This window comes from Aplidium turbinatum, chromosome 18, assembly GCF_918807975.1.
Source record: "Aplidium turbinatum chromosome 18, kaAplTurb1.1, whole genome shotgun sequence".
Taxonomy (NCBI): domain Eukaryota; kingdom Metazoa; phylum Chordata; class Ascidiacea; order Aplousobranchia; family Polyclinidae; genus Aplidium; species Aplidium turbinatum.
This window is the reverse complement of record NC_137489.1, coordinates 19092097-19236275: the sequence shown is the minus strand read 5'-3', so window position 1 is coordinate 19236275 and position 144179 is coordinate 19092097. Positions and strand designations below refer to the sequence as shown.

Below are 144179 nucleotides of genomic sequence, written 5' to 3'. Positions count from 1 at the left end.
TGCTTTAGGTATGTAGATGCAACTGATTCTTTGGTGTCCGACAAATTGTTCGTAAGCAATTGTTCGTAAAACAATTGTTCGTAAAATTAATTCTTCGTAAAACAATTCTTCCTAAGGCATTTTTTTGTGCATGCAGTTAAAATTTGATGTAGGGGAAAGTGGTGTAACTTGGACCAGTGTGTAAGTTGGACCAGTTTCCTAACTCAAAAAATAAAAATCGTTTTTTCAATATTTTTGAACAGCTTGAAAGGAAAAATAATAATAGCCCGGATGTGAAAAACTCAGCTCATTAGGTTTAGAAACGTGGACGGGAGATTGGAATTTGTGGTTTTGGGTATGCTGATGTTATTTTGGGGAGTTGGTTGCTAAGCGCTAAGACGTTATTGGCATGACGTTTGAGTCTGATATGATGTTGGTAATATCTTTAACCTATAAGGAGACGTTGTGCTCAATTACAAGACTTGTAATCAAGTGTGGAAGTCGTAGTTGGTAATTTTTAACAGTGCATGACAGTGTGTAATTTGGACCAGTCATCTCACCTATGCAGCATCGCGTCAGTTCAAAATTCCCAAAGCTGTAGTGTTAAGACATGTCAATAACAGGCTACCAATAAATATGCTACACAAGGGTCAAAAACCATTGGTCGACAACTTGATCTTCCCGAAAATATTGAAGATCAACTGGTCAAACATGTTTTGGAAATGGAGTCAAGACTTTATGGTTTAGGGGCCATAGACTTAAGAAAGCTTGCATATGACATTGCGTCTGCCAATAATATCAATACCCGCTTCAACAGTGAAAAGGGTCTGGCTGAAAAAGATTGGCTTAAGGAATTCTTGAACCGTCATCCAGAAATTTCATTGCGAAGACCTCAAGCAACTTCAGTTCAAATTACATACTCCAATAATGGTCCAAAATGCACACCATATGTGTAATTTGGACCATTTTTTATTGCTTAATTATTCTGTATTTTTTTATTGTATGTGATTTATATTTTCTACACTGGTTTGCAAGTACCTAGACTGAATCTGGGTGAAAAATAATACACATTGACCGGAAGTTGTGCTTACTTTTCTTTAAGGGGTTCAAAATACACACCTTTCCCCTATACGAAGAATTGTTTTACGGATTTCATTTTACGAAAAACAGTTTACGAACAATTGGCCTATAACCGATTCTTTCAACTAATTCATCTATTTTAAACACTTAAGGTGCGTCTACACGACGACTGTTTTCTTGCTTAAAGCTAGCTAAACTTCTTGTTTGTTTAAGATAATCGCACTTTGTGCCGCTTACTTTTAGGAAACTGAGCGAGTGCCCGAGAAAAAATACGCTCCAGAGCGAAAAACTGGGCGCTTAAGTGAGTTCTCTTGCTTAGAAATCTTTTCGCGGCAAAACCTCAGGTCTACACTCAGTAGTCTGGCTGCTAGTCAAGCAACTAGGAAGTTTGTAGTTGTTGTTTTGTATTTGATGCACCCGGTGTTCTCTGGCCACACCTGTTTCTAACTTCACTAAGGTGTCTGAACACTTCTTTCTGAAGTAAATTGCGCGTTTGCAACCTTATCTTTTTGCAGCATTTTTTACACAAGTTGAGTTCAGTTACTTTTATTTCTGACCATGACCATCACAACAAAAATAACACACGTTGACATTTGAAAGCCATTATTAAATCATTGAATGACTGCAACAACTCAAAGTGCCAGCTCACTGCGACTGCCGACTAGTTGTTAAAAAACAGTTGGTTTACTTCTTGCTTTGGCGCGAACTTTTTGAAACGTAACGTCATTGCGGTTGAAATACTCACGTGACCGCGTTCAAGCAAGCAAAATCTTTTTTTGAGATTGTGAGTGTAGACGAAACAAGCTTAAGCAAGAACACTTTCTCGTGTAGACGCACCTTTAGGTTTGGTGGCCGTGCTTACATTTACATCGTATGCACGTTTTAAACTTCTTTGGTTTTGCCGCCGTTTCCTTTTGTTGGTTTTATTCCCGTAATCTGTTGGTAACTTTATCATTGCTGTTGTTTTCCGACAAAGAAAAATAAGTTTCTGGGCAGCCGATTGTAGCATCGAATAGACAGCGATAGACACGTGTTTCGCCCATGAGGCTGGGCTCATCAGTATCGCACCGTATTTTTGTTGAACTGTTTTATTCGCATCAGTAGCTCACGGTACAAAAGATTGACACGGTGAGAGAGTACAAACAAACATAGCCAGGTCGAAGACTTTCAGAAACCGGCCTGCCACACCCCGCGGCGGCGTGATTTATGGGGTGACGATGCACCCGGAGGGTTAAGTCCACCAGCTTAGGTCGCGAGGGCCAGGCTGGGGAGTCGAGGTACCTGTGGAGGGAGAGTGTGGATCGAAACACTATATGGCCCGTCCGTAAATTTAGAATAGCGGAGCGGGCCAGGGAGACAGGCTCTTTCTGCATAGCCCAGAATGAAGCCCTGCGACGGACCGGGCGACCCGTCGCGTGTGGACGCTGGAACCGGCAGTAATTGACCGCCGGGCAGCGCCCACGTCTCCTTCACGCGTCCTCGCGCAGGTACTTTGACTCTTATACCCGGTCTGCCAGAGCGGATAAAATTGGGGTCTCCCACGAGGAAGAGAGTCGAACCATTTAAGGATAATCTGGCTCTCGTGGCAGACGAATATTCAATAAAACTTGGGTAATCGACCGCCGCTTTACCAGTCAGTTTAACTCTTATCTTTGTGGAAAGAAAAGAGCCAACAAAACCAGCAGGTGCCAGGGGTAGGACATGTGAAGAAGGGGTGTTCTTCCCGGCCATCAGCACAAGGCTGATCACTCGCTAGAACAGCGAGCAGCAGTAACGCTTCGCTAACCATAACGGTGTAGCTTCCACGCTAGCCATTAAGACCTCCAATAAACGATAAGTTAAAAAGAGTTTTAGTTTTTAATTCAACTTATCGTTTTTTGGAGGTCTTAATGGCTAGCGTGGAAGCTACACCGTTACGGTTAGCGAAGCGTTACTGCTGCTCGCTGTTCTAGCGAGTGATCAGCCTTGTGCTGATGGCCGGGAAGAACACCCCTTCTTCACAAAGAAAAATAAATTGAATTGGTTCGACTCTCGGGGTGTGCGTTTCAGCAAATCGTTTTAGGACTGCTTTCCATTCAGCGGCACCTTGTGGATAATATAACTCAGACAACAACACTTTGACACAAACTTCACTCTGTCCATCTCTGCAACCGGCCCTGCGTCAGCAGTTCAAAGCCTCTACCAGTATGCGAAACTGCCAGGGATAACCTATCAAAGGCTCTGTCAGTCCGAGAATAACATTCAAAATCCAAACCAAAAACGATGGAAGATGAAATTTGAGATGTTGTAGTAAGCCTCCGAGATGAAAACACAAGTGGGGTGGATAAACTTTCTTCAGAACTTCCACAACAATTGGGAGATGAGTGGACTGCAGAACATGACCAAGCTGTCTATCATGATATACAACTGTGATGATATTTCGGATCAGTCAGTAAGAGTATTCTAATCCTAATACGCTACCAAAAATAGCGACATGCGAAGAACACAAGACTATAGCCTCAGTCTGATATCACACGCCTGCAAAATTCTGCTACATTATCGAAAGAAAAATAACTCTATAAATACAATAAAAGAAATCAAGTGGGATATAAAAAAAACTGGAAAAGAAATGGAATCTTCCTCCTACGAAAAATTGGTGAAGGGAAAATAGAAAAGTAAAGCATTTGACCGAACAGCCTACAAAACACAAACTACCACAATTGCTTTACAATATTAACGTCCCGTTCTTGGAAAGAAGATTCATCAAATCATATACTTGAAAGAAACAGCAGCAATCTAACTGAATGTTTCCCAATATATAAAGGAGTTCGACAGGGATGCATTTTGCATACTCTCTAACACTAACAGACATGATGTCAAACTCCATAGTCAAGTAGTGAGTAACTTGCGCTACGAAGATTAGGCTACACTGTGACACTGGTTGAACAGAAGGAAAGTATGGACAAAATGAAATCAACAAAAAGTACGGAATGAAACTAACACTTGAAAAACACAAAGTTGACAGAAAAAGTAATGAAAAATAAAATTAAGCTGGAAGTATAACAATTAGAGCAGGGCACTACCTACACATAACCTAGGCCTAGGGTTTCTCATTACACAAAATGAAAGATGCAACAATGATGTAAAAAGAAGAATCGGTCAAGCAAAAGCGTTATTTTGGAAATGTAAGATATTTTAAGGAAATGTAGCCAATGCATTATGCAACTGAAATAATAACGTAACTTGAAATCGAAACTATTAGTATGTTACATTAAACCAATTATGTCATTGGAAGCGAAGTTGGACCTACAACAAATTCTTTAAAAACAATGCTTTTCGAATCTGATGACAGGCTATTAACATATAAAACACACAATACAAACGAAGCGATTACAAAAGAAATTTGAATGCAAGATAGATGGGCAAAAGAAAAGATGAAATTTGCGCACTTATTTTAAGATCGGCAGGACAGCTACATCAATTGATTGTTGAAGATATGGTAGAAGAAAAGATGTATAGGGGAAGAAGTTGGGGAGATGATGTAAAATAGTGAGCTGACTAATCAAACATCGAAAAAGCAAAAAGGAGTAGCGGAAGAACGTGACTTGGGGAAGGTGACAGCCAACCTTCGGTTTTGAGACGGCACATGATGATGACGCCATTTGGAATGTTCTGGTCCTTTTAGAGGCCATCTAGGAGACCTATCTAACAACCCCTTGCAGAAGCATCTTGGTACCGGTACAAGGATCGTTGCAATGTTTAATGTTATCTAGAAGCCCAAGAATGAATTCTCTCAAGGAAAATGTTTTGGAATTTACATCCCACCTTGAAACAGGCATGGATTAACCACATGTGTGAAGGGAAAACGTCGATGACAAAGTGTGTTGGATCGGGGTCTCTAAACAAGAAACCTCTAAAAATAATAAATTGGCCTCGGAGTTAACGATCCGCGAAGAAAGCAGGCACCTGGCAAACAAAAACAAACTCATCTGAAACAATTTAACGAAAAGGCAGAATCAATCATTCACACAAAATATCATAGGAATACGTAGTCTAATTACTCATCCAAGGCCGCCGTTGCCTGATTCAGACAAGGCAATTAAAAAAGAAGAAAAGACGCATCGAAAAAAGAAGTAGTTTTCTACCAGAAAGAGTTTATTTTTCATAAAGTTAATCACTTTAAGCTCTAAGAACAGTATTTTATTCCAATTAATTGGCCTTCATGAGGAAACCCAGGCCCTTAAAATGATCGCGGAACAAAAGTACCCCTATCAATGCGGCTGTGGGTGGCACGTCCGTAATACGATGTTTGTTTATTTCATCATAATCGCATCACGTAATTGCAGGATAAGCAAAGATTAAACAAACAGTCACGTGATTAGCACCTCCTCCATGCCGCCAGGATGCCACGTAACAATGGAATGAATCAGGACGCCCGTCATCGATGATCGGTGAGATGCAGCACGATGGAATGGCAAGCTAGACAATGAGAGGGCACTGGAGGCAAATCATCCCACATCGCTGGCGGAAGTGGACATCGAAAACGCGCAACAAGAACATACTTATTGTACAACAAACATAATACAAGAAACACTGTTTCAACTTGAGAAAAATGTTAGCCGGCAGCGCCAGTTGATATGTTTGTTGTACAACAAAGCTAACTTTGCCAAATGAGCAATAACGTACGAGTAGAATGAGTGGCACAGCGACCAGGTCCGGAGAAGGAACCTCATTAAGCAGCTTGCCATCAACATATTCGTGTAATAAACTGGACATAGGTTGAAACAAATATCTGGCTGCAGCAATTGCAAGTCATTTGGATGATGCAAGCTTAAGAAAACGTTTCTCAGGGCACGTATAAGCACTTATTGTATATATAACAACAATCTGATGAAAGAACGCCGATTTGAAACAAAGTGTCAGTGTGAATTAGCCACAAATAACAAATATAAAGTGGCCTTCCGGAAACTCAGAAAAATGATTGGAGTGCTCAGTCTATTTAAATAAGTAGAGCCCAAAATGAAGAACCATATTCATGTTCAGAAAACGTTTCCATTTTCAGTTGAAACTTTGTTATATATCAACGTGTGTAAGCGTGCAGGCCTTATTTTGTAAAGTACTGTGAGTGGTCCAGTTTCAATCAGACGCTGGCTCCGTTTGCGTTGCTATGATACAGTAAAACTTGTTGAAACACAGTTTAAATTTTGTTGTATTTCCATGGATGGTTTCCAAAATTTCTTTAAATACTAATGTGTTCTGTGACTCAACAACATTGAACGGTAAGCTATTGTGTGCAATTTCTAGTAGTACGGAAGGCAAACTACCTGGTAAGAGAAGAGTGCATTAAACTGAAGTGTTGCCAGATGTTATCTGAAAATTTCCAGCGCAAGTGCTATTAAAGAAACAGGAGTTTAAAACTTGCTTGTCATAAAGAAAACCAAATACATTCAAAACACTTTGAAATCAATAACTTATTTAAGCAATGGTGTTTCAACATTTCACCCACATACAACCTAAAAAAAAATACCAGGCTTTGCCAATTGACACATGAGACTGGTATATTTCCTCAGATATATTTTTCACTATTTTAAAATTATTTTACATGAAGTTCTTTGAGTAACTTTACAGATATCAGCATTTCTATTTCAAATTTTTAAAAATGAATGGCAACACTTCCTAACGCTCATTTATCTTGAAGTTACAATGGGATAGTTGGATGACCTGATCCTCAAACGTTCAGATCGGAATATCATGACATTTTAGCACTGAACGTAAATTTTTCGAAACGTTTGCGGAACATGAGTTTAGTTTGTGGATTCCGGACGGCGAATGTTTGCGGCTAGTTTTCATTTGCATGCTGTCAATATGAATTGCTACTTTAATGTGCTCAATTCATTACGAATCCAGCAAACATTTCTAAAAGACAGGAACGTAGTGTCAACAAATTCGATATACTCACAATTGTAATTGGTCACAAAAGTTTGTGGTTCAACGAAACGTAGTCAATTGCAACCAATCTAAGAGACAAAGAACTTTGTGAAATACCATGACTGTGACGTGGCCCACGGCAGGGCGCTGGTAGATACAATATTACTTAGGTGTGCAAGCACGAAGGCGTTGCGACAAAGAATGGCCGAGAAACCACCACCTACTTTGAATTGTGTGGAGCAGTGGAATTCAAACGAGAAATCGCAAACATGACGTCCGACGCGCGAATCAAGAAGGGGATCTGTCAACCACCAAGGCACATAGCTTCATGTCCAATCCACTGACGCGGGCAAGATCGGTTTAAGTAAACAAAAATAACAATGACGTCATGGTCAATCCAGTAGCGATGATGTCACAAACTTCTCCTTTAAGTGCTTGAGGCTGATTATGACGTCGTAGTTCGGCAACAGAATACGTAGTGTTGACTTGTAGGTCATGGGTGAGTAGGTCTTCCTGGTTGCACTCCGCGAGAAAACTCGCACATCTGCAACGACAAGCAAACAACCATCACGGAAGTGAAATCAACAAGTCCAGTCGTCTTTTATGCTACACGTCCCGACGCTCTATGGTAGAAAAGATGCACCGAAAGTAGGTTACACAATTTATCTAACTCTTTGATGCGATCAGAAGCCTGACCGGTCTTACCTCGCATTTGTTGAGAGCGGCATGATTGTCAAAAGTGCAGTGGCTGCAGCGCCACTTCTGTTCATCCTCAGCGTCGTTAGGCGGAGGAAGAGGAGGCGGGGGAAGATCATGCTGTACCGTTATGGCCTTAACTACAAAGAAAAGTACAAATCTGAACTCTTAGTTGAACTGTTACCGGTCTACATTGATGGGGCCATCACACCAGTTTGGATAAATTGCAAAAAAGCAAACTGTTGATATATCTTAGATTGTCTGGGACTTCAATATCCTCTGGTTTCAACACAATTTACCAATCCGGAAATATATTTAAAAACTGGATAAAGACGAGCTTCAAGTGTAAAAATGAATGCATGAAACTACTACCAGTTTCATGTAGCATTTTTGGAATTAGCCTACCATTAATGGAATTTTCGTTGAACAAGCCAAATGCTTTACTTGTCCGGGACACGGAAAACTATAAATGGCAGATGCGATACGGAAATATAGAGATGAATATAAAAAAAGAAAGAAACAACTTTGTAAAAATAAAAAAAACATTAACAACACACAAAATTAACATCAACAATCGATAACAATATATGAAATGCTATTATGGACTATGTTACTTACTTTACAATGCAGAAACATGGCTTAAAATTTCATGAAAGAAAAAAATTACAAACGAAAATTCACTGTTTAAAATGCAAACCACATGAAAATTCTACAAATCATTAAAACAAGACTAAACTATTTTATAAATAAAACGAAATATGGGAAAGACTACCAAAAATTTGGAGTAATGAGATTAAAGACTGGACAGGATTTTACTACAAAACTGCAATTAAATTATCTCAAAACCAAAATACTTGGCGTTTCATTACTTCCAGCCCTCAACGAGAGGAAGGAACCTGATGATGAGTGATGACGTGGTTGCATCATCTCATTGAAGCACGCGTCAGCGGACTAAAGAAAGTTCAACACAAGAAACACTGACCTTCTTTTTTGGGCTTGAGCTTCACGGAGGATCGGTTATATCGTGTGTAGAAGTTTTCTCTTGTGCTGTCACCTGTCGCGTCATAAAATGAAGTCAATCAACATTCAATAAATATACAATACATGAAAGCATGTATTGAAAGCTGTAATGTGTAAAAGGTTGCAGCAGAGTCATTCCATATCAACTCAGCCACCCATGTATATGGCACCTCTCAGATTTTGCTGAAAAGTTGTCACACTATGCCTTAGGCTACCAAGCGAAAGAATCCTAAGTTTTAGATCAATATCTCAAACAGTTTTCCTATGGCGGCCATTTGAATTTTGGGCTCTACCCCCAATCCCCCATCTGCAATCAAAATGGCTGAAATTGCTATTCTCTACCCTCCCCCCTCCCCCAGTCAAAAACGAGGGTAGCACCGGAAATTCAAATGGCCCCAATAGGAAAACCGTTTGAGATATTGATCTAAAACTTAGGATTCTTTCGTTTGGTAGCCTAAGGCATAGTAGGACAACTTTTCAGCAAAATCTGAGAGGTACCATAATAGCCTATACAAGATATCTTCATATTGGCTGTTTTGATATGGAATGACCCAGCAGTCTCTCACAGATTGTGGTTCGACTGTGATGAAGCAAACAAAACTTTATTCAAATGCCATTTCTACCTGTTATTTGCAATGTAGCTATTGGCTACAGCTATTCTACTATATATTTGTGAGATACAGATGGCTCATTGGTGGTTGCATGCAATGGAGTGGGGTAGCAGGGCGCTGTACTACGTCACCTCACCACACAAGGCTGAGGGCAACCACACAAATCAAAGGATTGGTTGGTGGTGACAACAGATCTCAATCAAATAAAAACATGAGAGAATCAAATATAAACCATATTAGCAAACCTACCTTCCCTAGCAAGCAGATCTACTTCCTTGTACATGCAATTGCAATCGATTTCTAGTTTCCTATTAATATCCCGAAGCCTCCCAACATCCACCTGGAGCTGCAGCAACAAAAAATGATGTGAAAAATGCTTCACTCAATGGCTGCTGTCGGCCAGCAAACAAACTGTACAACAAAGCACTTTCAATTTTGAAGCAAAAATTAAATGTTAAATACGTCACAGCCCCGTGTCAGCAAAATGGAAGTTGCTTTGTACCGAGCTAAGAAAGTAATGCATTAAAAGTGAGGTGACAAATATGTCGTTTCGAGTGAAAAATAAGTGAAGTTTCCAGATTTTTTTTAAATAGAAGCTGCTAAAAGCCTAGCGAAATGAGGGTTACAAGGTGCAAGAAAAAATAGTCAAAGTCAAACTTTTAACAAATATCAGTATATACATTAACACAATGATGCTACCGCTACATAAGAAAATGAAAGCATTAAAAACATTACATGCACAGATCATACCGATGTACTGGGAGATGATGATCTGATGCCAGTGTTGCGTTGCATTAGTTTAGCCTCCATTGACTCAACTTGTTTGACAAGTGAAGCAAGTTCAGCCTGTTTGGCATCATACTCTGCTTTTAACCTGTGCATCCTGTCACTCTGATGTTGAAGTAGTACTGCAACACAATGTAAGACATACTTGTAAATATATTCATATCAGATAGATATCAGCTTCCTGCATGCTAGGAAGATTCAACTGAAGGCATGCAACCTATTTCAGTAATGGTTAGCACAGTGCACAGACAGTGTATGCCAGTAGTTACTGCATTTCATCTGAAATACAGGTATTGCACACTCGTTCCAAAGTTACAGTTGACAGCAAATGCAACACATTTTAACTAGATGAATTGTAGTAAATTTAGGTTTAAGTATGGCTTCAAAGAGATACGACCTGATTTGTTAGATTCCGCAGACTCTTGTAGATTTTTCCAACTGACTGAATAATTTTTTTTTAAATAATATTTTCACTACTTTTTATTGTCTTTCCTAAGTGACACATTGGGTTTCAACATCACCAGGCTTTGAAAAAAAAACACAATTTGATGCAGAAAACTTCAGTCAGACTGGAAGTCGCTTGTTAACAGTCTAATTGAGCAATTTTTATTTACCGTTTCTCATTTTTTAGTGCTTCCCCAAGGCAACAAAAAGCTTTTATATCATTACTTACGAGCCAGCAAAAAGTAATACAATCTTAGAAAATTTCAGTCAGTTAGTCAGAATCTACAAACTGTGACACCTAGGTAGCCACGAATCACAGGCGTCTGCAGATGTTCTAGCGACGGTCTCAATTGTTACGGTACTTTAAAAAAAACGTGTTTTTGCCGTTCCACTGAGATGTCCATTAAGTGCTCAATCTGGAGTGTAGAATCTTGCAAATTTGCTGAAATCAAAGTGCCATTTACTGCCATCATACAGCTAACTCTTCCAGTTCTTTTTCAAACAGCCTACATTCCTCTTTGCAATCTAACTCAGCTGTCCCATAGCTCAGTTGGTTAGGCGCCCAATTTACAATAAAAAAAAAACTTCAATATCAAGCAGTGCTGGTTCAACGTTTAGGGCGTGTACTGTTCTAGACTGTGTGCTTGAGCAACACATTCTAAGGACTGCTCTCCAAGTCTCCATTCAGCGACACCTAGTGGATGCAATAATTCACAGACAACAGCACTTCAACAGTTGAAAAGCTTCACTCTGTCAAAATTTGATAACTGACCCTGCGCCCGTGGTTCAAAGCCTCTACAGCAGGGGTTCTTAAACTTTTTGAGCCGCGCCCCCCTTTGACGTGCCATCCAAACTTGCGCCCCACCAAACTACAAAATTAGCAAACATTTATGTGTAATGACTACAGGAATTTATATTTAGCTTTCATCAATGTGAGGGATGTAATTGTTTTTCGGAAACCAAAAGTTTAATTCGAGGCTTTGTAGCTGATAATGCATACCTCAGATCGGCTTCACAATCAATAAGTTTGTTTCGATGTTTTGTTTTTATGTTCAAAAGTGTAGAAAAGCCACTTTCGCACAGATAAGTGGATTAAAACGGAAGAAGTGTGCGTATCGCCACGCTACCCACTCCCTTGTAGCCTATATGTGCAAATATTTAACCCAAAAATCAGTTAGTGGCATTGCTTCATAATCGTCTTTTGCAGTGAAGTTACACTTTATTTCCAAGAATTCCTCTTGCAAACCGTCAGGAAGAATGTCCTCGTTAACACGAAAGGGATCTCTTGTCATCTTCCATTCTGGAAGGTCGGTGTCACCCAAGTCTGGGAAATAGCGTTCGAATTCTTGTTTCAAAAGCTGAAGGTGAGCCTCCACTTCAGCCTTAAGCTCACCTTTCAGTTCAAGTTGCTTTTTGTCAAGTGCAGTATCTAGGTTGGGAAATGAAGCTGCATTTCCTATTTGTATTCGGCGGTGCCACAACCCCAGCTTTGCCACAAATGCTCGAATGGAATCATAGCTATTAATCCGGTTAGTATTTCTGCCAAGTTATTGAGGGCCTTGAAAATGTCCACGAGGTATGCCAACTCCAGCTGAAACTTCTCTGATGAAAATGGCAGAAGGAGATCTTGCTTCCCATGAGCTTCCAAAAATAGCATCAGTCTCATTTTATACACGCGGGCTAACATATTACCTTTCGATAACCAACGAACAGATGTATGGAAGAGGAGAGTCTCATGGTTCGAATCCATATCCTTGCACAGCTTGGCAAACAGTCTCGTATTGACAGCACTGGTTTTGACGAAGTTGACGGCTCGTATGATTACTGTAAGCATATCTTTCATTGCAGCTGGTAGAGTCCTGGAGGCCAGAGCCTCACGGTGAATCACACAGTGAGATCCAATGGCATTGGGACTTTTTTGCTTTATCCTGGCAATAAATCCACTTAGTCACATAGTTTGACATCGCTCGTGCCCCCCTTGTGTACCTTTCGCGCCCCCCAAGGGGGGCGCGCCCCCCAGTTTAAGAACCGCTGCTCTACAGTCTACAACAGGGGTCGGCAAACTTTCTGTACTACTGGGCCAAATCTACAAACTTCCGGTAATGTGCGGCCGCATAAATTTCAACCTATAAACAATCGCCACATTATCCTTAAAATCATGGCGCACCTGCAACTCCTATTCCTGTGTCTATTGCACAATGAGACGTGTTTGTTGCCGTTTCACTTTATTATCAAACACGTATTAAAATGCAATGCATTGTTTTTATTTACTTATCATTTATCAATGTGAAGGATGATGTTGTTTTTGTGTCATGGCCAAGGTGTTTAAATCAACTGGCAACTTTGTTGATGATATTTGCAATACGTAATTCAAACGACGATCTGACAGGCGAGTGCAAAGTTTTTCTTTGCGTAATTCATTTTTGAAAAAAGCTGCTCACAGCAATATGTGCTTCCAAACATGCACATTACACGTCTTGCATTGTCATACAGATGAGGATAGGTGGATTTCTGGACATATTCTTTATAAAAGTTGTCAATTGGAACTGAATCGTATTTAGCCTTCAATATGTTGGATGATTGAAGTTCAATTATTTCCATTTGCATCTCATGTGGCATAGTATTGATATCCATTGAAAATGGAAGGCAAATAAATCGAATCTGTTTTTTTGATTTTTCAAATCGCAAAATCGAGATTCAAAGTTAGTTTTAGTGGAAACGATAAGTGATATGTACTTATCAGGGTTGGAAGGTTTACAACTAGGCCATAATTGGGAAAATGAGCAATGTTCATATGAGAAGTGAAATCAGTGAGAAAGGCTAAATCTGTTAACCAATCAAGATCACTAAGTTCATCAATGCCGAAACCTGCATTCTTTTGTTTCAAGAAAGCCACCATTTTGTTTTACAAATCATAAAACCGTTGTAACATAGCAGTGCGACTTAGCCATCTAACCTCGCAAAAATACACCAGATCTTGATGCACAACATTCATCTTTTATGTTGAACTTTTGAATTGTGGTTAAGGCCTCTTGCCAAAACAAAGTTGATTATTTTAACAACAGTAGACATTGTTATGATATAAAATAAATTCATGCGTACATAATGATGAAACTTTAGTTTATGCACTAAAAGTAAGATCGTTCGAGGGCCACAAAAAGTTTGTCTGCGGGCCGCAGTTTGCCGACCCCTGGTCTACAAGTATGCAAAACTGTCGGGATTAAGCTTTCAAAGAAGCTTTTTTAGTCCGAGGATAAAGATTTCAACAATCCATCACAAACTTTCTTTTCTACTTGTGCAGGGTTACATCCTCTAAGTTATCTTGATCTTTGGTATGACTTTCACCTATGTACTACTCAGGGTATATGGAACAGACATGACTTTTCAAACTTTATATATTTTGTAAATTGTATACAGGCCTCGAAATTTGTACTTTTTTCCGGCGGTCAAGCATGTCCTACCGGACTGGCCCTTTCAGCGGACATTTAATATCTTAACCGGACATATTTTTTGCATGTAGATTTTGCACAAAATCACACTATTGTATTGTGTAGTCGTGTTTGTGGAAGAAGATTTTCTACAACAAAATAACTCTGCAATGGTTGATGGGCAATGATGGCTTAATTAACCGACCCTGAAGTATACTGGAGCAGATTGCTTGCAAATAAATCAGTGCGTTAATGACAGTGGTGTATTGACGCAATAAACACAATTGAAAACAACAATCCAAATTTCCTTATTACAAAAGCAACTACGATCACTTATTCCGTGGTTTTCGCGTTATAGAATCGTTGTGCCAAGCGATTACTGCCTGCGCGGGGTCGTAAATCTCCAGCTCTATTTCTATCAGTATATATCAGATCAGCATGAATAAGGTCGCCACATTCGCCAAAGCACGTGCGGATGCTTTTTAACAAACGTTCAATGTAACGCAATAACCCTCATTGTTAAAATTTGAATACATATCCTGCTGAAAAGTTCAGACAACTTTATTGCAAGGCGTTGAAATGATGTAAAAATGGCTACTTTTGCCATCAGCTCGTTAACCACGCCACTCTAATGTGATCTTTAAAGCAATTGCCTGTACTATTATTGTTTCAGCTCCGTATTTGTTCGCGTTAAACAAACAATTGTAACAATTCAAATTTAAAATATATTTTTGCTGCATAAGCTCTATTTTTGTCAAGAATTTTGCGGCGGTCATTTATGACCGACCAATGAGTCGGCTTCGGCAGACATTCGAGGTCATTCCAGAGGTCATGTCCGCCAGATACTTCGAGGCCTGGTATATACTGTGCTGAGACTATGCAAAAGTTTGAGATTTTACATAAGAAAACTGGAACATGATTTGTTCAAAATTGTGCAGTAAAATATAAAGAGATTGCTTCTTTACGTTAGTGATGTTTTAACATTAGCATTCAAATAATTTGAAACTTATCCAATCGCTAATCATAAGGTTCACAGCTGAAAGCATATTATATGATAGGCATTGTATTACTTCTACTATGTTATGGACAGGGCTGGAAAAAATGTTTAACTTCCCGGAAATCTGTTTTTAGCGAAAAAATTTCCCGCGGCTTACTATCACGACAATGACATCATAATTACACCGTTTACAGTTTTCTGGTGAAAAGCCTCATGCAAAAAATAGATTATAGACGGCCAATCGGCCATCTGTAGCTCCATAGTTCCAATAAACAGTCTTGGTATCGTATTTTATTCGTAAGCAAGCATGGCGCACTGTTTGTGCCTGATGTGCCCACTTTGATCGGAATAAATTGAAACAATAGGCTTAATAAATTAGACGCCGCATGCTCACAAATTAGATCCACTGACTTACCGACCACCGTGTGAATGTCATGAAACAATACGACATATCGAGCCGCTTGTTACGTACTTGACAAGTTGTCAATATAAACAATTCATGCTCGAACGGGTTGATATTATGTGCAATGTGCATGAGTAGCACAACCAATTATATATGAAAAGCGATATAGGCATGAAGCACAAAAACGGCCAGACGACTGAACAAATGAATGCACAACAATTTTCGCTGAGTGAGAACACAAGACATTGCGAAAATTACTTCTGTAACCTACAAAACAACCAGTCAGCTACACGAAGAATAACGAAACGCATTAATTAATTTGACAACAAAATCAAAATTACGTCGCTAAAACAGCTGTTTTTGTAAATCCAAGAAACCGCAAGAAAGTTTTGCCCATGCCAAATTACTACAAATACATTACCGGATGGTGACGATTTCTTGTTGTTTGGTCTATCTACCACAGCAGACACTTTGTACATTTTCGAGCGAACGTCATTAGTACTAAAATGCCATAGTTTTCCTTTGACGTGTAGATTAAGAGCCTGTTTCACGATGCTATTACACTTGCTTATGTGTGTCCCATTCCAGAGAATGAGCAGCTTGTCGCTGATGTCTTTATTAATTTTTTTTAATTGTGAATGTTTTTTGTATCTCCGCAAACATTTCGAATTTTTTCAATGACACTTCCCATGCTTTTTACGACGCTTTCAGGCGGACTACTGCAAAGTGCAATTTTGCTAAGAACATGTTCCGCTCTGAGGTGCAAGTTGGAGGTCGTAAATACGCAGTGATACGAATCAGTGTCGGAACTGCAATGTGTCAGCAAATTATGATGACGGTGAATGAAAGTCATTAGTAACGTGATTCTTACTGTAAAAATTTCCCGCGAACCGACAAATTTCCCGGGAATGTCATTCCCGGATTCCCTATTTTTTCCAGGCCTGGTTGTGGAAAATTGTCGACTACTGAAAAGCTAAATTTCATTGCATAGCATGCCCTGGTTTCTTTGAGTAAAAAATGTCCAGCGGATAGCAAAAAATCATTGAATGGCATAATGCTTGTCTTCCATTTCAACAGAAGGTCACAGTTCTTATCTTTACAAAAAAAAAATACACCAGGATCATACAACAAAAAAACTCTACACAACTTGGTCACACACCGAACTCTATAACAAATTTAAATCTCTTACCGATTGTATATTCCTTATCATCGTCCTTTCCATCGTAATGTACACCAGCCGAATCTATTTCTTCCTCAACAACGTCAGGAATCTCGGGTTCTTTAACAAACCCAGTCATCAAAAACTTTGAAATGCCACCTGAAGGAAGCAACTGTGGTTGAGTAGTGGCTCGGTGCAACAACGGATTGCGGTTTCGGTTGATTAAAGCATCAGACATCGAGACTGGGGCAGACTTCCTTCGCTCATTTGGAGATGTAACAATCTTACTCATCGCTGGATGATTGAACTTAGTTGGATTTTGGTGATACGGCGGTATATGAATAGAAGCGTTGTCATCAGGCACATTTGAAGATGATGGATGGATCTTAAACTTTGTGGTTTCAAATAAACTTGGACTCGAAGTAGATGAATGAAGCTGAGGAGAATTACTCCCAGATGAATAAGCAGGTGCCATAATGTGTGACTGTTCAAAAGCACCCACTTTGAATGGAGGGGCAACATAATTTCTACCACCAATTTCTGCTTTGTGCTGGGTGTCATCATTGTTGGCAAAGTTTAATTGTTGAGAAGGTCTTGCATTATCCAAATGAGGATAAATTATAACATTTTCTGAATTGTGATGAAAATCACTTTCTCTAATTGGTTCAACACTATTGTATGTTGCCTGATTGCCTGGATCTTTCAGTTTATTAGGAACATACATTCTAGTTTCAGGAATGGTATCGTTTGATAAATTTCTAGTTTGTACTAAAGCTTTCTCCCATTTATACTCAAATTCAGGCAAGACAGGAGCAGATTGAGGTGGAGGGACTATCATTGATGAGTCAAGAGCCCGGCCCTGAATGTCCCCCTCACTTCTCCTGTAATGTTGATTGTAATGTGTTCGTTGGACTCGAGCATTAACTGGTCCTCTGCAAGGAGAGGTGGAAACTGGGGAATAGCTTTCGTCTGTCCACACATTTATTTGCCGCATGTGATTATCAATGTCCTCCCACTGCTTCCTAGTGTTATTTTCATCAGTCACATTCTCTCCACCATTTTTTTCTTGCACAGTATTACTCATGACAGCATATTCACGAAGTTACTGCTCACACTTGTCTTCTAAACAAATATATAGTTTGGAGTAATTCAAATAGACACATACAATAGTTCAAGACTTTAGTCTACTGCTCTACACCAGTGATTCCAACCTTTTTTTAGCTACAAACCACTTTTAATAAATTTTCAAGCTTGCGATCAAATAATATTCTGTTGTTTATAATCTATTACTTAGGGATATTTTTGGTAATATCGAATATACATTTATGACAGCTGCTAAAAATGTCAATGGAAAAAAGTGTCTTAAACGAAACATGTGAGTCTTGGATGTCCAAGAAAAAGGTTCATTAATAAACGAAAACAAATAAAATGCATAAAACTAAGACACAAACAAGTTGAAAAAGCTGCTGTTGCCTTTCTTAAACTGTGGTTAAGTTTTAGACACTGCAACAATCCAAATAGTTTGGCTTGCTATTTTTATGACAAGCATTTACATCAACCACTTGCTTAGTCTTTGATGGGTAGATTTGGGGCTGTAAGCATCAAAACTCCTCCATTGATTTGGAATGAAATTCCAGTCGTAATAATTCCTTCGATGTTAATCAATAAGTTCATCTTTACAAACTGTCGTCAAAAATACCGTTTAAGCCTAAGGGAAATGGATGTGTAGCCCATGATTTAACTGCTTGTAACAAGTGTTTCAAATTGAAATAACCAATAAATAGAGTTCACAAGGCATCAAAGTATGCATTAATTTTTTTTGCAGTTTATTGCAAAAAAAAAAACTTCTTAAATCATCAAGGCGCATTAACTCATAAAGGTTACAACCATAAGATGCTTAGCTAACCGGGCATGATGAACTTAATCCCATCATGATTCGGAATATAAAATTAAAGTACCATCACAATTTAACTGGTACCATGACTTTCAAAAAAAGGAATCCGTGGTAAACCGACTGAAAAAAATACACCACCCAATGACTGAGAAAAACAATTTACTGATTCTAGTTTAACGCTAGACGTGTTGATTTAAGAGAAACCCAGTGTGATTGAGATACTGCGAGCAAACAAGAGTCTGTTTGATAAAGAACTAGCTGTCAGAATCGGAATCATAAGACGCTGTATGGGAGGATGAAGCTGTCGCATCGTCACTGAAATACTTGAAGACGCAAAACTGCCCGCTCATGCAGTGGCGCGGGAACTATTTTTCTCTAGGGGGGGCTGAAGCTGTCGTAGTGTTGTCAGCTTCTGGTTTCGAAATCTTGCTGGAGTTTTTCTCACTCGTAAATCTTTTGGCGTCTTTAGGTTATTGACAGACGCAAAGACGTTCGCTGCTTCCATAAGCTTGGAAACGGATTCATGTTTTCTGACATTTTTGATCCGTTCGCGGAGAGTGGTGATTGATTCCAAAGCTGAAGAAGCAAAGATCTTTGGAGCTGTCTTGCGACGGCTTCTGCAGACTGAAAAACTTCCCCGCTGCAGGTAAACGCAAAATAAAGCCGCGTCGTGCGTGCTTGTTTTACCAAGCCGAATATGTTTGCACGTGCGTCTCCTCTCATTGCACTACGGTATCTTCTGTCATGTCGGTCAGACTTGACAAGCATTATCATGTATTATTGTAATGTCCAGAAGTAGCCTACGCATGAAACGTAGGCTAAATAGTGCAGAATGATGTCCAATAAACGATGTACCGCCGTGTTAGTAGGGAAGGTGGCTAGCACCGCCACTGAGAGGTATAGCTCCCTGTGATTGACGACTCTTGCAATTGATGAGCGCGACACGTAACAGGAACTCGATTCATCGTAGCAATTAGTGTTCAAAAAAATTTCTGAAATTATGTTATGTAGGCCTACCTTAAATTGTCAGAATTTTCTAGGGGGGGCTGAATTTTCTCTAGGGGGGGCTGCAGCCCCTTGAGCACCCCTACTTCCCGCGCCCTTGCGTTCATGCACGCGCAATGCCATAAATTATGATCAGAAGCATTATTTTTCTTTTCTGCCGAAGAATCGTTTATCCAATTTTGTACTACTTTTTTAACTTGACCCCGTAGCTTTTCTAATTCCGATTTGTTTCTGTCATAAAATTCTTTACAAATTTTGCAAAATACCACACTAACTTCCTCCTGTTTGATATAATCTATAGCAGGTAAATTCCACTTTTTAACTGTATCTTCTTTCACGATGATTTATATTCGCAACGACACCGGTAAACAATAAGCATTCGATGAAAGAATAACTTTTGCGTAACAATAAGCCGGTATTTATTAGGTTGCAAACTTTTTACAGTTCACAAGAGCATTGTCAGCGCATAAAATAGCTTGCGTGATGCTCTGGGCTACCGCCGTGTGACACGCGATAAAGAAGCGCATAAAATTTCGTTTGATTAAACATTAAAGCATACGGCAATTGTCGCAGCAATCCAAGGTGTGTTGATTTGGCGACGGTAATGTTTTTGCCGTCATAGATGGAATCACTCAACCAGCGTGCGATTAAAAACTTAAAGTAAGTGATTCTGATACCACACAACTTGTGCGGTAGGCTAACTCGCGGCCAAACGCTTATAATCTGACTCTTGTGACGTCATATTACTATTCGACAAACAAGCGTAGAATTTTTGGTCGTTCGACAAGAAAGAAAAAATCGCAGCCCTGGATATGATATGAACGGATGCAACCTAATTCGTACCCTGAACCATTTGTCCCCTTATTTCGTACCCTGAAAACATCAAGAAAAAAATTAAAAAAGCCAAAATAACACACGGATTGAAATTTCCGCTTAACTCCAACTAAAATTTTTGCGGAAACTCCAATTCTGTTTTTTTTTTTTTTCGGTCATTGACCGACTTTTTAGCAAAATGTCCGAAAAAAAAATTCAGTCAATTTGGTCAAAATGTCCGAAAAAATATATAGTCGATTCAGTCAAAATGTCCGAAAAAACAACGTTTCTCAGCGAAACTTAATGTTGTAGCTAGTCAGGAAGTGCAAATTTTGGTTTGTATCAGCTACTTGAAAGGAAATATTTTCATCAGAAAAAATGACCAAAATACATAAAAAATGACCGGAATAAACAAGAAAAGACAGAATTTTTTCAAGTCATTTTGGACAAATGACCGAAAAGTCTCAGCGAAATAAAAAACTAGCAGTCCGATTAGCGACTTCGGCTTTGTTGCGATCAGCGACTTCGGCTTTGTGCTATTTTTTTCTCTATATCTTTTCAGGGTACGAAGTGAGGGTACATATTAGGTTGCACCCAAATGAACAGCTATTGAGCAAACTTAGTGTACGTTTAAAGCATGTTGAAAAAAGTGAACATCAAAAAAATGGTGATAGCACGCTGGGGTGACCCAAAAAAATAAATTTTAATTTTCAAACTTTTTCTTGTTTAGACCTCCAAATTGTGGTCCAAAATGATACCTTGCCAAGTTTTGTTGAGATTGGTTCCCATTTGACGCCTTAGCACTAGCAGTGGGCCGATATCACCCGCCGAGTCAAAATCGGCCAATCTGGCTAAATTTCAGCAACCGGTAGGCCTAGAACGCTTAAACTTGGCTTTGAAGAAGCAGAATGCATGGTTTCTTATCTAACTTGCAAAGGGTTTTGGGGTCTAAAACAATAGTCCAAAGCAATAGCATCTCATGAAATTAATTAGAGCTGTCTATCGAACAACTGGCCCCACCTCCACCTGAATTCTACACACAGCTCCAGCTTCTGTGGAAAATGCAAAGCTTGGGGCTCCGGGTCTGGTTTTAAAGCTCTGCTTTTTACAAAATATTGTGTTTCAAACAGTCTTTCAAAAAAAAAAACTATCAAAAGGCACATCAAACAAAACTTAAAAAAGCTAACGATGCTTTAATTGATAAAATTAGCAACACTAATCAATTATATAAAACATGAAAGTTGTAGGCTATCTCCAAAGTTTCTTTTTTTACCGACTTAAAAAATCCCTTCCTTTTTTCGATTATAAAGTCACATTTTCATACCATTTTTTTTTGACTAGTTTTTATTTGTATATAGGCCAGCGGAATATTTTTGAAAATTTACTTACTTCTCCCAAAATTCTCTTTCATAAATTTTAAAGTAACCTATTTTCAAGATAAAATCTCGTAGAAGCATTGGCAAAAGACAAGCAATAAAACTTAAGATGAACCTGATGAAGCCGCTTGAAGCAGATGCGGTTAAAAAATTCCCTGAACACCATAGCGGATGGCTCATGGAATTAACGGACAAGGGACAAGCTATATTTTCTGGCGGAATAACGAAACTTTTGTCAATTACAAACAACTTTTTTAACACACAGATCATCAATCATCAATTTAATTAAGTTTATTTCTATTTTTGATTCATTTTAGTTCAACTTGATATCCGGTACGTTATAGCCTACTCTAATCCTCCATTACTCTTCGACCACCGCTGCACCGCATGCAAATGCATTCAAATTGATTTGCCTTATGCTACGGTATTTTTATCATTAGGCCTATGCTACAAAACTAGCAAAATTTTACTGTTACAATTTTGATGTACTGTACTGAATTAGCCTATTATGTAACTGTTATAGGCTAATAAATTGTAGTTGCAGCCTATTTATATTTAGATTATTGGTGAAAAAATTGATAACTGTAGCCAGTGGCGTAGGAGCATTTGCTGCCGCCCCGGGCTTTCGTTGAAAATGCCGCCCTAAGTAGACGGCAGCAAATTTTGAAATAGCCTAGTTTCATGTTCAAGCAATCTTTTCAATAAAAATAATTACAAATAATGTGACGCGTCTCAGAAGTTCTATATTGCTTGAAAAAGAAGCCTCATTGTCTCAGAGTTAAAGCCAAAAATAAAAGACAAAAAATGGATAACAAATGTATTAGGCAAATAAAAGATCAATAGCCGCCTCAAAATTGAACTTTTCGAGCTTTTGCCGAAGCAAAATCAGCGATAATGTCTTCAAAATCAAGTTTTTGAAAGAATCGATAGAACTGATAGCCGATCATCATTCCTGGTAGAACGTAAATACGACATTATCATTTTTAAAGGTGTGCTAGCTGTCTCTTTGTAAATCATTTTCTTGTTTTACTTTTTATTTATTTTTCTATTACTTCACTTCTCGTGCTGTGTGCACTGTGCAGCCTCATTTTGCCGCCCCCTCGCAGCCTGCCGCCCCTGGCGCAGAGCCAGAACCGCCAAGTGGCTGCTACGCCACTGACTGCAGCTATGCATTTCAGCTAAATTTTGTTTTCGAAAAAAGGTAAAAAAATCGTTAGCCTGCATAACTTGACAAAAATTAAATTTTATCGTTGTCAAAGTCTACTGCTGCTTCTCTGATATCCGACGTCTATCGTAGGCCTAAATCGAAATGCGTTATCTTCTTTATTGCAATAAAATCTAGGAAAAAAATGCAAATAAAGTAGCCAAAAATGAGATGGAAAGACTAGATCAGGGGTGGGCAAACTTTTTGTACTGAGGGCCACATTTGAAAAAATGTTGTAGCCGGGGGGCCGCACACTCTCGTTACAAAGTAGGAAAATTTACCCGGTGTGTAAATAAACGTATATTCATATTAAACACAATTTTTTGTATTTCACACTCAGTTACGTTTAAAGCTATGCAATCATCATCACAAAAGTTAATGAGATTTTGTGCAACTGTTCACAGTTTTTCACAATCTTCTGGTTTGGTTGTGTCTTTTTAAATTGTACTTCTTGAAAACGTCCATAGAAAAAAAAAAGGTACTGCATATCGCTGTTTTTATTGTTGTTAGCATTTTTGATAAAGCATGAGATGGTTCAATTAGTTCAATGTAGAGAGAGAGAGAAGACTTTTATTTCGTCTGTTGCGACAATAGTACGGTACAATTATACACAATACGAATAAAATAGTACCATAGCTATCTAAATACCACAACAGACAGGAAGCAGCGAAAGACTATATCAGTCATCGAGTCAGCTGCTTCCCAGTTCTTAATGTGACAAATGTCAAGCATCGGCAAATTACGTTGAAACAAGATAGGCTGATGTTCAGTAATATTAATGAAAGAAAAAAAAAATCATGTGCTGCTGCGATCCTTAATATAAGTGAAGTCCTGTGGTTTTATTCAAACATAAACTTTATTCCGGGTGATTAAAAATAGGAAAAACTTTTGAAATCAATAAACTCTTGTAGCAAGGGCGTTTAAACTTCAGTGCAACCAAGAAAAGTTCAAGCCAATAAATAGTTCAAGGCTACGAGTAAAAACATTTTCAGTAACAGTATTACAATACAAAAATAATCACAATTTAAAAAAAAGGTATAGCCTAGGCCTATTGTTCTGTCATAAAAGAAATGGCTGAGTGACTCTCAGTGGTACCTGTTAGGCTGCATGAAACTAGCGCAATGTGACCATATAATTTGACAAACAAATTGAATAGAATGTAAATGAGAAATAATTGAGTGTAACCGAATAACACAATAGGTCAATAGTGTTTTCTTCAGACGAAATTTAACAAAAATCAAATCCAGACGACGTATCATTACAAAGCTTGAGCCCAAAATAACAATTTATGACAATTTTTGTCACTTTTCCACTGACATAAAGCAACAAAATTTAAATTCAATTAAAAAAATCAAACACTTCGCATTGAAATAAAAGCAAGAAAAAAAAAGCATTTTTGTCGATTTAGGCTAAGTGCGATTGATCCAAACTTGTCTGGCAGCCCTGCTTAAAAACTGACTAGGCTTGATTGCTGGCCAACGTTCGATTTTTATGTCAAAAACTAAGTAAATTATCATTAAAAACTCTTGCGCTGGTTTAATTAAATTGATTTATACCGATACAAAACACACTAATCCAGAAAAGTTTAAAGCCTACTATAATTAATTATAATGCAATACCGATACATAATTATTCATAAATTTATATTTTAGGACACACCTGGGTGTGTACTGTGCAGTGCATTGATTTTTGTGTTAGTTTCGATAATACTAAATAGCTTATCTCCTGTTTTTTCAATGAAGTCAACTTTTTGTAGCAAGCTTGCTCGGTGCGTTTTTTGTTAGGATTCTGAAAGTAAGGAAAAGGTTCCAGATGCTTATTTAATAGATCAATGAAAAGTCAATTCAATACCATTACTTATTTCAAGTCAGTTTGTTGTTTGTTTTAAATGGACACTGGTAAGCAAAAGGTTTCCACCTACATTGATAAAAAAAGCTCACCCTCAATAATTTGTTTATTTTTATGTCGCCAGTTTTGTGGCTCAGACTACTGTGTTGTATCGCAATTTTGCAATTTTGATACGATCTAATTGATTAAAAGCAATTAGTTTTAACATAAAATCTAAAAAAACACTAAATTATTTGGTCAAGTTTTTGTTAGGTCATTAAGGTCATTTTCACATTTTAAAGTAAATTGTTTTGAATATTCAGGTCGATGAAAACTTGCTCTATTTGTGAGGAATAGGCTGATGATGATGGATGATGGTGATGACGGATGATGATGAGGCTACATCAGATTTCGATAATCTTTTTTTACTCCAAGCACAAGCATGGTCAGCTTAAGCATTTACCCCTTTACCTTATGTTTTTTTTTCAACAAACTCTCAGTTTTTAATGAATAATAACTACAGACAAAGCTTCTGTAGTTAATTTAATGCAAGGTTGCATGAAAAAGGTGTTTATTACAGTGACGAAAAATCATAATTTTGTATTTGTAATAGAAGTAATTCGCAAAATCTTTGAAGAAATGATTTCAAAGTTTATTTTTAGCAGGATAATTCTCATTTTCTTTTCCAGACTGTTGTAATCAATGTAATTCTGAGTTTATCCATGGGAGATACTTTCAGAGCTTTTTCAGTGTGATTAGTTCATTGCTTTATGGGAAAAAGTTGCTTGTTAGAGTTAGTTACGTGGCTTCAGCAACCAACCTTTTCCACTAGACATATTGGTTTGGACCAGCAATTGGCAATTTATCCCAATGACATTATTATTTTTAGATGGAGTACGAAGAACGCATAACTTGTCCACAGCAACAAATTGAAATATCCATGCCGCTATTTCAGACTGGCTGAAATACGCAAGAGATAGGGATTGAGTAGTTTGAGAAGAGGAAGACAGGAAATTTGATTTAATTTGCCTCATGCCCTTTTCTAGACCGCTGTTATATTTAGCATGTTCTTTGTTTTTGCTGTGATGTTTGTTCCAGACAATGGTTCACCTAATCAAACGTCATATAAAAACCGTTCAAGTCTACTGAATATTACGTCATGGAAGTTGCTAGAAAATGTGCCAAAATTGCACCATCGTTAATAAGACTTGTGTCAAACCTGTTTGGACCTGTTTGGGCCTGTTTCGGTTTGAAACCTGTTTAAACATGAATACATTGGATTACTAGCTTTGGACACCTGTTTTGAATTGCGTGACAATGTCTTCATTTATTGCGTCACAGTACTGCATATGTGAGTTTGAGATATTGCTATCTATTCTGGTCATTCGTAAAATGATTGTTTGAAAGTTGGCCGCACATTTAACTGTTGGCTTAGTGCTTGCTAGCTGGACAAAGGTTCCGTCTTTTATCCAATTAATCTGTTCTGTAGTGACAGTTTTTAGCGGTGTACGGCGTTGCACCCCCTCGTTTTCGGTAGCCGCGGGCTAATTTTACAGGAATACACTTTTGAAAAGACGTTTCGAAAGAGTGTTTATTTTTCGGTCACCTACATGCAGACGAACGGATTTGGGAATCTTATGTTGCAATTTTCCCACGAAGAGATTATGGTTTACCGCTGTGACCAATGGTTAGAAATAAAAACAAACTTAACTGCCATCTGTCCTACTTTTTGCTTGTATGAGTGCCTTTTCTAGCAATGTTGTACCGAGTGGAATGCTAGTATGGTAGGTGATAAGGTTTACTGCGAATTGAGGCCTCGATCCCACGTCTTCGTGGTCATCATTTTCAGCACAGATTAACTCGAAAAAAGTGAGTTAACAACACGCCACCATGTGGTCAAAGTTAAGAAACGTTTTCGGTTTGGTGAGCAAATGATAGCCAACGCTAGGCCCACGAGTAACCAAATCGTTTTCGCCACAGAGGGGATGATTGTAAATTGCGTCTTCCACGTCGACCCAACGAAAGCGTTTGGTCGTAGGTTGGCCAACAGTGCACTAACGTTGGTTCTACGATTAAACAACTCTTTTTCGCCACAGTGAGGATAGTTGTAGGCTAAATTGCGTCGCGGATCCCACTTCGAACCAACGAAAGCGTTTGGTCGTCAGGTTGGCCAACAGTGCACCAAAGTTGGGTCTACGATTAGCCAAGCATTTTTTTTGCTACAGTGAGGATAGTTGTAAATTGCGTCATGGATTCCACGTCGAACCGACGAAAGCGTTTGATCGTAGGTGGCAAATGGTCGGGAAAGGGTTGGCCAACAGTGCATCAACGTTGGGTCTACGATTAGCCAAGCATTTTTTCGCCACAGTGAGGATAGTTGTAAATTGCGTCGTGGATTCCACGTCGAACCGACGAAAGCGTTTGGTCGTCAGGTTGGTCGCAGGTGGCAAATGGTCGGGAAAGGGTTGGCCAACAGTGCATCAACGTTGGGTCTACGATTAGCCAAGCCTTTTTTCGCCACAGTGAGGATAGTTGTAAATTGCGTCGTGGATCCCACGTCGAACCAACGAAAGCGTTTGGTCGTCAGGTTGGTCGCAGGTGGCAAATGGTTGGGAAAGGGTTGGCCAACAGTGTGCCACCGGGGGATCGACGTTTAACCAACCGATTTTTGTGACTGACGATTCGCCCAAGGTGGCCCGCTGGCCAAATTTGTTACGCGCCAACGTCGGAAACCAACGGAGGACCCACGGGACGTTTCCGATGGTCTAACGTTGGACCAACGACACGTTGTTGTGCGGGTATTCACTGCAATGATTGCATGCTCATTGTTACTTGTTAATTCAACTACCTGTACAGGTAGCCTATAGGCCTTTGCTTTACACATAGCCTTCGGCAAAAACTTTGTTAAAAAAGACAGTTTAGCCTACTGGTAATCATGCAACTGTTTTCAAGGAAGTATTCTCTACACATGCTCTACATAACATTATCCAGGGATATCTAAGGAAAGTGATATGAAGGCTCGCTATACGATTTTCTTATTCTCACGACACTGGAATGGCGGTAGTTGGTAGCCTACCGCGTTAAACATAGGCTACGGTTCTTTTTGAAACTGCAAAAATTTTTGTAGTGCAGCTGATACAGTCTGCTACAGAAGACAGAAAATGTTAGGCTATGTAGAGCATATTAAAAGAATATTTGTGTAGAAACACAGTTGAAAGGTTACTAGTAGGCTAGGCTATGCTGTTCATTTTTTGAAAATCAGGAAAACGCCGGCTCCACTCCATGCTCAACTCTATTTGGGAAAAAAAAGGAAAAAATACTTGTCACATGAAAACGATCATAAAACCGACAAAAGGACAAGGTGGCAGATCAACAAAGATTTAAGACGTAAATATGATATAGGCTAGACTCAATCTACATACACCATGGCCTTTAGTGAGGCCTAGGTATGACACATTTTGTGGGCAATTTCTAAAGGGCCTACTTTTGTTTTCTTGATGTATTCAAAAGTAAAGAACTGTAGCGTAGCGTTTGAGGTTATACTAACAGTCCGAGAAATTTGTTGTGGTTGTTTTAGTTTTGTTGTGTATTATTTATATTTGATTACACGACATCAGTTTGATAAATTATATAGCACATCAATTTTTAATGAATCTGCACTTACATTAGGGGGAGTTAACCCATTTACGGCCGGTGTCCTTTTAAAAGGACATCGTGTTGGATACATCAGTATCAGTGACGTTCGGTGGCTTAAACCGTTGGGAAAGCAACTTGGAAATATGCTGCAGCAAGGTAGTAGGCACGAAGGGCGTAACCGTCGGGCGAAGCCCGAAGGCAACACTTCCAGCGGGGGTCTGGGAGGCCTCCCCCAGAAATTTTTGAAAAACACTTTCAATTTGGTGCGCTCTGAGTAGAGATGTAAAAAAACGGTTTTTTTTGTTTTTAAAAAAAACGAGCTCGTTTTTTTTGTTTTTTATCGTTTTTTTTTGTTTTTTATTCGTTTTTTTTGTTTTTTTTTGTTTTTTTTACCTATTTTGACATTAAATGTCACAATATGCAGCAATTAGGGTAAACTCATTGCAATAGCGTCTCTTTCAACAAAGAAACAGTCTCATAACTCGTATAACTTACTTTAAATCAGACTATATGTCTGGTATAGGCCTATTTTTTCGTTGCAATTTTGTAGATCCCATGTCTCGACACACGAGCCATAAAGATTTCTCACCGTCTCAAATAGCAGTAACAGTGTCCTATGGTTGGCACATCTCAAGTATTGTCTGTAATTTGGTCGAGCCAGTTGTTAAATGCAGTACCACACTCGTGTACAGTTTTGAAGCCACCTGGGATTTTGGTTAATGGGCATGTTAGGACCAGGTGGTCAGTGTCCTGTTTTTCTACTTAACAAAGGCACTTTTGACCAGCACTCCACACCTTTTCCAGTACAACGCCAAGAGGTTGTTCCAGTTGATGTGCATATGGTGCAAACTTGATGAAAATCACACAAACGGTTCTCAAGTTATAAGTGAAGTAACCTTGGCCACTAGGTGGCTTCATAGATAAGGAGCAATAGAGAAATGGCAATATCTCAAGAACCGCTCAACATATTTGGATAATTTTTAGCTCTACCCCATGTTTTCTGGGGTGGGCTATTTGTTTATGAACATTAAAACAAGTTTTGGCAACTATTTTTTCAGATAAAAAGAAATTAACCTCTTGTCGTTATGCACCAATAAAACCATGATGCGTAACTTTAAAAAAAAAGTTTTTTTAATCGGGTAGAGGAAAAATTGATGAAAAGTTTGGCAAAAGCAGTGTAGTGCTAAAGCCCCAACTTTTAGCCCAAATCACATTTAAATGTAGTGAAAGATGGAAAAATTTTGATGTTTTTTATTTTCCTGAAGAGGTTCAATACTCCTTTGTGATGTCATAGTCATGTTTGTTTTCCCTTAATCACACCATTGTGCTGTCATAGACATTTTTAAAAGAAGTATGTTTGCACTTATCTATCCAAATTGAACTACTGTAGTTTTCAGGACTTTGAGACTTTAGCACTTTTCTGTTTTTGCCAAACTTTTCATCAATCTTTCCTCTACCCAATAAAAAAAAAAAAATTAAAGTTACGCATCATGGTTTTATTGGTGCGTAACGACAAGAAGTCAATTCTCACTCCTTTTTACTCCAGTGTAGTTCCCAAATAAAATAAGTTTTCATCTTTGATGTTTGTTTTGTATCTTTATCCTGCATTGCGGTAGCCTAATATGGGTAAAACTTTATTCTTGTCAGGAAAAGTATTATGAAGCATTTATTCACTATGTGAACACTGCGAGCAGTGCTGAAAAACTTCACTTTAAAGGGAAACTTTCTTCATTCATAGTTGGTAGTTACTAGCAATAGTTAACATGGGTGGTGGGCATTTGAAAGGAACATTAACCTAAACCTTTTCTGACAAATGCACTTACTTTTGACAGCTAAAAATATCAGTGATAAGATCTCTTGCATTATGTCACAAATGATCTGCAGGAAGCATCAATGACAAAGTGTCTAAGACCTTACAACACACGAAAAGAATACTTCTGTTTCAACATTTATAAAGCATATTCATCGTTGTTAAGCTATCAGTTAAAAAACATGTTTAAACAAGCTATTGGCAATAGCTTGCATTAGTAAATTACCACAAACAAGGTAATGTGTGTTCTGAATACTGCCATCTTGTTTTTGCCAAAATTTCGTCAACCCATTGAGTGTGTACAAGAATAACCAGTAGGCCTACCGGTATACTAACATCGTAGGCTACCTTCCATAAAGGGCACTTCCATAAAAGGAAAAAGAAATTAACTCATCTACATTATGTCATGTATCAAATTGCATTAATTCAATGTTTGTCAGGTCTACTGCCACAAACATGCCTGAGAATGAAAAAGAAAGTGAAACAACGAAGGCTATAGGGCTATGCAAAAAACATATGCTGCTGCCAAGCACACACACTTAGGAATTTCAGCACACCAATAAAACCAATTTTACTAGTTTAATGGTTTTCAAGAGCACTATAATGAAACTAAGCTGCAAATTGTAAAAAATTTGCAACTTTTTCAGAAAAATATGAAAAAAAACAAAAAAAACAAAAAAAACAAAAAAACGCGTGTTTTTGTTGGCCCAAGTTTTTTTTGAAAAAAAACACGTTTTTTTAAAAAAAAAACGGTTCGCTTTTTTTGCATTTACAACTCTAGCTCTGAGAGCATTTCCAAAACAAATCAAAAATAAAAATCTGTCAAATTGTGCTTCGCCTATGTCGTGATCATACATCCATTTAATGTTTAGAAGTCATGAACAATCTTAATTTAAACGTTGCAGGACCAAAATCCTGTGTTAGACATGGAATAATAGTTGTCTAAATGTTTAATTTGTCATGAACGTTCATTCTCAGATATTCAGTTAGGCCTACACTACAAAAACTAACACTTAGGCCTAAACATTACAACCGCAAGCAATTTGTACAAAAAGCTGGATAAGTTTGCCTCCTGCGTATAGAAGCTTAACAAACTAAATATTGCAACTGCACCTGAACGTTCATTGGCGAAGTAACGTTATATCAACGCTGTAAAAAGGGCAAAGGCATGACTATGAAAGCTAGTACAGTAGGCTAAAGTACATGGCGAGGAGACATCAAAAAACAGCAACAAGCTTTTTGGCATTGTGATGCTGTGCGTGTACCGTGGCGAGATACCATTCTGACGAGTTAGTCTAGTCGCTCTAGCGAATGTACGCATTGACGTCACTGGGAAAGCACAACTAACCTACCATAACCATAACACACCTGATTGGCTAAGCAGCTGGTGACGTTTTGCAAAACGGGTGAGGATTGGTTAAAACGAAGGCGTTTTTTGACATTTTTGAATCTGGGAAAGCAAGTTTGATAGTTGCTTACCTGGAGTCTCAGTGATTGTTTCTGACAGAAGCGTTTGCGTCAATTGGCATTTATAGGCAAGACATGCGGTTTGGTGAGGACTTAAACTACTCACAAGCGTTACGAGTAATTCTAGTAATTTTCAAGTTAAAATAGACGTGATAAAAATAATAAGTTAAACTTAGAATTCAATCATTATATTTTGCATAGTTTTTGCTAAGGTAAGCACTGCTTTCCTTGCTTTCCCTCACCGATCGTCACTGATCAGTATTGCATCATCTTATTTTGATTGAATCATTTTGGACTTGCTAGTAGTTGTTTAGGGTCTGTTTTGGAAGGTGTTGATAAATATTTGCGAACAACGTACTTTTTCTGAATTTTGTGAAAGTTTGAAAATTGTTGAAAGTGATGAGGTACATGCATGTTTTATTGCCTATCAGTAATAGATATGAATTATGTCTCTTCATAGTTTGACACTCTATAGTATTGTGCTTCCTACTACACTCTAATTTGTGTAAGGTTATGCTTCTTTTATTTGTTTATTTTGCTTTATGTTTATTGTTGCCTTTTAAAAGGACACCGGCCACATGGCAACATTTTTTTGGCTGTTTGTAACACTGTCAAAGAATATTCAACATCGTGTAAAAGCAGCACATTGTGCCTATGGAAGACTTAACCATCGTGTTTTCAACAACCATGCTATATCTATTCGCACAAAAATTATGGTCCTCCGGGCAGTCGTTCTATCCACCCTTCTCTATGCTTGTGAAACCTGGACATTAGGCTATACCGCCGTGACATCAAACGTCTTGAAAATTTTCAGCAGAAGAAACTGAATCAAATGCTAGGCACTCGTTGGGAAGATTGTCTCACCAAAGATGCAATCCTTGATCGCGCTAGGTTGCCCAGTTCAGAAGCCACCATATTGCAACACTGTCTTCGCTGGACAGGACATGTCATGAGAAGAGGGACAACGAGGAGAGACAGCTAGAGACAGGTAAAAGCCCCCCCAGAAAACCAAAAATGAGATACAAAGATCAGCTGAAAGTCTCCCTCAACCATGCAAACATTGATCTGGATTCATGGAAAAACCTTGCTAGTGACGGATTACTCTGGAGAAAAAGATCTAAGGAAGGCACGGAAATTTTCGAAAAAAAAAGATACAAAAAGCCCAAAAAAAACGAACACTAACTTAGATCTAGAAAAGCTAAAACTACCACGTCCCTCCCTCCATACAATCCATACCCTCCATACAATGTGACTTTTGCCCACTTCTTCTCCATCATAAACTGGCCTCCAAAGCCATATATGACATCACCATCCAAAGCCAAATTCGATTTGATGACGAAACCAATGCTCGGTCACGAGCTGGAGCCGACGACTGTCAGTGGCGTATAGCTATGGTTTGTGCTGCCCGCAGCGGACCATGATTTTGCACCCCTGAACGCGTGAAGTAGGAACCAGCAAAATAGAATTCGAGCCAAATCCGTTTCAAAAAAGATTTTTACTATGCTTTTTCGTTTACGTTTAAAAATATTCTGCCGCCACAAGCTTCCGACGGGGGGGGAGACTGTCTACTGGGGGGTCACCCTCCCACTAGCTACGCCAATGGTTACCGTGAATATAATATGTTCATACAATAACTTTGAAGCGTCCTTCAAGAAAGATCTGACAAATTTCTACCGAAACAAACACCTTCTTATGTTAAGGTATCGCGAGATTTACATTTGACTATGTGGCCGATGTCCTTTTAAAAGGCAAACACAAAAATGCATTAAAAAAGCAAAAACCATCAAATTTTTTTAAACTAATTAAAAGGTTATGGCAATACAACTTTGTGGCTGAAATATTTCCTAAAAAGAGCAATGGGAACTTGTGGCGGCTTTTAATGGGTTAAGTAGGCTAATCGGCTTTTTTTAAAACCAACTTTAGTTCTAGGTTTAGGATACAACAGTAGCCTATGTTTTAAGACCTCTAGTAAAAAAAATAACAGTTTTTGATTAAATTGTCACGTCTCATGTGCTTCTCGTATGTTTGCGTAAATCTAGAAGACATCTTGAGAGAGGACATGAAAACTCTCTCAGCCTATCTCCAGAACTGGCGACTGAAACTCAGCGAAACCAAAACTGTGGCAGCAGCTTTCCACCTCCATAATCGGGAAGCTGATTGTAAGCTACACGTCCAGAACAACGGAAAATCTCTGTCCTTCTGCCCAGAACCAAGATATCTTTGGGTGACATGGACAGATCGCTCACATAGCCTACCGCCACCATTTGGTATCAATGCGCAAAAACTCACATCCCGCGCTGCGCTACTCAAGCGCCTGGCAGGCTCTAGCTGGGGGGCGAGGGCTGACACTTTGCGTATAGCAGCCTTAGCCCTTGTCTACTCTTCAGCAGAGTACTGTGCACCTGTTTGGTGCCCCAGCGCTTACTGCTATAACATCGACACTGCCATAAACAGCGCCCTGAACACAGTGACCGGATGCCTGCGTCCCACACCATTGGACAATCTTTCCATTTTCGCTGGCATCCAACCCGCTGAGCTTCGTCGCGAAGAAGCCACTCTGTCCCTTGGTCGACGGGCACTGGAGCCTAACCACCTTCTCCACCACAAGATTTCTGCTCTCCCAAACGAGCACCCCCGTCGACTGAAATCAAGACACCCATTCGTGCCAGCCGCTCAACTTCTTATCAACGAAGCTGATGTACAAGACATCTCTGCGGCTGCTTGGGCGGACCATAAATGGAGTTTTGAATGGAAGTCAACTGCCACCAGACTCTATTTGTTCATCACCGACAGTTTTATGCAGAGGAAAGTAGGCCAAGTTCAGCTTAAGAGATATGATGCAGCTCATGATACAAATTTGTTACTTTTGTTTTTGTTGAAAATTGTTTTTTTAAGGCCAATTTTTCGAATTGTTTCCCGACTAGTCTTGATTTCTCTCGGAGGTTCTGCTATTGATGCTGGTAGTGCATGAAGTTTTATCATTTTTGTTTGTAGGCTGAGTTAATATTGTCAAGTCAAAACAATTGTAACAAGTTTCCAGCACTGTTAGTGACCTCAACAAACACTACAGTTCTCTACTTTTAAAAAGACCAAAAAAACAAAAGTAGGCCTTTCAAAAATTGCTCACATATTGTAACATAACTACTAACTAGCCGTAACTCTAAAGGCCATGAGTAGTGAGGACACACGTTAAAGTAAATTTAGCATGGCTACTAATGCCAGTAAACATAGCCAAGGCTAAAGATGCATATTTGGGCCCCTATCCAGACCTACAATTTTAGACCACTGCACAGAGTAGGCTAATGAGCAGATCTACTTTATCTCACAAAACAAATTAAAAAAAAATTAAATCTCACAATTTTTTTTTGAAAAATAAGCTGTTTTTATATAGAAAGAGAGAGAGAAATATTTTATTTCGTCTGTTGCATAAATAAGTGCATGGTAGCCTACAAATTAATATAAACAATGCAAATTAAATAGCACCATAACAATCTAGATCAGGGTGGACCAAAACTGCGAGCGTGAAGGGTTACATGAACGTTTGAAGATAAATTTACGGGCGGCATAAAAAGTGATTTTCAGTTACCTTAGTAAAGAAGATACAATACGTGACACATCAACCAAATAGCAAACAAAAAAAATTATTTCTTGGTTTAAGTTATTGTGTCAATCTATGCAATGCACTTATGTAAAACGTTGGCGTATTTTTAACATGTGTGGGTTTTTGAACCGGAAAGTCCGACACGCAGAAAGTGTTCGCGGACCGCATGCGGTCCGTGTAGGCTACCAGGGTTTGAACCACCCTGATGCTCTAGACCAGTGGTTCCCAACCTTTTGGTTGTCACGGACCCCTTTAGACAAATTATTAATTCTGCGGACCCCTACCTAAATTTTGCCTCAACTACTGTACTGTGTCATATTGTATTGCCGCCAGAGATGGGCGTGATCTTGATCTTGATCTTCAAGATCACTTTTTTTTTGGTGATCTTGATCTTGATCTAAGATCACTTTTTTTTGTGTGATCTTGATCTTGAAGAACAATAAGATCAAGATCACTTTAAAATTGAATTTTACTTCCTAGATGGAGGCATTTTTTTAGAACTCGTACTGTACAAAGAAGTTAGTGGCAACTACTAACATTAAGCCACTGTTAATATGATATGTGCCCAACAAAAGACGATTTAAAGTCTCCATCTAATCTGGTCAGTGTTGCCATTTCAAAATTGAAAAAGTTTTCTGTGTTGGTCATAATAAAGAAGTCAACTTCCGTGTACTTTATGTTGACGCATAATAAAAAATGATTTAATTTTGTTCACAATTTCCAAGTGCGAATTTTAAAGAAATGTTTGCTTTTTTTGACCCAATTTTAGATGTTTCAAAAGTCTAGAATGGCGGTGTTAAAAAATCTGGATTCTAGCAAACTTTGGTCATTTAAAGTGGTTTATTGCAGCAAATCAACCAGACCAAGACTTGTTTAGGGTCTGAGTATGGAGCGGTTTGTCGGACCGCAAACCTCTGAACTTTTTTGATAGCAGACAACAGTATCAATGTTGCCAGATGGGTAAATGGTGCCATAAACATTGACATAATACAGTGAAAGTTAAAACTACTTAGTAACACGAATAAAAACTCCCACATGAACCAGACAAAAATTTGGTAAAAAAGATGCTGTTCAAAGTTTATTTTTATTTATTTATTGTAAATAAAAAAGTATAAAACTAATTGCAAATTTTGCGACTTTTTCAAAACTACTGTAATTAACCTTGGCTTTGGGTGTGACGTTGCGATTCTACGCAAACTACGTCAACAATTGATAGGCCTAATAGCAACAGTCACTAACTTATTACAATTCTTAGGCTAGCGATCGAGTAGTTAAAAGTAAAAGTTAGCAATACCAACTATATACCTTTACCCAGGTTGCTCATAGTAATTAATTTTTGCAACATCATTGATCAAAAACTTCATTTTTTTTCAAGTAGCCTACACAAAAAGTGATCTTGAAAGTGATCTTGATCTTCAAGATCACGATCTTGATCTTGATCTTCAAGATCACATAGTTTGGTGATCTTGATCTTGATCTTCAAGATCACATATTCTTGGTGATCTTGATCTTGATCTTCAAGATCACCAATACTGGTGATCTTGCCCATCTCTGATTGCCGCTATGACTCCTGCGGCAAATATCAGGTTAAACAGTTGCTCAAGTAAGAAAATGAATTGTTCAATAAATGTCAGCAGTATTTGAATATTAAGGTGACCCAAAGTGCCATGCCGAAACTTTTTCAACGTAAGCAAATTTAATGAGACGGCTGTTGTTGCCTTTCCTGAACTAAACGACTGAACTGTGGTTGAGTTTTTGACAATGCAACACGCATGTCATCTTCAACGTCCAGGCGATTTCGATGTTTAGTTTTTATTGTAACAAGAGCTGAGAATCCTCCCTCGCAAAGGTTAAGTGGTTATGAATGGTAACAAAACAATAATCGCTTGCTTTGCCAAGAATGGGTAGGTTTGCAGTTGTGAGCATCAAAATTCTTCGACAGTTCTTGAATGAAATTCAATGCGTAATAACTCTTTTAATCTCAAATCAATTAGGTCATCTTTACTGAGATCGTCATCGCTGATGTTGTTCAAGTCAGAAAGAAAAGGATTTCGAATTCATGTTTCAACTTCGTTCGGCAGGTGTTCTAAATTAAAATAACGTCGAAATGAGATTTGCAGGGTTTCCAAGTGTGGGCAAAATTTTTTTCTCATAGAGATCAAAAGAGTACATTCTCTTTGAGTTTCATCCATCAAAATAAGATCTTCTAACATTGGAAAGTTAGCGTAATTACCTGCTTCCAATCTGCGTTTTCAAACCGGCAACTTGGCTAAAAACGCCTTCAGTTTTTCAGGTGCCTCAATTATTGTCACACCTGGTCCTTGATTATGCCATGCAATGCCATGATTAACATTTTTAATATGACCCAAAATATCGGCTAAGTAGGCCATGCCGTATAGAAAACTTTTACTCTCAAAAAATTTTGAGAGTGGACTTCCTTTCGCTTTCAAAAGAGTTGATACCTCATTTTTTAGCTGCTGCAGTCGTTTTAAAACTTCTTCTGTAGATAACAAACGCACCTCAAAATGATACAAAAGTACTTTGTAATCTGACCCTACTTCTTGACAGAGCGCTTTAAAAGTACGGTGTACTTGACACATTTGCATTTAAACAGAAAAATGAAAGTAAAAAGATCGCTTTTCTTTTTTTTTCCAAAATTCATCAAGGTAATCACGGACCCCCAAATGCTTTCTCACGGACCCCCAAGGGGTCCGCGAACCCCAGGTTGGGAACCACTGCTCTAGACCCCACAACAGACAGGAAGCAACGAAAGACTATATCAGTCATCGAGTCTGCTGCTACCCATGTTCTTAATGTGACAAATGTCAAGCATCGGCAAATTACGTTGAAACAAGTTAGGCTGATGATTAGTAATAATGAAAACAAAAAGTTGTAAACTGCTGCAATAGTCAAGTGAATTCTTGTGGTTTTATTCAAATATCAAAAAATATCATGCCCTACAAAAATAGTAGCCTATGAGAAAAAAGAACAAAGATAAGAAAAAAGCTTTAATTTTAACCTACGTTTACCCAAACTGATTACAGACTTGTTAAACATAGTCTGGGAGCCTACGACAGAAGATTTCACCCCATAAGGTACAAAAGGTTTGACCCCTTGAAGTTACTGGGGTCAACCATGTCACTCACAAAAAGTATGGAAGATTGACCGCACCGGGTGGATCTGGACCCTAGAGCCCCCTAAAAATCCCAAAAAGGGGGTTAATTTCACCCCATAAGGTACATGGACCAAACTTGGTCAAAACGAAGTTCTATGTCAGGACATCACAAAAATATCAAATCTAACAATATTTTCGAGTGGAAAGGTGATGTAAGACCCCCCCAAAGTGACCCTCCAGGGAGTTAATTTCACCCCATAAGGTACATGAACCAAAGTTGGTCAAAACGAAGTCTTATGTCAGGACATCACAAAAATATCAAATCTAACAATATTTTCGGGTGGAAAGGTGATGTAAGATGACTTCAGAGTGACTTCCCTTAATGTGACCCCCTCGGATGGTGTATTTCACCCCATAAAGTACATGGACCAAACTTGGTCAAAACGAAGTCTTATGTCAGGACATCACAAAAATATCAAATCTAACAATATTTTCGGGTGGAAAGGTGATGTAAGATGTCATCAAAGTAACCCCCAGAGGGTTTATTTCACCATAGAGTACATGGACCAAACGTGGTCAAAACGAAGTCTTATAGGACATCACAAAGTATCAAATCTAACAATACTCTCAGTTGGAAAGGTGATAAAAGACCTACCAAAAAGTGAATCTCCTCCTATAGTTTAATTTACTTCATCCCTTTCTCGAACCAACCTTGGTGTAACGGAAGTGCTATGCCAGGACAGTACGAATGGATTAAATTTAAAAATATTTTTATATAGGTTTTGGTGAAATACATTCACAAGCTGTCCCATGATGCATGAAATGGAACTATAGCCTACTTTACAAAAAGTCTTTGTATAAATCATATTCAGTCAATCGAAAAAAGGCAACAGGACATGACAATACATGGCTTTGTAACACCAAAAACAGAAAGTACATAAGAAGCATATGGGCTACAGTAGCCAGAAAATTGATCCAAGATCTTGATACGACCACTAAATGTGGACTTAATCGAACAACTGACTATCCAAATCAAAACGTTTCGAAATGAATCATTTGGAACGTTAATTCAGGCAGTAATGAACATTTTCCAGCTGCTACAATAAATAACCCAATAAACCCAATGTAGTAAATTTTTGTTTAATGCCATTTGCTTCATGTCTCCAATTCTTCTTCATCGTGTGTCACACGGCCGTAGCCCAGAGCATCACGCAGGCTCTTGCTCTATCGTTGAACTTGGCCAAATCCTGTGAAGAGCACCTTGCTTTTAGGTCAGGGCATTCGAGTAGATGTTGCATCGTTTGCTCCTGTCCGCATTTGCAACTTGTGCTCCCCATGGAATACCCCCAGTGTCTCATCAAGGTTTTACACCTGCCAATACCAGTTCTTAAACGGTTGAGGCATCGCCAATACTTCCACGGTTCACGTTTTCCGGGAGGAAGGCTCTCCATGGGTGTGAGCTCCATATTGGTCAATGTCGGTCCGGCTGCCAGTCTCTCCTGCCATAGTTGAACCCGCACATTGGCGGCGACATCGTCATGACCTAATGGGACAACTGAAGCAAGGAAACTTTTTCTTGACTTCAGACGCCTGTGTGCTGGAGTTTGGCCATACAGTGGGTGTCTCAAATCTATGTCCTGACAAGATCTTTCCTTTCTGATGGTCACGCTTCTTCTGATGTTGGGGGGAGCAATTCCAGACAGAATGTGCAGCGACGTGATGTTGGTTGGTTTGAGACAACCTGTAATCAGACGGCAGCTTTGGTTCAATATGGGGCCAATTTTCTTGGCATGTGCTGAGCGTTCCCACACTGGGCAAGCATATTCTGCAACCGAATAGCATAAGGCTAAAGCAGTTGACCGTATTGTGTCAGGGAGGGCACCCCAATCAGAGTTTCCGAGTTTCTGCAAAATATTATTTCTAGAAGCCACCTTAGCTCTTACTTTTTCGATATGGGATTTGTGTGTGAGAGACCTATCTAATTTGACACCGAGGTATGTGGGATTGATACAGTGTGCCAGTTTGGTTCCATTCTAGGAAATGTTTAGTTGGCGTGATGCATCCCGGGATCTAAGGTGGAATGCGCAGACTTGGGTTTTATTGGGGTTGGCTCGCAGGTGGTTTTCCGTGTAGTATGTTGTCAGCCCATCCAGAGCATCGCTGAGTACTCTCTCCGCGGAAGTGAAGTGTTTGTGTTGTGTTGTTATACACAAATCGTCAGCGTATATGAAGCTTCTTGTACCAGGATGGATTGGATGGATGTTTTCAATCAGTTATCTGTTCATTCATAAACAGAGATTGTTTGTGTAAATACAAACGGTCGTTTCTTTATTCTTCATTGTCACTGCTGTCGCTTTCACTTTCTTCATCTTATTCTTCAGATTCATACAATTCTCCTGTTATATACAGAGATAAAGCAAGCTGTCTGCGATGTACCAGCCCCAAGCAATGTGGTTAGCCGCACGTCTGACAATGACTGTCTTGTAATTGGCCTAGGTTGCTACGGAACTTTTGATCCTTCATTAAAGATATGGATAGAAGCTGGCTTGCAAAGCAATAACACGCAGCGGTACATCAACATCAACCAGCTGCATACCGCACTTGGAGTGACGATTTGCAAGTGTTTACTTGCATATCATGCCTTTACAGATTCTGATTACACCTCGTCATTTAGCAGGAAAGGGAAAGTGCGGCCGCTGAAATTACTCCAAGGAAACCACGAAGCGCAGGCAGCTTTTAGCCAACTCGGACAAGACAAAGAAATTAGTGAAGACACTATCATCGCAATAGAGAACTTTGTGTGTAACATGTACAAAAACAAGAAAATTAATTATGTCAACGAAGTCCGTTTACAAATGTTTTTAGACGGCTACAAACCCAAAAAAGAAAATGAAAGGATATCATGCATACCAGAAGCTACTGTAGATAGTAGTACTCTACCACTTTGTTTACGAGTACTTCTCCAGAAGACAAGGCGCACACATCTCATCACAAGATGGTGGTTATCTTCAACTAGAAGTGAACAAGCAGCAACGTGGCTGCTAGAGTATGGCTGAAAAGAAGAAGAAGGTTGTAATAAAGTGGTGTGGTTTGAAGGTAAAGGTATAAAGCATCTTTAGATGTCTCTGCGTGGAATCTGATGTTATCCAGGAAAGACAAGATGAAGGTAAACAGCATTGGATGTCGCTTGGGTTACCCTTTATAAATATAAAACTTTCTCCTGGTCTATCCGTCATTTACTTTCTTACTGTAAACATTAGCCAATAACTGGCTGTAAAGTTTCGTTTTAGGAACCTATAACCAAATGTTGTATGGCAGAAAATGTTGTAAATGTTGTGGGAAATGTTGTGGGAAATGTTGTATGGCAGAAAATTTTCACTAAGGATGAAAGGAAAAGTATATCGGAGCTGTGTGCGGCCTGCAATGCTATATGGTAGCGAGACATGGGTATTGAGAGAGAGTGAACTGGCAATCCTGAGAAGAACGGAAAGGTCAATGGTGAGAGCAATGTGTGGGGTGAAAACGAGAAGGGAAAAAAGGACTGAAGAATTGTTGGATATGCTAGAGATGAGAGAGACCATAGACCAAATGGCAAGGGCAAATGGAGTAAGATGGTATGGACATGTGATAAGGAGGGAGGAAGGAAGTTTTCTTAGAAAGGCACTAGATCTAAAGATGGATGGGAAGAGGAAACGCGGTCGTCCAAGAAGAACGTGGAAACAACAAGTGAAGAATGAATTTAAAAAAATCGGACTGAAGGAGGAAGATGCAAGGGACAGGGTGAAATGGAGAAAAGGGATAAAAACAATTGCTGCGCGGAAACAATCGGCCACCCCCACTAGTGGGGAACAAACCGACGATGGATTATGATGATGATGAACCAATAGTTTCTGCAATCTTGAGAAAAATGCCTGGGTGCAGTAAATAACAAATAAATGTTGAACTTTTTCCAGTTAATAGTAAGTTGCAATGTTGCATTATTCGAAGAAAAATATACGTCTGAAAAGATAGTTACGCATATCTGTAGTGCATAATAGCAATTGTTTCGTACAGTCTTTATTTCTCTGTATATAACAGGAGAATTGTATGAATCTGAAGAATAAGATGAAGAAAGTGAAAGCGACAGCAGTGACAATGAAAAATAAAGAAACGACCGTTTACATTTACACAAACAATCTCTGTTTATGAATGAACAGTTACAATAACTGATTGGAGACATGAAGCAAATGGCATTAAACAAAAATTTACTACATTGGGTTTATTGGGTTATTTATTGTAGCAGCTGGAAAATGTTCATTACTGCCTGAATTAACGTTCCAAATGATTCATTTCGAAACGTTTTGATTTGGATAGTCAGTTGTTCGATTAAGTCCACATTTAGTGGTCGTATCAAGATCTTGGATCAATTTTCTGGCTACTGTAGCCCATATGCTTCTTATGTACTTTCTGTTTTTGGTGTTACAAAGCCATGTATTGTCATGTCCTGTTGCCTTTTTTCGATTGACTGAATATGATTTATACAAAGACTTTTTGTAAAGTAGGCTATAGTTCCATTTCATGCATCATGGGACAGCTTGTGAATGTATTTCACCAAAACCTATATAAAAATATTTTTAAATTTAATCCATTCGTACTGTCCTGGCATAGCACTTCCGTTACACCAAGGTTGGTTCGAGAAAAGGATGAAGTAAATTAAACTATAGGAGGAGATTCACTTTTTGGTAGGTCTTTTATCACCTTTCCAACTGAGAGTATTGTTAGATTTGATATTTTGTGGTGCCCTAGAAGACTTCGTTTTGACCACGTTTGGTCCATGTACTCTATGGTGAAATAAACCCTCTGGGGGTCACTTTGATGACATCTTACATCACCTTTCCACCCGAAAATATTGTTAGATTTGGTATTTTTGTGACGTCCTGACATGTCCTGACATAAGACTTCGTTTTGACCAAGTTTGGTCCATGTACTTTATGGGGTGAAATACACCTTCCGAGGGGGTCACATTAAGGGAAGTCACTTTGAAGTCATCTAACACCACCTTTCCACCGGAAAATATTGTTAGATTTGATACTTTTGTGATGTCCTAACATAAGACTTCATTTTGACCAAGTTTGGTCCATGTACTTTATGGGGTGGAATAAACCTTCCGAGGGAGTCACATTAAGGGAAGTCACTTTGAAGGCATCTTACATCACCTTTCCACCCGAAAATATTGTTAGATTTGATATTTTTGTAATGTCCTGACATAAGACTTCGTTTTGACCAAGTTTGGTCCATGTACCTTATGGGGTGAAATTAACTCCCTGGGGGGTCACTTTGGGGGGGTCTTACATCACCTTTCCACTCGAAAATTTTGTTAGATTTGATATTTTTGTGATGTCCTGACATAGAACTTCGTTTTCACCAAGTTTGGTCCATGTACCTTATGGGGTGAAATTAACCCCCTTTTTGGGATTTTTAGGGGGCTCTAGGGTCCAGATCCACCCGGTGCGGTCAATCTTCCATACTTTTTGTGAGTGAGATGGTTGACCCCAGTAACTTCAAGGGGTCAAACCCAGTGGCGTAGCAACGCAATATGCCGCCCTTGGATTTTGCACGAAACGCCGCCCTTCCCCCCTTGAAACCGTCGTAAAAACTGATTAAAATTTTACACAATAGAAGAATTAAAGCAGTTTTGTTTAATTTTATTGAAAGTTCAAAATAAAACCACTTCTTATTCAGACAGCTGAAGAATTCTTTGTCTGCTTTAATTGCTCTAATCGCTGGCTTGAATGGCCCTTCTTTATTCTGAAACCTTTCGGGCCCTAGTTTGATCATATCAACTTTCATGTTATGAGTTAATGTTTCTGGCAAGTAGCCACATCGTTATAAGAATAATAGATAGCATCTATTTTATCTTGATCTGAAAGTGTTTCATTCACAGGCTGACTTCTTTCAGTGATCACTTTGTTAATATTGTTTTGCTCGAGGTAGCCTACACTTCTTCTTCCGTCTCAACTTGAGGTAGAGATTTACTGTGGCTGCTAATCTCTTCTGTTTCTTTAGCAGAGGCAATTTTTACTAACTTCAAAATGACTCCTTCATTCTTTTTAGTTCCTCTGCTCTAGCTTTCTTTTTCTTTCTAAAAAAATCTTCACTTTCTTTTACTCTCGTCATAGGCAAAAATTAACTTTACAAAATTGCAACTTAAATCTTGTTCTGGAATCTACAGCACATTAGTTAAAAACAATAACCATAATTGCAAATTTGCTGAGTTAAGTTAAGTGATCTATTTCAGAGCTGAAACTTTAAACTTTTCACTAACCTAAACCATCTTCACACATGAAGATGGAGGAATCCCGTATATCTACCACAGACAGATGGTTATGGTGGCAGTTGACTCGATGACCTCACGGTCCATTCCTGTCTCCTCCCGAAAGTGAAATAAACTTAAAACTAATCTGAACTTAACTACCAAAGCTAAATTAACTGAACAATGCTATAGCTTACAAGTTACAACCGACATTCTATCATTACTTCAACAGCATGAGTATCATTAACCCTATCTTAATACGACACGGGGTTTTATGAGGACGCCCCACTCTATTAGTGAAACATTTCTCAGAAGGAAATATGCTAGAAATTTGAAATTTCTTGACTTTTAGTTTTTATTATTTGCGAATTTTCTACACCTAAACTGGTCATTTTTCTACCTTCCTGCCCTTCACAAAAAGCAATTCGTCTTAGGTGACTAGACATTTTCGTGCAATAGGGAGATTGGGGTAAAGTGTGCAATGGGGTAAGATGAGCAACCCTGTTTTTGGAAAAACGAGTCGGCGGAATTATTTTTTTTTTATTCTGGATATATCACTCATAATACCACTTCATTCAATGTATTTGTTATGTCCACTGCGAGTTGCATTTTACAATGGCACGCAATTATATTGTTTATGTCGAAAAATCGAAATTTTTATTTTTTTGCCAAAAACTGAATAACTTTATTGTTACACTATGTAAATCAAATCTGTTTTTTTGTATTGGTAAGTATAAAGTGTGAGGATATTCAATAAAACCTTCAGGTTGGTTAGTCTTGTAGTTTTTTAAATATTTGTAATTTTGTCAGAAAAATCAGGATGGGGTAAAATGTGCAATGCTAGTTGACGTATCTTGGAGCAGTTGCTCAACTTACCCCAAAAGAAATAGCCTTAGCTTATTTAATGTTTGAACTGCTGAATTTGTGTCTTTTTAGGTTCGTATTGGATAAAAAAAGCAGTGTTGTGTTGTAAAGCATAATGCCTCGTAATAATACAAACAAACTGACAGGGAAATGCTTCAACTTAATCGAATTGCACAACTTACCCCAGGTCATTGCTCAATTTACCCCATACAATCTATGCCGGGGTAAGTTGAGCAACACGCAAATAAGTATCAATATAAAAAAACATAAAAGTCGCAAGGTGATAAAACTAAATCTAAAATGTAGCTGATTCATTAGTGCTTTAAGTTCACCTTATTAAAATTTTCCAAAACAAACCGTTCTTTTGTAAAAGCAACTTAAGCAAAAAGCTGCTCATCTTACCCCACCCTCCCCCTACTAGTTATACATATGTTAATGTTAGTGCAATATAAATGGTAGTGCAATTACTTTGAAGTGTAGAAACGTTCAAAAATGCCTTATATTAATGAGTAAAAGTAATTTTTTGTTCAGTTTAGTTATAATTCAAAAATTTCAATTTGGAAGCTATTTTCGGGATATTAGAATAAATACCTACTTTCTGACGTTTTTTCATCTCAAACACTTTATTTTAATGAATTTGTTGAGTAAAAATTTAATTTCTATACGCACAATACACATGACTATTATCTTGTAAAATATTTTGGCTCTGTGATTTTCATAGCTCCGTTATTAGCGATTAATTAGCACGGGACTAAGAAAGCTCGTGACGTGCTTTCCGCGTACGAAAACAGCTCGTATCAAGATAGGGTTAAACCGTCACAAATACCACATGGTGAGGCACAATCTAAAAAAGTTGCAAATTAGTTTATAGGCATAACTTGTGTAATTTTATGGCTTCACTTAGATCAGTGTTAACTTAGGTCGTTTAAGTCTGAGTCTTTCCGAGAATAAATTAATGTGACTGTCTTTGTTCGTTTAAACTTTAAAACGTTATCACATTTTGCCGCCCTCTAGCAACGTGCCGCCCCTGGATTTATCCACAAGATCCAATGGGTAGTTACGCCACTGGTCAAACCTTTTGTACCTTATGGGGTGAAATCTTCTGTCGTAGGCTCTCGGTCTAACACTTTGAAAGTGATATTCTGAAAATGTTTAGGATTTCCTCTAATCTTGAGGCGTAGTCTACTGTACTACCGGGTTTTGCGAGATTTGTAGCGAATTTGAAAGGATTTTGGAACTGAGTGCATTGGGATAGAAATGATACCGTTGGATCTTAATTATGACGTGATAGATGAGCTTTGTTGGCTAAAAAGTTTATAACAGAACCAAACTGGTTGAAACTTTTCTTATCAGACTTGGAGCCAGGTGAGACAACTGTGTAAGGTTAAAATAGAGAAACATTAGCTTTCTGTTATTGCTTCGAGCCAAAAGATTCTATTATGAACAGTGGACACGGATGGTTATAGCAGGCCCGGATTTAGGGGGAGGCAGAGGGTGCAGGTGCCCCGAGCCCCCTTTTGAAGGGCCCCCGACGTGGAAAAAATGTGATTTTGTGCCACCCGATCTAAATGTGCCCCCATCAGCTAAATCCGGCCCTGGGTTATAGGCTACGATAAGCGATGATAATCAAATGGAGCTCATGTTCATGTCGTCTAATTTTAATAATTAAGCTATATATATCTAAAATTAATGTTTTTCTGACTAAAAATACTTAGACCAAAATAGAAAAAAATGAAAGCAAACATTTCCAAAAACAAAATTGTTTTCATCATTAATGCTACAAATCGTATAATGAAAAAAAATCCCTACCGTAGGCTAGCCTATATACTTTGTACTAAAAATGATGAAAAGAGTTTATTATTGTTGTGCTTGAAATCTTGAGTTTGCTTCCTACATTTATATAAGAATTTATTTACCAGAGGTTTTATTTTGTTCCCCTCAAGGTTTCAATTGTCCGTTCATTGATAATATGCTGGTATATCACTTTTTGCAGCTAATATTATCTTTTGACATGTTAATGACGAATAATAAATTGTCATAATTAAATAATGTGGGAAAGGTTTTTGATCGAAGTTTACCAAATAGCGATGAGATTTCAATCTTGCTTTACAATCATTTAATGCTGGTTCGACTCCGGCTTCGGCTGGTTGCTGAAAAACATCGCACACCTCTATACCCAGGGTGCAGCTGTGTTAATATTTGTTTTAAGTTTAATGATGGTTTATATTTTAAAGTAAATTCATGTTTTCTGACAACCTAATGAAATTCTGTCTAATTTAGCTGTCTGAATGTATTGATCTCTTTCTACATAATTGTTACTCAAATTATATTGCTACAGTTATTGAAAGGTGTTTATAGTTTTGTAGGTATAATCTAAAGAATTGAATTTAAGAATTTCTATATAGAGAAACAATAACTTATTAATAATTAATACATTTCAGAAGTCCAAATATTAACACACAAAAATAGCCTATTAAATTTACTTAACACCCTTTCGCTGGAGTCACTTTCTCTATCTTGTTCCAAAGGCCGAATGCAAACCTTTTAATTTCTGCTCCTTTTTCTATTTATCTCGGAAGCAGGTTGCATGGAAATTTACGGAATCTTTAGGAAATGACGTATAGCTTAAACTGGTTCACTAGTTGAAGAAAGTGAAACTTATTTGACGTCATAATGGATGGCTAGGCTACATAATAAATTGGGTGGGTGTAGTTGCTATCATAAGGAGAACAAATTAGAACATTTTGAAAAAAGATTGCAACTTTTTTTTATTCTTTATCGTTCTATATCAAGCCGAAAGTCGGAGTCGGTCTTTTTTTCAGCGACTGCAAACACGTCAAAATTCCTTTGACTCCACGACTCCGACTCCACAGCCATGGTGCTGGACACCTTGGGAGTTAAACGAACATTAGTCGATCTTACTATTTTTGAGTTTGCAGAATTCATTGCTTGTCTGGTCAAGAAATACAAGAAGAGAGGTTATCGTGGTCGCCCTAGTGAGGCGAGCTGCAGTGTTAGATACAAATATGGGCTACAGCAGTGGTGGCATTTCCAAGACAGATTTAGATGTGCGAAATGTAGGGAGCCAATTTGACGACCGGCGGGCGAAGCCCGACGGCGTTTTCGCTTAAGACGATACCCAGCGGCGGGGGGTCTGGGGGACCTCCCCAGAAAATTTTGAAAAATTACTTTGAATTTGGTGCATTCTGAGAGCATTTTCAAGAAAAATGTGGGTATGAATATTCCCGTAAAATGGTGCTGTCAGGTGGCATAGCAAAAGGATAAGATCATGTTTTCTTGGGCATATTTCGGAAATAAAGCTAAGTCTCTATGTTTTCTTGTTAATTCCTGACTGAGATGTTTAAATGTTTGGTATTGGCAAAACTCGCTTTTGTAATGCAGTTTCGTTTAAAATTCGGCAAGTTTTTTTTAGACTGAAAGCATCATTCCCAAGCATAAAGAGACTGAAAGCATCATTCTCAATATCGTGACGCCACACGCGTGCCAAAGTGAGGTTGTAACCTCCCAACCCCCCCCCCCCCCCCCCCTTGGCTACGCCACTGGTCATTGATATCTCAGACTACTTCATGATATCCCAGTATAGTTTTAGTTTAGACTTTATCTAATCCTCTCGCACTAATCACTATAATAGGCTTACAGAACACTATGCCACATTGGCATACCTGGGGTGGTGTAGGTGGATTGGGCCATGTATTTCGTATTGGCTTAGTCTATAAAACAACATTGTTACAGTAATTGCTTTGACAGAGCAATGTAAAACATATTAAATGCCTTAATCTACGTCGTTAACTACTAAAACATTTTAAGGGGGGGGGGGGAGGGGGCATGACCCAATGGCCCCCCCCTGCGTACGCCACTGCCTGTAGACTACGTGTTTTAGAAAAACATTATATTATTTAGGGAAAATTAATCAAAGGCTAATTGCCCTGCACTCTGTAGCTACATTCTTGGGCTACAGTCATGCTTATTCAAAGGTCGCAAGGATTTTATTGTCTTCGTAGTCAATTTCAATATATATAACTAAACTTTGTTTCATCGTTTGCTTATATTGAGAAATAGTTTCTCAAATTTTGGATACGATTACACTGAAAAAAGTCTGACTTGAAAAGATCTTGCAGTTATCATGTTTTTGTGATGTAATAATGACTCTTCAATTGTCCGCAGACCTATGCTTACTTTGCCAGTTAGAGGAAGATGCAGCAATGCGAAAAGCTTGCGAAAAAATGCCACGAGCGCCTTTGTCAATCGCGCAAAAGCATCCATGCGCTGGATTCATGCTAGCAAGCGTTTCTGAGTCCCTTTTCACCATCGGATCGATGCAGAGCAGTAAGTGTTCTCTGCACAATCTTCCAGTCAGCAAATTAGTCTTTTCTATGATTAAAACGCAAATCAAATTTCACAAAAAAAACACTTTGCAACAATGCGTTGTGTTGCTTTGCATGTTTTGTAACAATAGACTAGGCTACTTTCCAACTGTTTAGCAATGTTTTTATGCTATAGCCTAAGTGTAGGCTACAATAGCTTACAGCACATCAAATTTCAACTCAATGTTCAATAAATATATGCTTACTATAAACTCTTTATGGAATAGTCAGAGATGCTCCATAAGCTGCTAACCGATGTAGCCTAAATTAGGGGGCTAATAGCATAAGTCTATGTTTGGTCTCGCTGAGCACGCCCTTAAAGGCTGTAGTTCTTTGTTTTCTAATTTCCCGAATTTCATCTTCCACTAGATTTTCGAAAATCTAATCTACAGACTACAGTAGGCTACTTCTTCTTCTTCATCGTGTGTCACACAGCCGTAGCGAAAACCACCAGCGAAATATAGACAGGTTGTTCAACCAGGTGGTTTTAACCTGAGCCATGGACTTCTAAATAGTAGAATCTGGACAGGACACGGCTAATGAGTTGTGTACACAATGAGGCCTATAATGTCGAAACCGCAAAATGACAAAATTGCGCTAAGATCTAGACACGATTAAATTAAATTGATTTTCGGATTAGTTTTGTATTTAATGCAGAAATCTAGGGTTCGAATCTCATCCTAGTTACGTACCGTAACTTGAGCCGTGCCAAACTAAGCTACTGTACTATACTAAGTTGAAATATTCTCCTTTTTAGTTAGAATATCATCATGATATTATAAACAACACTTTTCAATTATTTATTCTACCATGGCCATGAGCATATATACCTAAATCAATCTTTTTCAATCTCAGTGGCGAACCCTTTTTATTCAATGAAGTAGTGTGCCTGCCTCTGCACACTAGTGTGTATGAATGTGTAGTTAGATTTACTGTGATGGGGTGGTGGCTGACTACATGACTGCTTATGGTCTTTCGCTACCATCCTGATTGCGCCATAATCTAACCAACAGTTGTACAATGCATTGTTTTGACAATTACATTTTACTCTGATTATTTGTTAATATATGGCGCTGTTAAAACAAAATAAATTGACTTGACTTGACTAAATCAGCAAAAAATAATAATAATAATTAAAAAGCACACACAAGCAAATGGCGAGTAACGCAATAAACAAAAATTCCAAGTGAAAAAACAAGAAGAGAAATGACTGATTTGGTAACGGATCTGTATAGAGAATAGAAATTAAACCAAAACACGTAAATCGTTACTGCGTTTTCGCAATTAACAAAGCCAAATTAAAACAAAATTATTCACAATTTAACAACTAGTAAGCTTGCAAATTTTTCTAAAAGATTCGTGGGCATCATCTTCACGTAAGTCACGCATAAAATTTTTGAACATACAATTGAAAAACCGGCTAGCCATGCCCAGGGCCTCCGAGAGAAATCAGCACTGGTCGGGAAACAATACGAAAAATGGGCCCCATAATACTTTTTAGCAAATATTGCGTTGCATGTTCATGTTAAGCTGAAATTAGCCTACTTTCCTCAGCATGAAAAGAACTTCGTTCAATGTAAAAATCACTGGATTACACTTGCAGCAAAAATGCCATTGAGGTAAACTATTTTGTCTAGAAAGCTTTGTAAACACACAATAGGCCTACAGGCAACGAAAATAGTTCAACCAAGGATTTAATTCAGGAGTGTCCAAAGTTTTTCCCACGCAAGCCAGATTTGATAATAAGTGTTCGCGGGCCAACAGCCACAATAATTTTTCTGAAAACTGCAAGTTGAATTTATATGATTTTTGTGTGTCTGCAGGCCAAAAATAACACATTGTACAACAGGCGCGAGCCATACAAAAACGTCTCGTGGGCCGGAGTTGGCCCGCGGGCCGGACTTTGGACATCCCTGATATAATTCAACTCTTTCTGGCTTTTTTGCAATGCAAAGTTACGGATCACAGCATCAAATGATAAAATTTTGCGACGTCTGAATTGATGCACAACGTGTATAGTTAGGCTTTTCAATCGGTTTTGAGTCATAGGCCTACTGGAGCGCAAACAATTCTTTACAAATTTCAGTAATTGCTAAAACCACGTTCTCAAAGCGCAATCGTTTGAGGTAGCTGCCGGAACACAAAAAAAATCATAACAAAACTATTTGGAAAAACCTTTCGAAAGTTGCAATCAATGATTCCTTGTGTAGAGATTAGTGGTTCGTTCTGGTTTGCAGCTGAAAGTTGCTATGTGGCTTTCTGTCAAAAGTACCAACTCATCTAAAATGTCTTGAAAAATGTCATTGTTGTAGCCTACAAATGGTTTAAATTTGTCCCACATGCCCGCAACTGCACAACAGACATACGATGAAATTTTTATGGAACTTCAAACTTATCGACGATATGTTTGAGTTTGTTGATATTTGTCAATTCCAACAACTATCGAATTCGAATCCTTTGCAATGTACGGTAGAATACATTTCCTTTGAATGATTCAGCTAGTTAAGTGGAGTTATAAAAGCGTTCTGTCCTCAGGAAAAGAAAATCATTTTCTTTTAAATTTATAATTGCCACTGCAACTTTAGCTTGCGAGTAGTAGCCTACTCTTCTCAGCTTTCTCTTACTTAGATTACATCTTTCTTTAATTTCATTAAATTCATTAGTGAATTTGTTTAGTGTTAGTGTTAGTAATCTGAATCTGTTAGTGAATCTGTTTAGAACCGTAATCCACATAATGCAAAGCAGTCACAAATTTAAAACTGCTAGTTGTAGGCTACTTTAGCATTGATTCAGCTTCCGATCAAGCTCTTGTTGGTTCCAACTTGATGCATTTAAGAAACGTCTTTAGAGCTTTAATTGCAAAAGGTAATGTAAAGCATTGGGTTTGACTGCACCACGCCTTGATTACCCTCTCGAAGTCAATTTTCTTTGCAAGATGATAGGACAGCTTTCTTTAGATTTTTCAGAATTTTTCCTCTGACTGGGCTATAACTTTAAAGATGCCACTAGCTTACAGATAATCAATTACTCCAAAAATGATAAGACATTTGAACAACGCTGTCTGTAGGCAACATTATGAATTTATTCCAACTAGATTTAGCCTAAGCAACAACATCCATAAACAAAAAACTCAAATAAAGAAAAAACTCACTACCTTCCAAAATCACATCAAAAGAAGCATGACCAACAAAGGCTACTTGACCACACGAAAACAGAAGATCTTTTAACTATGACAAAATTACATCTAATTGCAGCAATAAGTTAATAAAATCAAAAGTTTTAAAACTGTTCGGCCACCTTAAAAAATCACAATTCGGAATCAGCAAAGTTTGCGCAGAAGAAAAAGTAGAAGGAAAAAGAAAACGTGGCAGACAACCAAAACGATGGCAAGACAACATCCAATCATGGACCGGACTCAACTTGGCGACACTGGGTGAGCTGGCTCAAAATCGCCACTCTTGGAAGCAAATAACTCATGTTGATGCGCAATCTGCTGCAGGCAGAGATGATGACTGATGATGATGATGATCCATAAACAAAAAATATAGCCTACAGGATTTCCTTTCTTTAATCGTGCTTGGACTGATACCTTTAACTTTCACAGATAACTTATGTTGGATACAATATCCTATGCCTGGCCAACGCAGATTTTGAAGTTAAGGTTCAATTGTCAAGCAAAAATAGTTCCCGCTTAGCTAAAACAGCACCAGTTTTCAAATTGCCACTATCAATACAATCGAAACCGTTCAGTGATACAGAAATCATTTCAGCTTCAGATTTTACGTCTTGAAGCTGTTCAACATCGCCTACCTAACACGAAAATGATTTGTTCTTGATGAGAAGCATCGAGAGTGACATTTACAATGATTGAGAAATACTTGGAACTACGCACTTTTTAAGAATTTGTTGATTATTTATTTGGTACATTTTTACTTTGGTACTAAAAATGGGCCCCCCTCAAAAGTGCAAAAACAAAAAACTACTCGTTTTTCCTTTACAATGTTTTGCTAGGGGGGAAACTGGCCCGACTTCCCCCCCTCTCGGAGCCACTGGCCATGCCTTCCAAAATGTTATGGCCCTTGGCACACATGGTAGTAATTGACCAAGCTTCATTAGCCCAATTTTCATAAAATACAATGTTTATAATTTCTTTGAAAACATTGCGCTGGTTAGAACAAGTTAAAAACTGCTTTCGCAGCTCGTCATGCTGTGAAACCTCAGCAAATACACGCCAGCAGAGTGTTCCAATCTTAAAGGTTTCTAAGTTTGGCTTCCAAAGCCCACCACGATTTATGTCCTGAAAGAAATCGAGAGCGTTTGCAGGAATTCCTGCGGGTGAATGATTTTTACTTTCAACATCAGCAACTGTTGTCTCTTTACAAGATTCACACTTGTTCACTTTCACAAGTGAACGGCAGCAATAGCCCGATACATAAAATATAACAGAAGCATCGTTTACATCGGGGCAAATAGTTAACTGCAGATCAGCTGCAATCGAATCTGCTTTTGCAATCACTTCTTGTGCAGCTCGATCTGACGTTACTGCCTTAGTAGCATTGTCAATGTCTTTAAGTGATACTTTTGAGTATTTAACAAGTGACAGTGCACGCAGTTGTCTGTCACTTTCGTACAACTGTCACATAGATATGAAGTAGTTCGCTCCACTGAGTTGCCGGAAATGGCCAAATCTTCCTTCAATGGTGTCGGATTGTATTTTACCGAGCAAGACGTAGTTGAATTGGCAATTGTTAAGCAAGTATTTGCTTAGTCCTACCATCGCTCGGGAAGTTTGGCAGAGAGCCAAAAACGTCTCTTTCGTCAAGCCAGGTAACTGCAACAATAACAAAAAAAAAATTGGTACGGTATTTATGACTGACAATGTCAAAAATCATTTCTTATCATGGCTATATAACAACAAATCAGTTACGGTAATGAAAAAAACTTAGCAACTTTTATTGGAAATACACTTTTGACAGTAAATTTACAAACCCATACATACATTAAAAACCCATATATAAATTACCAACCCATATTGACTTTACCACATATACATTAAAGCTTTGATATAATTCAAGTGAGATCTTCACAAGATCAATAAACAAAATACTAATAAATCTTAAAATCTGAGACACAGTTGAGTTAAACATAGTTGTCTTTTAGGTTTAACACTTCTTCAATCTTTATTATTTTCGATGTAGGCTACAGTTTATGTGTTACCACAGCAAAAAACATGCAGTGTACAATAGCTCCAAAGATTGGCTATGGACATAAAGCTTCCTATTTGAAGGTATCGGTAGTCGAAACATAGGCTAAGCAAAAATTATTCACGCGTTGTATATCAACACTTACCATCGAGTTTTTCCAAAAACCGGCATACTTTTCAAAATCCAAGAGAAACTGCAACTTCCAATCATCGGTAGATCTAATTGGGTCTATTGTTATGTCCCGTTTAGGCTATGTTTGCAAATGTTTGGTGTTCCAACATTCAAAATTGACCACAATTTAGCAAACAACTCTAGTGCCTTGGCAGTTTCAGTAAACCCATATGCTCTCCGTGTACGGACATTTTGCCGAAAGACATTTTGCCGAAAGACATTTTGCCGAAAGACATTTTGCCGAAACCCATTTTGCCGAAAGGACATTATGCCGAAGGACATTTTGCCGAATGGACAAATTGCCGAAAGGACTAATTGACGAAAGGACTAATTGCTGAATGGACAAATTGCCGAAACAATTTGGAAAAAAATTACTTTGAAGTGACACAAAGTCTCGTTACTATGCAAGCAGTGCTTTTGAAATAGAATTACTTTGCTACTGTTGTTTGCTTAAAAATTACTTTGAAGCAACACCAAGTCTCGTTACTATGCAAGCAGTGCCTTTGAGCTGGTAATTATTTTGAAGTGACACCAAGTCGCAAGTCTCATTGCTATGCAAGCAGTGCCTTTAAACCGGTAATTATTTTGAAGTGACACCAAGTCTCGTTACCATGCAAGCAGTGGCTTTGAAGTAGTAATTACTTTGCTACTGTTGTTTTCCTAAAAATTGCTTTATATACAGTCTCCACAGTTTTGGAAATCAGTATTAGTTTAAGTGACACCAAGTCCTATCTATAAGTATATATGCAGTCTCCACTGGTTTTGGAGATCAGTATTAGACGTTTGCTTATATAACATTTCTGTCGGATACTTACGCGCTGTCGCACATAATTTGTGAGTGAAATCAGTTTGTGAATGACATTTATGTGTTATTAGGTTATGATAATACATTATAATGCATTTGTATAATTTCGGCAATTTGTCCATTCGGCAATTAGTCCTTTCGGCAAAATGAGTTCCGGCAAAATGTCCATTCGGCAAAATGTCTTTCGGCAAAATGGGTTTCGGCAAAATGGGTTTCGGCAAAATGTCTTTCGGCAAAATGTCTTTCGGCAAAATGTCCGGGTACCATGCTCTCAAAGCATTGATTGTTGATTCATGCAGTAAAGCCATGGCAAGCTTTCTCAATAGAACTTGACATTTACTTTCTCAATAGAATTGGGCTTAAGCACAGTGTCCGTTAGTTTGTGAGCCAATTTCAAAGGTTTGTGGCACTCATTGGAGTAGGCTACACAGCTTCCACATCAGAAAAGCGGGCAATAATGGTGTCAAGAACAAGTGGGAGCATGCTTGGCATTTTAAATATTTTCCGTAACAAAAAATTGTTATAGACATTTTTAATCACATGGGTAGGGTCAAAAAGTAGGAAAAGTTTTCCACCAGTGAACTCATTGTCAATGCACTCTTGCAAATCTCCACCACAAAGAAAGTCTTTGTAAAATTTTCGATTGGCAGCTGCATTGTCTGCTGAAACGGCAATGACGTTAAAGCCAACTTCATGAAGCATACCCATGATTTTATCAAAGCACTGCTTCTGTACATTTGCTTTGAGATTTTTTACAGGAAATATTCCAACCATGTCCTGGTAATCACAACTCAAAGACTTTATCATGAAACAAAGAGCTGTCGTAGCTACTTCACAATTTTCAGTCAAGCAGAAAAGCAGAACGACAAAACAGAAAAGAACAAAAATAGCAATGTTGATATATACCTCAAAAATTAAAATTAGAAGACTGCAAAAATAATAAAGGTGATCATTGATGCAAATAGCCAAGTTTCTTCAACCACAAACATAGCTTGTGATTATGAGTGAATCAACAGGCTAATTCTAATAGATAAACTTATCGGGTCTAGTGCAGAGACGTCCGTAAGCAATAATTTCTATTCCCTGATCCTTTTCCTGCCCAATCCAATAGCCTAAAATGTAGGGGAAAGTTTTCTCCAAGAGGCAGTTCACTTTTCCCTTGCATTTTAGGCTGTTGAGTTGGGAAAGAAAGGGATTAGAAATTATTTCTTACGGACGTCTCTGCACTACTAGACCAAACTTATCAATGCAACTATGCGAAAAGTTGATTAAACAAGCTGGGCTCCTTTATGCTGGCAATATTTCCATTGCTTCAACTGCTCAGTGTTGACTGTTGTTACTTCAAAGTTAACCTACTTACAGCTGCATTCCGGTCTATGCTTGTTGCATTAAAATCCAATGATATCAAGCGCTGAAAAGCATGCTTTTTCACGGTTAACTGTCTTCAAACCGAACAACTGAGTCTTACAGTTACTTGTTCTGTCATTGTAATTTTGTAACTAATCTAGTTGTTTTAATTCTAACTGTACAACAGGGTTGCCAACCTGTCTTCACCAAAAAAGCCAGACCAGTCACAAAAAAAGCCTAAAAAAGCCAGAAGAAAATACCTAAAAAAGCCTAGAAAAAGCCAATTAGTATTCATTAAACATACACATATACAAAGTGCACAACCAAATAGTGTCCCACCGAACTCTGACTTCAGCGACAACGGAGAAACATAGTTAATGAAAAGACAAGCAAGTAGAAAATTTTCTAAGCCAAAAAGGCCAAAATTATGTTGGCTTTTTATTAATTTGACAAAAAATTGATGAAACTTGAAAAAAAGCCTAATTTTTCTGTTTTTTTTTATTTAAAAAAAATAAGCCTAGGGAGTTGAAAAACAGCCAGATTCTTAAAATCTGGCTTCAAAAAAGCCAAATTGGCATCCCTTTTGTACAAAACTCTGCCTCGAGTTGACTTTCGCACGCGTTGCGAACACGCGCAATTAATTGTTTATTTATGCAACGCGTTACTGCCGTATTTGATTGCACACACATGTGCACGAAGTTTTTCGCCACGCGCTTTTTTCTCTTTTGTTTATAGAAGGTGACGAAAACGCCATTTAGCAATGCAGGCCTCATCTTGTACAGGCGTTGCTCGCAATTACAGCTTCGTGTCCTGTCCAGATCCTAGTATTTAGAAGTCCATGCCTGAGCCCTAGTTTTTTTTCAAGCAGCCTCATTAAGCTTATAAACAACAAACAAAAGCCAAAAATTTAGAAATTTGGCCACTTATAGCGACTCAATTTTTTATTTTTTGTTTTATCGAAATAATTTCGTGGCTATAATTGCTATATCATGACACAAATGCGTGTTTACCATACTCGATTTCATAAAAACAAGTAATCCGTTGCGTTGGTGAAGGAAAATAAACGATGACAGATTTAAATAAAACTATAACTTAATAAGCAATAAAACAATACAAAAATTTCAAATATCAAGCTCAATTGGGGGTTTTATTCCCAAAATCATAGGCCTTGGAGTCAGTGGGTGCAACCGCACCCCCAAACTTTTCAATAGTTTAAAACTTGGGTAAATGTGATAATTTGATTTGATAAATAAATTTGGGCAAGAACTTTCAGCATGTTTCAAAAATTTCATTAAGATTAAACTAATTTTTGATTTTTTGCTCAAATAATCAAACTTATATTTTAGGCTATGTTGAATTTAATGCACATAAAATTTAAAAAAATCCATTGAAATTGAGCAAGACTTAAGTTGTGAGACTACTTAAGAAATAAATGTGTGGCCTAATTTGTTTGTAAAACAAGTAGTCTTGAAAAAAATCTTATTTCTTTTGTAGGCGGGGCCAACTCCCTGTTACGTCACGCAGATTCGAGTGTCAACAACGACGATTTTGATTTTAAAGGTGAGAAACACTAAAATGCCGGATATGAGAAACATTTCTGGTTGTTCCAAATCCCGGATTTCATAATTTTTACAGTGTAGAAGGTTGGCATGATACCGATGGGACTATTGCAACATTTCTTGACAACCAACTCCTTAAAAATTACTTCAAGTAGGCTACGGTACTAAAAGTTATTCCAACAAAATGCTGCAACAATGTCACGAAAGCGTTTTAGCCTACAATGTAAACACTTTTTCTCTCACGAAAGGTTTGACCATCTTTAGTCTCTGGGATGAGAAAATATAGCCTATCAGTCATTTTATATTGTGCTCATTGTGATCCTGATAACAACAATAACAGCCACAAAAAATTTCAAAATAGAGCAAGGATAAAGTCTGGACGCCATGGCGTTAATTCACAGCATAACCAAATAGTTTATTGTATAAGTCCAAAGGTTTAAGCGCTTTCCCCACAAAGTATCAAACAGTGTGAATTGTTAAGCGTAGGCTTACTGTTTGAATCGAACAAACAAGGCTGAGATAAAGTAAAATTAGGTCAGTCATCGATTTTGATTATAGGCTACTGCAAATCTAATTTTCATTTAAGAGACATCATTTGCAATCATCTGCTTATCGATGATGTCATTTTTCAGGGAGGAGCATTCACCAACCGGAGACTTTGTGGCCCCCTTTTCAAACCACTGCAACTGATAGAACTTACGTATCACAATGCTGGAGCGATCTCCACAAGAAAGAAAACACGTCAACAATGGCTTCTCTTCTCAAGGAGGTCATGAAGCATAATCTCAAGCCTCGATAGCCTAACAGTCACACCAGGAGTGACTGATTGGCAGCGATTAAGAATTTTCTTATGATGTAGTTCCAATAAAATGCGCAGTCTGTTATCTGTTATCGGAAGTCGGATATAGGTTTATTTTGATGAGCAATGTAGTAGCCCATGCTGTACGTATAGCCTACAACTATACACTTAATCGTTATTGCCATCATGTGACATGTCCGCCCCGTTGACTCAGTGGTTACGCGCCGGGCTCAAGATCACTCGCCGCAAGTTCGAGTCTCGGGGTGTGCGCTTGAGCACCGCACTTTCAGGACTGCTCTGCATTCAGCGGCACTAAGTGAATGGAATAATTCTCCTGCAGCAACACTTCAACAATTGGAAAACATCTCTTTGCCAATCTCGGTAACAAGCCCTGCGTCAAGAGCTACAAGTCTACAAGTATGCGAAACTAACAGGAATAACCAATCAAGGCCTTGTCAGTCCGAGGATAAAGATTCGAAAACTAAACCAAATCTATTGTCACAACACACACGAACATCTAGAATGTCAAAAAAGCCACACAATTTGTTAAGTCATTCTTTATTGCCCTATTTGCAAAAGCTTGATTTACTATAGCCTACATGTAGATTGCATGATAGAATTAAGCTAACTGTACGGCACCTAATCACGGAAAACGGCGATTGCTACCAATTTATGTTCGTGTTTTTTGCAGTTCTGTTGTGAGAAAGCTATTAAAGTGTTACTTGTTCAGTCGAGAAGTTGTTGTTCAGCCAGACGAGCTGAAAAATAAAAGCTTGAACGAGCCTCTCCTACATCAAACCTTTTCATATTACGGGGAGCTCATTCCCCCCCAGGAATGCAACCCTGGTAACATCGTCTGCGATTTCTCGCGAATCAGCTGATTGCAGTCATGTGACTTAGTACGTGATTTTGTGAGCGTTGTTATCGAAAGATTTTGGTACAAACTAAACCAAGTGAAAGAATCGCTGTCACCAGAGTAGCCAAATGGATTAGAGTTTGGGCATGAGACGTAAACATTTCGATTGCTTGGGTTCGATTCCCAACACCTCTTTACTTTTTTTTCTTCGGTAACTGAACTGAGTGCAAAAAGAATCTTTGGTTGCAATCAGGTGGTTTTATGTGGAAAGTTGAGTTTGGTTTGGTTGGGTTTGAATCTTTATCCTCGGACTGACAAAGCCTTGATTGGTTATTTCTGGTAGTTGCGCATAGCCTAATGACATAATGGGATACGAAGGTTCCTACCATGACACTTGAAGGCGGTTATAGGCAAATTGTTCGTAAGCAATTGTTCGTAAAGCAATTGTTCGTAAAACAATTGTTCGTAAACTGTTTTTCGTAAAATGAAATCCTTAAAACAATTCTTCGCAAAGCATTTCTTCGTAGGCTATACATCAAATTTTAACTGCATGCACGAAAAAAGGCTTTAGGAAGAATTGTTTTACAAAGAATTAATTTTACAAACAATTGTTTTACGAACAATTGCTTACAAACGATTGCTTTACGAACAATTGCTTACGAACAATTTGTCGGACACCCTTGAAGGCATAGCCTAGTGAGACTGCAAATTCGAATGGAAATGCGAATCGACTCGATTCTCGACAGAATGCGAATGGAATGCATATCGAATAAACGACTGTAAGCGAATGCATAATATCGATAGAATACTGAATATTACCGTAGATCCAGTAGCGTAGCCAGGAATTTTGAAAGGGGGGGTTTTGACGACCCAACGGCGGGGGGTCTAGGGGGCGTCCCCCAGAAAATTTTGAAAAATTACTTTGAATTTGGTGCATTCTGAGAGCATTTTCAACAAAAATGTAGTTACGAATATTCCTGTAAAATGGTGCTGTCTGGTGGCATAGCAAAAGGATAAGATCATGTTTTCTTCAGCATTTTTCGGAAATAAAGCTAAGTCTCTATGTTTTCTTGTTGCTAATTCCTGGCTGAGATATTTGAATGTTTGGTATTGGCAAAACTTGCTCTTTTAATGCAACTTTGTTTAAAATTAAGCAATTTTTTTTAGACTGAAAGCATCATTCTCAATATCGTGACGTCACACGCGTGCCAAAGGGGGTTTTGTAACTCCCAAACTCCCCCCCCCCCTGGCTACGCCACTGCGTAGATCTACTTGTTGTTTTGTAGTATCCTCAGACCAGGAGAAAGGCGGACTTCCTCTTGTCAGGTTGCATCGTTTCAAGTTGTAGTATTAGCTGAAGGCGGGAACTGAAAGTTGAAACCATTGCAACGATTCTAACTGACATGAACTTAAACAGTTGTTGAAGACAGAAAGTCCATTTTGTAACTTATTGTTGCCACGTGTTGAAGCAAGCAAAGCGAGAAACGTCACGGCCTTCCGTCAGAAGTACAACTGATCTGCATTGAGGAATATGAAATAAAAGTGTACGAATGCAAAACTGCAGTAGGCGGGCTACAAGGTGTTCAAACAAGATGCCAATAGCGGGGCGTGTTGAAAATAAAATGTTCACAAAAATTGAAATAGAAACAAAAACAAACTAATCCTCTTCCACATTGACTCAACGTGGGCAGACGTTGAATCAATATTGAAAAGGACCGTTGCTAACTGGGATATTTGCGACCAAAGTTCGAATCAGAACTCCTAAACAGCGCAGAAACTTGGGTATTAGAGAGTATTTTTAAAACGAATGTCCAAAACAGCTGTGGAAACTAGGTTTTTTAAAATTTTCAAATTTAATAATCTGCAGTGACGATCGCTGAGGGAAAGCAAGGAAAGCAGTGCTTACCTGAGCGAATGTCAATGCGTTCAATCGCTAGACTAACTCGTCATACGCACAGAATGGTCTCTCGTCACGGTAAGCTACACATCACAGCATCATGAAGGCGAAAAGATTGTTGCTGTTTTTTGATGTCTCCTCGCCATGTACTTTAGCCTACTAGCTTTCATAGTCATGCCTTTGCCCTTTTTACAGCGTTGATATAACGTTACTTTGCCAATGAACGTTCAGGTGCGGATGCAATATTTAGTTCGTTATAAGCTTCTATACGCAGGAGGCAAACTTATCCAGCTTTTTGTACAAATTGCTTGCGGTTGTAATGTTTAGGCCTAAGTGTTAGTTTTTGTAGTGTAGGCCTAACTGAATATCTGAGAATGAACATTCATGACGAATTAAATATTTAGACAACTATTATTCCATGTCTAACACTGGATTTTGGTCCTACAACGTTAAAATTAAGATTGTTCATGACTTCTAAACATTAAATGGATGTATGATCACGACATAGGCGAAGCACAATTTGACAGATTTTTATTTTTGATTTGTTTTGGAAATGCTCTCAGAGCGCACCAAATTGGAAATGTTTTTCAAAAAATTCTGGGGGAGGCCCCCCAGACTCCCCGCTGAACCCCATGCTACTAGCAGCATCCTCACCCCTACGTCCACTCTCGCAATCTTCTGTAGATCTCGACTTTTAGGTCTCGACATTTAGGCTATGACAAAACAGAATTAACTTTCCGTTTGCCAACACAAATAAGTGTGAAAACAACAACTAGCACGAAAACAGTTTAAAACAAAACGCTAATTTTGTAAACAGTAGGTCTAAGTTTGATGTGGACGTTTTTCCTACTTACAAAACATTCAAAGTACGGTAGTTCGTATTTTCAACTAAACTCCCAGACGCCTTTGTCTCTCTGCTCAAATGTCTTATACAGTTTTACTTGTCCGTGTGATTCGGCATTGACGTACGGTAGGCTACATCGGTGGGCTATGTCCATAGGCGTAGCCAGGGGGGGGGCGAAAGGGGCCATGGCTCCCCCAAAAATTTTCAAACTTTGGATTCCGAAGTTGAGCCCTTTGTTGAAAATATAATAAAATTTGTAGAAATTTATAACGTTTTCCAAGATATCTGGCTATTAACACCCCCAAGGACTTGTTTTAGACACACAGAAAGACACTAATAAATTTTGCAAATCGTAAATCGCGCAAAATTTACGCGATTTACGTTTCTTTTAACTAATTTGTGGAAGCAATTTCAGAATGGCTTACTCTGTTGGGTTTTTGTGTAGTTATTGAGTTTTTGTGTAGCTGAGTTTTTGGTGTTTTCTAATTTTAGCCGCAGGTTTTGTCCGTTCGTGTGTAACAGCTACCTTTAATAAGTTAATAGCTGTTTATCTGCTAATAAATTTCATACAAATATTGCCCTAAAAGTGTTTCCAAAAAGCGCTATAATCCATTATTTGAGTGTAATTTTGCAAAAATTTTCCGGGGGAGCATGCCCCCGGACCCCCCTAGAATACGCGTGCCTTCGGCACGCTCTAACCCCACCACTTTTATTGCTTCCCTTGCTCAACCCACCAGGATACGTCACTACACATCAGGTGGCGATTGCTTAAATCAAACACTTTGTCGTCCTCTTCAATTCATCAAATATTTGGCCCCCCCCAAATTTTTTTTCTGGCTACGCCACTGGCTATGTCCACAGACATTTGACCACGAGAGTATTGGAGCACCTGAACTTTAGAGAGTTAAAGAAAAAGCCATTCAAGACCATATCATGGAGTGTTCTTTTTGCACAGATCGAAAATTCTCTGCTGACTCATTTAAAATTTTGTGCAAAGGCAAATCCCAATTTGTCACCAAAATTCAGGAAGCGCTGTTAATCAAACACAACAACACAAACTTATACAAACAGTTATTGGCCAGAGGCGCATTCATTCTCCCCAACATTTACTTGGTCTTGATGTATCACGTTCCCTGTGGTGCAATTTTTTTGTAGCTATTTATGTAAATTAGTTGCCTTTTCCTAATGTAATTTTACCTTCAAAAAGTTGAAATTTATTGCATTGCTATAAATATTTTCATATTCCTGATGAGGGCTTAAGTTAAGCCGAAAACGTACAACTGTTAAAACTATTTGTAAATATGTATAATTTTTGTTATAGGCCTAATGCTCAGCCCTGCTGTATTGTTGTGTCTTATTCCTATCTAACCTGTAAGCAAAAGGTATAAATAGGAAACAAACAAAAACTTCATTTTTGGTGGCTGGTTTGGGGGGGGGGCTTGAGCCCCCTTAGCCCCATGCTGGGTGCGCTACAGATCTTCCGGAAATCCAATTATACTCAGGAAAGTTATGTCTTGAAGATATCAAGCGTGCTTTGTTATAAAGTTGCGTTGATAAAGCGATAATTTCAAACCCCAGTCAGCTAAATTCGTCACCTCCACACCGATCCAAAGTTAGCAAATGTGAAATGAATGCAAAAATGACAGGCATCGCTAGCTGGAATGTAGTAGTGGCATGTCACAGTAAAATGATAAATTTGGGTTACCGTATGTTTTACACGTTGAACCATAATAAAAGTTTAAAAAAAATTCAATTCGGCATATTAGCCTACATTGAAAAAAAATTGCAGATAAAAAATAGCCTATAATTCCCACAGGCTGACAGTGACATCAAACCAGGATAGAGGTCAAAAAACATCATTTATTGCCGGCACTTGTAATGTTGTGGTGCTAGTGAATTTTTTTTAGTTGAACAAACTTCAACTAAGCGCTGAAATTTACTTGTATTCTTCTTCGGTATACGATGTAAATTTATTTATAAAATAAGTGGCTATCATCGGAAACGTTTTTGCACCTCAACGGCAAGCAGCGGTTACGTGGTTCTGTTTGGGTTGCTCGACTCATAAATTTGAAGGTACAGGCAAGACCCCACTCATTGCAAGAATTGGAGATCACAGACGGGAATTTCCCATGTCAAGGAAAACAGTAAAAAATCAGATCTATGCAGAATTGGACAACCACAGACTGCAGCCTTCTGTAGAATACAACGAGCCTATATAATTCTAGTTGTCTAATTCAATGAATTTAGAGCGAAATATGGGTACTTGTTTGGGTAACTTGTTGAAATATGGGTGACTTGTTTCTTTTTATTATAGTTGACTTTCTGTAGTCAATTTAAAAGTGAAACTGAAAACCATTAAAGTTGAAAAAAATACTAAATTGCATCAAATTTTTCCAATAACAATGCATTATAATATCAATCATGGTTTCTGACTGGTCTAAAATGTAACAATATGTACAGTTAAGCTTTTGTGTCTACAGACTATTTACATATGTGTTAGAAATAGCAATTATTCAACAACGATACTTATTAGGCAGTGGCTATTTGACCGGCTCCGGTCTTTGAATCTGAAACACTATTTGACCGGTCATGACGTCACTACATAAGCACTTTTTTCTTTTTCTCTTTCAAAGCAAAAGACGATAAGCGCCTTAAGTTTTAAATTCAACACGTTTTTTTCAACTGAATCCGTGGCGCATACGTAACGTCTCGGGCTGCCATTCTAGAGGGAATGAATTCGATTCTATCCGGAAGTGATCTTTTTTTTTTTTTTTTAACTAAATTTTTGAAAGGTTGGTTGAGATGATGTCTTGAAATGATTTGAAACTTGACTGATTGTTGTGCGACAATGAGACTGCATTTAATTTTTAACTTCGGACCTCAGCGAAACGTAATCTTACAGCCTATTAGAAGGTGTGATTTTTTCAGAGAATTTGTGCTAAGAAATGAAAGGAATTTGTTAAAAATAAAGACTAGAAAAAACTTTTTTAATTCGTTTTGAAACTTTTTTATTCACTTGTTGATTCATTCATATCAGTTTGTATCCTTTTGTAGTTAAAAAAAAAAAAAAAAAAAAAAAAAACGCTTCCGGATAGTATCGAACTCATTCCCTCTAAAATGGCAGCCCGAGACGTTACGTATGCGCCACGGACTCAGTTGAAGTAAACGTGTTGAATTTAAAACTTAACGCGCTTATCGTCTTTTGCTTTGAAAGAAAAAAGTGCTTATGTAGTGACGTCATGACCGGTCAAATAGTGTTTCAGATTCAAAGACCGGAGCCGGTCAAATAGCCACTGCCTACTTATCAACCAAAATATTGAGAAATAAATGATGGGTTGGGCTACTTCATAGCAGCTATGATGAACAATATACTAAATCTTTATACTGAGACTTAATATATAGTTCAAACCTGATTAAAAGAGGCTGGTATACAGTAATATAGAATGGGTGCAATCTACTTCGTACCCTGAACAGTTTGTAGGCCTACCCTCAGTTTGTACCCTGAAAAGATCAAGAGAAAAAATAACACGAAGCCAAAGTCATTGAAAGCAGTTTCCGCAAACAAACAAACTGAAAAGATTGAGAGAAAAAAATAGAACAAAGCCGAAGTTGCTGATCGGAGTCTCCGTTTTTCCGCAAACATTTTAAAATTTCCGGTAATGATCCTAAGAGTTTGCCAAAGTCCTGATCGCAGTTTCAGCAAACATTTTAAAAGGGTTAGGGTTTAGGGTTAGGAAAAGATTGAGAGGAAAAAATTAAAAATAGCCGAAGTCGCTGATCGGAGTTTCGGCAAACAAACAAACTGAAAAGATCGAGAGAAAAAAGTAGAACAAAGCTGAAGTCGCTGATCGCAGTTTCCGTTTTTCTGCAGTTTCCGCAAACATTTAAAAAGGGGTTAGGGTTAGGAAACAATCGAGAGAAAAAAATTAAAAAAAGCTGAAGTCGCTGATCGGAGTTTCTGCAAACAAACAAACTGAAAAGATCAAGAGAAAAAATAGAACCGTTTTTCTGCAGTTTCCGCAAACATTTTAAAAGGGTTAGGGTTGATCGGAGTTTCCGCAAACATTTTAAAATTTTTGGTAATGATCCTGAGAGTTTTTGTTTGTTTGCGGAAACTGCAATCAGCTACTTCGGCTTTTTTTAGTTTTTTCTCTCAATCTTTTCAGGGTACGAACTGAGGGTACGAACTGTTGAGGGTACGAACTAGGTTGCATCCGTATAGAATCATCATTGCACATGGAAATAGTTTGATAGTTGCCATGTGAAAAAAGAGAACCATTGGTATGAGCTGTTTGCTTACGTCTAACCATAGATAGAGACATTCAGATAAAACTGATTGTGTGAAATTTATGGCAGCAGAGATTTGTAATACTATTATAGGTAGTTTGTGTCATGATGAAGATGTGAATAATTGAAAAGCAGGAGAAGTCATCATGGAAGATTTAATGAAAGCTTGCCATTATCTTGAATCAGATAAAGCCACTGAAAGAAAGAAGAATGTGGAAGCATTGAAGCGAATGCTTGACCAGCATAAGGTTGTTGGAGCAAGACATGCATGTTCAAATTTTTGTCAACACCTGGCGCAGACAGATGTTTCTTTATTGTGTACTAATAATATTCAATGTGTTTCTCAGCAGTCGAGTGTAGCAAGAATTAACAGCAATGGACACGTGTTTCGCCCATGAGGCTGGGCTCATCAGTATCGCACTACTAACTCATGCCACATAGTTCTTAACCGCTGTTTTTGTCAACTGAATCCTTAGGGCTTCGTGGAAAGAAAACAACTATATAACTAAGGAATAATGTTCAATTACAAACAAGTTGATATTAGGCAAACTAAACTTGATAAGTGAAAACCATATACTTAATAAGTAGAAGTGTTCTTGACAGACAAGACTTTTTGTCCTAATACTGCTACTATCCACTACCACTAATGAAGATGTAAGACTAGATGGTGACATCTTGAAAACGTCTTCTATTCAGTGGGTCTAGGAAGATGCCCACTTAATGAAACATTGTGTTAATAGGGCACTTTGAAAGTATTAAAAGCCCTGTTGGGTTAGCCTTTAATTCTAGCTTTTCGAAAGGTCGTCATTAGGTCACTGTTGATTAACCCTTTGCTATCAAAAAATTCTTAGTTTTTATTTAAAGATCTTAATCAGCATGATATAATTAATTTTCTATCCAATTAAAAAGTGTCATATGATGATTTTGTTGTTACTTTGTGTCCAGTTGCATGGATCCCGGTCTGGATATAGAAGTTTTCATTATTGATTGTGTAGTTTCTTCTAGACAAAATGTTCTGGTTCCAGTTTGGTCATAAGATGCAATGTTTACTGCAGTGTTTTCTGTGTGGCAATAGGCTAAACTTAAAGTAACAAAATAAATCATGCTAAATGTTTGAGATCGGTAAGACAATGTTGCAGAATAAAATGTTACAGAATAAACATTATTTAATATTTGATGTTTGTTTTGTTATTACTAGATAATTGATTTATTGGATCAGCAAAGTGAGAAAAGCAACACAGTCAATTACACAATCATATTCAAGGCTGTGCAAGGGTAGGTTTTATTATGGAATGTTATGTTCAGTGTTTGAACTAATTGATTGTTGCTTTGGCTCCTTGCAAAATATATATACAGTTCTTCAGAAAAAGGTCAAGATGAAATTATGATTCAAGTTTCGTCAGTTGCACCATATGCTTATTTCTGGGTTGCTTCATTTTCGTTGCAGTGAATTATACAAGGAAGGTAACATAGTTTCGCACAACATGTGGTGCTAGACACATTACTTGTGCTACACGCTTGGCTTGGCTGTGACCCACATTACTTGGCGATGTAACACAGTATTAAGTCTGCCGTATTTACCGGCATGAGTGTAGGTTATTTTTGTGCTTTGGTTTGTTGTCTAATGCTTCTTTGCAGCAACAAATACTTTTATTTTACTTGTAAGCAACCAATGATATCAATCGAATATATAGTGCATCTGAGCACTGCAGTTGATTGGTTTCCTGTTGGTACTCTTTACGAAGTACCAGCACCATTTGAAGATGTGTTATGCGGAGTAATTGGCTTCACTTACTCCCTTAATTTTGCAGACAAGCAGTGTGTATCTTTAAGCATTGGGTACATATTTCCAGCAGTGATTTTGGAGAATAATTTTAAGTAAGTGTCTATGTTTTAAGGTATTTGTTCAAAGAATCAGAGATAGCCCGTAATCGATGGGATGATTTGTCTTCCTCAACAAAGTCGTCATTGCTTCTCAAACTAAAAGAACTTCTCACTGTCCTCCGCTCTGTGGTGAAGGTTGCAAACAGAAGTATGCTGTGGTTATGTTTTTTTCTGGCAATTCCTTGAAGGATTTGTGGTATATATAAAACTTTTCATCACAAGAATATAAATCGTGTTAACATTATAAGTTGCTATCGCCAATTTTTAACTTTTTGCTGTATTACTGTTCAGTGTTCATCCAACAACTACGTATCGATTTGTCGCACTGCATTTGATATCCATTATCCAACTTATCCAACTGACCAGGGCTGTGCGAGCATCATCTTACCTCCCCCAAAATTCACTACCGGGCCCCTATGTTTATTGATGGCTTGTAAAAATAAGACAAGATTGCATTAGGTTATGACCGCAAACTTTTTCAATGTAGAGAAAAAAATTCACTATCATCATTTCAGCAAAGAATAAACAATTCTAAGATTAAAAAAAAGTAGTAGCCTAAATATGCAGGCAATGGATCTAAATAAATGAATCTAAATATGGATCTGGAAATAGTTGGCGAAGACCAGAGTTTTACCAAAGAAGATTTATAAGAAGAGTAAAAGTGCAAAACTTTATGCCCAACAAGTGAAATTGGGTAGGGAGCTTGCCCCCCGGAAATTTTTGACAAGTATAAACTTGCTTTGGTCACTTTTTATGAATATTTTGCACAACTATGTATTTTTTTGCACACTTTGTATCATCGTAGCTGAAACCAAAGGTCACTTTGTAAGAAAAACAAAAAACGTTTTACTCCCTTAATCCATTTCTGAAACTATATGCCTGGTTAGGTGAATAGAATGTGGTCAAGCAAGAAAATTTTGCAAAAATAGGAAAAAAAACTTATTAAATGTAACCTGTAAAATTACAAGCCAAAAAATTCTGCGGGAATTAAATATACATGGACCAATAAATCTAGGAGGGTCCCTATATGAAGAGTCTGCTACTATTCGGTGAGTCCAATTTGGTGAGTTTTTAACCTCTAACCCCTAACCCTAAAACGGCAATGATAATTAGGCTACGGTACCCAATAATTTAAAAAAAAAATTGAAAAAATCACCAAATAGGGATCGGACTCACCGAAACGGGCCATTCCGCTATATGAAGGTGGTCCCCCAACTGGGGGTTTGGGAAGCAGTAAATAATAAATATGGCTTTGCATGATTTAAGGTACAGTTTTGATTATCGATTACACTGGTCTACACAATTTTTGCGCCATGAACATTGAAAACTGATTTAGAGTAATTTTGAAGTGCTGAATCTGAATCTGACCTCAGATATATCCTATTACGTCATGTTTGTTAGATATGACAACAAATTGTTACTTTTGTCAAAAGTGGAAAATTTGACGTCGCGTTTAGTGCACATACACATTGTGCTATATCCAGAAATCCAGGCCATGTGGTGCATAAGTAGCTGAAATACACCCATAAGCTACAATTTTGATACCAATTTGTATTCTAAGCAACATTATTAACAAGGCAGTAATAACAAGCTAAAAGTATAACTGACCCCCCTCCCCCGTCAATGTTTTGCATGAAACCACAAAGATTTAAGCAGGCCTATGGCGATGCTTGTCCAGTAACCTTATTTAAGCTGTTTTGGCCTGTTTAACACTAACCTTTCGTTATAGCACTGCATTATGTTGGTAGTAAACGCAACGCCAAATATTTTTTTAAGCAGTCAAAAAACATTAAACAGACTAACATGAGTGGGCGCCTAAACAGCCCTGTCACCCCGATTGGGGGGCACAGGGAGCGGTTTACACGCCCTGTATTTTAATAAATAATTTCTCAATCGATCATGTTGTGTAGTTCGCATCAGTGTTCATGTCAAGTCTTTTTCCAGACGGACCTAGAATAAAGTGCCATGAGTTGGTAAACTCTGCTTTAATCATGTTGAGGAGGAACTTCCAATCCACTCATCTTGCTCATACTTATCTGGAGTCACTAATCAGTGACGTCCTCATCCATGAGAAGTACATCAGGCAGATATCATCTAAGTCCTATAAAGGTAATCTATTATTTCTGTGTTGCATTGCGATTTAATGACTTGGGGTGACAAGTTATAAGCCAACTAGCGAAAGAATGAGAATAAGCAAAACAATCTATTAGTTTTACTAGATTGTTGTATGAGGGTGCAAGCTAAAAATCTTTCTTGTTTTATATTGCGATGCTTGAGTAGCTGTTGTGAACGCTTTACATTATAGTCAAATGGTTTCATGTTTTTGTCATCGCTCGGTTTACAGCGAACAATGGCGAATGGCTTTATGCAGTGTCGAAAACACCCTCACCCATCCTGCTGGTGTGGGGTGTCCTAGGGATGGAATGGTTCCAGGATTTGGAAAGAGAAAGTCTCTTTACTGATCTTTGATTGATGTTATAGCAGTTTGTGGTTGTGCGTTGATGTCGATTGTCCGCTTGCGAAGTCAACCACTTTTTGCAAAAAAAAAAAACCTTCCAAAATAAGAATCATTGTGCGAATTACAACGCATAAAAGTATTTCTTTTATAAATCCAGTACTTTACAATGTATCAAAAAAATAAAAGAGCAAGTAAAATAAATTAAAAAAATGCTAAATTAAGTATATTCGATAATGTGGAAAAACTGCTTTATATTGAACTGTCAAAAGCTAAATAAATAATATTAAAAATTCATAGAAAAATGAAAAATAGAGGTTTTGCAAAGTAATAACTATATTTGATGTAATTTGCTCTTAGCTTTTTGCTTGGCATTGAGCACTTTTTGTAGTATTTAATAATATTTATTGTTTAATATAAAAAATGTGTCTACAGCTAGAAACACCCAAAATTACCGGTCTTTTGGCAATGTGTTTAATGTTGAGTAGCCTATTTATTTGGCAGTGCAGCAGTTGAGTTATCTTTTGCAGACCTTTTAAAAGCGTGTACATCGCTTTACCTCCGCCAGTCCGGCACAGAGGACACTTCACCTGTCCAGACACTTCTTTGTATTAAGTCCCTGATCGGAGGCGTTACTGCCCAGTGCGACCCCGTCAACCATGTTGACTTATTTGAATTCTTTGAAAGTTCCATCGGCATTATAAGGTCAGCGACAGTTTGTTATGACGTTTTTGCACAAACCTTTTCGGTTGTCACGTGATTTGTGAAGCACAAGCTTAACAAAGCATCGCTTTGAAAATGTAAGGAATTCTTCAGAAGAGATATAAATTTGTAATTAAAACCAAGACTATCATCTTATTATATCAAAGCAGTCATGTCATATGGAATTTCAAGTTGGATCCAAAACAGAGAAATTGACAAAAAAAATAAAGCTTTTCAACTCTGGTACTACAGAAAAAATAAAAATTGTCATATAAAAAACACATTACAAACGAAATAATTAGAAAAAGAATTGGAGTATGGTACAAGATAGATGGGCAAACGATTGAGCAAAACAAAAGATGACATTTGCGGGACATATTTTGAGAGGATCGGCAGGACAGCTACATCAATTGGTTATTGAAGGTATGGTGGAAGTAAAGAGGTGCAGGAGAAAAAGGAGAAGAACTTGGGAGAATGATGTAAAACAGTGGGATGACTTGTCAAGCATCAGAGAAGCAAAAAGAGCAGTGGAAAAGCATGACGTGTGGGAGCAATTGACAGCCAACTTTCGGAGACGGCACATAATGATGAAGCTTAACCAGTGGTTGTTGCGGCGTTAATAATTGTCTTCATAATTGAGTGCATTGATAATAATTAAATGAATGCCGTCTTGACTGGAACCTATCACAATATTAGAGTAAGGAGATTGCCTTTCACCTCACCGGAGCAAATAGTTTTCATATAAAATAACGTACATGGGCTGTGGTCGAGTGGTTGGAGAACCTCAATGACCATCGAAGGAACACCGATTCGACACCGCTCGAGAGAACGCGACTGTATCTTGACAAAACACTGATGGCATACCACAATGGAAGTAGCTAACCCTATAACTGTATATGCCTTTCACTACTTTCAATGAAAGTCAAGTACCACCAGAATCTATTCGTTCATCCCCGACGCCGACACACGCCCCATCGGCCTGACACTACAACGACAGGCATGGGTGCGCCTCAACCGTCTCCGTACGGGCGTCGGGCTTTTCTGCTCAACCATGCACCAATGAGGAATGGTTTCTTTCTCCTTCTGTGAATGTGGTGCCGAGGAACAGACCGCAGACATTATCAATGACTGTACCATCTTCAAGCCACTTAACGAAGTGGAAGGTCTGCGTGTCATGGATGATGAAACCAAAGACTGGCTGTTTTCTAGTAGCCTTCCAGTGTAGTCCGGGAACATCTTGAATCTGGGGTGGTAAAAGGATAGACCCTTGGCCCCAGAGGCTTACACGACACGTCGACTAATTTCAACTGTCTGTTATGTTCATCTGTAATTAAATTTAGCAATATATAATTTTACTTTCGCATGCATCAAATGAACGTTGCAACTAATGCTAAAAACGATAATATTCCTGATGAACACCCTAACTTTTCGGTAGTTATAAATAATAGTTGTTATTATTGTTATTAGTGTAATACCATACGTATTATGATTACCACTACCAGTCTACCACTCACAATTGTAGCTTGCACATAGAGAATAATGCGCCATACTTTCGTTTCCATCAGTATCGTTCACACTTGATTGATATGTCGCAAACAGGAAGCACCCAAATGGCTCCCTCTCTGTTCATTTGTTGTGGTGTATGTGGCACTTTGCCGAGTGGCAAGCATCGTCCGCTCGAGAGCGCCTGCTGTCCATGGGCGACAAGATACTTCCCGCCATTACAACTTTCCTGAACTGCAAGAAGGCAGCAGAGGATGGTCTCATCTACGCGATGTCGTATTGCTCGCTACAGGTTGGTCACAATTAGGTGAATGATGGTTTGTAGTCGGAAAGTAAAACTGGTAACTTTTTGAAATATATCTACCACTTGATGTGTCGATTGCTTGATGCTTTGATCGACGACCACAATTCAGCGTGTAGGTGTCGCTATCATGTTGAAATGGTGGATTGAATAATATTCGGACACGTGGATTGAATAATATTCAACAATATTCTACAAATTTCAGGTTCACTTACGTCATCATATGGATCCAGCTGGGGCGTTTCATCGCAATCACGTGACCTGTGATGACCAATCATGGATGGAAGCAGTGAGAAGTATGCTGGCTGCCATGGCAACAAGGATTAATTCGACTTCGACGACAAGAAGGACTTCAGTTCTGGTATTTCACAGTTCAATTGCTTTGTTTGACCATCACAAAGATGCGATACGACCTGTGCGTCTTGTACTTGACGTTAAAACAACGTTGTGATGCTGATTCAAATCGTGTCTAGCATTTAGAAGATGCGAATGCTGATTCGACATCACATGTTGGTAAAACCTTCTCTGTAAAAGCTAGCCGGGATAATAAGTTGCGCACTTTGGTAACTTTGTAAGTTATTGTATCGTCCGTGCGTAAGTTAAGCTTAAGCAACGTTTTTCACATGACCCAATGTTGGTGATGAAACTCTACATGTGTAGGCTTGTTAATTTCCTAATTCATCTTCAGAAGGATCATCAGTTGGTGGAGACTTGCGCCCGCTTCACTGCCACTCTTCTCCATGTTCATCTGCGTCTGCCACAGTCTTCATCGCCTCCACACAGCACACTGGTAGGTCCCGTAGTACTGTATCCTGTGCCATAATTTCTTTCTTGTGATTTGTGCAACTCCAGTACTTACGCTGCATTAAGTACTTACGTACCAGTACATTACGTACCATTAAGTACCAGTACTTACGCTATTTTAACATCGTAGTTCAATAATTTTGTTAAGCATTGTTGATCCTGTCTTGATACAGTCTGTTGTTTATGATGTGATAGTTGCTTGAGGAAGCATGCGACCCCTACGAGGGAGTCTTGATGGTGAAGAGTTGGAGCGACATCTTCACCTTGTTTCCTCCTTCTTCCGTGGACACCATTAGCTCCATTAACTTGTGGATCAGGGTGAGTTTGTATTTTTGCATGTCTTCCAACGGCTGATGTTGTTCATCCCATCCCAGCTGTGTCTATTTCTTGTTTGCTTCCCCCCTGAACCGATGAGCCCCCTGCTTTAGTCTCATCGACAGGGACACGTTATTGATGTTTTGGTTGCAGGTGATTGATTTCATGTTGACGCTTTATCGCAATGACGTCACCGCGTATGATGTCATGCCGTGTGCTGAGTTCTTTCTGAAAGTCCTGATGACATCAAGGTCCGATTATACGTCATTGTTATCCATGCAAGCTCTTTCCTCCCTCATCCATGTTCCTCAGTTCCCTTCAGGAGGTACCTGCTCTCATCGGTCACTATCAGTAGCACCTTATAGTTTTATGCTTTTGGTGTCTAGTTCTAGAGTGCGTTGACCACTTACGAATTCGTACAATACTTTTCGTCGTCGCGTGTCATTGCCGATATTGCTTTAAGAGTAAATTTGAAACTCGTTAACTATTGCGTTGTTGTGCAGTGTCCTGAAGTGTTCTTGGTAGCCTGTTTGTTCTTACGTTGCCAATTTGATAAAATGTTGTTTGTTGTCTGCCACGGGCAAGCCTCCCAAAGAAGCGAGACAGAGACCTTTGTATTCTTCTTTCCTGGTGACAAACCCGACTATGCTTTTTAGTGTCGTCAAAAGAACGTAGAAAGGAGGTGGCTGTTGTGTGGTCACAATTGTGGGAATCTGCGAAGCGTCACGCTGTCGCAAGGGCACCCGCCGCGTCATGTCTGTCCGATGCAGCGTTTACATTCATGTCCGCTCTCATTGTCGCCAATGCTAAGATGAACTATACTCTGCTGCCCTCCTGTGAAACACTGCTCAAAGATACATGGCCACTTATCCGATTCACGGCGCTAGCGAGCAAGTAAGTAACATCTGCCATGTACCAGGCACCACCGGAATAATAAACTAATTCAACACCAGAAACTTAACGTTATTCTAACGCAATACATTTATTTAATTGAAATAACATTAAATCACATTCACATGACCCCCATTTGGTTGAAGATCCATAATTGCAACTGCAACCCGCCGTTTAAATTACCACAACGTTGGTTCAACGCAAACTATATAGATATTTCAATTCCGGTTCACGGGATCTCAATTTCACTGAACATTTAAGCAAATATTCCGATAACAGTTACGATGACATCATTGAGTTACGATGGCATCCACCGAAGTTTGTTGTGCAGTTAAATTTGTAGATTATAAAATTGTGGCGTTACCGGAAAATGCGATTGTTTTGCAATGATGCGAAGTTGTAGAAACAACTGACAGATTTTTCTACAACAACTTTCAGCATAAAGTTAAATGTGATTACGTCATCTTGGCGCCGACGGTTGACGCACAAACCTGGTTATCACTACATGATGAGGTCTTTCGATTGTAACATCAGGTTGGTTTTGTTTCAGGGAGTTTGTTGGCTTCCTCTCAACTTGCATCAGGACACAAGGACTGCTGGAGAAGAATCGTGGTATTCCCTTGTCTGGTGCTGTGGAAGAGGAACCTGTGACCATCCAGCGTCCGCTCCGATGTGGTCTCCTGTCTTGGCTTTTGGGTTGCAAGGAGGTTCAGGTTGGGATGGATTCAACCTCACATAACTTTTCCAACTCAAAATTTACCCAAGCAACGCAAGCGAAACACACGACCGAGCATCTTCCCAATCTATTTTTTCATCTCACTCGAGACAACCTTTGTCTTCCGGATCCTGAGCAAGTGGCGGATCTTCTTATGGCTTTGTGCTGCAAGAACGCAGCACTCCACCCCAGAGTGTGCCCTCAGTCCCAAGGAGCCAACTCTTCTCCTTCCTCCAGTGGGTAAGCATTTTCTAACCAATTAGTTTTCTAAACAATACAAAAAAGATCTCTCCTGCCTCCTCACTCCCACTTGGTTCTGAACTTCAGAGACGGGAGTGGGTGACACTGAACCGATTATGAACGGCAGTTGGCCGCTTCAATGCTTGCTTGACACGCTGGGGCATAAGGGACTCTGCTGCGTGTCAGTGCAGTGCGACGGAGCGAACAGCCAACCACATCATTTTTGGGTGTCCCATCTATTCCCCTCTCAACGGAAGAACAGGCCTCCGCAGTCCGCACACTCGACGATCTGACGAAAAATTAGCATCAAGTCCTTCCTTTCAGCTGACCACAAGCTTTTTGCTTCATACGAAAGACGAGCGTGGTGGTGAACCGAAGAGTGCTCATTCCACCCAAATCGTTCAGTTTGAGTGACAGTACGAAACTTTTCTAGTAGCAAGTAGTAGCGACACACTTTTTGACTGTTTCTCGTTAAACGTCCGTTAATGACGAAGTGGAAATATAAAGGGGGATATAAAAAGGGTAAAATATTTCGTTACACTGGCTTTATTGCAGATCAATGTATTTTGACCGGTCGTGCTTGGGATTTCCTCTATGACGTAACGCATTTTTATTCAGAGATTGTAATGGCCTATCGGGAGAGAGAGTTGGCGTAGAAGAAGTTTGTGCTTATTTCAAAACTCTGTTTGCATCATGGACTTCCATTTTCGACGAGAAGTTAAAGATATCTGCCGATCGTAGCAGCAGGACCCTCATCGAAGTATCCTACACCGTGCAGCTTATGGTTGCCATGGCAACAAAATGGACTTCAAAAGGCAAGTTCCAATGTTTTTCTTGCATAAAGAAATGTGCTTTATTCAAAGTTTATTGTTTTATCCATTCGCTGGCGTGCTTGGTTATTCTTTGTCCCGGGTTGATTCTACGTCTAAAAGTCGTGTCTTGTAGCGCTCCGATTAATCGCTTATTGACAACTTCAGTGTAATAGATTCGCTAATCGACGCATCGGACGTGAGCGAGCTTCTATCGAAGGCGGCTTTCCTCCTATCTTCCCTCATCAAACAGACCGATCCACTTAACGAAGTAGAAAAGTACATCGGAATCAGCCTTTCGTTTCTGCTACGAACCATGCAGCATCTGTCTGCACCCGGTCTGGCCGCCCGCGACCTCATCGCCAAGTTGAAGCCAACCTTTGTTGAGATGAAAAACATCTCCCTTCAAATTGTGGTCAACTATATGAAGGGTTGCCAGGTGCCGGAACCCAGTGGAACACAATGCTTGATCAACAGCACCAGCTCTCAAGTGAACTTTGATCACGATGTGGCCACACAACCACTGCGTAAAAGGAAGAGCTACCTTCGTGATGGGCCGCCGGCTAAGCACATCCGCCACAACTCTTCCAACATATCATCAACACTGCCTGTGGAGAGGCAAGGTACATTTCATTATCTCATCAATATTGACATCCACCGTGACATTGTTGAACGCGATAAACAATGCTTCATGTTTGTCAGTTACAGGTTTGGACCACTCGTCACCTACACACCTGGAACCTCACAAGTATGCCCTCAAGCTTTTAAAGCTGATCGCCACTGACGGCGCTGTGGGGAGTATGGATGACGTTATTTATGACATAACCAGTCACTTTGATGTGACGATGACTCATCACGCCAACGTCTTTGTGCATATGCTGCAGGTTGGTCGCATGTTCTATTTCATTGCACATTTGTGGGAAATGTCAATGCGATGAAATGATTGGGCGATAACTTGCCTTTGATTTTGTTGATCAAAGCTGTTCATTTAGGAGTTCGGTGATTTTCTTGCTGGACTATCAGACCAATGTATCGGAGAAGTCGCCTCGATCATGCAGTCTGTGCTGCGATCGTATTATGAAGACCAACAGATTTGTTCAAGCTGTCTAAACGTGATGCCTCTCATTCTCTCCCGTCCGCCAGATGGAGCTGTTCGTTCGTGGTATGTGCGCACATCGAACTTTCTCTGGATTTTGTATCTAATCTGCTTCAGTTTAACTTTTTACCTCGCTCCTTTGTTCATGTGCAAACACATGATTTCACAAATGCATTTCCTGCACAGTGCTTTGTGAAGCATCCCTGCTAGTCTTCGGTTATTCATTCTCCATCCATTGTCTTTTAACGCTTCAACATCAACGATCGTATTGCCTTGCTCATTTATTAGACAATGTGTTGCAGCTTCTCGGTTGTGGAAGAACTTCTCGAAGTTGTGTCGAACTTAATTGACGGCGGTAAATGTAGCCACCTAGTGGTAGTATCATTCATCAACTGTTTGATGGCACTCTCCGATTCCTCCTCTCTCCACCTCCAAGACCGCACTCAGTTGCTCTCATGCTACGGAGGTTTGGATTTTTGCTTAAGCTCCATAAGCTCAATAATGTTCTTGAAACTGTTATCTTGCAATCTTCTTCTTGCAGCATCCAACAAGGTCTTTGGATTTTTATCCCACGACAACATCCATGTTGCAATAACGTGTGCGAAGGCGTCCGACTCCCTGTTTCGGCAAGAAGACCTGGACGAGGAATTCTACATCGACATCTTAGCGAGAATCAAAGAAGGTAATGACAGTTGCCAGCCTCCAGGTTGTTGTGTCTGACGTGCATGTTTATTTCATCAACATTTCAAATTTCTCAGTTGATTTCTTTCCATGCTGCTTTTGATAAGATTTTAACTTAATATTCCGCCAACTTCTTATGTTGCTCATCTTCACTCTCAATTAGCGAAATACCTTATTTACGTTTTCCGCTGACGTTAAATCAATGTAAAACGAACGTTTTTTTTTAGCTTGGTTGATGAATATACAATAGTTACCTTTTGACTGAGCAGATCTGCACTGGCGACCATACAGGTGACTCTGATTACTTGTTGCAGTGGGAAGGGACGTGACGCGGATGGCTGGCGTGGCTGATGACAGTGTCTGTCTTCGACTGGACAGGGTGGCCTGTTACCTGGAGGTCATCTTCAACCTCTTGTCCCATGCTGCTCGCATCATCGAATGCGCTGTCGCGTTGGAATTGTGCAACTTTGCCATGGCAACACTGCCTTGTTTCCAAGACAACAAAGACCGCTTTATAGCGATATTCAATAACATGAAAGTGAAAGGAGACTTTCAAGGGATGAAAGGCGAGAGTGAGTAACTAATTGGACATATCGCCGTGGAAACCAATATTTACAGGCCATGTTAATGCACAAGCCAAATGTGACTGGATGCTGACCTGCTATGCTTGATGACAATCAGAGTTGGTGGAATAGGTTGCTAGTCTAAGCAGAAGTTGATCAATGTAGCCATTGTGTGTATTTTGTGTGATTTTGGATTACTTTTGTCTCACTGTTTCCACGGAAGTATTGCACTAGATTTTGGTGCTTGTGCTGAGAATCCAAAGAAGATCTGGCAACACTGGAAACGAAAGGTTTTGTCATTTTTTTAAACAGAAATCAAAAGTTGTGCAATGATTTGAGATTGATTGATCATCACATTTGACCAGTTTGATTTCTCGTATCTATCGTTTTATAGAAATATAAAATCTATTTATCATAAAGTTTATCGTCAAAATTACGCCCTCCAGTCCAGTGGTTCTCAACCTTTTTTCTTTCGTGGCCCATTTTCGTTGCACAGAAGTTTTTATGGCCCATTGTTTGTTTATGCAAGAAAAAACTGCAAACTAGATTTAAAAACAAGAAAACAGCAGAATATATTTCAAACAGATTATTTATTCAACCGTGCATCAATGAGATGCGTGCTCCTGAACATTATAATGTTATAATTATTGACCAACTTGACGTTACAGTGGTTCTCAACATTAATGCCGTATTCCTCCTTTGAAAGAGACAAGTATTGTCAATTCCTTCCCACAATAATTCACAAAAAGAATACTAAACACAGATCTGCAAAAGTTTCAGTTGGCTACCACTTTCAGTTATGGCTTGATTGTAATCACAAAGTAGTCTATTACACCATAAAGTGTTGTAAAAACTCAACGTTGATCTAAAACTATGTGCTCAGTCATAAATAAATCAACCATTTCAATAGATTATTTAGATAAATTTACATTCCTTTCCTATTCCTTAACACGATTATTCTTCCCTTCAAGCTAAAAATTTCTTCTTACGGAGCCAAGTGGCTATGTACAGTGGTTCCCAAAGTATGGGTCGCGACCCAAACATGGGTCGCGAAGGGTCAGAAAATGGGTCGTGCAGAGACGATCTAAATCTGCCAAAATAGGACTGTTGTAAATTAATTTATAAAGAAACTTTTTTTTCTTCTATTGAGTTGTTTTAATCCCAACATCGACAGTATCATTGCATCCTACACTTTTATTTGGCTTCTCTTCTATCAATCAATTATGGCCAACAGTTTTACCGGCATTCAAGTCACTTCCTTCAACAAATCACGTTAAACGTAGATTACTCTCTGAGTTGACAATTTAAGATTTCTGAACTATTTTTTTAATTTGAAGTTAATTTTTATCTGCGACCCTGGTTGCAGGGAAGCCGCTACGTAGGCTGTGTTATAAAATATTGTCAAACGAATACAAAGAAGAACAAGAAGAGACATCCGACACGTGCAAAAAAATGTGCGTAGGCTATTTTTAAGCACCAAGAAGAGGCACTGAAGCCAAACCGGTTTGACTCTACAACGAATCCAGCACTTTTACTTACTCTCTGAGCAAGACGAGCTACAGTAGGTTACACCACTCTACAACTGGTTGTCTGTGTCTTGTTTATAGCAGGCATTTAAATAATCGGGAATCCCAGCGTCAAATGTCTGTCTCGCTAAACGGAAATCCTTTACCATATTATACCGCAAACCCAACTTACCTTGGAGTAAAACTTGACCGGCAGTTGGCCTACAGACCCCACATGGAGTCACTCCGTGCCAAGGTTACCTCGAGAAATAACTTCTTGAGAAGCCTTGCAGGAACAGGATGGGGAGCCCGAGCATCAACCTTGCGTACAAGTGCACTAGCCTTGGTCTACAGCTCAGCCAAATATGCCACAGCTGTGTGGAACCGTAGCAAAAACACAAAAAAGATGGATGTATGCATTAACGACACCTTGCGCATCATCACTGGCTGTCTCCGCCCCACACCTACTGCTTATCTACCAACTTTGGCTGGCATTGCTCCTGCTCATCTCCGTAGGGAAGAAGCCTCTCACAAACTGGCTTTGCATGCAAGACTCGATCCTCAACACCTTCTCCACAGTCACTCCCAAAGATATGGACCAGTCAGACTTCAACGCCTGTCATCAACCATTTCATCGATATGCTACACCGCTTGTGGATAAGAACTTCAGCTGCATGGAGACATGGGCCCAGGAATGGAACGAGCTGCCACATATCCCTCCCCAGTTTTCAGTTATACCAGCACTTTCCATCCCTCCTGGAGCAGACCTCTCAAGAAAGGCATGGGTCACATTGAACAGGATCAGATGTGACGTTGGCTGCACTGGAGCTAATCTGTTTAGGTGGGGGTTGCACAATACGCCGATATGTGTCTGCGGAGCGGTAGAACAAACAATGCTACACATATTCCACGAATGTCCCATCTTACGGCCTCCAAGTGGAAACATCGGTACCGTATTTGACAACCGGACCCAACTACCGTATCATGGCTACACGATGAGGTATTGCCAATCTAAGCTACTACACGTCAAACGAGAGAAGAAGAAGAAGCAGGCAAACATTGCAAAAACAGTATAGACTGCTGAAATTGTTTATACAGATTTTCTGCGTCTTGGGTCGCGAGATGTTCACCAATCTCATATTTGGGTCGCGCTCAAAAAAGTTTGGGAACCACTGGATGAGAACCACACTGTTGGTTAAAATCAACGTTCGTATATTATGCAACGGAAGGCATTGATTACATCACGCCACCAAAATTATTATTTTAATAATTAGAATAAAAATTACCATTCTGCAGCAATTTACAGTAACACCATTCATTGTTGCCACAATCTAAAACAAACACACAAGTGTAAAATTAACTATAGTAACACTAATGAAACGAAATTTTTCACTAACTCTGGTAAATTTTTAAATAGGTCTGTGGCCCATCTCAAAAATTTTCCATGGCCCACCGGTTGAAAACCGCTGCTCTAGTCACTGACATACACAACTAATCGCTCTTGCTCACATGTTTTGTCTTTTCACTTGTCCCACTTCAACATGCACTGTGAGACCCCACAGTGATCCCAGAGACTAATCCTCTTCTGTTGCAGAACCTTTCTGTGAGATCTTCCTTGCTCGCCACCTCAAGCACATACTTAGTCAGTGGCAGGATCTCGACAAATTCCCGTATAGTGTCCTCGGATGCAGGAGTAAGAAGGAGTTTCTTCGTGCATTTGCGTCCGATGTCATCCCGATACTACTCGTGACACATTCGCGCAATGTCTGGTCTCTCAGGATCATGATGGAACAGTTTGATGTCGATGACGTGGTGCGGTGCTTCCCCGTTACCGTGGGCAACCTCCTAGCCTCCGTGCATAACCAAGGTGCGTCGTTGCCGCAGATATTAAGTGGAGATGTTTGTTTTAAGATCCAAGCATAGAGAATGATAAAAAAACAAAAAAGCGTTTCAACTTCATCTTCCTCTCATGCCTGGTTCGGAGGAAGAAATTCGAATGAAATATTTCCAGAACCTAATATTGCGGCTTCTGAAACATAGATGTGGACTTGAAGACATTTTTGAGTACCACATACAGTAGTCCAAGTACCCAGGGTTGGCATAGCGTGAAGCATAAGGCAATTCCATGATACCAAACCTTAGCGTAATTATGATTCTACAGGCGACTTGGCGAGTTTGAAGCTCTCCATGTACACGGCCCAGCATATCATGAAGACGGTAACTACGGCGATGCCGGGAGCTGAAGACCTTCGGGAGGCAGTAGTTGGTGTCATTCCTGATATCCTGCTGGCCATCTTCTCATGTTATCACAGCGAGAGCACAGTCGCTCCTCGACCTTTCCAATTGAACGGGAAAGCTATCAAAGGTGAGCTGCTTGTTTAGTGCAAGTCTGTATTCACATCAGATAAGTGCAGAGAATTTGTTGTTGTTGCTTTACTTTAGTGTTTAATCACAAACCAATCGTGTTTTGGGAGTGACCTCGAAGTTTCTGCCCCATCTAACAACTTTGCTTTAACCCTACCGACAATTCCTTATCACTATAATCCAACCCTAACTCAGACGGATAAATTTCCCCACGGGTGCCGCGTGATTTTTCCAAACGTAATCTTTTGTCACCAACGTGCCGGTTTCGACAAGTTCAGCGTAATTTCGATAGAAAATTGTATTTTGATTTAAATACGCCGACGTCAATGTGATGTTAAAAAAGGGTTTCAACCTGGTGTTGAAGGTCCTCTTCGAAGCTCGTTCGCGAATTTTTTTCCCACAAACTTTTTGTTACTTCGCATAGAGTTTGCATTAATACCGTGTGAATGCAAACGTATTTCGTTGGCGTGTTTGGTTCAGTGGTTTCATCTTTTGCTTTATGTTCGTGAGGGCAACGGTTCGACGCCCATCGAAATCAATTTTTTTTTTTAATTAACTTTTGTGTTGCACAAAAGCTTTTCAAAAAAAGGAGGGTTAGGGTTAATTCAATTCGGAAAATCTTACTTTTAGAGTGACCAGAATCGTATTCTTTTCTCAACTTTTTTAAACTTGATTAGGTGTGTCTCCAGGCTACGTTTTTTTTCAAGTGCAATGTTTAGATTTGGACCTGGAGAGCGAAAATCGGCTGCTGTGAGGGCGAAAATCGGTAAAAACATTGATGCCCGCCGCGCGGTAACCAGTAGGCTTGTGGCTACACTTACAGAAATATGCAAATGAGACAAAAAGTTTGTGGGAAAAAAAATTTGCAGCCCCTTTCGCCTCTTCGGAAAGATGAGATTTCGTCAATTTCGAATTTCTTGCAGCGTTGCCAGATGCTGGAAGCTGCTTGGCACCAAAAAGTAACTAAATTTCACCAGATTGCATTCAATTTCACCAGATATTTAAAACATCCTAAATAAAGTAATTTCGCCTAAAAATACAAATAGTTTTTGAGACATAAAACTAAAACGAAACGAATATGCAAAACAAATGTTTTGTCACACATTGCATACACGGATTATAACTGTAGCAGTCATAATTATCAGTATATGCATCAAAAGTTCTTAACCAAAAAAGTTGTTGTTTTTACTTTAAAAGCGGAAACTTTTACTGCCAGGGTTGAAATGCACTCCAAGATGCAATAACATCCTGATGAAAAAATTTGAAAGACTTTTGCATATCCTGCACATGATATTCATGAAAATGAAACAAGTAGCCACTGTATGCATGTGTAGCCCATGTAAAGTCAGTAGCCGAGTGGTTAGCGCGTTGGGTTCGCAGTCGAGAGCCTGCATGTTCGACTCCAGCCACCCGCACTTGCTGTTGTTTTTCTGGGCAAGAAACTTTACGATAATAGCCTCTACCCAATGATCGATTTCGAGTAATGGGTAGTACCAAATTTAAGTCATAAATAGAGTAGACATTAGACAACCGGCAACAAACATTGCAGTCGGCTGCAGCGTGGGTCAGGTGTACCTCGGAAGGCGTACACCGATGCATAGCGCTCAAGTCCGCTTTCCCGCAATGCAAGATAAAGATAATAAAACAAAAAAAAACTTATACTTTTTGGGCAAAAACAACCTTCTTCACTAATTTTAAATATAAAACTTGTCTTTTTGGCCTTTTTTTTAATACAAAGAACTCTCCAAAAAGCATTGTCTTGCCACTGCCAGCTTTTGCCACTGCCGTGGCAAAAGCTACACGATTGCTGGTACAGTGCTGCTGTCAGATTCAAAAGATTGATTGAAGAGCGCAAATTGGTCACTCTGAACTTGCAACACACTGCCATCACGCATGCGCAAACCTCTTGCAAAACGTTTTCTGCACGAGCAGAGATTTTTTGCTAAAAAGTTAAAAAAATTTGGAAAAACTTGAGTGGGGAATATTTCACCAAAACGTTGTCTGGTTCCAAGGTCAAAACGCGTGGTACCAAAGACCTCTAAATTTCACCAGAATTTTTTTTATTTGGTATCCTATTTCCTCATCTGGCAACGCTGATTTCTTGTCTTAAAAGAAACTTGAGACAGAACTCTCTACCTGGCAACATTGTTGGAATTAAAATGGGGCGCAGCCGAAACCACGCAACGAGAAAAGTATAAAAGAGTGCTGTGATTTTGACAGTTTGGTTTATCTACAAACAAAAATTTTTTTTATTTGTGGTCCCTTATCAACAGTTTGCAGTTTTTCTGAAACGCTTTGAATTGCGTGATTCAACTTGTGGTACTAGCTCGATAATCAGGGTCGTCAAAAGGCTAATTTGGGCCCAGTACTACTGTAATGATATCGTCGGCTCCACATTCAAGATACTTATAAAAAAAATTCAGATTTATTTTATTTGGTTTGGCACCACAGCACGTATACATCAGTTAATTTATAAAACAATAAATACTATTAATACTACAAAAAGTACTCAGTGCCAAGCAGAGCAAATCACATAAAATATAGTTACTATTTTCTAAAATCTCTACTCTACGGCCTGTTTCACCTTAAAGGGGGGATCATAAGAAGGTTTTTATTTAAATAGAATCTAAATTCAAATAGATTCTATTTGAATAAGAACCTTCTGATAGCCTGTCTCCCTGGCCCGCTCCGCCATTCTACATTTGCGGACGGGTCATGTAACGTTTTCGATCCACACTCTCCCTCCACAGGTACCTCGACTCCCCAGCCTGGCCCCCGCGACCTAAGCTGGTGGACTTAACCCTCCGGGTGCATCGTCACCCTTAAATCACGCCGCTCCCTGCCGCCGCGGGGTGTGGCAGGCCGGTTTGCGGAAGTCTTCGACCTGGCTATGTTTGTTTGTGCTCTCTCGCCGTGTCAATCCTTTGTACCCGTGCGCTGTTGATGCGAATAAAACAGTTTAACACAGTGGCGTCCTGTCTGCAGTTAGATACATCAACAATTACATTGAATGTGGTGCTGGTACCGGGATGACAAAAGACCACAGGGTCAACAAAGCCAGCTGCCATCCTCATACAACTAAAAAAAATACGAAAAGAAGAAATAACAAGAAGATTGCAATAAAAACAAGCACTGTGTCGAAAAATTATGCTATGGTTTCTTTAAACTCATGGGACCCTTGGAAAGGTGTGAAGCCTGCATCCAAAAGTATCTCCTGTCAACGCTACTGCAGGTGATGATGAAGTAAATGCAATCAATCTGATTCATATTTTCCTCCAAGCGACTGATTGTTGATCACGATGTATGAACATTGAACAGTTGAACACCAATAAGCAGCCGCATTTCTTTTCATGATCTCCTGCAAATTTCTTATCTTTGTATACTGGAGCTGTTAGTGTGACTATCAATCGACCGCAGATCAACTTTCTGAAGTTTCTTTGATGGTGAGTTCCAAAAACGTAACGGATATTTTCCTTGGGCATGGACAAATGCCATCAGACAGAGTAGACATTTGTTGGCGTCCAACTCTCGCAATACGGAGAACACGTGGAATGGTGACGTGGGTGAATGATCAGTGTGTTAGTATGGCTGGTGCTGAAAAGTTACCTAATAATTCTGCATATCACCGTTAACGTTGAACAGAGTGCCTCCTGTCGCTGGCCAGTACAGTGGACAACAAAGCGGCCAACACGACCATCAAGTCACTCTTTGACATGCTGTTCGCGTCTCGCGGAGAGCTTCAACGCTTCATGCTTCTGCTTCGTGTCATGCTCTCGTCAGCTGTGACGCGCTATGACGTCACAAGGATGCTGCAAGCTTACAGGTGATTATATAATATTGCAACGGCGATTTATTCTCGTGTGGGTTGTAGATTTGTAATGCAAATCAGTTTATTGCTCTGTAAACGAACGGCGAGGAGTGTTTTGTTCGAAGTACTGCACAGTATAATGGCTGGAGATGCCACACCTACCGTGTTATGGAAATGTAAAAGTAACCGCGTGGCGTTGTGAACCGGAATAACGGTCCAGGAGTGACCGCAGTCCAAGAGTTACCAGGGTTGCCAAATATAATTAATTTTTTTTTTATGAAAATAATTGAAATTCCTACTTCTCAAAAAGTTACATAATATAAAAATTTTGGACCGCAGTAACTCCTGGACCGTTACACCGGCAAAGATTAAACTAGAAACAACTCTCCCAGGTTAAAACCAAACGTTGTTCTAATGACGCAATCAATGCAGGCTTGCTTGTGAACTTGTGGATTCGCACGTGGACGATGACGTCACCCGCCAGTGGGTAGCCATTAACTCCATCCACGCAATCACCCAGCATTTGACAAGGCTAGCTAGACAGGTAGATTATATTTCGTGTTTAAATGTGCTTGCTATCCTGGTTGATATTGTTGCTTGGACGCTCGTGCAAGTTGTAATGCACCCTATAGCCAGCGAAGTTGGTGTTTTTACATTGCTGAAACTTACAGTCAACTGCTGGTACCTGCACTTCTGCAGCTGCAGGGTACCGTACTTGTACTATATGAAGGACATTTGATGCCTTTCTACCATTAGCTTGCATTGCAGAAATTGCAGGTTTCTGCTATCAATTAATTTTAGTTTTCTGCATAAAATTTGTAACTAATGTTTGCGCCACTGCACACGCCTCACATCCAAGCGATACTTGATTTTTTGTCAAACTCGACTTATTAGACTATCCAGTATCCAGTGTGATTTCTCATGCCAGTTCAAATAGAACAACTTGCTGGTTTTGAAGTTGGTGTAACGTTGGTATTGCATTGTTGGCGATGTAGATGTTGATGATAAATTATGATATGACAGTTTAAGGTTGAATTGAATACTTTGCAACTAGATAAGAGTGACAACCAACCACAAGGTAGCGAATGAGCTAATGAGTTGCTGCAGTGTCGGCGTGGACATCCTACATCGCTCCTGCACCTTCCTGGATGAAGAGAACTCGGCATGCAACATGTTGTCTGACTATGACGTAGTACTTTGTATATCGGCCTGCTTGGCTGACGTCATGCACAACGTCAGCACGACAATCGCGCATCATCAGTTGGAGAAGTCGCTCAATCAATTCCTAACCTTTCTTCTTCAACACGGGTAAGAATGTTAGCAAAGTGCAGCTTACTTGAATTGGTAATGTCCAGGAACTTATTTTTATGCGTTTCTTCCTCCTTTTAAACTAAACGCTTTGCGCTTAGCACTTTGGCGTATCTTGTGGCCAGTAGTGTCCCGCCGTATAACAGTGCTGCCATGTTTCAATGCTGCGAGATTTGAAAGGCAATTTGTAAATATTGTTGCTTGCATTCTATCCATTGGGTACCGCTGAATGGAGAGCAGTCCTTATAAAGAAGAAAGAGAAAAAATATATAGCCTATATATTGTTGCTTGGAGATACAAAGTTGAGAAACGTTCTTTATCATGAAAATAACGGTTTATTTACGTTGCAGGTCGGTGCGGTCAACTTACACCAGCCTTCTAGCATTGTCTCCTGGGTTATCGAAGATCATGAAAGCTGTTCCAACTTATGCAGAGGTAAGTTGGCTGGTTCACCAACACCAGACATACCATCTAGGCGGTGGCCATCGGTGGCTGGATGTGTGTTGTCGTCGTCGTGTGAGCGTCTGGGGCCGAGGGTCTATCCTTTTACCACCCCAGATTCACGATGTTCCCGGACTACACTGGAAGGCTACTAGAGAGCAGCCAGTCTTTGGTTTCGTGTTGTGTTGTTGCGTCATTGACGAATGTACGCCATGCGCAAGGTGTTTGGTGAAGCACATGAGCGGTTTTGTAATTTCTTGGCATATTTTTATTTTGTAATTAAGTCAACTTAAGCGGACTATTCATTCGCCTCATAGTCACTTAGTCAGGTTGTTGATCGCTTCTTGTTTAGGGTGGGGGAGGGGGGTCAGAACCTGTGGCAATCTCGTCGTCGTCGTCGTGTGAGCGTCTGGGGCCGAGGGTCTATCCTTTTACCACCCCAGATTTACGATGTTCCCGGATTACACTGGAAGGCTACTAGAGAGCAGCCAGTCTTTGGTTTCATCATCCATGACACGCAGACCTTCCACTCCGTTAGGTGGCTTGAAGATGGAGCAGTCATTGATGATGTGGTCTGCGGTCTGTTCCTCGGCACCACATTCACAGGAGGAGGAAGAGGCCATTCCCCATTGGTGCATGGTTGAGCAGAAAAGCCCGACGCCCGTACGGAGACGGTTGAGGCGCACCCATGCCTGTCGTTGTAGTGTCAGGCCGATGGGGCGTGTGTCGGCGTCGGGGATGAACGAATAGAGTCTGCTGGCGGTTGACTTCCATTCAGAACTCCATTTATGGTCCGCCCAAGCAGCCGCAGAGATGTCTTGTACATCAGCTTCGTTGATAAGAAGTTGAGCGGCTGGCACCAATGGGTATCTTGATTTCAGTCGACGGGGTGCTCGTTTGGGAGAGCAGAGATCTTGTGGTGGAGAAGGTGGTTAGGCTCCAGTGCCCGTCGACCGAGGGACAGAGTGGCTTCTTCGCGACGAAGCTCAGCGGGTTGGATGCCAGCGAGAATGGGGAGATTGTCCAATGGTGTGGGACGCAGGCATCCGATCACTGTACGCAGGGCGCTGTTTATGGCAGTGTCGATGTTATGGTAGTGAGCACTGCGGCACCAAACAGGCGCACAGTACTTTGCTGAAGAGTAGACAAGGGCTAAGGCTGCTATACGCAAAGTGTCAGCCCTCGCCCCCCAGCTAGAGCCTGCCAGGCACTTGAGTAGCGCAGCGCGGATGTGAGTTTCTTGCTCAGTGACACCAAATGGTGGCGGTATGTGAGCGATCTGTCCAGTGTCAGCCCAAGATATCTTGGTTCTGGGCGGAAGGACAGAGATTTTCCGTTGTTCTGGACGTGTAGCTCACGATCAGCTTCCCGATTATGGAGGTGGAAAGCTGCTGCCACAGTTTTGGTTTCGCTGAGTTTCATTTGCCAGTTCTGGAGATAGGCTGAGATAGTTTTCATGTCCTGGCTCAAGTGGCATTCTGAAACTATAAAACAGTTGATCACCCCGCTTGATTCGCGCGGGTGTTTCCAATCACTGAGAGACTTAAATTGAGTGGAGTTACTTGCCCCTCGGCCGCCATTGCGGCGAAGAACTGCCTGCGATAGACCAACTAATAACTATCGTTCAATGTCTGTGGATTGGACAGTCGATGTTCAGCCGGCAGCGGCCGGCAACGGTTTCACCTCAAAGTTTGCTGGGTCATGAAGGTTGTTTGTTTTTTTTAGAGTCACCAAGACACGAGTGAAAAAGATGAGGTTCTGTTGAAGCTGCTTGAGCACCTTCTTGTGGCCACCCAAACTTCAGAAGGTGAGTTTGTTACTGGATTCTGTTATGAGTGTTGCCTGATTAGTTTTGTGGATTCGATTTCAACCCGCACGTTGTCATTGCGAAACCTCGCATCACTTTGAACCGTTGCAGCTTCTCTCCTCCTGACAAGTTACGTCATCAATGAGATTCCTCCTGCGGACGACTTGAATGGTTTGTTACTCGTGGTGGCATCAAGGATGGACGCTCTTCCTCATCAGCAGAGTGCTGCCCAGGTGCTCATACCGTAGAGTGAACCGATTCATCGTATCCTAGAATGAAACTACAAACAGTTCATTCAGTTAATTTAGTTGTCAATCACTTGTTCAAATGAGCAGATTCGACGTCGTCTAACGTTGCAACAACCGAATGTCTTTTGCTTGTATCGCAGGATGCAATAGCGAGGTGTTTGTCCACCATGGGTATGCAGCACAAGAACAAGACTTTCCGCTCCAGACTGGAAGGCGGAGGTAAGCTCGATCCCACCAGGGTAGCCTAGCTATCGGGCTCGTGTTCAAAGAGTGGGTAATGAGGTGTTTCATATTTTTACCATTTTCGATTTTCAAAATCCCTGGAGTCTGATGTTAGCTCATTGTGACGTCATAAAGATACGGGGGCCCTGCTATTGAAGTTTCGTGTGATGCTTGTTTCACGTCGCTACGTTTCACTTGCAGGTCATCATGACCTTCGTCCCGCGACGGACATGCTGCGTTGTTTGTTCGACATCTGCATGAATGACGTCACCGACACGTCACTGATAGCCCACCATTGTCTGATGGACACGTCACGTACCGACGTCTGGCGTCAGCTGATTTCACATGCTCACTGTAAAGCCTTGCCAGACGTCATCAATAACTTTTTCAAAACATACACGTGAGTGTTGAATATGAGTGACAAGTAGGGGAAGGGAAGGTAATTTGATACACTTTTAACATTTTTGCCTGTTAACTGAAAATTATCTGACACAAACTATTGATTTTAAGCTGAAATGAAAGTCTGATCCCTTACACACTTTTTAAAAACATTTTCACTTTTTTATTTTTGTTACTTTTTTTTTAATTGAAATTTTAAAAACGTCACTCAAATGTATCAAATTACCTTCCACGGAAGGTAAATTGATACACCCGGAAGGTAATTTGATACAGTAATACTAATACAGAAATCCCCTTTGACAGCAAAGCAATAAATGAAAATTTAATATGTGATTGGCGTGCTTGGGTGCAAAGATGACTGTTGAGGCCCATGTGTGCGGCGAAGCTTCTGCAGCGGGATGGTCATGGGAAGGATCATTGGCTGGAGTTCTTATTCAAGGGGGGTGCTTTGCACTTTTCTCATGTTTTGACAGCAGATAGCGTGTAGGCCTACGAAAGCCTATATAATAGTTGTTTCCCAAAGTAGCAGGTCTTGTTAATAAAGAATAACTTATTTAAATCAAGTAGATCAATGTCAACATTTATTACAGTCACAAAAAAGAATTTAATATACTGTATCAATTTACCTTCCCCACATGTATCAATTTACCTTTTTAAAAAAAAGTTATAAAATACTGATTTTTGTATGCTTGGATGCACATTGCAGAAAAAACGTGACATGCCCTTGAAGCCTTATCAATGAACTGTCAAATGAGTTTGGTTTCATCTTTCAGGAACTTTTCTTTAATTTTCCAGACGAAAATAATCATGAGTTAAAATTTTTACGAAAATACTCAAAAAACACACTTTCACAATTTTATGCCATAAAAGCACGAGTTAGCTGCATGGTGCAATTTTTGTAGGCATTATTTTCACAGATCTTCCACCTAATGACAATATTTTTGACCAATATTTTTTGTACATTTCTGTAGGGGGGGTGTATCAAATTACCTTCCGTATCAAATTACCTTCCCTTCCCCTATGATGTTGCTCTTAGTTTCCTAAAGTGCTGGCGATATTAATTCGTAGATTACAGGCGCCACTTCTCTGCTTGATGTGCGAGGACAGGTAGACAGCAGGAAGTACGATACAGGTTTCCACTCAAACCACCAGTTTTGCAACAAATTTTTGGCAACTCAAGTTACATGAAAGTATCCTTGAACGACTGACCAAAGATGTTGCATCCGCTCGGACTCGACCGTGGGATGACGGCCATGCAACTGCGGCAACTATCGCTAGGAGTTCTTCCAGTGGCAAGGCAACTCCAGCTGTAGTAGATGATGCATCGTGGGATGACTGGCCGCTGCCATAGCCGCTTTGAGAACTCCAATCGGCCGATATCACGTTGGGGCGGAACAACATTTCCCGTTGGCACTATGGGAAAGTTTTAAGATATTCAAGCCATGGAAGTGTAGCTAACTGCTCTTGGCTGATGCTGAGCTTCGTCGGAGTCTGCCTCGCTTTCTGACCTAGTCTTATTCTGAAACGATCCCTGTTCCATATCTAGAAAGCTAAAACCTCAATTGCTAAGGTAACAGGGATCAGTTGTCAGTAGATGTTACAGAAAATATATTTCGCACTTATTCAGTGCATCGTCAGTTCTGATAAAGGGCAGTTAAAACCTACAAGTAATGTTTTAAACAACATTACAGTGACGCAATAATGCCAAAACATGAGCGTAAAAAATTGAAAAAGCAAAAGCGTAAATATTGAAAAAATGCTGAATGAAAACTAAACCAAGCCGGCAGTAAAGTAAATTACGTATCAAATATAAATTATAAACTAGAAATGATGAAAGAGCGGTGAGCAAAGCCTGCAAATGTAGCGTTGTGACTAAGTACAGCGATAAATAATTAAATGGAGCGTCTTGGAAAACACAAAATGTAGCGTTGTGGAAAAAAGAGTAGGCAAAGACGGCAGTGAATAATAAGGCAGTAAAATATTGAAAAAATACCAAAAATGTAGTGGAGCGTCAAAAAATTAAACTTGTGGCAGAATTAATTTTTGGATATTTATTTTGGCATGTATCCTATGTATCCATTTATCTTCACAAGCATCTAGATTATCAATATTGGGTTGTTCAACAAATGTGACATTGTAGCATTGGGAAAGTTGTGGTTCAGTACTTAGATCATGAAATACAGCAAAATGTTTTAATAACGCAGCCCTGTCATTATTAGAGGAAAAATCGAAAGTGTTCCAAGTTGCACGATGGCCTGACCAGCGAACCGAAAATTTATTAACCGTCTGTCCAACATATTGTTCATGGCAAAGTAAACATGTTGCTACATAAATTCCATAATTGCTGCAATTGAGTTCCTGTTTTAACTTAAAAAGTCTTTGCGGAGTGCTCAATGTCGTTGTACGTGAAACCATTGACAAACGATGATGACCATGGTTACCACACAACGCACAGCGACCACAAGGTGCAGAATAACCTCTTTGTGGAACAGAAGATTGGATTTTTTTTGATAGATCTTTGTAGTTTGTAACATAATTTCCAATTGTTTTTGGCCTTGTGTATGTGATCATGACATCAGGTTTAAGTTCCTTTTCTTTTTCACTCATTTTTAATAAAGCTGGGAAAGCAGTCGCCCACACAGTCTTGCTGTTTTTCTTTTGAGGTTTTGGTGGCCTAAGTCTGTCAGTCCAAGTTGAAGCAATTCCAATCATGTCATTTGTCATCGCGATAGGGAAATCTGACCTAGTAGCTTTTTCTTTGAGTCTTTTAGTTTGAGTTCTTTGAGTTATCGCGATGACAAATGACATGATTGGAATTGCTTCAACTTGGACTGACAGACTTAGGCCACCAAAACCTCAAAAGAAAAACAGCAAGACTGTGTGGGCGACTGCTTTCCCAGCTTTATTAAAAATGAGTGAAAAAGAAAAGGAACTTAAACCTGATGTCATGATCACATACACAAGGCCAAAAACAATTGGAAATTATGTTACAAACTACAAAGATCTATCAAAAAAAATCCAATCTTCTGTTCCACAAAGAGGTTATTCTGCACCTTGTGGTCGCTGTGCGTTGTGTGGTAACCATGGTCATCATCGTTTGTCAATGGTTTCACGTACAACGACATTGAGCACTCCGCAAAGACTTTTTAAGTTAAAACAGGAACTCAATTGCAGCAATTATGGGATTTATGTAGCAACATGTTTACTTTGCCATGAACAATATGTTGGACAGACGGTTAATAAATTTTCGGTTCGCTGGTCAGGCCATCGTGCAACTTGGAACACTTTCGATTTTTCCTCTAATAATGACAGGGCTGCGTTATTAAAACATTTTGCTGTATTTCATGATCTAAGTACTGAACCACAACTTTCCCAATGCTACAATGTCACATTTGTTGAACAACCCAATATTGATAATCTAGATGCTTGTGAAGATAAATGGATACATAGGATACATGCCAAAATAAATATCCAAAAATTAATTCTGCCACAAGTTTAATTTTTTGACGCTCCACTACATTTTTGGTATTTTTTCACTATTTTACTGCCTTATTATTCACTGCCGTCTTTGCCTACTCTTTTTTCCACAACGCTACATTTTGTGTTTTCCAAGACGCTCCATTTAATTATTTATCGCTGTACTTAGTTTGTTTATCACTGCCTTTGACTGCCGTGTTCCGCATATAATTTATTTTCTTTGCCGTAGTTTGTCACAACGCTACATTTGCAGGCTTTGCTCACCGCTCTTTCATCATTTCTAGTTTATAATTTATATTTGATACGTAATTTACTTTACTGCCGGCTTGGTTTAGTTTTCATTCAGCATTTTTTCAATATTTACGCTTTTGCTTTTTCAATTTTTTACGCTCATGTTTTGGCATTATTGCGTCACTGTAATGTTGTTTAAAACATTACTTGTAGGTTTTAACTGCCCTTTATCAGAACTGACGATGCACTGAATAAGTGCGAAATATATTTTCTGTAACATCTACTGACAACTGATCCCTGTTACCTTAGCAATTGAGGTTTTAGCTTTCATGGAAGTGTAGTGTTTAAGATGTGACACATTTTAACAAAGAATAAGTGCTTTGCGTGGTGTAATTGGCATCAACTGTTCGATGCTTGAATTAGTTCATCTACGTTTTTGTGGCGAGGCAGATATTAGTTTCGTATCGCTACTGGGGTGAACTGAAGCGACATTAGTCCCAACAGCCAATAATAAATTGATGCGCATGAATGAATTGGTTGTTGTTATTGACTATAGCACTTTTCAGTTTCATTCAGAGCGATCATTGAACCTAGGCTGCTGACTTGCAATCAGGCCTCTTAGATTGGAATAGTTAAGTCTGTTGTACCTCATTGACTCTTGTGATAACTTCATTATCAAGTGTTACAAAACGTTTGTTTCAGATCGGGAAGCACACGAGTCATGCATGAATCACGTGACTCGTCACCAAGCAACAATGAACGGTGGGATTGTTACCATGACAACCATGACGACTGGGTTTGTGAGGTCACGTGCTCCCTCAGCCAATGCGATGTCGGATACTTCAAATACATGGAGCCAATATGCAGGTGCTCACTGACGACCGACGTAGAACATTAAAACATTGTGTGTGTATTAATGATTGTTACATTTTGCCTCTTATTATAAAAACAATTGAAATCTGTTGCGGCGTTGTTTTGATTGGTGTTGTGCCGATAAGCTGTAAGTTTGTGCTGTAGCGCATACACACCGGTGGTTCGCATCCCTACGTCACAAAGAAACGATGGTTGTTGTGTAGACGCACCGGTTACTTGCCGTATCAAATTAATATCCTGCTGACCCTTCCAGGTTGTCCGGCCGGCTGTGTCGAGAGATATTTCCATTGTTGTGCAAGGAACTAATGAAGACGAATGCAAAGATGCAGATGTTTGTATCCGATCAAATCAACTCCTTCCTCGCGTCTGCCGTCAATAAAGTCGATGGTGCGTGACGGTGCTATCTCAGCGCCCCCTTGTGGACGTTGATAGCTTTACAACCAACTCTCAATAAACGTGGCGGTTTAAAAAACGAAGTTATCCTAAAGAAGTTATTGTTAATGACACATCGAAAATCTCCATGAAATGGCCATGTGGTTAGTCACAATTGTTCAGGAATATTTGATTGCACGTTGCTGAGCAAGGTTATGGCAAAGGTGACGAAATAAATCACTTGTGACATGGAGCGATTCAGTGCTAACCAATGTTTCCTGCTATGTGCAGGAGACGCTGGTTCCAACCCCAACAGGGACTCTCTTCTGTGCGTGCTCCGAGTGGTTGAATATCTACGTCGGGAGGGTCAAGGTAAGCTTGCTAGCATTGTCGTTCAGAGGTTAAATTAAAAAAAGAACCTTTCAACCCAACTCCAAGGAAATGATACGACCATTACCACTGATTTAAATGTGGTCAAACTGTTGCGATGTAAACTACAAAAATTCCAAATTTAATCCCCAGTGAAGCATGTTAACTGTTAATAAGGGGCTTTCAACTTTTTAGTTAAAATTACAAATCTATTGACGTTAAAGACACTAACAGCACAAGCGTTCTGAAGGAATTTCGCCACTGAATGCAAAGCCAATGCAATTAAGAAATGCTGCTTAAGTTTTGAGCTAATGGGCTAATGCTCATCAAATAGTTTGGTTTTAACCGTTGTTGGAAATTGACTTTAACATGATGCTTTTCATCAAATTGTACCGAAAATTACGAGAATTGTGTTTTCGAAATTCTGCTACTTCTAATTGGCATATTGGCATCTCCATTGCTTTGTCGTGGTGACATCAGTCAATGGTGGACCTTCCCGCGTTTCCCACTGTCGCGCAAAAATAGGGGGTATTTTCCTGGTCCCGCCAAAGGCATTGAACCTGAACCTCATTCTTGTTACAGGTTTAGCTTGTCAGTCGAAGCGGAAGGTTGCTAAGAGACAAGCCACTCCGGTTACCCCTGTAGAGGTCAGTTGGCTCTATTTGAGAACTTTCGTTGGATCATACGTTTCCATAGCACATACGTCATGTTATCGAATGCTACCGTCACCATGCGGTTGATCATTGTGTGACCGAACAAACCACCGTTTGCGTTGCAGGGCGTGGATTATCTGTCGGCGGCGAAAGTGGCGCTCACCTGCGGCGATCCGCATGCGGCGCTGCTCTACGCCGAGCTATGGACAGGTAGGTGTGAATGTGTGACATCATCATGAGTGATGTCATCCGAGTCTGTCTATATTGGGCATCTAACGTTTCGTCCATGAACTATCAGCCCCCACCTGTGGGGCCGCTTTGACTGGAATATTTTAAATATCATGCTTTTCCATCTTTCAATATCCCCATATTATAACATCACCAAGCAGTGGCACACAGTGATGGGTTGTCACAGACATACTTGATCCCACCACACCAACAACCATCGATTGGCACACCAACACCGTCTCAATCCTGGCAAGGTTTGATACATAGATCTGCCTGAAACAAAGAGGTTACTTATAGTCCATTGCGCTTCAACGCACAATTTCTTGTTCGAATGTTGTCTTGATTTTGGTTCCTAGAACAATAATTGCAATTCCGTTTTGCTGTGAGCTTGAAACTAAAATCTATCTCACAAAGCACATCACAATTCGACGAATTATCGCCTTATCAGCTTTCCAGATGTTCAGAGCAAAACATGAGAACGGCATTTCGTTTGGACATCAAATTCCTTTCCTTCGTGTCATTTCGATTTATTTTATGGAGGAAAATTCGTTTCATTGAATGTGGGCTTGTTGCTTTACAACTCTACTTTTTGTTCAAAGTTTGTTTTCTTGTTTTGAGGATAAATATTGCGTACCAATACGTCACAGCACTAAGCACATGCCTTCAAAGCAAAACCCGTTATCGCGGCCACCCCGCTGAGGCGACCACGTGAATGCCACGTCATAGGTGGTCGGGTAAGCGGGGGTTCTACTATAACATAATTGTGGATGTTTTCAGATGCATTTGAAGAAAATTTCTTCCAATCATTGAAAGCAGGTAAGTTAAAATAACGTTGAATGTCTAAATGTCTCTTTTGTATTCAGTCAAGCACATTCAGTTTTGAGTGAGATACTTCTTCAGTTAATTGCTGAGTCATCATATTGATGCATCGTAATGCTTTCGTGTAGGTGACGTCATCAGCTCGTTGAAGGACCTGGCAGAGGGCCGATGGTTGCGTACCAAGACCGCCTTCCACACTCTGCAAGCAGGCGGGCCACAAGGTGAGCGTACGGTGGTTGTATATGCATGGTTCAATAATGCGGGGAGGGTATGTGTGAAAGTCGTTTGATCTGTGTTTCCGCTGCAATGTTGCACAGACGGTGGCCTTAATAAGAATCGTTCAGTAGCCGGTTATTGTTATGTATCTCTCAATCTTTGTTTGTCCATGATTGATATTGAATTTGTGTTTGTTTGTTGACCTCATAATCTCTTAGTAAGTGACCCGATTATTCGACACGCAGGATTGGAGGCGTGTCGTGTCATCAACTCGTCATATGACGTCATGAACGAGGTGGATAGCCTCCGGGGCTGCTATGGACTCTCATCATTCCAGCTCTCTTCACTAGCCACACTCGGAGTCAAAGAGGAGAGATGGATGGATGCTCTCAAAGTCCACGACCTGAGGATGACCATGGAAGGCAATGGACAGCCTGTGAGTAAAATTTCATTGCTATCATCACCCGCTGTTTGTCAAGTCCCTGCAGGAATAATCGCGTGGCACTTCCGATGACCTGTGGGGCGACACCGCTTGTGCGCCACCATGTAGTTGAATTACAAGTCCCACCTTGCTTATCGTTTGTTGTGTACCCCCCAGAGCGATGTGGTGGAGAGCCTACAGCAGTGCGGTCTACGTCACGTTGGATCCGTCTATGCCGCGAATGTGAAGGAAGATCTTCCCAACCAAGTAGGTCACCTTGCTTCAGACTTAAGTTATAAACGTCATGCGCTTGACTTCTTGTGTGCCAATCTCTCACTATTTTGCACTCACGTTGGTGTGGTTGGCTTGTGACTCCCGATCTTGCTTTCCAGGCATTAGCAGAGCTGCAGTATAACGCCGCTTGGCGGTCCGGGATGTGGGACTCCGATTTATTCCTTTCTCATCCTCCCCACTTGGAAGAAGGATTTAATCAAATATTTTTCAATATCCTCTCATCCATTAATGACCAGCATCCTGATAACTTCCAGTCATCTTGTGCCTCTTTGCAACGAATCTGCATCCAGTAAGTTGATAAAAATATTTTCCCACTCATTTGTCAACTACTTCGCATTCCTCAGCCTTACTACCAGGGCCGGTGTCTGTTAGATGTTGAACTTTATTTTCAGGTCACTTGGATGTCCCAACAAACTCGTTGATCATAAGCTATCCCACCACGTCATAACCCGTCTGCAGTGCCTCAACGAAGCGCAGCAAGTGGCCAGGCAAGTAATGAACAGGGTTACGCTTTGTTTATGCGCCCGCACAGTAAGGGAAATATTGTCTAGTCACCACAGCATTTGCTTAACACAGGGAGACATCTGTCAGGTTACAGTACGTCACTCATCTCCATTGATGATCAAATCTGATGCTGCAACGCTTAGTCAATCTAAATTCTAAAGCTAATTATAAAAAGAAACAATACAATGCAGAAACTCCACTCGTGATCTTACAAGTACACTTTCACAAACTATCCGAACCTCATGGCGCCTAAGAAATAAAATCAATGATGTATCAGTTCATTTCACTTGTACTGGGATCGTATGCCTTGCTCATGTTTGCCGTTTCCTTTTTCCCCTTAGATTATTAGAAGATAAATCCGTAACTAAAATTGATGACGTCATCAAGAGGTGGCCTAACTACGATTGTGATGACGTTGCAATCCAATACAACTACGATGACGTCAATCTAGTGATGTGTTCACGAAGGTCATTGTTACGTATAGTGGCGGACAGGTACGAATATGAGAGGGGAGGACATGCCATGTTGTTGCTCTGATAGCTCTGTTGGTTTAGGCTGCGTAACCGAAAGTTGTTAACATGTGTGACGCTAGTTCGACTCCCGGCGAGGGAAATTGAGCAAAGTACTCAGGACATGCACGGAAAGTAGGAATAGTTAACTGGAAACATTGTTGCAACTGGAAATGAAAATGTTCAACCTTATCGGTTAATGTTACTGTCGCTTGCAGATATTGCGGCACTGCTGACGAAGTGGAGGCCAGACATTTGCTTTCCTGTGTTCATGTCGCTACTCAGTACGGCCGGCTACAAGATGCGCAGCAGCTTATTGCGCAATTACAACTCGTCATCACCCGCATGGAACGATGTGGAAATCCGCAACAGATTCTCATGGATTGGTGGCGCTGCAGAGCAGAGTTTGAGCAAATTTTGCTTCTTTGGGGCCACAAGGTGACGTAAGAGTGCCTATGACGTTGCTATCTCCCACCTGTCAGTCACTGTGGTGGAGACCGCACTGTGGTGGAGACCGCACTCCGATTGACGATATCATCAAAAACTCCTCATTGTATTTTTGTTCTCTTTCAGGAGGAGGCGTTTGCTCTCACAGCCTTGCGCGATCTTCTCAATCGTTTCACATCGGAAGGAAGGACTTGCGAGATGCTACGTGCGGAGATGATGCGCAGAGCCGGAAGTTGGATGGAGGAGTCCAAGTATGAAGGTCCGGACATGATCCTGAACAACTTCCTGAGGCCAGTGAGTCAGAGTGGGCCGTTTTGCGAAAGACTAAAACTAATCGAAGGATGTAGGCTGCTCTTTCAAGAGTGTCGTGTGGTTGATAATACTATGACATCACTTTTACATCATACATGACCTGTAGTGGCATTATGACAACGGACCGATATGGTTTGTAGAGATTAGAAATCCTGGTTATCGCTTGATGCTATGTCACTAATGCAGTCCACAGAGATCGCTGAGAATCTCTATTCGAACCGGTGTGACGATGACGCACTGCATCAGCTGGTGAGGAGCCAGTACACACTCGCTAAGTTTGCCGATCTTCAATATCAAGAGGTAACACAAGATCTTGCATTCGATCAGCAAACCTGCCAGTGGTTAAATTTCGATATCTTTATGTTGTTATTGCGCTGTTGCTTGTTTGGTTTTAGTGGTATGGTTGTAGATGGTATGGGCGCAACATCATGTGGTTGTAGATGGTATGGGCGCAACATCATGTTTGTACAATGCCAGGATCACCCTACTTGTCCGTCAGACACCACAAATTATTGGCCATGCTCGGTGGGCACAGATCAACTGTAATCGTTGCCGTAACCGGGCTTCACAATATGTTCGCATTATGTAGCGCAGGGTGTCTTGTGCCTTTATTTCGCGACCCCATTTTAGAAATCAATTTTATGCGCTCCCTTGATTATGCGCCGCTGTTAGCCCACACGGCAACAACCTCAGCGCTCAGAAGTTATTGTTTTTACTTTGTAGTTTGACCGCGCTAACCATTGTGTGCTCAGGTCCTCGGCTACCAGCAGTCCAGTGAATACATGCGCAAGCGCAATCTGGCGACTGCCCCTAAGAAGGAACTCGAATCGATGCAGATGGCCGGGAAACTGCCATCCAAGAAGTAAGCTCTTCTGTGTGTTCCTCACGATCAGTAGCGTGTTTTTGTTTGATGTTGTCGTTTTGGAATCAATAAGCAATGGTGTTCAGTGATGGTTCATGGTAGTCATGCTGCTCAGGACACAGACGATAATCGAGAAAAACATCCGACTGGATCGACAGGAGCTGAGTGATGTGGAGGAGAGAGCATTGTCCTTCCTCTTGTCATCGGTGGAGAGCTACATGCGATGTCTGCAGTTGTCGGATGACCACGACCTTTTATTACACAGGTTGTATCTGATAATCGCAAGACAACAATTTTTGTTTATCTGTCATATTCAGTGTTTCTATATGTCGTTGGGGTGCTGATGCCGAATTTGATGCTAGTTTTTGTCTAGTGCCAATGGTTGGACGATATTTGCAAAGACGTTTTCACTGATATTTGAAAATTAGTCAAAAGATTGAGATTATAATTTTCTTAGTGCGGTTCAATATCACACAATCTGCTCAAATCATTTATTATTCCATTTCATGACTGGCTAGATGATGGTAAAAAGCTACAAACTTGCAACGTGGAAATTTTCAACAGGTGATAGGTTAACATTTTGGCTGTTTGCAACTGGCCACATTTTTGGAGAGTTGGGCCAGTGACAAGTCTTTGTTATTTATATCATAGTTAGCCGTTGAAGATAGTGACTAGTGGAGTTTGTAGTGCGCAGTTAATAGAGTTAGCATGTTTTAGGTGGTTTAATTTGGTAAAAAAAAGTAGAAAAGCAAATGAATCGCCTCTGTGACCCAAGCTGGATGGTTTAAACTACTAAATTGCACATTCTGCTCAAATAAAAGATCGGAAATCTGTGAAAATATTGCTGGACTTGACACAATACAAGAACCACAATTGCGACGTGTGTGAAGATTTTAAAATGATTGATTTCTTGTTGGGTTGGCAAGGCGGCTATACCAAACATTCTTGTTTCCTTTAATTTTGGAATAAAAGAGCAGCACTACTTGATAAAAGACTGGTAAGTATGTAAGTAAGCAAAGAACTCACCCCAGTCTTCCACAATGTCAAAACCTTCACTTATAAAACTTGGGCTTGCTAAACAGTTGTAAGAGCATTTGGGTCCAGCAAGTTTGTGTCTTTGAACACATTCGCTCAATGTTTCCAAACCTTTCTGGAGCTAAAGTATAAGGGGCATTTGTTTGGCCCCGAATACGAAAAATGTTGAATCAATGACTGCTTTGGAAAAAAAGTGCATAGCAAGCTTTTCAAATAAAAGTGAAAGGATTTCTTGGTAACTATAGAAAAGAAGACCACGTTATGGTCGTGTCAAATTTGATTGAAAGCTACCAAAAGCCTGGATGCCGCATGCTCTTATTGCACTATTTGCATTCTCATTTGGAATTTTTCCGCGATAACTTGGGCCATGTAAGCGAGGAGCATGGTGAACAGTTTCATCAAGACATTTCAGTAATAAAAAAACATTACCAAGGGAGGTGGGACGAAGTCTTGATAGGAGATTACATTTGGAGTTTGGTGCGGGAGGTTGACAATATACAAATTACAAACGAATCACTCTGTCCAATGTGCATTTTTGGTTAAATGTCCATACTTTTTGTCTTACTATGTTTGTATTGTGTTTTACTAAATGTGGTACGCAATTGTTACGCCATGCAAGAGCTATACCATGATTTCATGAAATTATAATTTGTGACAGAACTATTGACATCACAAAAATTTTAATGCCATTTTTGAAATCAGCGACCCAGAAAACATACAAAAACTCTTTAATATTATGATAAACACAATTTTTCCAAAAAATTGTTGTCCAGTGCAATGTGACTGGTTGAAATGAACGTTTGTTCATGCTAGCTTGATTCATGCGTTTTAAATGCAGTTCTATTGACATAGTTGTTAACTTTACAAACTATGCTTTTGTTTTACCGCACCATTCCACCATACTTTGGCGCCCAGGTAGAGTTTCGAGGCACAATTAGGTAACCTTGCTGCGCAACCAGCCAGCCCATCACGTTGCTGTTGTGAGTGAGCGGATAACAGTGTACTTAGAAATATACGGAAGTCCATTAAGATTAAAGATGGCGTCTAGGTGGGTCGCCACTAATGTCTTCCTTGTTCATTGCAGGGTGTGCGCTCTGTGGTTCGAAAATCACTTTGTGTCGTCAGTTACCGACGTGATACGCGACGGTTACGCGCGAGTTCCATCGTACAAGTTTATCCCAGTCACCTATCAGCTATGTGCGAGGTTGTCCGACCATGGGGAGTACAAGGAATACCAATCCACTTTAAAGCAGGTGGGTGTGAATTAGAAGTGTACACTGTTTTCCAGAGACGGCGTGTTGACTGTTGAAGTATTTAGGAGCCGGAGTTGGGGCGAAAACGGGAGTCAGATTCGAGCCGGAAACTGATTTTTTGCCAGTTGATATTTTTAACGTACAAATATTTACTGTGTACTTGGCATAGTTGTTATTTTTGTTTACTTCTATAGTTTTATTTTCCAGACAGTCATTTTTTTTTATTTCAAAATATGTTTTTTTTTCATAACATGGGATAGGGAAGGCATAAAATATAGTATAAAAAATCCGATTGTGGTTTATGGTTTGCGTTTGGAGTCGAAGTGGAGTTTGAAGTAAATATTTTCAAAATATTTGGAGCAGGAGTGGATGTGGAGTCACAGACTTTGGAATGGAGCAGGTGTCCAGAAAACCTGATTCCATACACCTCTGGAGTGCAATCACTGTGCAATTGTGCATTCATATCACGCAATGTCGGTAGATCTACTTCAACGTCGTTGCCTTCAGCTGCTTGTTGCATCAACCTGGAATGATTGTTGCAAGTTTTATGGGCAGCAGGAAGATGAATTAAAAGCTTTTGAAATATCATTGTGACTTCATAGGTGATGCATGATGCAAGAACTTGTGCAATTGACAACATGAAGAGAACGAAAGCGAGCGAGTTCAAACGAAGTCATCTCAAATAGAGGACGTCAAATCGTTGTTCTAAGGTGAACAAATCACTGACTGATGGTTCTTCCATTACAGCGGAAGCCACACACGAATATAGTTGGGACTGTTTTTACTGTTGCTTCAAACAACCTACCGATACGAAACAGCAATTCCCTTGCAAAGTTTAAGTCAGTTATTCACGCGACATTATGTTCTAAATGTTTGTCAGCTGCGTAAAGCTTGGGTTCATATCAGTCCCATGTTGAAACCCCAGCCCTGTTGGTTTCATGGATTACCTGGCAATGAGGAACTAGGAAGATCAAGCAAGGATTGTTCAATGTTGCCGTACGCGCTTAAGTGAAATTACTCATCGCAACCCAACTAGTAGAAACTACAAACTGTCGAGATTGAACGGGTCGGCTCTTACTCCAGTGATTCTAAGCTTTTAGAAATATGAGAAACTTCTTGGTTGAAGCTTCCGACGAATTTGATTCTATCAATGAAACACATTCGTGTGTGCAAATGCTGCTGACGTAGTACGGAAAATGATGTCATTGAATAGGATTATGACGTTGCAGGTGATTGCTCGAGTTGCTATGGAACATCCATTCCACATCCTCCCCATCATTTTGGCGCTCACCAGCTCAGAGAACGACACTCAAGGAGGATCTGATAAGGTGAGGTACCTGTGGTGGCCGCCATTGATGGATGTGACCGTACATAAAACTCACAAGATGTTGATTTATTTTCAGATGAAATCGAAGCGTTCGACCGAGCTGCGCTCCATACTACAAACAGTGCGAGCGAAGAAGCGTCGATTGGTGGCGAGCACTGAAGCACTCATGGATGCTTACATAGGTGGGTATCGTAATGTTGGTTGGTTGGCGCTCTCTTCATCCAATTGCATAACGCACAGAAACATCATGTGCAACATTTGGGGTCTTAAACCTTTTCTACTCAACATTTTAAAAAACCCTTTTGACAGTCTCTTCATATGCTCTATGAATCCTCCGAGCAGTCCGATATTGGTGACCTAGGTATCAAAACACATCGAATAACCAACAAGTTAGCAACTAATAAAAAACCAAGTATGGCTCTGTTGGAAGTGAGCGACCAAGCAAAACTTGCATGAGAGAGATGGCAGTTTTTTTAAAGTGGCGTCCTCAAGATGAATTGAGACTTATTTTTGGACTACTCAGTGAACATCTCTTTTCTGATGTTTAGCCCCGTTAGCTCCCAAACTTGTAATGTGGAGGAACTACGTCACTGCTTTTTAAGCTCCTCGTAATGTGCTGTACAAGAAAAGTAAAATAAACGTTTGTTGTTCATTCCTGCCCCGATGCTTGCTTGTGACGTCATTTGCCTCACCTTGTTTATATTCATTGTAGAACTTGCAAATTTCGACGCGAGTTCTTGGAAGAATCGTCCTATGACGCCCATCTCCTTCCCCCGCAACATCGCGATGTCGCGATACTGCGAGAAGTCTCGCGCATGCGCTGAGCTGGCAAGTACTGTGATCCCGACCGCTGAGGTACCTCTCGACAAATCCCTGCGCTATGACCACAATTCCGGTCTGGTCATGTTCTCTCATTTCAAGCCTCACTTTATGACGTGTGGAGGGATCAACCTGCCCAAGGTGGTCGTGGCTGTGGGATCCGATGGAAGAGAGAAAAAGCATCTTGTGAAAGGAAGAGATGATCTGCGGCAGGATGCTGTCATGCAGCAGGTTCTCATTGTTCCTTTTCCTGATTGTCGAAAGAGATATTTTCATCACTTTCATTTGTCGCTTGCTATTGGACAGGTATTTGAAATGGTCAACATGCTCCTGCGCAAGCACTACAGAAGCGGTCGACTGCGCGTGCGTCTCTACAAAGTGGTACCTCTCTCGCAGCAGAGTGGTCTGGTGGAATGGTGCACCGGAACCATCCCTATCGGTAACTACTTGGTGGGGAATCCTAACAACGTGAGTCGGTCATCTGCAGTTTTGTTGTCGTCATCTGTGCATTGATGAGGTTCCATTTCAAAGTTACAAGCTGACAGTTCGAAGTCAGGCATCAACTTCGATTGGAACTTTATTGTCCAGGGAATCCCTGGTGCGCATGCGCGGTATCGGCCCAATGACATGTCTGTGATCTCCTGCCGCAAAGCAATGATCAGTGTGGCACAACACAACTTCGACGCCAAGCTACGGAAGTTCACTGCGATATGTTCCAATTTCCAGCCTGTATTCCGCCATTTCTTTACAGAGAAGTACACCGCAGCAGAGGAATGGTATACCTGCAGGTTGGTGTGTGATTATTATTTGCTTGCAGGCAAATACATTGCGCAAAGTAGCCCTACATATTGAGTCTTATTTGTCCCAGGCGATCGTACACAGAGAGCGTCGCGGTATCTTCCATGGTGGGATACTTGGTTGGACTTGGAGACCGGCATGTTCAAAACATCCTCATGGACTGTCAGACCGGCGAACTTATTCACATCGATCTTGGTACTTTACTATAATTGCAATCATAATTCCGGTTGACCTAAGAGAGTCGTAATGCGGTGTTAGCTTTACCAGCATACCTTTCACCATGATCTGCCTACTCACCTTTATGAAATTGGTTTAATTGTTGATGAAAATAGAACTGTTTGAGCGGGAACGTGTTGCTTTTCTAGTACTTCTAGATACTTTGACCTGGGTATGGTCACCGAGTTTGACGTTTGGTACAATTTCATTCACTAGGTGCCGCTGACTGGCAATATGTAGCTGAAGTGTGTTGTTCAGCCGCACACCCCGAGAGTCGAACCATCATTACTTACTGCGGTTATTGGCTAAGGCGGTTTGTGCTGTGGCTGTTACAAAACCGTGATATGCGTGGTTATGACAGCAACCTGCGAGCGTTACTGGGGGTGCTATTACGCAAAATTGAATGAATTTAGCTTAGAGCTTTTTATATTTTTATAGTGCTCTAAGGGACAAACCTTCTATGGAGTGAGGCAACTCTTTGACGTAATTCTGGTGCACAGATTATGGTGGCCCGTATACTGGTAGTTGGTTTGCTTAGTCCTGTCTCATGTTGCAAGTAATGATGTGTGTTAGTGAGGCGAGGTGAAGACGAAAATGCATCTTGGCTGCAATGGCTGAGCTTGTAATATACCAGGGGTGGCCAAACTTTTTTCACGCTGGAGATACGCTACACGGTTTACCAGTCGTGGTTCAGGCACCCCTGGTTTGCCCTGTGAGTGTTGTCAATAGTACTTGTGACGTGTCTCGTGTGCACTTCCAGGTGTCGCCTTTGAACAAGGCAGGTGCCTCCCCACTCCTGAAACCGTTCCGTTTCGGTTGAGTCGTGATGTGGTAGATGGGATGGGATGCACTGGAGTAGAGGGATTATTTCGGAGGTGAGTACAAGTTGCGTATCAGCAGAAAGAAGTCAGAATTTAAGTTGAGAAAAAGTCTTCAAATCTTCTGTTGAAAACCCCGATATTTTTCAGTGCCATGCTCGAGATAAGTTAGTACCAGTAGACCGCGTGCTTCTGTGGGATTCTTGGTACATTGCAGCGAACCAAAAAGTTTATAAACTGCAAACACTTACAGCTGAGATGGTTTTAAATTTCCAAAAGAAATGTTAAAGTGATTGCAAAATTTTGCAAATTATTCCTTCTCACGGAAAATTGGGCTTGATCGGCATGAGTCCAGATGAGACACGCATCAAGAGTGATGCAAGATTAACATAGATGCACCACGTTCTAACGTCCCATCCTGTGGGCTGAAATGCAATTCTTCTTGCTGGAAGAGTTTTTGTGGTGGAAGCGTAACTTCTAGCACAAAGGGATGTTTGACTTCAACTGCTTTGGAGTGGTTTCGAGGTGGCGGCGTTCATACGTGAAACAAGTTCTCATCATTTTGCTTTATTTGTAGCTGTTGCGAACAGACCATGGAGGTTCTCAGGGCGTCCTATGATGTCATAATGCCTATTGTGGAAGTTCTTCTCTATGACCCCCTTCACGACTGGAGTCTCCCTCCCTCTAAGGTTTCCCACATCCAGGTAGGACCCGCCTGGCATATGGCGACTGGTTTGAGTTGTTTGTTGAATTAGCTTTGAATAGAGATGCACCAGCCCCTGCAAGCGTTGCCTAGCTGCTAGGTTGGGACACCAGGTTTCATTTGTGTTATTTGGTTGTGTGCAGTGGTGGGAGAGTGGTGCGTGCGAACTTGTTTTTGGAATTATAATGGCCTCTGTGAACTATTTGTCAGCATACCTATACCGGGCCCATATGGCATGCTGTTGTAGTGAGAGGGCCTTTTATTTACTTATTTGAATTCCTGTGGTTTAGCCTTGCGATCCACACTGCAGGTTCTAGCTCATAAGGTGAGATGTCGCCAAAAGTGATTGCTTCAAATTGTTCTTCAGTAATGAACTGAATGATCGGTCACTGAAGCCTGCTGCGTTACTCTAAGGGACAAGGTTACTCTAAGTTACTCACAACGCTAAGGTTACTCTAAGTTACTCACGTCATGTTAATTATGATTCAACAGAAGCCTCCTGGTATGAGCCACGCGGCGATGATGGACGATCCACTTGCCAGGTGAGTACCTTGTCAATTCGTTTCTTAAACATACTTGAGTTTGCAAGCATAGCCAGCACCATACTCTGGCGTCAGTAAGCTTAGTTATCACCAGATTTTATCAGACAGGACTGAGTAAATATATTGAGGGAATTTCTGCCTGATCTGCATTGCTGAAAAAGTCAGTTGTGCCGCATTGATTAAAGTTGGAAATCAAGTAAATGCCCCATCCATTATACTCTACCTAAACCACCTTGCGATAGCTGCTTTTAAATCGGATGCCTGGTGGACAGCCGAAGTCAGTATATCGTGGCTTTAATGTTAGGCCTACAACTATTTATGGATTTTTGTTTTTTATAACTGTTGGAGCTATGAGAATTTCATCCCAAACCTCAGGCTACAGTCACAATCCTGTGCTGATGCGCCATGTATCTCTGTATATTTGTATGGACCGTTACACATATCGATTTGTCGTGTTGTAGTCTCGTCTACGATGTTTTTAAGCAACGTCACAAGAACCGCATTGTAGGCCTACCAGTCCAGCGTATCCATCTAAGGGGAATCCCTCACCGCATACTTGGCTACTTATGTCTATCCATGCAGTCCATTGGGATAGGGGACCATGATCAGACCAGGCCACTAATGCTAACTAACCTATCGCCACTTTCCACAGGCGCGATGACACTAACAAGGTGGCCGAGAGAGCTCTGCTAAGACTCAAGGAGAAGCTGCGAGGGTTGGAACTCGGTTCTGTCGTCGGTGTCAAGGGGCAAGTCAACCTCCTCATCCAGCAGGCCACTGACCCTGCTAGATTGTGCCGACTGTTTGCGGGGTGGCAACCGTATTTATGACAACCTTCTCCCCTGCTACGATCGGACTTCAATGGAGGTTTGCGTACACCTGTTGGTAGCCAAGCAGTATCACCTTCACGGATACGTCATACCTCGACCAAGATGTCCATCCCCGATTGAGCGTAAAAAAATTCTTCGTAACGAACATGGTCGGGTAATTTTATAACGTCTTTTGTATCGCTATTAAATCCTAAATTTTATTTGGTTGGATTGTACGCTTTGAAGGCTCCATTATGTCGACATCATCGTGTGCATTGCCAACGTGCGCGGTCAAGCAACCATCTACTTCCATGGGTTGAATTGAGTACAAGCTAGCCTGCCGGTGGCTTGTGAGCACTGTACAGCGGTTACGTTGCTCCGATAGCATCAAGATTTGGAAGGGATCTCGTTCGGTTTGACGTAAGAACCTTCGTTCCCCCCTTACCAGTGATCAGTCCATTGCCAGTATTTCAACTTGAAGTGGCACCTCTGATCAACAACGCACATCAGGATGCGGCTTAGAGCTTGTTATTGCTGCGGAACGACACCAACGATCTCGCTATGCGACGATCATCAAATACACATGAACTTTATCATGACCCATTGTGTGTTTGCAACAAGCCCACGATGGATCAAAACAAAGTTGGACAGCCAGGCAGCAAGGTATTTGGCTATTCCCTTTATTGTTACGCGTCATTGACTGACCTAACAATGAGGGGAACAACCATCACAAATAGTAAGCTTGGCGGGTAACGAGTAAGCAGCACGAGAAGCGCTTCATCTGGTTGACAATGGGCCTGCGCCGACACGTGTTGGATTCAAAGAAATGCAATTTACAAAGAGTGCATGGGGAAACCTTGTATACTCCTGCTTGGTCTGGAAGATTCGGTAGCCACTTTAACAAGTAAAAATTCTGCCACTAAAATTGACTAGAATGACACCGCCAACCAATCATAAGCTACGTTTTCCGTGACGTGAAAGAGCGAAAAGAAGATGATACAAAGCAAATGAAGTGATGGATTTTCTGTCAGCTGGTTGGCTTAGGGGTTAGGGCTAGAAAGTAGTTAATTCATTGACGCGGGTTCGATTCCCACCACTGCTATGCTCTTTTTTCTTCTGTAATTACCAAATAAAGTTTAAAACAAGCATTAACTCTCTGACTGAGTACTAGAAGGATCACAATTGGACGGTAGCCTCTTATAACATGTTCTGATTGGTTGACGGTTGCATTGTAGTCATTTGCAGTGGCAGAATTTCTACTTGTTAAAGTGGCTACCGGAAGATTCGACACAGAAAAGTTACGAAACTGAATCCCCTTATGAAAACTGCGACATCCACTTAGTGGAAGGCACAAGGAAAGTGCAGGGACGATGTTTTGTTCAAGCGAAAGTGAAAGTAATTGTTCGCATGTTATCACGAATGAACAGCTCCAAACCAGTGGTTCTCAAACTATGCGTCGTCTGAAATTTGAAAAAGCGTTGCACGGAAATTCGGTTTTCTACCTAAAAGCAATTCATAATAAAGCAACCTAGTAGCACTTACAGTTTTGTCGTGACTGTGGTTGCAATGAGAAATTGATTACAAACACGAAAAGAGCGAGAAATTCTTTCTAGATGTAACGAAATTCATTAAATTTAGACACAAACTACCGTTGTTTGTCCGCATGTAGCTAATCACATAATTTCTTCATTGTACATCTTTGTCATCAGTACCGTCGTGAATTCGGCAAATTCTTCCAAGTGCGACGCACCGATAAACGTTTGAGAACCACTGCACTAAACGGTTTTTCATTCAATAATTTGTTTCTTCTGCTACTCGCTTGTTCCGCAACGATGGTTCTGTTTTTGTTCACTACAAGTCAATTGGATAATTGTGGCAGCAAAGCAGGTAGGCTAGGGGGTTACACGCAGTGCTGTATTCGAAAAGAAAGCACAGGGTATACTGTCAGATTTTCCAACATGATAAATAATACACAACTTGCAAAATGCTAATCTTTATTCTACCATAACATGAATTATCAAAATTGGTCGACCGAATTAAGTTCATGGTACACCCGTAGGCCTATACCATTGGTCCTCAAAGGGTTAAGTAGTTAGTTAGCAGTTGTCAAAAATCAGTAAGGACACTCTCTTTGGAAAGCCAGAGGGTATACTATAGTTGCTCGAAACAGTAGAGAGTATACCGCCGTATACCCTCGAATACAGCACTGGTTACACGGCAGTCCACATCACATGTGGAAAGCCACCGCGGAAAATCTGAACTTTGGCGCTGACATCTGAGCGATGATTTCTTAAACCACGCAAACGTCAGTAAAATACGTCACTAAATCTTGATGGCAAAGCACAGAGGACTTTAGGCAGTTGCAAAATAACTGTGTCCCCATGGGAGTAGTTGCTTCGTTCTGTCGTTTGAGACAGTCTTCTTAAAAAAGTAATATCAGTGAGAGCTAAAACATCACCACCTTGTTGACAAAACGTTGTGTCTTCACAAACTTTCATTTTCTCGCTGTGATGTCCATTTATATACGATAAGCCCTCTGCTCAGTCATGCATGAAGCAGCTGTCATGAAAATGCAAGCAGCGCATTCCGCGTGACAAGCGGGTGTTGCTCTCTTAATATGGTCGCCAAACGTCTTCGTGGATTCCTCCAACTGAGTTGACAGATGCTGTGCGCGCCCCCTGGTGGTGCTGCTCAATGCTTTCGCGTTGGTTTCGGCTGACCGCTTCCAGCGCTGCGACCATGGCACCATTGCTGTTGTCCCATCGTTGCGTGTGGATGCTTCCCGCCAACACATTGACCGACGCGTTATCGACATGATCGCGATTCTCCCGAACTCCCGCCGATCCATTTCCAGGCGATATCGTCGACGACAGGTCCCCCTCGCTGCCGACAGATGACCCCCCGGCTCGTCCTCGACCAATGGCGGGCACCGGGGAGTTACCCTCGGTCGATTCAACGTTGGAGCTGCTACTGACCGCCCCAGGGGCGTTGTTGTTATTGGTGTTGCTCCCACCATTGCTCCCTTCGTATGACTGCTGCCCGGTGGCACTGAACGAGGCCAAACTGCTGCCGGGGTAGAGCGCTGGCGGATAAATATATGGACCAACAGCCGCGCTAGCCGTGTGTGGGGAACTGTATGGACTTCCTGGGGTTTGGCCGTGCGAAGCTAAAAACAGAAAGAGTAAAAGATAGTGAAGGACAGCCAAATGAACTTTATTTAACTTATAGAAAGTGTAGTCAAACGGTAACAAATCCCACTTCAGTTGAAATAAGTATCAAAGTCTCTACCTCACAAAATTGCAGGTGATGGATTGGTTTTGAATTTCCTTTCGCGGAGCGACAAATCCTCTGATAGGACAATCCTGGTAGTTTCGCATGCTTGTAAAATGTAGAGGCTTTAAACCACTGACACAGGCCCGGTCACCGAGTTTAACAGAATGAAGTTTCCGATAATTGTTGGAGTGTTGTTGCCGGAGAATTATTCCATTCACTTGGTGCCGCTGAATAGAGAGCATCCTGGAATGCGTTGCTCAAGCGCACATGCCGAGAGCAGAACCAAGAATAAGAAATCTCATTTATGGGAGTCAAACTTCTTTGGTATGAAACTCAATTGGAAGCAAAGCATGTCAAAGGCTTTTATAATTTACTTGCCTTGGTTAGCCTATAAAAAAAGTCTTTAAAGTGCCTCTGACAGGTAAATAAATTCGCTAAATTTACCTAAGATACCAAAAAGATGACACTAACAAACTTCCCTGACCAGCAAATCGTAAAATATATCAACAGGCTACTAAGTTGCACGCTTGCAAACTTTCGTTGACATCGGCGAATCTGGCACTTATTCAATTATGAAAATAAAAACGGCAACACCGCTGTGACGTCACAGTAAGCGGGAAGGATACATTCTTTCTCTGTGATGACTTGGTAAAGTATGGTACGGCTACTGCAAAACGTGAATGTGTGGGGCTCTGTTGGTCTAAAGCATGTGCAAATTAAGAATTACCGAAATGAAAAAGTGAACTTATTATTACTATCAGGTTTCGATCAAATAGGTTGAGTTTACTTTTATCAAACAGCATCTCAATGCAATTGAAATTGCAGTTTCATAGGGCTACAATTTTCATACTTTTTTATTTGTCCTAATCTGGCTATGGCCATTTACAGTGTAACAACCAGGGCCGGATTTAGCTGATGGGGGGCCTGGGGCACTTTTAGATCGGGGCTCCCCCTGCAAAAAATTTTTTTGTTCCTACGGCGCGAAAAACCACCTCTGCGTCTACAGTAGCATCAATCCAGCACTGCACAGCATTTTGCAGAAACTTCAAAGGCTAAAAGGAAGAAAAAATAACACAAAATCACATTTTTTCCACGTAGGGGGGCCCTTCAAAAGTCGGGAGGCCCGGGGCACCTGCCCCCTCTGCCCCCCCCCTAAATCCGGGCCTGGTAACAGCAGTATCTCACAAACAGTACCTTTAATTTATGGTTGAGGCAATGCCTACAAATTGCTGTTTATGTGACATTGTCAGTGACAAAGACCGTGTGCTTTCTTTTCCCACTTTCCCACAAAACAAGGTACTGAGAAGAAAATGGTCAAAGTTTTTTTCAAGTGTTCGAAAGTGGGATGGGCCATTACAAAACTAGTCGTATATGTTCACTTCATTGAAGATGATTTTGTTAATACCACTCAGGTAAAAATGCCTACAGGCATGTGTTGGAGTGGATACTACAAGGTGATGCTCTCGGAAGCAACAATCGGATTGTGATGCCGTCATGTATTGTTTGGCAAATCCGAAACAATTTTCCTGATCCAGATGGCCGTTACACAGGATTTCAATGCCCAACTGAAGGCACATTATGAGAGAGAGAGAGAACTTTTATTTATTTTTGAATAGTGATGATGAATTAAATATGAATGATGATTCGTACGATTTCTTCATTTTTCACTTCAAGTATATTTTAGGTTTTGTAGGAACGAATCCAGTACAGTTTTATTAAACTGCAAAAAACAATAAATCTTCGAAAAAAGCAACCGCTTGTACCAACTCCGACCAAACTGTGATCCACCAATTACATCTAGGAAGCGTTTGTTTCATCTATTGCTAACGACGTCCACTTAGGATGACGTAATACCACCAAAGTCGTCCCAGAGCAGTGAAATATGGAGTTTCGCCTGTGGTGGCGCTGCGGAGCAGTCGTTTGATTAAATTACGCCCTAACCAGTCGAGCTACAAGATTAAGATTAATAAGTTCGCTAAGTGTAATTCTGCGCTAGGAAATGCTTTAAGAAGTTACTATACTTGGATCCAACCTGTCAGGGGCACTTTAAAACATGCACTCGGCAGAAACAAATGGCTGAAATACATCTGATCGGCGAGTGGCTTGTGCTCTTGAAGCTATGCGAAACTAACCAATGCTCTGCAGCTTATATGTTGTCTTGGCTAAAGATAATATGTCGCTGATATTAGCGGTTAATCTCGATGTTAGCCTAAGTTTTGCAACCAGTCAATTGTTCTTGTGCTTCTGCAGCAACTTTGATTTAAATTCTACGACATAGGAATCAACAATTTAACGCTACAGCTCCTCAAGGTCTGTTGGGAATAAATTATAACAAAGTGTCATGTTTTACCTGTTGGAATAATCGGGGCATCATACCCCGGAAATCCCGTTCCACTCGGATAAACAAACGACCGATTACCAAATCTTTCAAGATGGACCTGTAATACAAGGAAGTAGGCTGACTTGTCAGAGAAACCTTCTCTTCCGTTTCACAGCAGATACCGAGCATTGAGGTTTCTTAACTAATTAAGTAGCGAAACCAAGGAGTGGTTTGCAATGTCTAACTAACAGGAACCATGAACGTGTTTGTTGCAAATACGCAACTCAAAGTGCGTCTACATTGTCTCAGGCACGGACAAACACAAAGGGAAGAATCGTGATTTACTTCGCTCCATTGTCGTCGCCTGAGTTTGCTTCTTAGAACTTGGAAGGAGGTTTTTGAGCGATTCCCAGAAGTGATCGAACTGCTTGTGAACGGGAAACCAACGCAAAGTTCGTTGAATGCAAGCGCATGTTGTATTTATTATTAAAAGCAGCTCAAACATTAGGTTAAAAATATCGTATAACTTTCTCTGCAAATACTTTAATACAGAGCCACTACAACAAATGAGCCAAAAAAAGGGCCACATCGCTCGCAATTTTTTTCATCAAAAATAATCTAAGGTGCTATTTGATGTAATAAAATATAGTTTGTTTCTACAGCTTAATCAAGAATAACTTTGGAAGACTCGTACACTATGCAGTCATAATCGACCATGCACCAAGCTGACTGTGCAAGCTGTCTCGTTTAATGAACCAACAAAGTGACAAAATGTTCTACCGGCAGAGCAATGTTAGTCGGTGCATGGCCAAGTGATGAAAGCCCTGGTACAATAATCGAAAAAGTGTCAGCTCGACACCGCTCAAGAGCATGTGGCTGTGTCTTTGACAGGACACTGAAAGTTAGAGCTTCGGTAGAGAGTTTGTCTTGTTGAACCATAAGCATACGAAGCCGAGCAATGTTATCAAGTTTAACATATTCAAGTTTATTACATATGGAAACACAAAACTACGCAACAAATCAAGTATTGAACGTTTTCGACATCACAAGATGTCCTCTTCAGGAATAATTCTCATAGAGCCTATCGTTGAGTTTGAGCTAGTCAGAAGTACTGTGCGGTTTTTGTCTTTTCCTGTTTATAGATTTAGTTAACCATTGTATTTTATTCAGATGTAGTTAAGTTATATGTATATTATTCCTGAAGAGGACATCTTGTGATGTCGAAAACGTTCGATACTTAATTTGTTGCGTAGTTTTGTGTTTCCATATGTAATAAACTTGAAGATGTTAAACTTGATCACGTTACTCGGCTTCGTATGCCTATGGTTCGACATTGAAAGGCCTTCAGACACGCAATCACACAATGGGATATATGACGACACATAGGCTGCTACAAGTGTCCGTTATAAAACGTTATGTTAATGTAACAAGTTGAACTTTTCCGAAAGACATTCATCTCACACTTTGCTTATCAACATCAGAATTAAATTTCCTGCGCATCAGGCGCGCCCAGATCATACAACTTCCATCTACACAAAGCTGTTTGACCCACCTCGGAAAAGCGGATGGTCAACGATTCATTGGTGCTTCCGTTGCTACAGCTCGTTCCGTTTCCGCTTTCCAGATGCCCTCCGCTTTGAGAATCTTCGCGCTATAATTTATGGGAAGCATATTAATTTACATCTTGATAACGCAGAAACCTTAAGAATTCATTTAAAGCGACAACTGAGTCTTCATAATTTTATTTTCATCCTCAAAGTATCATTATAAGCGACGTCATATGAGTCTACTAAGATTCTTGAGATTCAAGTTTCTTCTGGCCACTATCACTTGTTGGTGATGGCTATGTCACGTCATAACTTGCACTTCCTTTTCGTCCCGGACACATCAATAATGTAGCAAGATGATGTTCAAGTAAATATGCTGATTAAAAACGTGAGTTTGACAATATTACTTAAGTCACAAATGAGAGTTTGTTTTTGGGAAAACGGAGCATAAATTTTTGCAAACCTACAGCAAACCACGTAGGCTATTAAAAATTATTGTGTAGGTTGGCGTGATGAAATCGTTTTGTTTACGAAATAAGCTTAGATACCGAGATACTGTGACCAACCAGACTATAGCCTCATACGAAACAATATAAAAAAACATAAATTTGAGTTCAATTAAAAAATTCAACTGAACCCTTTTTAGTAAGTAGTCAGGGATCAATGGAAAATCTTTTCATACATGTGAAAATTCTTGATGAAGTTTATAGAACAACAGAAGTATATAACTGTATGTTTCTTTATGATAAATGCACTTCGCGTTGTGACAAACGAAGTATTTATTAATCATGGTCGCCATTTGCCACATTTCACGAAATGCCGAAGTAAAGACTATCAGGATATTTATGTTATCCAAATAAATTATGTATGCAGCTATAATCATCCCACATCACCTTTATTTTTTACAAAAGCGCATTGAAGCGGTGTTTTCTCTTGTACAATTATTTGGTTGATGAGATAATATTTTCGTACTTACTTTGATCATATTCAAGGCGGCAGGTGGCGTAACAGAGCCGGATTGTGTAATGGAGCTAGCATTACCCCCTCTCGGGACGCTTTGAACTCGGGCCGCATGGTGGGACTGGGCCAGGTAGGGAAACTGTTGTGTATAGCTCCAACCACCAGGACCCCCTGCCACCATCCTGCTTGGATCCACTGGAAAAAAGAGTCTAAGTTTATAAACTAGTCAAAATGCTCAAAATCAACAAAAATTTCCAAACACCGCAGGCATGTTACTTTTTCTATTTCTCACTGTAATCCGCATAAACATCACACACGAAAGCAACGAATCCAAACGCTTTGATTGTTATGCTTCTGAAAATTAAAGCAAATTTCAACAAAATCTTGTTTTTGCAATACGAGACACGAGACTTTATTATCTAGAAAAGTTGAAAACTAAGGTCGCTTTGTCAAAGGTATTCTATCAGATTCTACATTATCGGCTTGAAATAAGGTCGCCACATACACAATTCTGTATGTCATAGCCCAACATCAAATGTAGGTTTGTACACGTAGTATTCTGACAATACTCGCTGACTGGTGTAACTGAATTTGTTGAAGAAGCGTCATGTATGAACTCACAATCAGAACTATCAAAGCTGATTAGTTTTTTTATGCGACAATAAGTTTCTGACATTGGGTGGTTGAAGATTTGAAGATTGGAAGAAAATATCTCGCCAAAGCATGACCAAGTGCTTTCTTTGGGTGTCGAACTGAGGTCCTTCGGAACGTCAGGATCATGCTTTTACCACTCAGCCGTGCATCTGATGCAACTTCGTGTCACCAGTCAAAAAGGCAACTGAGGAGGGATGCGATAGATCGTTTGAATTGCAACAACGTTTGCTCCAAACGGAGGAATCTTGCACTTTCGCCATCCACCAGACAGAGATTGGGTCACCATCAACAAACGGAAGAACGAAGCTTATCACATGCTGGCCACCAAGATCAGCGGTGGATTGCTTGATCAAATATGACAGAAATGTCATTGTACCCGTGGCATTGAACTTCAGCGGTTATACTTGCATTGCACTTGAACTATGAAGTCAATAGTTCCGGCAACAACGTGGCGAATGGTAGCCTCGATGAGCTCAATAGTTTATACTAGTTTCTGAGCTGTGTTGATGTAAATCTTTGAATCCGTAAGTGTTCGTGGCGCATTAGCCCATCTTCGCTCGCCTGAGGCGCTCATCCAATGTTGATGCTCATCCACAATACACACACACTCAACTCGTCACGCTTCGTTGACTAACGACTTGAACATTGATAGCGCGATTTGTCGACTATTTCAGATATTGAACGCGTGAAGGAATGTGGCCGCTCGTGCAGCTCCAAGATAAAGAAAGAAACAAACACTTTTTTTTATCAGTTAATCTCTCCCTGCCCTCTCGTAATATGCAGATTATCCGGACAGCCTTGACATTGTCCATCCATTGTTTTAACTACGCGTCTAACAAAACTTCTTGAGCTGCTGTGACATCACAAACCCCCATGGACAAACCCCGACCGAGACAGATAAGGTGTGTGCGCGCACCTCTTGTTTAACAATCACCACGCGTTCATGCATGAGCGCTCTCGCATTTGAAGCTTGGCTGGGCCGCTCCTCGCTCAGTCATCGCCGATGCAACGTCATAGTGCGTCAGAGCTATCAAAGCAAAAGATACCAGCTTCTTCCACCAGAGACTGACACGAGATGATGTCAGAGCAGGCAGCCGTTGTTCTTACGTCATCGGGGGTCAACACGAGACTTTATTATTCAGAAAACTTGAAAACTAAGATTGCTTTGTCAAAGGTATTTATCAGATTCTGCATCATCGGCTTGAATTGAGGTCGCCACATACACAATCCAATGATTGGTAATGGTAATTTTGGTTCATTAGTATGAAGTGTAGTCTAAAAACAAATCACAGCTAACACAGTTTTGATAAAAAGATTGCTTTGTGGAACAACAACAAACAAATCTCAAAAACCACTTGGCGTTTTCCGTGACAAAAAACAAGGAACGCTCCGGTAGAACATTCAGGGTTGTAAAGCATCTAAAACCTGCTCCATCCTCCAGAGATGAGCTTTGGGATTTGCCCGCTATCAAGAATCCGCCGGTGTTTACAACCTTTTCTGTGGGTTCAGGCTGGTTCTATACAGTCTTCTTGCACCTATGTCTTGTATTACCAACTTGCCATCTCAGTTTTCTTCCACTAGAACTAGATAGACGTATTTTTGTTATGAATGAATCAGTCATTCATTCCACATCACATCAATATCAGCATAAACGGTGGCATGTGCAAAATTCAGGGATACTTTTGCACGGATCATTTCTCGGACACTTTTATTTTTAGTTTGTCCGTCAGGGAATGGGTTTGTAACAATTCTGGACTCTTTATAAACTTTGATCGATTGCGAAAATTAAGTTTTCGGTTTAAAATTGGAATGAAAGAATGACATTGTAGTGTTGTCCAGATTGAATTTCTCTAACCTCTGGCTTACATGCGAAGAAGTCAGTTGGCTGAAAATAGTCGGTTGTGGAGACTTTTTATGGACGTTATTTTACACCCAACTGCTGTGAAATAAATCATTCTTATCACTATTATTAATAAACTCATTCAAAAAAAATTAACCTCTGAAATTTTGTTCACCTACCACGAACGAAAGAGAGTATACTTTTGTGTCTACTTCTTTACTGTGCAGTGGAAAAGCAAATTTTGGACCATCTGAACCAATCATGACGTATATGCAAAAATTAAGAAGATACCGTGTCATACAAACACAGGCATAGGCTACACGACTAGCATATCTGACAAGATAATTCAACTCTTATAATTACAAGTGCAAAATGAAATATAGTTGCTTGAGGCACTTCAATCATACTTGGTGCAGTTTAATGTGAAAGGTGTAAAGTCATTGGACACTCTCGGGCATATGCTGGCATATAATTTTGGCCATGCAAGTGAGTGAGGTCTGCGGTGTGATTTTATTGGTTGTTGGTTTGAAAGCTTTTAACAGAACTTGATCGATAAAAAGTCTCAAATAGTTGCAAAGAAAATCGTACAGGTAATTTCTAACGATTAACTATTTCTTTTGTTAGCCGCGCGACGTAATCAAGAAATAAATTTTCTTCGATTCAAATATTTAATTGATGACGTGTCAAAAAAGAAAACGATTTTAATCATTCAGGTATCGATCGATATGACCAGATTTGTCTTCGTGTTGGGATTCCAGCTTGCGATCAAGCGCGCTAAATGGAAAACCGGCCATCAAATATTCAGAAGTCTGTTCCGACGTCGACGATGCATGGGACGCGTTTGTACTGTATGCAAATATTTCGCTTAAATTAGTTCTGACAAAAGAGAACGAAATTTCTCGCCGCTCGTGAAAAGGAGGGTTCTCGCATTCTGTGAGTTTGTCTTTTAATGGACCTTTCAATCGTGGTATAATTATAGCTGCAAAATAAAAGCTGTGGTGGGTCTCCATTGATTTGAAGATAGCTGACTGTGCCAAGACCGAGCCCATTTACATCGAATCATTATGGAGACTGTAAGGCGATTGTGACACTTGGAGGTGAATCCGGCCACCCTCGGGGACATCACCGGATTAAAACTAGACCACTACTACTACTGAAAGTATCGGCACAGCAAATATAATGTAAGCGGTAAGTACGCTTAATATTTGAGGGCAAAAGTTGAAGAAAATGGTTTTTGCGTCACAACCTGGAAATGTTTAAAGGCTTCTGAGGGTCTCCATTCCCAATTTGAGAAGCACTATTGTATGGGGTTTTATATGAATCAGACATTTCTTTCATCAGGAAAACCACCATGTTGCACTTGCCTTGGGCATAGCAGCAGTTCTCGAAAAAGTTGCAGCATTGCTACTACAAGTTCAGCAAGTTATCTATTAATCTTGGATCTTCGGCCCAGGCATCTGGTTGGTATCATAACTATAGCTACTCACTCTGTCCTTGGTATGATGGATTCCGTCGCAGAGGAAAACCATCCGGGAAGCCGTCAGCAAACAAAGGGTTCTTTCCTCCATCCATCTTCTGTCTGTGTCCTGCGGGGAAGAACATTGCAAGCAATCAAATTCTCTGGGGTTTCAAACTATCACAAGTGGTGCAATTATAAATGCAGAAAGAAATTAGTAAATTGAGCAGTCATGTCAGAAACAAACTGGAAAGTAAAACATCGGACAACTTGACCTCGTAACAACTTCAGCAGCCTCTAATCTTTTCTTCACATCATTACCTATCGTGCAGCATTCGCATCAGTAAGTTAAACTTGATTCTACATACGATTTTAAAACCTTGATTTTGGTTTTATTGGTATGTTGCGATTTTTGAAGACTGTTCTCATTTTACTAAAAGTGACCTTTGCTATGGCGATTCTCTTTTTAATTTCAGTGTCACTTTTGCCATCAGAATTTATAAAGTACCCAAGATATTTAAATTTGTCAACTTGATCTACTGTAACACCATTAAGTGTCAAGTTGCATTTTGGATAAGTTTTCTTTTTCGATACAGTGCATTCTGTTTTTCTTGAATTTAACTCTAAACCCACTGCTTTTCTTTATTGACAACAAAATTTAGTGAGCCCTGTAAATCGTTTGCAGATTCTGCTGTCACGACTGTTTCATCAGCGTATCTCGACTTTGTTATGTTTTGTCCCCCAACCTTTACTTCGTGTATATCTTTGATGTTTCTCAAAATCATCTCACTGTCAACGTTGAAGAGGTCGGGAGATAGGACACATCCTTGTCTGACACCTCGTCGTATACAAAGTCGGGTTACTAAACCAAGCCTACAGATCAAGGATACCAACCAGCCCAGTAGCCAAGTGGTCTTTGTGTTCGACTCTGGTGTTGGTCGATTTGAGTTCGATTCCGGGTCTGGTTATACCAAAGACTTTAAAAACGGAATCAGTTTTTCTTTTTCTTGCATAACGCAGTGAGAACAAATCGGGTAATAATGTGGGGACATCGCAAATAGAACCATGACTCACTTCGAGGTTCTCGTGGACCGTCCACGGTAATTTTGATAGCTCTTTGATAAGTAGCTACTTGAGGTGGACTGGAAAAAACGGTGATGGTCAAATTGAAACTTTTCCCTGCAAAGCAAACAGCAGGCGTGATAGTTTATTGGCAATGGTCAGTTTGGTCACATACAAATGGGTGAACAAACACTCAAAGACCAGTTACAAAGTTTCAGCAAGCAATCTCTAGTCACAATTGTCTGCCCCGATAGCTCAGTTCGTTTAGCGCCCGATTTTACATAGCCTACAAAGAAACGTCAAGATCAATGGACGCTGGTTCGGCTCTCGAGGTGTGCGCTTAAGCAACGCATTTCAAGGAGTGTTTTCCATTCAGCGACACCCGGTGCGTGGAATGATAATTTACAGACAACAATACTTCAACAATCGAAAACTCCGCTCTGTCAATCTCTGTAACTGGCCCTGCGTCAGTGGTTCAAAGCCTCTACAAGTATGAGCAACTGCCAGGATTAAGCTCTGCAAGAAGCTTTCTCTGTCCGAGGATAAAGATTCAATCAATCAATATCAAGAATCACAATCGAAAATGCTTCAGACATTTTTTACTATGGCAGCGTGGTAGAAGTAGAGAGCAGATTGTCGACGGTAACCGGAAGACTAGGATGGTGTGGGGAGCGAAGACTATTCTGGACAGGCCAGTTAGAACGTTTTTGTTCACACCAATCTTAAGTATTGTCCTTTTCAGGCATCCAGATAATACTTTGAAAAGTTATAATTAATTTCAAAAAACAAACATGCAGTCTGTGACTGAAGTATCCATCCGTTTCCTCACCTCTTCCACTTCTTCCAAGGAAGCGGAGGTCATTGAATCGAGCCACAAGACCCTTCATTGTAGCCGATGCATTCCGAAGTTCAGCGGAGAAATTCTCATCATTTCCAGCCATGACTGATACCAACGTTCCATCCGGGACATCGGACAGCGCCACCACTATAAAATGAAACGGAAGTATATTGACAATGATATGTTACTGGCTGTGGTCGAATATTGAGTGACAATGATATATTGGTGGCTGTGATCTAATAGGCTAACGTTTCGAACATGTGCCGGTTGCAGCGGTTAAAGCAAACCTGCTGTGTCCGCTCGAAATCAAACTAGAGGCAAAACGTGAAAACAATACCTTCGAGTAAACGCGCCCGAAATGTTTCTTTGTTAGAAACGGCTGTGTCCTTGCAGCTTATATGCTGCGGAAACATGCCCACGTCCCAATATTCTTAATCTCTGGATTCCATTGCTCTCATGTTATACTTTCTCCTTGATGACGCATCATTAGCGAAGATGTGAATAATTGAATAGCGTGTAGCGTGAATAATGAGCGCGTGTCCGCTTGCATGCAAATAAACCACAGACAATCTGAGCCCTGAAGCAAGGCGTTAAAGAAACATAGCAGTGGAGACAATTACGGTATTCCGCTCGATTAGCGTGACTTTGGCCACAAACCACTTGCAAGTTACCGCGCTGAAGATGCTCAATTAAATTTCGAGCGATTTTGAAGCTCCAAGAACAGTCATCCGTCTCAGCTTGTAAAAGTAACGACCAACAAAGGTTAATTGACTTGTTTCAGGTTTGAAAGAAACAAAACACTTTATAAAGTTCACAGTTGTGTTGGCTTTACGTGAATTCAGTTTCAATGGAGTGTTCAAATGATGGGTTTTCCGACAATCTGAATGATTTGACTACAAAAATTGGCAACTGATCAGAAGCTTGCCAAATGATCGCAATGAGATGAAATTGAGAAAGGTGTGACCACAGACAAGGATCGAATGAGGAATGAATTGCATTATATCTTAAAACCAAGCAGAGAAGTTTAGAATGTCAACTTCAGCTTATTTCTAGCTCACGTCACCACCGTATGTTTTTTTAGCTATTTTTATTCCGGTTCCGAGCAAAAGGTAATCTTTGTTCGAACACATTTCGTTGGACTGCCGAGTTCACAAACAGTTCAGTATTTCAAAATAAACCTGCTCATCGAAGAGGTTGTTGGAACCAGAGCTGTAGAGTCAGAGTTGTGGAGTCGGAAGGATTTTGGCATGTCCAAAGCAGGAGTCGTTAAAAAAAAGCAGATTTCAACTCCGTCTCAATATGAAATGATGAACAATAAAAATTTTGTTTCAAATTACTTTTGTTCTTCGTATTGCGTTCTGAAACTTCACCATAAACAGACGTGTTTGTTCTCGTCAGTTTTTGTGAAAGTAGCGATTTCAATTTCGATCGCCGCTAAAGTGAAATTTAATGTCGGCCAGATATAAATCGAAGAGTCGGAGTTACTTTGGAACCACGTCATCAGGTAGTCAAGAAAACTGTTTTTTTAATTACATCAAGAAGCAAGACCTCTGTACAATCATTTGTGTTATAACTTACCTGCTTAGACATAAGATTAGTGGACATAGATTTACAGACTCGGTAGTTAGTACCCTGAGACTTGAATTAGTGCATCATGGTGCATACAAGTCCAACCAAGTGAATTCAGCTCAGTTAATATAGAAAAATCATCGAAAGCGAAATTAACGAAAGTGAAAATAGTTTTATGCCTGGAAAGTTTGACACACACAATAACTGAAAATGGCAGATGCGATACAGAAATATAGAGACGAAAGGTTTGTTGCTACGTGGAAGCTTTATTAATTTAAAAGAAGAAAGGTGCTTTTATAAGTTTCTGCACAACTAAAACCTTTATTCCCTTAGTTTGAGTGTCAACTGCTTCCAATAACATCCATTTTCTATGATTAACTTGAGCTAATGATATTAAAGACTGATCAGGACTTGATCACAAAACTGCAGTGGAAAAATTTCACAACAGGGAAACTTGGCGCCTCATTGCCTCCAACCCTCGACGAGAGGAAGGAATTTAATGATGATGAATATTGCAGTAGGTCAATGGGGTATAGAAAACTTTACGATGAACGTCCACTTGGGTGTACACTGTATACAGTATTAAGATTTCAGGAAGCTCAGTGGTCTGGTCAAATATGATCTTACGGTTTTCTTTTCCATAGATACGTGCAATGACAATTTATTAATAAAAGATAACAAACTACCTTCAAAGTTATGTTTTACCTTTAAATGGAGTCTGTAGCGATTTGTTCACCCTCCAATGCTGAGGTAAAGGGGTCACCAGAAAGTTGGGGCTGTCGGTTTTGATGAGATCACCTTGATGGTCGGGCATGATGTCAGCAACATGGCGTCCGGAGGTCACGTGATGAGAAGCACCACTGGAACTGTAAGGCAGAGGGATAGTCTGGGCTCCAGGCATTCTTTCGCATGCCACACTTGTCTTCTGTTTTTTGTTCAGTTTGCGGGTTTTTAGTAAAGGCTCAACCTCCAAAAAAGGGACAAGTTGGTTTCTTTCCGAATGTATCTTGTTATGTGAGCAGGGGTAGCTAGTCGTGCAATTGTGTAATCCTGACCCTATTTGCACCGTGACAACAGTTTCTGCTTTTCCACCGATACTTTGCGAGTTGGAAGGGTATTCCCAGGTGTGTCGTGGTTTGTTTGACCCGACAACTTGGTCTAGATGTCCACCTGTCTTGACACGATTCCTTGCATGGCTCAACTTGCTTGAAACACACCGATGCCTCTCGGACGCTTTTTCGCTGAACGGTGTCGCAAAGCCGTTATCCGCGGCGCAACAATCTACGTACAACGACTCCGGTGAAAGCGAGGGCTGTTTGGCGGTGTATGTTAGGTCAGAATAGGGACGCTTTCTTTGCAAATCACACGTTATTGCTTCATCAGAAGGAAGGATGCGGCCGTTTTCTGTAGGAGAGGAAATGACACATTTGTTGGAGACACTAGAGATCCCGAATGAGCCAATCCGTGGGGAGCACACCTGATTATGTGGCAAGTAATAGTCGTTTCCTATGCTCGGGTGTTGATGCCCACGATCTGAAAAAAAAAGAAACATAGGCTATGATTGTAACACAAACAAATTCAATCGCTACCACAAGCAGTTGAAAACAGCGCAATATCTAAAAAATAATTTCGATACAAAAATAGTTCCTTGACTACAGAGATGCAAGAAGGCCTCTATTGAATCTCCCACACCTTTGGAAGCCAGTAATGCCCCAAATCAAAACAAACATTGCTCCAATCGGAAACAATGCTCGAGAATTTAGTTTTGAAAAAATATATTTGGAAAACGTAACTTCTCTTTATCTTTTTTTTGACACACCTTAAGTCCAAATCTGGTTCGTCCTGAGCCCAAACAGTTAAAAACCTCGCCTGACAAACCTCGCGTCGAAATAAAACCCACTTTGATGTAAATTCATTCATTGATATTGCAACATACTCCTTTACGCAAACTCTTTCCATGAAGGTTTTAGTTCCAAAATGAACAAAAAAAACAAGAAACAAACGAAACACCATCTTGGCATTAGAAAGAAGATTTTTTGGCACCACCGGTTGTTTCTCCTAATCATTGTGACGACACCATCATTGCTTTTTGATACGACAACACGACACAAAAGGAAGTGGGTGGAAAAGCTTATTCTCATCAAAATAAAGAAGTATCGAAAGTTTCGAATCAACAAGTGGTTTTACAATATCCGCACCACAACGTAACAATGTAATTAGCGAGTAACCTTTTCGCTTTAAACATTCAATCCAGACAAAAGTGTTCATTGTGAGGCTAATTGATGAAAAGAATCGTTCCAAAGATGATGTCTACAGGAGCAAGTCGAAGGTGAATTATTTGGCACAACTAGAGCATGAAATCATTTTTGATTTACATCAATTTCGCTGTATACGCGATGCAAGATGATGATCGATTCTTGGAGGTTGATTGAAGACAAAACAGATGGTGAGCTATTTCTGTTGCTCAATAGGTTTGGCCGAACATAAAGAAACATAAAGAAGTTCCTAACGACTTCCATTAATCCAGGGGACACAATAATAACATGGACTTATGGTTGGCAATAACTTGTTTTAAACACAAGCAACATAAACCAGATAAGGAGAAAATTTGCAACCAGCACACAGCCATACCAGACTTTGTTTCAGTGAGAACGTCAAACGAGCAGATGATTTTAGAGTTAGATTCGAGGAATATACCAAAGTAACATGATGTTATCTTTTGGTTTAATTGGTTTATTTTACATTTAATCACTGGGATTGAGGTCAGAACTTATTTCATCAAACTTAAAGCCAAAGTCAACTTTTCCTTATCCTTTAATGCAGACATTCATTTGTTTTTCACTAACCATTAGATGTATACAACCAGACCTTTTGTAACAAAAGTTTACTTGTAGGCTACTAAGTGCAATACGGTACCAACACGATAAAAGTTCAGATGAACAAATCTAGTAAATTATTTTGCATTGACAAATTCGCACATAAATACAAGTTTGCCAGCTTTTATAGTGCTCTGTCGATTTCAAACTTCAGATTGAATCAGGCCGAAAGTAGCTAAAAAACATGCTCATTGCTCAACTTCTACAGTCTACACTGGTACTTTTCACTCTCAAAACCCTCAAACCAACATGCCGTTGCTGATTCTGTCAGACTGAGATTTCCACCATGTGAAAGATTTTACCATTTTGAGTACATCTTTTTGAAATACGTAGGCTATGGTCTCTAAAGAGCCCATTTTAGCCCGATAATAAAGGACTTCTGAATATCGTTTAGTATCTTCAAATAATAGGCCTAATGTCTCTAGCAAATTCCACTGCTGCATCAATCTCATTCAAAGATAACTTTTTGCCTTCATATATACTTAAAAAAACTTCATGATATTTTGACTAAATTTTTTGATTTTTATTGCTTGATTTAAATCAAACAATTCTGTCTTTTCTATCTGATGTTTCAAGTTAATTCTTAGCTTTTGCATATACGTAACCGTTCTTAGAAAGAAGACTTATCAAAAACATATAGCCTCAGTTAAACAAAAGCAGCAGTTCGAAGTGGTAGCAGTCTCACTGAAATCTTTCCATTATCCAAAGATGTTTGACAGGGATGCACAGTTGCATACTCTCAACAATATCATTTAATTTGCATAGCGAAGCAATAATCAAGGAAACGTTAACAATACTGGACCAAAACGGAGTCACATTTAATGGACAAAGTAGTGAGCAACATAAGATATGCATATGACTCTGTCATTCTGGCTCAAACCGAAGAAAAATTGCAGGAAAGTATGAACAAAATCAATGAAATCAGCAAAAAGTATGGAATGAAACTAAATTTGAAGAAAACAAAGACAAGGTTGATAGAAAAAGCAATAAAAATAAAATAAAAATTAAGCCAGATGGAGAACAATTGGAACAGGTCGCCACGTATACATGCCTAGGGTCCCTCATTACACAAAATGAAAGATGCAACAATGATGTAAAAAGAAGAATCGGTCAAGCAAAAGCGTTATTTTGAAAATGTAAGATATTTTTAAGAAGAAATATAGATTTTCAATTAAAACCGAGACTATTATCTTGTCATATAAAACCATTTATGTCATATGGAAGTGAAAGACTGAAAGTTGGACCTACAACTAAGAAATTCACAAAAAAATAATGCTTTTCAACTCTGGTGCTACAGAAAAATATTAAAATTGTCATATAAAAAACACATTACAAACGAAGCAATTATAAAAATAATTGGAGTAGCCTACAAGATAAATGGGTAAACGATTGAGCAAAACAAAAAATGAAATTTACTGGACATATTTTAAAGGATCGGCAGGACAGCTACATCAATTGAAGTTGAAGGTATGGTGGAAGGAAAGAGGTGCAGGGGAAGAAGGAGACGAACTTGGGAAGATGATATAAAACAGTGGGCTGATTTGTCAAGCATCAGAAAAGCAAAAAGAGTAGCGGAAGAACGTGACGTGTGGAAGCAATTAACAGTCAACCGTCGTCTTGGAGACGGCACATCTACCTAACACTGTCGTTGCCATCTGCCACATTTTTGATATCATACAGATTTTCTCGTCGATAATTTTTTGTTCAAAATAAGGAATTGCAATTTGTAAACCAAATAAGCGCATGTATACTGTAGGTCTCATGCAATAGTCTAATGAAAATGAAATAATAGACCTCGTAGATCTAATAAGCGGGCGCGTTAGTTAACTCAAGAAACATTCATTTTATACTTTCATGTTTTTTCAAAGTTGGTTTAGAGATTCGTTGCTTAAAAGTGTATGAGATTGAATTAAATCTGTTCAGAATTTTGAGACTTCTGCATGACTATCATCTCAAAAACTTGGATGAGTAATTTCTTTTGGCTTGTTTTGCGGGAAACGCATGAAGCCAACGCGACCACGAAACCGCGCTAAGCGCATGACACTTCACACCTTGCTTGATACTGAGATAAAGCGATTTAATTGTCCACAGACGGAATGTTAGTGAGTGTTGGACTAACTAAAAACACGCGATTACAAGAACAGGATCTCAGCTAACGACGTTTCTAAATATAGAAATGTTGAGTCGGCGCACCTGTGCTTACACATTGAGGCTGCTGGCGATGTTCCATAGACGATTTGAACGATTGCGCAGCGTAAGTAGCTGCAAACAAAAACGAACTTCACTAACTTTGGTTTATCCTACCACTTTGTAGCCTACCAGTGACAAAGTCCCTCCGTAAACTGGCACTAAAACGCCAAAAAATATTCAATTTTTTGCCAGCAACAGTTGAAGCAAGTTTGATGTCCCAAGCTTGTACTTGCGGTGACAACCACACGGAGTTACTTGCTTCGTCCCTGGGTTTTTTTTCGCCGAGACTTTTCGGTCATTTGTCCGAAATGACATGAAAAAATTCGGTCATTTTTTCTGATGAAAATATTTCCTTTCAAGTACCGTAGCTGATACAAACCAAAATTTGCACTTCCTGGCTTACAACGTCAAGTTTCGCTGAGAAACGTTGTCGTATTTTATCTCGAAAGGGACATTTTGACCAAACTGACTATATACTTTTTTCGGACATTTTGACCAAATTAACTATTTTTTTCGGACATTTTGACCGAATTGACTGTATTTTTTTCGGACATTTTTTAAAAAAAATCGGTCAATGCCCGATGAATCACCGAAAAAAAAACCCAGCTTCGTCCTTAGCTAATCTCGTGTCTGGCAGGGCCTGCCTGTACAGAGGTACAGGTTGCACAAAGATTTGGGAGCCTGGTTTCCATTGAAGAAGACACCAGGCGTTGGTTTGCAGATGGGAGACATATTTCGAGAGAAAAGAAGGAATATATAAGAATCTACTCTGGCAAATTGAATCACTATTATGAAAGTAACCTACAGCTTGTTCCAAACTTTTTCCATTGGCGTACCATTTAGCAGTTTCATACAGTGTTCGCGTACCACCTATATCCAAAAAATCTCCAAAATATACAATAAAAGGCAAGAAACTTTAACGAATATCAGCACAAAGCTCCGCGATAAAAGACTGTTGATATTGGACTAACTGTATAATTACGCAATTTAGCTGTTGCATGAGTAGCTAAAACGCCAGTAAATAGGCTGTGCTACCATTACTCCCATTAGCAGCAACATTGAAAACTGACAAGTTTTAGTATTTCTGTTGAACAACCAAAGTCAGAGGTTTTCAATTTGTGGGTCGCGACGCCCTGGTGCATTTTTTCAATTTTACAAAGGGTCGTGCAATGATTCCGCTTCTTATCAAAGACAATTGCGGTAATAAAACGTTTACGGATATTATTGTTCTTGAACAATAAATGCTATTAACACTACAAAAAGTGCTCAATGCGAAGCAAAACAACTTACATCAAAGATAGTTATTACAATTTTCTAAAACCTCTACAGCCTGTTTTACCCTAAAAGGGGGATCATCAGAAAGTCCTTATTCAAATAGAATCTATGGAATCTAAAATAAAATCAATTTGAATAAGGTCCTTCTGATGATTCCCCTTTTGGGGTATACAGGCTGGAGAGGTTTTAGAAAATTGTAATAACTATATTTGATGTAATTATTCCCTAACATGTGCATTAAAATTCATTGTTACGAAACTGCAGCATTTGGTTATGATTTAACAATCACACGGCACAATTCTAATTTACTTCGGCGCGAGACAAAGGAAGGCTGGAGACACGAGCAAATAAATAAAAATTACTGAAATTTGTATAGCTCGGTGCGTTGCAAGTCCAACAAACTTTTTCAGAAGCGTCGCAACGAAAAAACTGAGAACTACTGACCTAGGTGTTACAACTATTACATCATAAACGCTTGACTCCTCTCCGCATCAAATGAATTATTACACAATAATGCACATTGAGCAATCCGAAAGTTTAGACAAATTCTATTATTTTATATTGACTATTGTCAACTCAACTGAGTATCTCGCGTACCACCCGGAAGACTTCCGCGTACCATGGTTTGGGATTCACTGATTGTAGATGTAGCCTGTGATGACAACCGATTCCGGTCCAACAAGCGGTTCGCTTTATCTTGGACAATAATTATTATAAGACTCGGTTCGGACGAAACGATGCTACCAAGGTAGGTAACATGAATCCAGATCGAGTACTTTCTAATTTTGATGAAGATTCTGATGAACCACTTGTCGGAGGCAAAAAAGCTAGTTTTGTAAAACAGAAAATTGCAAATGCTGCAAATACGCACACCAACAAAGAAAATGTCCATCTCGTGCAAAACTAATTTTTCAAAATTAAAAGTGACTGGTGGAGTGTAAAAACTTGAAGAAAAAAGTACGTAACTTGCTGGGTGGAATGATGTGATGATGTAGCTGCTAAGAGAAAGCTTTACATCATATATTTCAAGTGAACAGTTTTTACGTTTCAATTTTTCTGGCTGATTTCAGAAAATATTTTTGATACTTTCTTGAAGCATAGTGAGAATTGAAAATGTTTTTAGATCTTTCAAAAACAAACTAATGCGGTAATTTTTTGAATTAAAAGTTGCTTTGGCCTCTCAATAAACAGCTCTCTGCCAGTCAATTGCAGCCAAAATACATTGATATGACAAGCTACTTTTCATGTAGAAGAACACGCAATATGTCTTTTACCAGTGAGACTATTATTCAAGTCATACAATGACTAGAACGTTCACTACATTCTAGAATTAGGAATTCAAACCCCCACTTTTGTCCCTTTATGAATTTCTTGCGCCGCTGCTCAGCACAGAAAGGCAGTTAAAGCCTAAACTACCAACCACCAAGTTGCTTGGTGGTTGTTCATTCAAGAAAGGCCTTATGTTCAACAAATAACTTGAGAAATGGCCTAATGTAAGAAATAACCTTTGCGCATCAAGATTCCAGCTAGTAAAGTGGTCATTTTTAAAACTGATTCAACGTCTACGTCAAAAAAGATTGATTTGTTGTTGAGTTCAACGTGATTCCACTATTTGTTACATTGTTGCAAGTGAGGCGACCACTTCCCAGTTAAATCCTTGCGCGGTTTCAACAATGTCATGACGAACGAAGGTGAGAGAGTCGTACCTGCACCTGTACGGCGTGGGTCTGGAAGAAAGATGGCGACTTTTCTAAGAAACGCTAAACCATAACTTTTGCAAGGACTTTCCTTCAGGCTAAATTGAAAATTTAAGCGAATCGACTGTTTGCAATTATAACGACAGCACTGGCAAATCTCCGAACATAAAGCGACGAGACGATGATGATGTAATTGTCAAAGCAAGCATGAACAAACACTTGGTCAAGTCTGTGTCAATTTGCATTTGCGTGTGAGACAGATTAAAAGCAAACTGTTGCTGTTTCATCTAGAACTAACTCTTGGTGTACAAAAGTCTTCACTCTGAGGGTAACTGAGGAGAGAATGTAAACGACAGGAGAAATCAAGCTTGGAACCTCCTGCCTTAAACAAAGTATTGTGACCTTATTGCAACACAACAATGACGCTGACTTAGACTGCACTGAGCTTATTGACTGACATTGTGCTTAGCTTTACGTTGTTTCTAAATCCCTGCTTTCTTATCATTCCGTCACAACAGAGACGCAATTCGGAAGATTGCAACGTTCTTATCGAATCGTCTTTCGCTGTTGCACCCACCGCCTGTGTATTGAGGTGCCGACATGCTTCGATGCGCATCGCTAACTACCACTATTTTATTATTTCATCATAAGCAATAACAAAGCCACACCGGTCAAGTCATTGCCAACTGAGATAACCAAACAAACGACTGTCTTCGCTTTATCGCCGCTCGCCGCAATTAAGCCTGATCAAAACTATGTTTTGTATGGGTAGGAATAATAATCCGAACTTTTTCTACGAAACAATTGGCGCGTCTTCGCTTGTCTAACGCGAAAGTTCTTAAAAAAAAGAGAAAGACAGAGAAAGCTTCGCTCTTCCGTCGCTATTCTCGTCTCAAGTTCAAGTTTGTCAAAGAATGAATCAATCGATCGATCAGTTCCATTGTTTTGAGCAGCTCTTATACGCGACCTGGCGGTTCACACAAAGAACAATGCATTAAGCAAGGTATTCTACAGAATGATATGGAAAAGCATAAACATAAATCAAGGATAAACATTTCTCTCTCAATAGTCGCAATATTCATCTGATGAATGAAGAAGCTTAAGTAGAATCATAGGCTACAAAACAGTATAAATAACTCTTACATTTCTGCTTTCAACCTTCTCAGTTCTCACCCATTTCGAAAGCATTGCAATCCGTTCCTAGAGAACTAAAAAATCCCATCGCGTGGTAATTGATGCAACCCTGACACCATGTGGCCCACAAAATATGGCCGTAAGGAAACTTGTGGAAACTACGAAGCAGTGACGCTTTAAAGTTTAGAGTCAAGCTGAGTAGAGGGTTTCTTGGATTGCGCAGATGCAATTCTATTTGGGAGCACACAAAACAATTGTATTCTGAACATACAATTTATCTGGTTTGAGAACAATCTGCTTTCTTATGACGTGCCCTAAGATCAAGTTATTTATTCATGTTCATTCAATCTTATTTAAACAGAATGATTCTATATGAATAAGCTTGGCTGAAGAATGTTCATTGAATACTGAAAAATTTGGATGTTCATCAGGACAGTTATCGTTTCTAGCACCTCAGTGAAGCAATAAGTAAACATGTTTGTCGTTTCTTTTACTTTCACTTACATCAGATAAACTTTCAACTAGTGCTTGAAACGAACGTTCATTGCTCGTTTAATTGCTTGTCCTGACATCTGGCGGACAGGTAAAGGTGGAAACGTGTATGTTATTTACATTTTACTTGAGCGTTAATTGCGCTATCCCGCTTGGAAGCCATCAAGTCATATGAAGCTTTTCCTTTGGTGATCGCCATTTCGACAACTATCCAAGTCGTGAGCATGTATGATAAATGCTTTGCGTCGAGACATAGCGTGGTCGCTTATCTTCGATGGTTGTTTGAATGCTCAGCAAGCAAATGTGTTCTTTTTGCAATATTCTAACGTTTACAGACTTTGAACCAATGTAAAAAGGAAGAACTTGCTGGGTAATTGACACCTCGGGCGGAACAGTCGAACTTTCTCTTATGGTGAGGAAGATTGCACAGAGCTTTTGCAACATCCGATAACAAAGATATGAGCTGAGTGATGAGCACATATACCACATCCGGCCCGGGTTCGATTAATAAACTATTTTCTGTGACAACCACAATTGCGTCATTACGTTTCCAACGAAACTGTAGTCCCACTGCTAAGGTCGTGTAAACAAACAATTATTATCAAAAACGTAGCCTACCTAGCTTATTCTGTTCTTAATGCTTCTTGAATGAACAAAAGTAACCTGTGTGGTATCCCACAAAAAATGGCAAGAAAATATTGCATCATAATCTTAAAGCAAATTGATTAAAAAAATATGACAACTTTAAATATTTTATGACCAGAGTTCTCAAACAAATGAAAATCATAGGAGAAAACTTGTTGGAACCCCTGGTTACTCTGAAAAAGAGAAAAGAGCCCAAAATGTCGACACTAAACTCATGATCAGCAAACAAACGCTTCAAAAACTATTCTGTCTTCATCTTCAATGCTATGTATAAAGCTATAAAGCACTGAAGATGAAGACAGTTAAGTTTTCGAAGCGTTTGTTGAACGTGAGTTTAGTGTCGACATTTTGGCCTCTTTATCTTTTGATTAGATGAAAATCATGAGTCTAAAATAAATACTCTCACTTACAACTCTTGACAAAAGTTTATAGATCAAATTACTGATCGATAAATTTTAAGATTTGTTCAGATTAGGGTTTGCATGTTCACCAAATAACCGCCAAGTAAATAAAATTCGAAAAGTTACTGTTGCTTCAAACGCTTTAACTTCAAACTTACTGGCTCAGTGATATTCTTTATTTTTGAAACAAACTACTGGAGAAAAAAACACCTGTGCGTTTGGAAGTGGACTATTATTATTGATGCATATGACTTAGGCAAGTTTTTATGATCTAGAAAATTGAAAAATATTACTTTATGTTTTGAAATATATGACTTTATATTGTGAGCATTAAACTTTTGCTTTTCTCCGCAATTAATAACTCGCAAACAAGTTTTTACATGTTGCCTATTTTGAAAAATAACATATTTGAACAACGAACAAAACACTTTTTTCAATTCAAAATCACTACAAAGAATTCAAATGTCTAATGCATCTAATCAATAAGCATTCCAGTACAATTACACCCAATGCAGTTGCTATTCACTAAAAACCTTTACAGCCTGTTTCACCCTTGATTGGGATCATCAGAAGGTTCTTTTTCAAATAGAATATATTTATAAGATTTGTCTTACTACAAAGGGTGAGGCAGGTTGTAGAGGTTTTAGAAAGTAGTATCTGCATTTGATGTAATTCGCTGTGCTTGACTTTTTTGTTTGGCATTGAGCACTTTTTAAAATATTAATAGCTGGTTATTGTTTATAGGATTAATGTGTTGCAAAACAATGTGTCAAGCTGATGTCAAAACGCGATTGACGTCAAACAGCAAGTGCTATTAGGCTACAGAAAACAAAGAAAATGCTGTTTCCAATGCTTTCTGAAATTCAGCAGAAGAACTTTCAATGTCTGTCTCATGCACAAATTATTGAATTCCACTGTCTACAGGAGCTGCTTGAACTACATACAATGTTTCTATAGGGTTCAATTTTTGCATTTTAAAGTAAAAATTAAAAGTCATATTTTATGATCTAAAACAAAAAATATGACTTTTTATGACTTTCTAACTTCTTAAATAGAGCTCATAACAACGTAGTTCTTTCACAGTTATCAGTTTCACAACTTTCTGCACCATCAAAAAATATGACTTTAATGACTTTTACTGGCCCTAGTGGGAACAAAGTACTGAGATGGAACACAACGTAACAATAACAGTTTGACTACATCATAAGCTTGATTGTTCGCGTCAACAAAGTTTGCTTTATATTGTTGATGTTTTGCCAAGATGAACCGGATTTCATTTTGCCCAAACCTTCCATTTATCAGTTCGCTTCATGGCTGCGAAACGCATTACAGACAATGAAGATGCAACATAACATATTTACAAAGAACTTTGGCCTATTTCTTGCCGATATCAGCCTAAAGTACTACTCCATCACACGATTACCCTGATCCGCGTACTGTATGATAAGCAACAATGATATGCATTAAGCTCAATATGAACTTGCTGTTCCGTGCCTGCGACAGTGTGTTAAATGAAAGCATTCATTAGAAGACAGTTAATAATTTTCTTTTTTGGTGAAAATGAAACTATATTTCACTGCATGTGAGGTAGTTCAATATGAAATGAAATTCTCTAGGAAACAAATTTACAAAATGATATGAAATCCAAACAAACATCGTTGCTACAGAAAACGTATTGAACACGATATTTCGTGACAAGATAGGCCTATATTGTTTAATTTGAACAAAGCTGTAGCCTTGGAAAAATTCTTCATCACCATCGCATTGATTTGTTATGTAATAAAAGGAGCACTGGGCTCAGTTGACCTACCCGGTGCGCAGTGCTGATAGAAAGCAAGATGGTGGTTGGAAGCAGGACTGCCAGTCATTTGCATCTTCAACATCACGAGAGAAGTCCACTAGTAGCTCGCACCACTACAAACTAACATGCGGTTCAGTCAAAACCTTAGATAATTCTGAAATTGAACAATCATTGCCATTTATTTCTTTCAATATTTTGAAGTAGATAACAAAATAATTCGCATAAAAGTCCATAAACTTAAACGTTTGGGTTAAAAACATAAAAGACATGATTTTGGACAGTTTGCAAACATTTTTTGAACTGGAATAAAAGTCAACCACGGTGCTCTGTTTGCTGTTTTTCTAGTACACGAAGCAGCTAGAAACCCTAGGAAATACCTTCTACCACCTCAAGCTCCGCGACGACCCAGCGTTTCTGCAGCTATCCGAAGGATAGCCAATGTCGTCTCGTGCTTATACTTTATGTTAACCACTATTTGCATTGCATGCGCGCTCCAATATTTTACAAAAGGCGTTGTACCATGGCCCCCTGGAGATGCGGCCTGATTTGTCATATTTTGCAGATTTGGATTACAGCTACTGCTAGTGTTTGACTGACATTTTTGGAGATTTTTTTTTTTTGCTGTCTCCTGATGATATAAACGCTTTTTGTTGCCTAAGGGAAGCAGTAGAAAATGAGAAAAAGTAAGTTGAAAAACGCTGTATCATGTTAAAACCTATTGTGTCATCTGGGGAAAACAGTACAGAAAGCGTAAAAATATAATTTTTAGAAAAAATTATTTAAACATTTGCCCAAAGTTAGCAAAACCTGGAAATTTCTGCAAAATGTGACAAATCAGGCCGTATCTTCAGGTAGCCATGCTTGTAGCCTACCTGCTCGGAATTAGCATCTTGTCAAGCCCGACACAACAACACTCCGCCACTTAATGTAAAACGATTTGAGGTTTACGTATCTTCTTCTGTGACCCTGTAGATTACGTCATTGCCTATGACGCCGACCAAGCAGGGCCGGATTTAGCTGATGGGGGCCCGGGGCACGTTTAGATCAAGGGGCCTCGTGCAAAAACCACCTCTAGCCTACGTCTACAGTAGCATTAATCCAGCACTGCACAGCATTTTGCAGAAACTTCAAAGGCTGAAAGAAAGAAAAGATAACACAAAATCACATTTTTCCACGTAGGGGGGCCCTTCAAACCTCGGGGGCCCGGGGCACTTGCACCCTGCCCCCCCCCTCTAAATCCGGGCCTGCCGACCAGCCGCTTTTGAGGAACGATATTGGAAGTTTTTCTTTGCTATCGTGCATAATTTCATTTTTTTGATTGATGTCATTTATGCTAGCAAGTTATTTGTTATGCTGAAAAACGCCGGGAGATTTTTAACAAGTTGTTTGTTTAAACTGTTTGTTTATCTTTATCCTGCATTGCGGGAAAGCGGACTTGAGCGCTATGCATCGGTGTACGCCTTCCGACATACACCTGACCCACGCTGCAGCCGACGGCAATGTCTGTTTCCGGTTGTCAACTTTACTTATGACGTAAATTTGGTACTACCCATTACTCGAAATCGATCACTAGGTAGAGGCAATTATCGCAAAGTTTCTTGCCCAGAGAAACAACAGCAAGTGTGGGTGGCTGGAGTCGAACATGCAGGCTCTCGACTGCGAGCCCAACGCGATCCGGAAGCTGTGAATGCGACTCCAGTAACTTATTAAATTCTATTTATGTGCTCGCCTTTTTGAAATATTATATTGACAATGTTATTTTTTCGCAAAGTTATGGAATGTACATTCGTCACAATTAAATAGAAAATGATGTTGTTTCACTTCAATAGGATCATCAGAAGGAACTTATTAAAATAGAAAGTGCAGGATTTATATGTTTAAAGCAATTTTATACTTAGCTTACATGTCTTTTGAGATCACTCACATGAGGATAATAATGCTGCAGACAAACTGGCTACTTTTGCAGTGGTTCACAGTTTTCAAGGGGGGATACGTGAGCACATTAACTTCAGCAAAAAGTAATAAAATTGAAAACAAACTTGTTTATCGTTTATATATAGCCTATAGGCTACTGCAAAGATTACTTCTCTTCCAAAGGTATGGTTAAATTCGTGCATTTAAAAATTATTTTGCAAAAATTCATAACGAGGTTATTCTTCGGACTTTAGAGGGCCGCAAGCAGAAATTTTCAGAGGATAGGTTACGGGATGCGAAACTGCCTTTAGAGAGTAGAGTAGGGTGCCTTAAATAATCATATTTTCAAGCGTTTTTTTCACACCAAATGCTATTTTTGACTTGTTCAAAAATTAAAGTAATGCTTAGGCTATGTGTTGAATCAATTCCAAAATTTTCAAATTGGGGAATTGATAGAGGCGCAGGGGTATGTATGGCAACATTTTTGTATAACTCAAACTCACCCTACAGTGAGAACCAAAATGGCGTAAGTTGCGCTTCTCAGCAGCGCGTTGTTGATTTCTGTGGCCGCAGTCTTGGTAGGCTAATAGCCTACTTTGCAGTGGCGTAGCAACGCAATATAGGCCTACCGCCCAAGATTTTTGCACAAAATGCCGCCCCGCCCCTTTAACACCGTCGTACAAGCTGATTGAAATTCTACACAACAGAAGAATTAAAGCAGTGTTTGCTTAATTTTATTGAAAGTTCAAGATGCAAGAAGTCTAGCTTTCAGTGAAGCAAAGTCAGAAATTATATCGTCAAAAGATAATGTCTCGACTAATCATGGAAATCACTTTCAATGGACAATATTGCTAGCGCAGACAGCCTGCTTTCTCCCATAGTCGGCGGTCGCTCTTCTGCTGAAAAAAACAAACAAAAAAAACGTCGCAACTTTGGGCAAAAATGTCCAGTTATTTGGGCAAACTCATTTAACCATGATGTTTCGACATCTCACCAGTTTACAAACTTTACATAATTGTTATAATTTATGAGATACATTGATATTTTCCAGTGAATGTAAAATGTATTATCATCGATTTTGAAGACTAATGCATGTGGTAGGCCTATTGCAATTAGGGCAGAATGATGAGTTTCAATTCAACATTTGCAAAACGCAAGTGCAAAAGAACATAACTGGCAAACAGAGGTAAGCTTATTCACTTGCATGTAAGTTACATTTGTTCACGGGTAGGCTAAGATTCAAAAGCCTGCGGGGTACTGGTAACCTTATGAATTTTTTTTGCTTTTTTCTGTATATCCTACTTATGCGGTTATTGATAAAATCATTTGGGCAAAAATGTCCAGTTATTTGGACAAATCAATTTTTACCATGAGTTTTCAACATTTTACCAGCTTAGGAACTTTGTGTAGTGTTGTATTTTAAAGTACATTAACATTTTGTTAAAATGTAAAATGTAATATCATCAATTTTGGATGCTTTTGTATTTCTTATTGCAATTTGGGCTGAATGTTAAGCTTCGATTGCAGTATCTGCAGAATTTAAATGTAAAAGAATGCAATTGGTAAGTAGATGTAAGCTTATTTCAGATATTCATTAGGATACTATCCTACATTTCTTTATCGGTACAATTTTAAAAGCCTGCTGCATACTGGTAGCCGCAGTGATGTACGCGCATACAAAAAATATTGACGCCGTCAGCGTAAACGCAAACGTTCGAAAAACCATACGCCGTATGCGTCAACGTAACTTGTAAAAAAAGTTGTCAGCGTCAGAGCATACACTAGCGTAAACTCATTTTGTTTGCGAGGTACCAAGCATTCACATGGTATAAACCACTCGAAACAAACAAGTTTTATTTTGACTTTCCACAAAGAAACACAAGCATCTGAAAGTGTTCATCTGACATTTTGCTGCGTTTTGGTTCCAATATGTCTTTGCCCATTGAAAACATTCTTTCAACTGCAGCGCTGGAAGGTATTGGCGTGTTGTAGCGAAAAAAATACATTAAAAAGTATGCGTTGACGCTATGCGCTAAAAAACCGCGAAAACTTTACGGCGTAGCCTCAAGCGCAAACTATCCAAAAAAATGTTGCCGCAAGCGTTAGCGTAAACAAAAAGTTTACGCCGCAAGTATGCGGCGTAAACGTACATCTCTGGGTAACCGCATGAGGTTTCTGTTTAAGCATCGAAAACCTGTTTAGGTTTTTTGATTTTTTGTCCATATTGTACTAACGCAGTTATTTATAAAAAGTATTTGGTCAAAAATGTCCAGTTATTAACGTAACGATGGTAACGTAACGATGATACTAAAAGAACGTTGACTAGGATTTCAATGTAATATTACATCAAATATTAAAAGTAGTTTCGTTCAAAGGTACAAGTTCGATGCTTTATTTACGTTGATTGGGACACAGACAGGTCCATGGATGTAGATTAAAGTAAAGTCAGTCTTATTTACCTAAGTTGAACGTTTTGTAGCCTGTGGTTTCGTACACTGCCAAATTGATGATTGTGGAGTTATTAGACCAGGGGTTGGGAACCCATGGTAGTTTCGCATATTTTTAGATGAGGCTTTTGACTCAGGGCCGGTTACTGAGGTTGTTACAGTGAAATCTCCGATTGTTTCAAATGTTGTTGCTGGGAATTATTTCATCCGTTAGGTGACGCTGAATGGAGAGCAGTTCTGAGAATGCGTTAA

General features: G+C 39.8%; 5 protein-coding genes across 5 annotated transcripts; 3 read left to right on the top strand and 2 right to left on the bottom strand.

Annotated features, from left to right (window-relative positions):
• Positions 1 to 5349: 5349 nt before the first annotated feature.
• LOC145787530 (uncharacterized) lies at positions 5350 to 17628 on the bottom strand. The gene is made up of 6 exons (XM_082599289.1): positions 16541 to 17628; positions 10044 to 10201; positions 9543 to 9639; positions 8645 to 8716; positions 7672 to 7802; positions 5350 to 7510 (listed from the first exon to the last, which is right to left on the bottom strand). The coding sequence occupies exons 1-6, from the start codon at positions 17592 to 17594 to the stop codon at positions 7460 to 7462; spliced, it is 1563 nt and encodes a 520-aa protein (XP_082455415.1). The 5' UTR covers positions 17595 to 17628; the 3' UTR covers positions 5350 to 7459.
• Positions 17629 to 49562: 31934 nt separating this feature from the next.
• On the top strand, positions 49563 to 59774 carry LOC145787990 (uncharacterized). The gene is made up of 3 exons (XM_082599831.1): positions 49563 to 49761; positions 58821 to 58886; positions 59518 to 59774. Exons 1-3 carry the CDS (start codon positions 49578 to 49580, stop codon positions 59682 to 59684), a joined length of 417 nt encoding a protein of 138 aa, XP_082455957.1. The 5' UTR covers positions 49563 to 49577; the 3' UTR covers positions 59685 to 59774.
• Positions 59775 to 65567: 5793 nt separating this feature from the next.
• On the top strand, positions 65568 to 73087 carry LOC145787260 (serine-protein kinase ATM-like). The gene is made up of 7 exons (XM_082598973.1): positions 65568 to 65571; positions 67704 to 67816; positions 68767 to 68843; positions 69467 to 69600; positions 71397 to 71561; positions 72438 to 72612; positions 73033 to 73087. The coding sequence occupies exons 1-7, from the start codon at positions 65568 to 65570 to the stop codon at positions 73085 to 73087; spliced, it is 723 nt and encodes a 240-aa protein (XP_082455099.1).
• A 1164-nt stretch (positions 73088 to 74251) lies between these two features.
• Positions 74252 to 111692, top strand: LOC145787259 (serine-protein kinase ATM-like). Its single transcript, XM_082598972.1, has 52 exons — positions 74252 to 74404; positions 74619 to 74774; positions 75102 to 75203; positions 75413 to 75535; positions 75686 to 75857; positions 76189 to 76426; positions 76974 to 77378; positions 77997 to 78193; positions 78364 to 78810; positions 78896 to 79071; positions 79180 to 79349; positions 79586 to 79749; positions 79825 to 79965; positions 80279 to 80536; positions 83627 to 83899; positions 84194 to 84397; positions 88039 to 88219; positions 88637 to 88748; positions 89259 to 89512; positions 89863 to 89947; positions 91679 to 91760; positions 91872 to 91993; positions 92149 to 92227; positions 92432 to 92630; positions 97040 to 97204; positions 97464 to 97597; positions 97874 to 97954; positions 98534 to 98598; positions 98730 to 98814; positions 99610 to 99648; positions 99780 to 99872; positions 100113 to 100303; positions 100466 to 100555; positions 100681 to 100871; positions 100975 to 101070; positions 101428 to 101580; positions 101814 to 102033; positions 102169 to 102336; positions 102541 to 102654; positions 103107 to 103216; positions 103332 to 103481; positions 105336 to 105504; positions 106734 to 106832; positions 106908 to 107013; positions 107544 to 107881; positions 107957 to 108118; positions 108239 to 108438; positions 108519 to 108643; positions 109425 to 109539; positions 110060 to 110186; positions 110678 to 110727; positions 111380 to 111692. Exons 1-52 carry the CDS (start codon positions 74252 to 74254, stop codon positions 111555 to 111557), a joined length of 8307 nt encoding a protein of 2768 aa, XP_082455098.1. The 3' UTR covers positions 111558 to 111692.
• A 515-nt stretch (positions 111693 to 112207) lies between these two features.
• LOC145787549 (uncharacterized) lies at positions 112208 to 128953 on the bottom strand. Its single transcript, XM_082599313.1, has 8 exons — positions 127761 to 128953; positions 125478 to 125633; positions 124661 to 124765; positions 123618 to 123716; positions 119653 to 119831; positions 118682 to 118780; positions 117160 to 117247; positions 112208 to 114702 (listed from the first exon to the last, which is right to left on the bottom strand). The coding sequence occupies exons 1-8, from the start codon at positions 128605 to 128607 to the stop codon at positions 114149 to 114151; spliced, it is 2127 nt and encodes a 708-aa protein (XP_082455439.1). The 5' UTR covers positions 128608 to 128953; the 3' UTR covers positions 112208 to 114148.
• Between the last annotated feature and the right edge of the window lie 15226 nt (positions 128954 to 144179).

Excerpts from the sequence above, each read along its gene's own strand:
- LOC145787549 (XM_082599313.1), bottom strand. The coding sequence starts at position 128,607 with ATGTTTCTTTTTTTTTCAGATCGTGGGCATCAACACCCGAGCATAGGA. Across the intron at positions 119,832-123,617 it reads TCCATCATACCAAGGACAGA|TGGATCCAAGCAGGATGGTG; the intron begins GTGAGTAGCTAT and ends TCTTTTTTCCAG. Across the intron at positions 117,248-118,681 it reads TGACCATCCGCTTTTCCGAG|GTCCATCTTGAAAGATTTGG; the intron begins GTGGGTCAAACA and ends CTTGTATTACAG.
- LOC145787530 (XM_082599289.1), bottom strand. The coding sequence starts at position 17,594 with ATGAGTAATACTGTGCAAGAAAAAAATGGTGGAGAGAATGTGACTGAT. Across the intron at positions 10,202-16,540 it reads TGATAAGGAATATACAATCG|TACTACTTCAACATCAGAGT; the intron begins GTAAGAGATTTA and ends ATTGTGTTGCAG. Across the intron at positions 7,511-7,671 it reads CCGCTCTCAACAAATGCGAG|ATGTGCGAGTTTTCTCGCGG; the intron begins GTAAGACCGGTC and ends TTGTCGTTGCAG.
- LOC145787260 (XM_082598973.1), top strand. Across the intron at positions 67,817-68,766 it reads GAATGCTTGACCAGCATAAG|ATAATTGATTTATTGGATCA; the intron begins GTTGTTGGAGCA and ends TGTTATTACTAG. Across the intron at positions 69,601-71,396 it reads GGTGAAGGTTGCAAACAGAA|ACGGACCTAGAATAAAGTGC; the intron begins GTATGCTGTGGT and ends GTCTTTTTCCAG.
- LOC145787990 (XM_082599831.1), top strand. The coding sequence starts at position 49,578 with ATGACTCTTCAATTGTCCGCAGACCTATGCTTACTTTGCCAGTTAGAG. Across the intron at positions 49,762-58,820 it reads CATCGGATCGATGCAGAGCA|GCGGGGCCAACTCCCTGTTA; the intron begins GTAAGTGTTCTC and ends TTTCTTTTGTAG. Across the intron at positions 58,887-59,517 it reads CGACGATTTTGATTTTAAAG|GGAGGAGCATTCACCAACCG; the intron begins GTGAGAAACACT and ends GTCATTTTTCAG.
- LOC145787259 (XM_082598972.1), top strand. The coding sequence starts at position 74,252 with ATGTGGCACTTTGCCGAGTGGCAAGCATCGTCCGCTCGAGAGCGCCTG. Across the intron at positions 88,749-89,258 it reads TGACAAGGCTAGCTAGACAG|ATAAGAGTGACAACCAACCA; the intron begins GTAGATTATATT and ends CTTTGCAACTAG. Across the intron at positions 100,556-100,680 it reads AGGAAGATCTTCCCAACCAA|GCATTAGCAGAGCTGCAGTA; the intron begins GTAGGTCACCTT and ends CTTGCTTTCCAG.